Below are 128,794 nucleotides of genomic sequence, written 5' to 3'. Positions count from 1 at the left end.
CTCTCCTTCTCAAACTGTTTTAAAACCAATTCAAGGCACCTCCCCAGACTTCCCACCTCCCAATACATATGTAGCCCAGGTTAACCCTGAAGTCCAGACCCTCCTGCCTCCACCTCCCAGCAGGCTCGCGTCCCACAGCTGGCATGCGTGTTCCGTCTTGTTCCTGTAAGCAGTGCGTCCTGCTCGGACCACGCTCTGCTCTGAGCGGTCTGGGCACATGAATGGCAGCCGCTAACACCTGTCGTCGGCCCAGCAGCAGCTGCGTTAACTTTTCACTCAAGGGGTGGGTCTCCTTACTTTACAATTCGTAATTATTAGCACTAACTGAGGAACACTTCAGTTCTAGGTTTTGTGTTGACAGATAGAATCAAGTTTAAGTGACTGTCAACTAAGTGGCTTGATCCACCAGAGGTTTAGATCTGAAGGTCTGCAGCTTGGAGTTACTCAGAAGCGGACTAAAAACATTGTCTGCCAAAGTTAGCAACAGGAGTTACTTTCAAGACAGTAGACAATAATTCTCCTGCTGATGACTAAGTTCATAATATTATTAACATAAAATATTAACAATAAAATAAGAGGCACTGTGGTCCTAACATAATGTGGGCCACGGTGTTATTTTTCCTGGGACTAGTAGTAATCATTAGGCATCATCTGACTTAAGGTGGGGGAGATCTTTTTAGAAAATGAAAACTGTTGTTTGGAGAAAACCAATTTTTAGGTTTTAAAATTTTAAAATATTTAGGTCCTTATAAGTAAAAGCAGGCTTTTCTTGTTGGCAGGATGAAAATTAACATCTACGGTGTAGCAAATGGGGGCAGAGTGTCAATTACAACAAACTTTGTGGGGGGTGGGCAGGCAGGGGACGATGCTCACGGGTAGAGATTCTTGGTGGTGGAAGCCCTGTACAGTGAAGTAAACTCCAAAGGCAGGTTTGCTGTGTCCGCCCACAGCTTTCACCATGGCGCATGCGTGAAACTCCGTATTGTGTCCCGCAGCTGTCAGTGGAACTTTGCCTGCCTATCCTTCCCAAGTAAAATAGTGTCCTGACATAAGGGTGTTGAACATGAGCTGAGTTTGTGTCTGGCTGGAAACAAAGCGTTTGTTTGTATCTGAGTGGTTTTTCAAAGGCTAAACTTTAAATCTCCGATGAGTTTGTACAGCAATTCTTTCCTGGCATGAGTCATTTGGACCGGCATTGCTGCTGTTTGGGAAACAGTCCTCCATCCATGCCTGCAAAGAACAGCCGTGGCCTTTGAGTAAATTACTGCCGGCTCTCAGTCTCTCCTTACATGTTCCCAGACTCCGTGGCTGCCTGAACCTGGAGAGAGTACGGAACTGTGTGGACTGTTCTTTGCTCTGCATGTACATCTCTGACAAAGGTTACTGACTGGACAAAGTGAGAATTAGAACTACATCATATACTCCAATAAATATTATGCTTATATGGTCTCTCAAAATATCTTTAAAATGTTTTATTACATTTAGCACGTATGCATGCGTGTGCTCACTCGTGTGCGTGTATGCCGGCCTGCCTGCCTGTGTCTGTGGTGTGTGGGCATGCACATCATAGTGGAGGACAATTCGGTTCTCTCCTTCCACCATCTTTGGGACCGAACTCAGGTTGTCAGACCTTGGTAGCCAGTGCCTTTACCCACAGCCTTCTGTGGCCTCAGGATGTTTTGCAATGCTGTGCTGTGTTTCAGAGTGGCTGACCTCTCAAAACTGAAACCACAGATAGGGTTGACTATAACTAGCCATGTTTAGTGTTTATTGCATTTACTTTAACTTTTGCTAAGATCTGTTGTGTGTAGTTTTATCAGTGGTCTCTGTTCCTAGCCTGGTGCTGAGACAGAGAATGTGTTTCTCCTAGCCAACGTCTGTCCCGCACACATCAGCTCTGCCCCTCCAGAGCTCTCATTTCTCTCAGAGAGCCAGCTGCAGGCACTCTTCCCTGGAGCTCGGTCCTCCGTCTGATCTTCCCGTTCCAAAGCCTGGACGAATTCCACCCGGCTATGTGCTTTCCCTCTGGCCTACCTGAGTCACCGAGACAATTTTAGTTTAAAATCACAGACGACACAACTGCTGGCCAGAGTCTGTCATCCTAAACTCATCAACTATTCTATGGGAAAGCCACCACCAGCCACCAGCTCTAACCATTCATGGTCTACATCCTGCCTCCTCTCGCTCCCCGCCTCCTGTAAGAGCCAAGGCCTCCTTTTCGCCCAGTGATTGACTTCTTGTCATCTTTATTAGCCAATCAGCTAATTAGGGGGAAATTCCCCTACAAAGATCTGGGTTAGGAAAAGAAAATACCCACAAAATAAGATGAAATCTAGTAGTTTAGTGAGAACTGAATTTTATTAGCCCCATTTCCACACTGGGTCTGTACTTTCCGCCTAGTGATTGGTTTGTTAAAGGAAGGCTCCCTAAAGAAAGCAAACCCATTGATCCCATCTACCAGTGATTAGCCTGGATTGGGAGGAACACGATTGGGAGTAGACTCATTGTTAGAGTCCAGGCTGGCCTCAAAATCACCATCCTCCGCCCCTCCTCCCCTCCTCCTCCCCTCCTCCCCTCCTCCCCACCTCCTCCCCTCCTCCACCCCTCCTCCCCACCTCCTCTTCCCCTCCTCCACCCCCCTGTCCTCCACCCCTTCTCCCCACCTCCTCTTCCCCTCCTCCACCCCCCTGTCCTCCACCCCTTCTCCCCACCTCCTCTTCCCCTCCTCCACCCCCCCTCCTCCCCTCCTCCACCCCTCCTCCCCAGCCTTCCTAGGGCTAGGATCACAGGCATGTGACACCTTTAACACCTCCTCCACGGGCCTCTAAATAATTCTGTACTTCTGTTCTAAGACGACTGAAAAGGGGAAAAACAAAACCCAAAAAAACGGCTCACAGCCTGTGAATGTTCTTTGAAACAGCACTTCTGGGGTGCAGTAGCTTAGCATTGTGGGCGAGCCCACCTTTCCTTACCAGCACCGAAGCCAAGCAGGAGCACACTGGAGTATGCTCTCTGGTCAGTGTTTTCTTGTGTGTCTGTAAACACGGTGTTTAGGTCCTGAACTAGCACTGTCATTCTGTACAGTAGGACAAGTGAATGGATGTATTTGAAAATGACCTTTGAGGCCATCATTTCTAACTGTAATATTAAATCCTCATCTCTCATAATACAAAAACCAGAAAGCAAAGTGGCTGACCTCCGAAAAGTGTTGGGTTTGCTGCTGCATTGTGAGGTAAGTGATCACTGGAGAACCCGGACTCCAGAGAAACATGAAAGCCTTGTTAGGTTAGTGATCTGGAGCCGCATAGAAAATGCTCCAACACCCACTGCCTAGCTCTGGAGACAGGCCCTCCTGTCACGGGTGCTGCCCTTGGGTCCGAGCTACGCAGCAGCCTGACTTTGGAGAAGGATTTACTGTCAGCAAATACAGGGTGCCAGGACCAGCAGCCATCTTGAAAGGCAGAATTTAGAATTTTGTTTGAATTTAGGCCGCTGTAGGAGTCGGAATCCCTGGCACACCCCGTCACCGGGACCCCACAGGCATCACCCAGCACTAACATGGGGAGTATCCGTTTGCTTTGCGGATCCAACTTGGTCATCGGAGCAGCCGACCCACGTACAGGGAACAGGATTGGTGGGGTGGAAGGGGGTGCCTTCGAGAACCAGATCAGGGAACTTGCTCTGGAATCTCGATACAGCTGGGGCAGATGTGGTCTTGCTGCCCCTCCAGTTGCACTGAGCTTGGGCACTGTTAGTGCAAGAGTGGGGCAAACACCATGCTTTCTACTGGAGACCCCTGAGGAATCCCTTGCCTTAGGGAGTGTTCTGGCCTCCGAATGTCCAAGTCTAGGGGCTTCGGTGATGAAGTTGGCCCTGTGAAGCCCAACTCCCAGGTGATAAACTACTACCAAGGCAGAAGCGGAGTGACTTCTGCTGCTCAGCCACATGGTCCCCACGTCAGCCCTGCCTCTGTGTCTTGTGTAGTGTTGGGACTGGATGTGAGAACATAGGGGGCTGAGACTCCTGTGGCCACCTCTTCTCGTGTACCATTCTGGCCCACACTACTGACTCCTGGGAGGCAAGTGCTTGGTTGCTAGGGCCAAGGGCATTTGCTAGTTGCACAGTTGGCTTTGGACTTGTGATCCTCCTGCCTCAGCCTCTCTAGTGCTGTGACATAGGCTTTTAGAATGACATCACTTCTTTGTTTGGAAGCACATGTGCTGAGGTCCAGGGATGCTGAAATGAATCAGGTTTCTCCTTCCGGCCCGTGGGTTCCAAGGACCAAACTCAAGGCCTAGACAGTGAGCACCTTGTCCATTGAGTCCTCTCTTCGGCCCTGAGAGAACATTTTGACAGCTGGTAATTTGTAGTTGAACCTGTGACATATATTTTAAGACTAAGCAAATAAAAGTACAAACTATTAAATTTCAAAGAAAACGGCAGGTTTCCATGTAATATAACAAAATATATAATTATAAGAAACCAATAAATCAAAACAACCACAAGAACAACAATGACAACAGTCTTCACAGTGTCTCCAACTTTAATTCTTGCAGGAATTACCCAGGGACTCTCTTAAATGTAGTTGAATTCTTGGCTGGGCCAGCACTATTGAAGTTTTTCACAAGTTCCCAAGGGAGGTGCTGATGGATTTTCAATATCCGTCTCTTCCTCCCTCTCTCCCTCCTCCTCCCGTCTCTCCCTTCTCCTTCCTCCCTGCCCCCCCCCCCACTTTTGTCGTCCTCGGTATCCGATCATGAGCCTTGCACAAGTTAACTGAGTGTAGCAGTGAGCCACGTCCCCAAGCCTACTCTACCCTTAGACAATACCAACAGTAAGTAGTGATTCAGTTAGAAAACGTACTGATAGGACAGGAAGATGGCAGGGGAGAGGATGCTGGGCAGGGCCGCTGAGGGCCCACCACCCACCGTCCCGAGCAAGTGGCGCTGATGTCCGGTCAGAGCAGCTAAGAGGGAAAATGTTAGCAAGGTCCAAGGAGCATGAGGAGAACCCATGGCGCTGTCACTCGTTTCCTCAGGGACCATGTTGAGCACAGCCTCGTGGGTGGGAGGCACCCCCTTAACCCCATTCCCAGCCCTTCTCCACGAGCGGACCGACCGGCCTCTTCATCCTGGGCTGTGGCCACAGGGCTGCCGGCACCGCCCCTCCAGCGCCAGGCGCAGTGGGGCCGCGGCTGAGGCCAGGGTTGTGTTTTCACATGGCTTCCTCTCTGCTCACAGCACCGCATTTGGGGGTCGCCCGGTTTTCCCGAGAACTTTCTCACACATCGTGCCGCGTGTGCTTCGGAGTCACCGGGACTTTCATCCTCTCCTGGTTGTTTCTGTGTTTTCTGAATCCGGTGCATTAGCCAGTCTACACCATTCAGATCTGCAAGAATGTCTCCTGCGGCAGAAAGGTCACGTGGTACTGTGGGCTCAGCAAGGCCATCAAAGCCCCACACCAGTCCCCAGGTCCCTAATCAATCAAGCTTTCAAAAATTTTTATTTTTATTTATGTTTTATGTATATGGATGTTTTGCCAGCACTCGTGCCTGTGCACTACACTCGTGCCTGTGCACTACACTCGTGCCTGTGCACCACACTCGTGCCTGTGCACCACACTTGTGCCTGAGAAAGCCATAGGACAATGGATCTCTAGGAGCCAGAGTTAAGATGGTTGTGAGCTGCCGTGTGGGCGCAGGGGGGAGCAGCCAGGGCTCGAAACTGCTGAGCGGTCTCTTGAGCCTTTCCATCTCTTTAACTCTCCTGTAACCTGTCCGGCCCGTGAGCCAGGCACCACACACTTCCTCTCAATGTCCAATTTTAGCAATGTGTCTTTGTCTACTGTCCCCCAGTCCCTGGTGTGGATGGGGACCTTGGCTGGTGATACCCAACTGTCTCTAATGGCTCACATGAGCCATTCCATCAGGGTCTGATTCTCCTCAGATTACCTCGTCGAATGTGCTTTGTCTTAATAATCTTCAGAGGAGGTAGAATCTCCACGGAGACAAGCCTTCGGGCATGTCTGTGAGGAATCGTCTAGATTAGGTTAACTGAAGTGGGAAGATCCATCTTAACTTAGGGCAGCTCCATCACATGGGCTGGGCTTTGGGACTGAATAAAAGGAAGAAGCACAAGAGCCAACACAAGCAGACAACACTTCCTGACTGGGCGCCATGAGACAGGATGCTGCCAGCTTCCACTGCCAGTACTTCCCTACCAAGTATCCTCCAACTGTGGGCTAAAAGAAACCCTCCCCTCCTTCCCTTCCTCCTCTCCCTCTCCACCTTCCTCCACTCCCCATTTCCCCCCCCCTCCTTTCTCCTTCCTCCCTCCTCCTTCTCTCTCCACCTTCTCCTCCATCTCTCTTCCTTCCCTTCTTCTCCTCCCTTCTGCTCTCTCCTCCTCCCCCCTCCCTCCTTCTCTTTCTCTCCTTCTCCCTCTCTCCTCCTCCCTCCCTCTCCTCTACTTTCCTTCTCCCTCCCTCTCATCCCTCCCCCTCCCTTTGTCCCTTCCTTAAGTTGCTTCACCAGGTGCCCTGTTGCAGCAACAAGACAAACTCACAGAGGCTGACGGTCAGTTTCTCTGCTCCCATGGCACTCACAGACCGTTCTCATCCGCATCCCTGTCCCACCGTCTTGAGAGCCATGCTGTGACAGGTTTTCTCTTTTCTCTTTCTAACTCAGGCTAGTGTGATGGCTGAAAGGCACTTGCCATCAAACCTGATGGCCAAGTTTGGTCCCTGGGCACCCACATAGTAGAAGCAGACACCCAACTCCAGTCATCCTCTGACTTCTATGGCACATGTGTTCACACACACACACACACTAGCAATGAAGAACTTTCTTTCTAGTCTTTCTGCTGGGGGTCTAACTGTTGGTAAAACACTGGGCTCAGTCCAGCACCAAATCTTCCAGGCTGGTGGCACTCAGCCCTCCAAGCAGTGGAAGAAAAGGGGTCAGCTCTAGTGGATTCCTGGCCACAGCCTGTTTCTGGCAAAGTGAGCTACATAAGACCCTGTCCTCAAACAGTAAGTCTTTTCCAAATCCACAGTTCAAAGGCAGACTATTTCTGGTTATCATGAGGCCTTCATGGGCCATGGGCTGTCCCTTCCTCTGTATGGAAGGTCAGACCCAGGGCTGTCTTCAGTCTCTTTGCTCCCTCTTCACTGCCTGAGTCTGAGTTTGGGGTCCTGGGAAGATACAGCACAGATCTAATTTTACTTCCCCTTCGGCATCTCAGTGGTAAGGAGCCAAAAGTCAGACTCTGTCCCATGTTTGCCCTCTCCCTTTTCTGCCCGGTTCAGAGGCTTGTATGGTCAATAACATCTACACGTCTGTTTTCTACAACAGAGCAAATACCTCTGCCTCGTCCAGTTCCTCCTGTACACAGGCAATATTTCCCAAAAAGACCCCAGCAGCCATCTTATTGCCCAGAGCAAAGGCCACACCACTGATAGACACTGTCACCTGCTTATCCCAGATACAAACCACTTTCAAGAATTGTAATTATATACTTTTTTTCCCCTTTAAAAATGTGTGTAAATGCCTGCACGTGCGACTAGGCACCACGTGTGTCATGCCCACAGAGGCTAGCAGAGGGTGTTGGGTTACCATAGCACAGGAGTTAGGATGGTTGTGAGCCGCCATGTGGTCGCTGAGATTGGAACCTGGGTCTTCTGCAAGGGTAGCAAGTGCTTTGAGCTTCTGAGCCACCTCTCCAGCCCCTGTGATATGTTCTTTAGCCCACCAGCCAGTTGGAGACGTTGTAGTGCTCAATGGTGAAGCCCATTCATCAGGGCGTGTTTATACAACAAAGAGGAATCTTCCTGGGGACACTTTACCTCGGGCACACCTCCCACCAGTGGCAGGGCAGTGCCATTGCTAACGCTGACAGGGTGACGATATCGGGACAGCCTTGTGAGCACTCCACTTTCAGACAACTTCAGGTGCATGGGTTTTCACAGCCTAACTCCCAAAGTCCTCCTCAGTTCCAGAGTGCTCCACATTCAAGCAGCGAGTGTTCTGCGAACTCTTCCTGGGGAGACAGGAAACCATCTAATCACCGCAGACAGAACCCTACAGTCCGAAGAGATGACCCCCCTCAACTTGTTTGCTAAACTGAGTTTACTTAGTCTCCTAGCCAGTGCTCTATTGTGAGGAGACAGCATGACTACAGCTACTCTTATGAGAGGAAGCATTTAATTGGGCCTGCTTATGGGTGGGAAGCCTGGTGTCACACAGGCAAATATGGTGCTGAAAAAGTAGCCGAGAGTTCGGTATTGGTATCTGGATCTACAGGTGTTAGGAAGACAGACATTATTTTAAATTTTACTTAATCTTTTTCTTTACACTCCAGATGTTATTCCCCACCTGGTCTACCCTAGACTGTTCATCATCCTATACCTCCTCTCTACCCCCCCCATCTCCATAGATATCCCCACCCCACCCCCACCCCACCAGACCTCTAAACCCCCGGGGCCTCCAGTCTCCTAAGGGTTAGGTGTATCTTCTCTGACTGAACCAGACCCAGCCATCCTCTGCTGTATGTGTTGGGGGGCTTATGTCAGCTGGTATACGCTGCCTGGTTGGTGATCCAGTGTCTGAGAGATCTCGGGGGTCCAGGTTAATTGAGACTGCTGGTCCTCCTACAGGGTTTCTCTCCTCAGCTTCTTCCAGCTTTTCCCTAATTCAACCACAGAAGTCAGCAGCTTCTGTCCATTGGTTGGGTGCAAATATCTGCATCTGACTCTTTAGCTCCATGTTGGGTCTAGAGGAGGGAGCCCATGGTAAGTCCCTTTTTATGAGTGCTGCATAGACACAGTAATAGTGTCAGGGCTTGGGGCCTCCCCTTGAGCTGGATCCCACTTTGTGCCTGTTGCTGGACCTCCTTTTCCTCAGGATCATCTCCATTTTTGTCCCTGCAGTTCTTTCAGACAGGAACAATTATGGATCAGAGTTTTGACTATGGATGGCAACCCATCCCTCACTTGATGCCCTGTCTTTCTGCTGGAGGTGGCTCTACAAGTTCCCTCTCTCTAGTGTAGGGCATTTCATCTAAGGTCCCTCCCTTTGAGTCCTGAGAATCTCTTACCTCCCAGGTCTCTGGTATATTCTGGAGGGTCCCCCACCTCCTACTACTTGAGGTTGCCTGTTTCCATTCTTTCTTTTGGCCCTCGGGTCTTTAGTTCTTTTCCCCCACCCAATACCGATCACATTCCCCTCTTCCCCTCCCTGTCCTCTTTCCCACCCAGGTCTCTCCCTCCCTCCCCCCTTGTGATTGCTTTCTTCTCCCTCCCAAGTGGGACTGAGGCGTCCTCACTTGGGCCCTTCAGCTTGATTACCTGAGTTCTGTGGACTGTATCTCTTCCTTCCTTCCTTCCTTCCTTCCTTCCTTTCTGTCTGTCTTTCATTTATTTATTTTTGGCTAATACCCACTTTTTAGTGAGTACATACCACGCATGTCCTTTTGGGTGTGGGTTACCTCACTCAGAATGAGTTTCATCCAATGCCTGCAAAGCTCAGGATGTCCTTGTTCTTTATAAGCTGAATTGCATTGTGTAAATGAACTGTATCCATTCTTCTGTTGTGGGACATCTAGGTTGTTTCCAGCTTCTCAATATCACAAACGAGACTGCTAGGAACATAGTGGAGCACATGCCCCTGTGGCCTGGTAAGGCACCTCTTGGGTATATTCCCAAGAGTGGTATAGCTGGGTCTTCAGGTAGATCTATTTTCAATTTTCAGAGGAACCTTCAGATTGATTTTCAGAGTGGATGTACCAGTTTGCAATCCCACCAGCAATGGATGAATGTTCCTCCTTCTCCTCATCCTCCCCAACATGTGCGAGAAAGACATTTAAAAGCCCACCTCCAGGGACACTTCTTCCAACTAGGCCACACCTCCTAATCCTTATCAAGTAGTGCCACTTCCTGATGAGTAAGCATTCAAATATATAAGCCTATAAGGGCCATTCCTGTTCAAACCACAATTAGGACTATTGGCAACTTATGATTGACTATTATACTACCCTACCCCCCTCCACCCCACCATTGTGCCCATGCACCACCAACAGATCCTCAGGAGGTACGGGCCCCATGCACCCTCTGGCTGTTGGTTCCCTATGTCTTCTGAAAGGGTAGGGCCACATGATTAAGTTAATGGGTTTTTGGTGTTGGCCTGAGTTCTAGACGGCAACACAACAGTCATGCTGTGGCTCAGCAGCTGAAAGCCACCACTCCAGAAAGTGCTCTGGGATGAAGTCACAAGAACATTTCCAAGATAGTTTCTTCAGAGAAAGTGGACTTCTGGGTGCTAAAGCACAGGTCATCTTTGGAACTCTGCTGGGAACATTGCTTTGTTTGAAGACAGATTTTCATGTAGTCCAGGCTGACTGGAACTGGACATGTGTCTGAGGCCAGCTTTGAATTTTGATCCTCCTGCCTCTACTGCCTGGATGCTAGACTGACTGATTGTGTGATACCACATTGGCTTGGAAATGTTTTGTGTGCGACATATTCATGCATGTGTGTGTGTGTGTGTGTGTGTGTGTGTGCATGAGTGTCTGTTGGCCGGAGACTGACATAAGTCTCCAATCACTCTCCACATTATTTTACGAGGAAGTTCTCTCACTGATCCAGGAGCTCACGGAGTTACTGATTGGTCAGCAACCCCTTGGAATCTGCCGTTTCCCATACCACTGCATGGGGCTTTTGCATGGGTACTAGGGATACAAACTCAGGCCTTCCTTTTCGTGAAAGCAGCTTTGATATTGAATGTCTGCCCAGCTCAGAAACAATGGCCATAAGACTAACACATAAGCAAGTTCAAAGCTTAAGCCTGAGCTGCCAATGGTCACGGCAGATTAAAGACAGAGTTCCCACTGCCCCTCCCCACTTCGCTGCTCTACCCACCCTCTCTGTACTTAGCTGCACTGTATGTAAATGAACGATACAAAAATCAGTTTAAATCTTTTATTTCGTTAACTTAAAGGAGAACAAAATGTGTATTCCAAATTTTATTAAACTTATTTACCTGAACTATGTTTACATAGAGGACAAACAGATATAGTATTTCAAGTAACTTATGGGACAGTCGTTATCTGTTAAAAATATTCTTTCTTTCACACACACAATTTTCCTTCTTACAGTATAAAAGCTGGATGCAAACTTGTGATGTAAACTGATTTCATTGTTAACTGTTGATGGAGATGGGAGACAATTGTTCACAGCTCAGCTAAACAACACAGACAAAAAGCTGTTCCCTCACACACAGAGATGCCCCGTCTCTCCCAGCAGGACTGTGTGTTCTACGTTCACACCGAATCATTTCTTCTTCTTTCCTTTCCCCTTTTTACTTCCCTCTCCTTGCTGAAGACTTGGGTCAGCACCTCCTGATTTCTGTGTCCTTGTTTTCAGCTTGGGTATCATTTCTGCTACGTACAGCATCACCGACTTACCTATAAGCAGAAGCTAGGTTTAGTGTAACAATCTTAGGACCTCACCCCTAGGCCCAGACGGCACTGACACACACCCACACCCCACTCCTGCTCCATCAACCTTCACATTTCTATCTGTTTACTGTCTTATCAGAAATCAGAGTGTTCTTTTCACCAATACATTTTAGCTGCTTTTCAAATCATAAGCGTTTCTGTGCATCTGTTCTGGGTCCTTTAAGGCAGTAGGGAAATGTTGAGAGACAACACAAACTAGAACACATGTCCATGTGTACTGTTAGGCAACAGCCAGCACCTAGCCACTTTCTGCCCTATCTGTCATTTCTGAGCCAGAATCTTAAGTTTCCGGCAATAACTGAGCCACATCTCTATAGTTCTTAAGTTTTCTATTTTGAGACAAGGCCTTACAAAGTTGCTCAGGTTAGTCCTGAACTCAATCTACAGCCCACACAGGAACTGAACTGTAGCAATCCTTCTGCTTCAACATTCTGGGTGTTGGGGCCACTGCAGATGAGTGGTATTTATACCCTCTGTACAAGGTAACCTTACCCAGAACCCTGTGTGTTCATTTTAGAAAGCTTACGTGACGGGAACTGTACAAGACAGAGGCTGCCATCTTCCTGTTTGAGCTGGACCCGGACTCTGCCTCTATACTGAACATCACGATTCCATTCTCTGGAGTACATTTTGTTTTTCTAACACAGATAAAACAAAACAAAAGTTGGTCTTCAGAGTCATGACATCGGTGAGACTAAGACACAGTGACGAGGTCCCCATCATACCTCCAGAAATGCATTCAGTCCAACTGCTGAACACACATCTTGAATCTCGGTAGCCGTAGGGTTTTCTACAGCCTGTAAAGTTAACAACAAGAGCATTCAACAGCTCGGTTTCAAGTCGTTATTACTCCATTGTTCTGAAATCATTTCTGATATCATGACTAAAACAGAGTAAACCTTAGTGTTTTTTACTATCTACTTATTTTTACTATAGAATTTAAAAGAATTTTAAATTAAAAAATTTTAATTCCTTAAGAATAACACAGTTGTGTTTCTCCTCCAACATAAACTGTGTGAGAGAAAGGACTGCAGGACTGCATTAATACATTCTCTAGCAAAGCCTGATGTTCTGAACACAGCAGGTGCTTAATGCAGCACACACAACCATTCTAGAATACTGACTGTTTCCTACTTAAGCCTATGGCCCTGCAATCTGAGTATATATTCAACAGTTAAATATACATACACATACATATACAAGCACGTTCATAGTAGCACCATATCTTATTTTTAATATTTATTTTATGTCTGTGCACCACACTGGTGCAGTGCACAGAGGTCAGAGGCCTTGGATTCCCGGGAACCGGAGTTACAGATGGTTGTGAGTCACCACGTGGGTGCTGGGAACAGGTCTTCTGCAGAAGCAGTAAGTGCTTGTACCGGTTGAGCCATTGCTGTAGCCCCACAGCACTACACTGGAGTGTGGGATTTACACAATGCAGTTCTGTAGAGCACTGCTTTGTAGCAGGGGAAGTTTACATACTCTCTATCCTAGGAACATTGCTTCAAAATAACTAGAGAAGAGAGGACTTGATAGTTACAAAGTAAGAAGATGTTATCATGCATCTTAAGATGCACAGAGCTGTCACTTTCAACAGTCCTCTGATTTGGAACTGTGGGTGGGAGTTGGAGAGATGGCTCAGCAGCCGAGAGCTTATACTGCTCTTGTAGAGAACTCAAGTTCAGTCCCAACACCCATACAGGCAGCCCAGCTCCAAGGGATCTGATACCCTCTCCTGGCCTCCACAGTGCTTGCATTCACACCTACTGCACATTTCCCCACACACTTACACACACAAGAATAAAAATAAACTTTTAAAACAAGCAAACACTGTCAGCTGTGCTCATGCTAAGAAACTCTTGCTTGGAACAGTGAAAGTTAAACCACACTCTAGGGGCTGGGGTGTTGTTTAGTGACAGAGAACTTGCTTGGCCTATCTGAAGCTTTGCATCCATTCCCAAGCATCAAAATATACAAAAATGTCTGGTAAGAATAGCAATAAACCTCATACTTTAAAAATCTTTGAAAAAGACAGTAGAGTACACAATGACTAATCCCATACATATTGAAACACCAGCCCAAGGTAACCTACAGTGTTGGAACTCAGAACAATGCTCCTTTATATGAGTGAGCACAGGGAAGAAACACAGGAAGTAGAAGGAATCCTCCTGCATGGCAACTGGTAATGTTTCTTAAGTTTGGGCGCTGTATCTAGCTCTACTCCCTGTGTGAACATTATTCATTTATACACTTTTCTAACTTTGTTAGCTATACATCAATGGATTTTTTTAAAACAATAAATATTCCAGAGAGCACCTGGGAGCTGTTATCAAAAGTCTCATGTTGGGCATTATTCTGAACAGTGCTCTCTGGAGGATGCAAGGTGGACTTAACTCTTCAAAGTAAGAGCCAAACGAAAGACATTAATATAAAAATAGCTAATTCTTTGCTTTAGACCTCATTTGCTTATAAAATCAAATGCCTCTATAAAAGTAAAATACAACATAAAAGCTCTGTGAGTTCTCTCATTTATTTAGCCCTGGGCACTTTCTAAGCTTAAGTCACCAGCCCAGCCCCTAACTAGGGTTTTCCTATTTAATGATCACATCATTCAGAACTGTAATTCTCTTAGGGCCTTCCACATTTTGGGTTAAGAGTTCTACCATGGAGCTATCCCCCATCCCCCACACCTACTTTCCACAAGTTCTAACTTCAAAGTGATTTTATACAACTTTAAAAAGCAATAAAGACAAAACTCAACAAAAATGTACTTTATACAAACCTTTATTCCTATACTTTAAAAAAGTGAATTTTCATCCTGCACCTTGTGCTATCCGATTTTTTTTTTCTTTCATTGAGAAGACTGTCATAGTCTTGGTCTTAAGACATGAAAACTCGACCTCTTCTTTTCTTTACAAACAGGCCATTAAGAATTCTCTCTCATTTTGCAAATAATCTCTTCAATTTCATTAAAAAACAAAACAAAACAAAAACAAAAAACCAGTCGTGGCCATAACAAGCCAATCTTCCCTAAGCCTTCAACCACCTAGGTATCAGATACTCACCTTACTTATGGGGATCCGCCTCCCCTCAGCTATGGTCTTCTTATTATTTAAATAAGCGGGATAGATACAAATAAACCTGCCACAAACACACGGAAAAAAAAAAAAGCACAACTAGGTAACTTAAAAAGGGATAATTTCATCGACATAGCAGAGACATCTTATACCATACTTTATTTCACATATGTATTTTTTAATGATTGAAGCAAAACAATGCAATTGATACTTTGACACAACAGCCTGTCAAGAGTCCCTGAGTCTGGAGGGCGCTCTTACACAACTCAGAAGACACCAGGCGCGCCTGACAAGCAGCACTAATGGAGATCGCGCATCTCGCGGCGCGACGGTTCTCTAACATTGGGTCCGGTCCTCACAGCACCGCCCGCCACAGGTACAGGGGAACTTGGTGCGACCGGGGCTCGAAGCTGCGGAATGCGGGGGTTCCGGTGGGAAGAAAGCCCCGAGCCCAATGACGCCGGGGCCAGCCTTCCCGAGGACCCACCTGTCCTGGTCGGCCGGGGACCGCGCGGCCGCGCATGCCATTTCCACCGGAGTCCTGACAGCCGCGCCAGCCCAGCAGGCCGGAACACCAGCGGGAAGTTGACTCGGACCTCGGAGAGCGCCCGCTCTTCCGGCGGAAGTCCCTTCTGCAAAGCGGCCGGCGGCCGGGTTTCCGTCACAGGTTGGTTCCGCTGCGGAGTGACGTGGCTTGTAAGCTGGTCTTCCCGCGAGAAGAGTGCCCGGCCTTTAGGCGCCGGTACCGGTACCGGTATCCTTTCTGCTGTCTGGAGTTACCTCAGGCTGCTCCGCACTCGGCTGTGCATACTCTCCTGCTGTAGCCAGGGCCGTTCACCCAGGGGAGCAAGATGCCAGTTAGGTCTGGCAGGAAAATGCCTTTCTGTGTTCATCTGTAGATTCCTGGTTCCCTCAGCCTGCTTTCGACTTAGGTAAAATTTCAGAGCGGTGCACTTAGTGTTTTTGGCACTGTGCTGTGTAAATATAAATGTTCGACACTTAAGTATACACATCTTTTGACTTCTAAAGCTCATACCCCAAATTTTCATATTTTCGCATGCATTGGTCAGTTGATACGCAGATGAAAGGGAAACGCCACTTCTGTTTTTTTGTTTTTTTTTGGTCACAGTTCAAGTGACAAAAGCAGAGAAACAGAAGAAAAGGGTAAAATAACGTTTACGCGGTACCGGAGCCTTTGGCTGGAGAAAAAAAAAAAAAAAAGAGAGATAATTTTGCTGGATTACGTAAATAATAGTAAATTGAGTGATAATTTGGGGAGGCATAAAAGATGAATTATACTAACATTTTAAAGTAATTTTCTTGGTTTCAGTTTAAGTCTTAAAGAACACTGGTACCTTCCCTTCTAATATGTTGTCTTCTATGTGAAAAAAAAAAATCTCTTCCTTCCCCCTCTCCCCTCCCTGTAAGGATCCCTATGGGCTCAGGACCCCCAAGACCAAGTTCTCAGCACAAAAGAGATTTATTTGTCCCAAAGTGACTGAGGGTAAGGGATAAGAGACAATGATAGGAGATAGAGAATGAGGGAGAAAGGTGGAAGGAGATGAGGGAGAGGAAGGAGAGATGTTTGTTCCTATGGGGACAAAGGATTGCCTCTGGGTAGAGGGAGACAGTTCTTTGGTACATAAGAAAATGATGATTTATGTACATACTAGAGGAAACGCCCTGTTAGGATGAGGTGTTTCATTTTAATTGGGCATGTTAATTAGATGAGCCAAAGGGGGCTTTTTTGATAGCTGGACCTTGGTAGTGGTCCAGGATGTGGCCAAATAAGGGAATAGACCTTGGAGGCAAGTTTTAGGAATGTAACCTAACAATTTTTAGCAAGGCAGAGGGAAAGAAGGGCAAGGCCTGTCAGTCATACTATGCTCCCAACGGCCATAGTCTCTGCAACCCCCAGAATTCAAGAGCATTTGCTGCTTCTGTAGAGGATCATCTTTAACTCCAAGTTTCAGAGAGGCTCTGTCACTATCAGGCCACACTTATTTTGCACATGCAAATGAAATGCTGAACTGTTACAGAACAGTTTAAAGTAGGAGTGATCCTTTCGGATCGGTTTTTTTAAGGTTAGCTTAAGTGTTCCACAATTGCAGAATGTTTTGTTGTTTTTGCTTTTGATTTTTGAGATGTTACTTTGTTGCCCATTGTTTAGGCTGGTCTTGGAGCTTTTGCTTTGAGTCTTCTGGGGTCAGTCTCCCAAGTAACCTGGATTAATGCTGCAAAAGGAAATTAAATTTAGAAATTGGTTTTGCTGAATGGTGTTGATTCACTTAGTAGACTTATGAGGGGGCTAAAAGCAAGATAAAAAGCCTGGTATCTTAGGTTGTGAGATGGTTTGGCAGCTAAAGGCAGGGAGGAAGGACAGGCGTAATTGGGCCATCCTAGCTATCAGATCTATAATATTGTTCCAGACACCTCCACCAATGGACAAGAAAGCCCCCAGCCAGTGTCCTAAAGGTGTGTCATTCCAGGTATCAGGGAGCCTGGCAAGGAGGCTGACTTTACCTACCCAGCACCCTTTCTTCCTTTGTTTAATATCCAGTTAGTTTAGAACCCCAGCTCTCTCCTGGTGAATTCAGTCTCTGAAACTTATATAGTGGAGGGAAAAGAACCAATTTCCTCCAATTGTCTTAGATCATACATGTGCTGTGGCACACCTGCATCCAGATACATACACACATAATGTGAACAAATTAGTGAACGGGATACATCTATTTGTTTTCTCTAAGATGCATGCCTGCCTCATCACCAAAGAAAGATGTGACCTCCAGGTGAAAGGATAGGAAAAACTACTTCAAGCTCCATAACTAATACCCATCTGGTTTTATTCCTGTTTAATGCCTTTCCTCCAGGGCCACACCGTTCTGCAGAGGCCAGTCATTGCTGCGTTCTCTGCACTTGAGATGTAGGCACTGCACTTTTGTTTGTACTCATTCTTGATCATTTGGTGTCTTTTGTTAATGGAGGATTTTATTTTATTCAGTGGTTAATCATATGCTTGACACACTTATATGTTATTTTATGCACAGTAACTAATTCTCTCATCTGCCATTACTAAAAGATGAAATAATTATTCTAAAATGTTTTGTTAACATATTTGTGTATTAATCATGTAAGGCAATGGGTTCTCTTCCCAGCGAGCTCCCCTTCTACTTCATGTCTTGATGACACAGTGAGTTTCACTAGGGATGTGCACAGGAGCTAGGCAGGAGTTTGTTTATAAGAGCATGCACATCTTTCCAGTGTTTTCCTCCCCAAATCATGTTCACTGTGGAGAAATCCTCAGAGACATATAAGCTTTTATACTTCACTTCAAACCCTTGTCTCCCCAGTAGGGGTTGGAATACTCTAAAGTGTAAGATTAAAACTACTAAGCATTTCATCTTTCCTGTTTTGAGTTATTTGGATTGAAATTCACAATAATTTATCTGCTTGTTGGCTTTTTAAAGAAAATTTTAAACAACACTTTATTCTATGTGACTCTCACATCATACACCCCCAATCCACTCACCCCCCCATCCCCTCATATCCACCCTCTGCTCTTGCAACCTCCCACACACACACAAAGAAGAAAAATCTCATTGTAGAAGCTGTATGTCTGAGTCAGGGTTTCTACTTCTGCACAAAACACATCATGACCAAGAAGCAAGTTGGGGAGGAAAGGGTTTATTCAGCTTACACTTTCCACATTGTTGTTCATTATCAAAGGAAGTCAGGACTGGAACTCAAGCAGGTCAGGAAGCAGGAGCTGATGCAGAGGCCATGGAGGGATGTTACTAACTGGCTTGCTCAGCCTGTTTTCTTATAGAACCCAGCTCTACCAGCCCAGGGATGGTACCACCCATGATAGGCTGGGCCCTCCCCTCTTGATCACTAGTTGAGAAAATGCAAATGTACATTGCAGTGAGTCACTGATCTGGTTTGAGGCCTCAGGCTCCACTACACTATCTGTACTGGATCCTGACTGGGACTCCTTTTGGGTATCCCGTTATTTCTGTATGATGGAAATCCTACAGATTCGGAACTGTAGGACAGGCCCCTCGTGTGCTCCAGATCAGGTAGATTTTGGGGTGGCCCAACTCAAATCCCTGGATCTGGGCCTGAGTGATATCTGAGCTGGTCAGCCTGCCAGCTCTTCCACACCCACACCACCAGGGTGAGCTCTTCAGCACTGCCTCAGCTAGCTCATCCAATGATGCAGCCAGCAAAGGACAGAGGCAGCTCTCCTGCTCTGATGGCCCTTGGGGGTGGCTCTCCCATGCCCATACCAGCAGAAGCCCTCTATGCTGGTTCATCAATAAACCTTCCCCAAACCAGGATCAGCTTTACTGTGCTACTCAGGTGAGGTACAGGGCCAGCTCTGCTGGTCTGCCATAGGTGATTAAGGGGGTGGTCTTTCCCTTGCCAGCAGCACTGTATGACAAATTGTAGGCCAGCTCTCCCACCCTCCCACCTTTGCTTGCTTTTGAGAGTTCGACTACTCCAACTGTTACCTCTGTATTTTACTGATACAGCAGGGTCAGGGTCTTTGGCTTCCCAGTGCTTTTTAATGCCCCTAGGAGAGTCAGGCAATCCGTGTCTTAGGAAGCTACCCTCCTCTATAGAGATTTTGTATGTAACCTATTCCCGCTGAAGTGAGACTTCAAGTAGTGTGGAGTGCCTCACCCATCTTTATGCTGGTGTCCAGAGCCCAGTGTTCAGGAGCAGCAGCTAGGTTTTTACTACAGTATGTCTGTTTTGGAAATGGCTTCTGTTGTACTATTCAAGACTGACTTTTTTAGCTCTCAGATTCTGTGAGCTGATATTCTAAACATACATCTAGTGTGCAGGATAGTTTTATGTCAATTTGACACAAGCTAAAGTCATCTGAATCTCAAGTGAGAAAATGTCTCTATAAAATGCCTCTTATAAGAAAAGCCTATAGGGTAATTTCTTAATAGGTGATTGATGGGAGGGCCCAGCCCATTGTGGGTGGGGCCATTCCTGGGCTGGCGGTCCCTGGTTCTGTAAGAAGAGTCTTAATAATCCAAGGAGAGCAGCCGGTAAGCATCACTCTCTCTACCTGTGCATCAGCTCTTACCTTCAGGTTCTGGCTGTGTGACTTTGTGCCCTTACTGCTTTTAATGACACACTATTATACAGAATTGTGAGCGTGTTACACAGAATTGTGAGCGAAACAAACCCTTTCCTCCCCAAGTTGCTTTTGGTCATGGTGTTTCATCACAGCAATAGGAACACTTAGCTAAAGACAGCTTGTCATTTAAAGAACTTAAAAACTTTACAGAATCCCAAATAATAAAAGTATTTCAGACAAATGCAATGTTTTCCTTTCTTTTTAAAGATAGCTTGTTTATGTGCACTGGTGTTTTGTCTGTATGTCTGTGTGAGGGTATCAGATGTTGGCGTTATAGACAGTTGTGAATTGCCATGTGGTTGCTGGTTCTCTGGAAGAACAGTCAGTGCTTTTAACTGCAGAGCCACCTCTCTAGCCCCACATGGAAAGTTTTTATTTTCTTCCAAAGGCTGTATATATATTTTATCACTGTCTTGTGGTAATTTTAGTGTCAGTATTGTGGAAATATGATGTCAATCCTTTCTTTTGGAGATGACCCATCCCTTTTTTCCATCTTTGGAATTAAGAAGCAATTCAGGCAGGGAGTATGGCTTATTGGTAGAAGTGCTTGCCTTGCACACTTGATTCCCCAGCACTACCAAAGCCCAACTATCATGTGTCTAAACATGGCTTTGTTAGCTTCAAGTTACGTCAGGTGTTGGGATTGGTTCACAAATGTCAGGAAGAGCAGAAGTAGTGGCTGGTGATTATTTCTTGTTTTTCCAAGCCTCCTTCCTGAATCTGGTCCCTTCTTTCTTCTCTGGCTTGTTACACTGTACACAGAGCAGTCAGCCCTTAGTGTGTGGACACTGTTACAGGTCTCACCAGCCAAAATATGTGTGGTGCATGTGCACGTATGGTCAGGCCGTGCAATCATGGCGGGCGGACGAAGGTCAGGGTCCTACTCCATCACTTCAGAGTAGGGTTTCTCACTGAACCTGGAAGTAGGCTGGCAATCAGCAAGCAACCCAGGTTGGCCTCCACCCCTCCGATACCACCCCACAACACTAGGATCACAAGTGTGTGTGATACCAGGCCAGAAAAAGACCTAGTCAATTTAGTTTTAATCTAAGGCAGACCATAGGTCTTCAAGTATAGCCATGATCAGGGGATTGGTTCAGTGGTTCATCAGTGGGATAGTGTTCAGGTCCCAAGAGAAAGTATAAATGGGCAGGTAATTTCTCTCAACAGATACTTCTTACTAGTGTTGCTTACATTCAATGGCAACCTTCACTAGTATACATTAAGTATTTTTAATTAAAAATAACAATCAGATAACTTCAAGGAAACAAGTGAACACAAATATAGAGAAAAAATTATCCTGAATATCAGAGGAAAGAAAGTCTAGTTAGCACCAAGAACAGTATTATACAGAGAACATACAGTTTGAATGGCCTAACAAAAAGCAGAATGTACTTTTATAGACCAGAGTTAGAACAGGAGGAAAATGACCTGGGTTTACAGAAGTCACAGTTCATAGAGTTCCACATTACAAAGTAGTATTCTAAGGTTAGCACACAAGGGAAATGGGCTGACTAAAAAATGAGGAAGAATATACACTCTATTTCAGCCTTGATTCTTTAAAAGTTGTTTGGTAAATCTGAATTATCTGACCATGTAAGCCCTTGAGCTTTGGACAGTTTATTTATTTATTTATTTATTTTTATTTTCTTAGCTGCAAAGAAACCCTGGCAACCATCTCTCATTTCCAGTAACAAAGTCATCTCCCAATTAACTTTGTGGTAGCATGATCCACATTTTACACAATAAAAGAAACCCTGACATTACTTATTGCTGGTTGATACCTACAGAGCTTATCTTTTATTTACCTAGTTAGTACACAGATTTGTAAAGTTCAGTATCAAATATATCTTTTCATCAATTAATCACTTCTGCTGTATACTAATAAATTGATTAGTTTCCTTTCACTTACAACCAATCTTCTCTCATCTTCAATTTCCCTTTTCATAGTCTTACTATCCATCGAAACTAAGTATTTTAAGCACACTCCCCCCCCCCCCCCCGCACTCCTTTTAACAGTAGCTATTTCAAAAGGGACAAGAGCTGATCCTCAGAGGCAGTGGCATCTTGAATTTTGTACTCAGTCTGGTGAGTGTACTCCCTACTGTGAGCTGATATAGGCCATGAGACTGGAACTCAATATTCAAATCTTTCATGCCAAGGAGAGTTTACTTGGTAGATTTAAAACTCATTTGCTTATTAATAGCTGTGCTGTGCCTACTTAGGACAGAAATTCTCCAAGTATAGTCCCTACACCAGAAGCCACATACCACCCAACATCCCTAAATACATTAGAGATGCAAATTCTTGAAGCCCTCTCCAGACCAACTCTATCAAACTGGAGGTATGTTGATCTAATAAATACTTCTGGTGATCTAAACACACCTGTTTGAAATTGTTACCTTAGGTTTTCTTTGCTGCAGTCCAAAGCTAAGCAGGCTCTTGCCCTTTAATAAGCATCCTGACTAGTAACCAATCTCCAACACTTGCCTTAGTGTGCTGGCTGAAACAAGCAAAAGCCAGAAGTACTTGGCCTGCTACCAGTTAAAGAATCATCCAGTGAACTTCTCAAAGCATAACTAAGGCAAACCTCTTTATTCTCACATCCTTTAAAATCTCCATCCAAAGGGCTTTATTCAACAACTTCATCTTCAAGGGACAACACCAGACAGATCCGTCCAGTAGGTCTGTCCAGGGGAATTTAGTCTCCAATGGGTGGAATGGACTCTTCTTTTACTCCCAACATGATTCTCCTAAAACATTAATTAAAGGGCAATTTTATTGTAACTGAAACCTCATCTCTTTCCACAAAAATACTTGAAGTGGCTTATAAAAGTTGACGTGCAGTACTTCTAATGGCAAACCAGGAATGAAAGGAAAACAGGCATGACTTATATTTCCATCTCTTACTGCTTATGGCAGCCTTGGAGAACAATATGGAATACTGTTATAAAACAACTTCAGATAAAGTCTGACAAAAACTCAAACTCTTGGCTACTAGATTTGTCAGTGTATTTTCATTCATGAAGGATGCCCTCGGCCATATGGGCAGTGGGCACTTAATAACATCCTAACCATGGTACCCATTAAAAAAACGAAGTTGTCCTTAGCAGGTAGGAATTAACACCAAACAAACAAAAGTTGACTTCCTATTTACTAATGGAGCAGGTGTGGAGGTCAGAGGGCATTCACACTTGTATTCAGATTCTGGGGACCGACTTCAGTCATCAGGCTATACCTGCTGAGCCATCTTGTTAGCCCTAAATATTCCTATGAGTAACTTAAGAAATTTGTGTATGCATACATGCAAATGTGCCAAGACAGGTGTGTGGAGGTCAGAGGATAGCTTTAGGGAGTCAGTTCTTTCCTTTTAATGTGCATCCTGTGAATTGGACTGGGTCTTCAGGCTTGGAGGCAATCACCTTTATCCACTACACTATCTTGATGCCCCTCTTTTGAATCTTTTAAAAAATATTATCTTTAACAGCATTAAATTTCTCTGACAATTCACTGACTTGTATTTTTTGGGTATGAGAAAATGCTGATTATATCTGGTTGTAAAAAAAAATCTGCCTTAATATATAGAGTAGTAGTAGGCATTTGTTCCAGACCCAGTATCAACACAGAGAAGATGATGGGGTAAGACAGTTGCACTGGAAAGCCTGAAGGACAAGACTGGTTCCTGTCAGGAATCAATGAGTTTCAAGTATGGATTCTGTTAAGGAAAAGGAGATGTTCTATGTGGGCCTATGTGTCCAGTGCCTAGTCTTGTGCTATTATAGGCATTTGTTTTAATCAAACTCCAAAGGAGTAAGAAAAAAAGTGGAAAAACACCAAACATTGAGAGGTGCTAATTACATAAAAATAAATTTTAGGAATGGCTAAGTGTCAACAATCTTCAATTGTCTTTATTACAGCAAGAGGAAATTTTACTCTTAATGCATAGAATCTGAAGAAAAAAATTTACATTTAGCTTTTAAAAGAGGCCCTTTTGACAGTTAATACAAATGTGAAATAAGACCCTCAAACAAATACCAATTTCAGTAATAGTTTACATACAGCAATAATTTATTCTGAAATGTTCATTTAGTTTGAGACACAACTCATGTCTCATTAATAAAAGAGCAGCCATCTCACCTCAGATACCAGAATATACAACAGTTACAGCATAGCAAAAAATTCTACCTACTTTTGATAAAATCTAGTTCAGTTAAAATAGTTTCATTCAAATGCTTTACAGTTACACAGATTTGAGCACAAAACGGTGTGAACTGTTACACCGTAGCTATCTCTATGCACACCATGTGATCACAGAATCGTTAATCGTTACTTCTGAAACTGAACCATCAGTTCCATTCATGCAGTAAAGCAAAGCAGGCTGGGTAAACATATTCATTGGGAACCATATTACTGTGAATTTCACAGCCACATGATTAGTTATGACATTAGATGGGTTCACAAGGACTATTTTTTTTGCATAAATACCAATTTCTCCCTGATGTAAGTTTATTTTATAATCTAAAAATGATTGATAACAGCAATATATCATAGTTTCTATCTGTAGTGTTATTTTAAGACAGGCGATAATTAAAGGACAATGGGATGGATGCTACTTAAATACATGTAAAACACACTGTACAGATATACTTGGCTTTACCACTTTTTCCTACCTAACAAGAGTGCCTCCCAAAGTGACCAGTGAGGACAAAGTGTACTATCAAATATGGTTTCCAGAACAAAACCCCTCTAACAAGAACCAAACCTATTTACAAAAATTTTCAACCTTTAAAGTTTTCTTTGAAATAAAGTCTCTATACAGCAGTTGTGATTAACACCAGCTTTTCCTACATTTCTCCTTTTAGCTCTTTTAAACAGACGTCACGAGGTAAGACCCGGAATGGCGTTTAGGACTTTGGGCTCCACTGGATTCTGCACTGTCAGTCTTTGAATCTCTCTTCTTTGTGTTGTTGCTCACTGGCGTTGGGATCTGAGATGGCCGGGCTGACGTGCTATCTGCGCTGCTTTTCCTAGGGCTTGGGTTGTAATTAAAAGGTGTCACTCTGGCAGCAACAGTCCCACTAGGTGAACTGTGTTTGCTGGAGCTACTTGAACTGAAGGGGGTACGCTCTGCTATACAAGTCTCACCAGTCTCTGCTGTAGGGACAGGGTTACTTTGTCCTGGTTTTGTCTCAGTTCCTTTCTGTTCTGGGGCCTCTACCTGAATAAAGGAGTTCAGGTGGTTTTCTAGACCCACAGTTTGCACAGGACTGCCACTGCCCACGCTTTGTTTTCCTTGGAAATCTTTTGAATCTTTAATGCTTGGATTTCCCTTTTCTGAAACACTGTCAATCACTGGGGGGGTGTTACCTGTGGGAGATCTTCCAGATCTAGGGTTGTTAATGGGGCAGTCCTCAATTCTCACCCAAACATCCTCCGTTTTAGAAACAGCAGGTGCCATCTGATAGATCAGAGTCTTTGATTCAGCACCACTGGCAGCACCTGAGGAAGTGGTGTGAGAAACCATGTTTGTGGGAGAAATTTCACTTTCCTTTATTTTCCTCCATGTTCCCTTTGTGGGTACCTGGTTTTCTTTCATTTGTCTGGGTCCTGGCACAGAGTTCACATGCTTTTCATCCTCACTTTTTGCCTTTTCACTGGACTCTGATGAAGCAGAAAGAATAGAAGATGAGCTTCCAGTTCTTCTCCAAGTGCTCACTCGAGGAAGAGACGAGGAATGTTTGCTGTGTTCACGCTTCCAGGTTCCTGCTCGGTTGATGGGTAGTCTGGAAGGACTTTCAGAATGGGAGCGTGCAATATCATGCCGCTTTGCGGGCCTCCCGTCGTTATACTCTATAGTGGGGCTGAGATTAGGTGGAAGCTTTCGCCATCCACCTGCCTGAACAGATGGATGTGTGGACAGAGACATATCAGGAAGGGAAGGGCTTAAAACTGGGGTCTGTGCCTGGGACCTAGTAGGAGAATCTGGTCTAGAAGATGGAGAAAGGGATTCAAAGGAGGCAGATTCCTCAAGTTTCCTCCTTAGGGTTGGGCTTGGGGCTTCTTTGATGAAAGTAGACTGGCGTACTAATGCAGGTCTTTCTGACCTGTCAGATTCACTTCCACTTGACTTAGTGGAAGACATTCTAGAAAGTTCCACCTTCTTATTAGACCCATTGCCATTATTCATCTGATTCAGTCCTTTAGATGCTGACTCACTTCTGGGGATACTGCTGGTATTCTTGGATAAACCTGCTTGTTTGGTAAGGTTTTGTTGGCTCAGCTGCCTGCCTGGGGATGTATAGGACATTTTCCCAGAACCTGAGGACTTAGTTGAAGCAGTACTGGGAGATGATGTTCTGGGCAGCTGAGACAGTTTGTTAGGAGGGCTTATTCCATTTCTACCAGGGGAAATTGAGTTTCGTCCTGGAGACTGCATTGGCCTACTTAATGGTTGCTGTGTAGGTCTTGAGGGAGTGGAGTCTCTAGATCCTGATCTAGAAGGCCCCTTATTTGATCCACTAATTTGGGAAGTTTGCCTAGTAATAGGGCTCAGCTCTGACTTCACTGATGGCTTAGTTCCACGAGGAGAAGTGGTAGCTACTGGACCTTCACTGGGGCTTTTAGAGGCTGGAGCCTTGAGGGGTGGGCCTTTTTTAGAGACAGGACTTGTACTTGAGGAGCTATTCCGAACTCCCGGGATGTGAATCATTGTCCTGCCTCTTGAGATTGAAGGCATGCTTGTCTGAAGGGGTTGTTTCATTTGGCTGGAAATTTCTGTATTTGACCGAATCTTTCCTGTAATCAAGCTTTTATAAACCTTTTTTCCACCTTTGATTCCTTTGTTTTCAGATTCTATTTTTTTTGCTTCTAATGTGCTTTTCTCTCCAGGTTTGAGAATTCTTGGCCCTTTATTACTTGTGAATGGCTTTTCCTCTTGATCAGGTGTAAGATGAAAAGGCGATCCCAGAGAGACGCCAGATTTCAGTGACAGAATAGAGTCTGAATCCGATGACGCTTGTCTAGATAGACAGGCAGCAGCAGCAGCAGCTTGGTGCAAACTACTGACTATGGAGTTTGCCCCTTCCTGAATAGCTTTCCAGTCAAAACTTTCTGAATCAGGGGATAAACCATGTTCTGAATCTGGCCTCTGTATATCTTTCAAATCAAGTGTCAGGTCTTCAGCTAATATGCTGCCCACTTTTCTAGGACTCTGCTTCTCACCCTCACCCTTGAGTCTTGAAGGCCTTTTCTTTTTTGGCATGGCAGAGCTTATACACTCCTGCAGCAGGTCATCCTCAGAATCAATGCTGAGAGAACTGAGAGAGCTGTTTCTTGAGAAACAGACAGGGGTGTCTTCAACATGAAATGACTTGGGCGCATACCCAGAGGCCTGAGGCTTACTTGGTTCTCCTTGTGAGTTGGTAGGTTCAGCTTCTTTGATTGGTTCATTTCCTTTGTTATTGTTGTTCTCTTGGTCAATGTCACTAAGGGAACTCAGAGAGGAATTTCGAGAAAAGCAAACTGGAGTATTTTCAATAGCAAAATTCTGCAGTTTTTCATCAGTTGCTGCCCCTCTATCTGGTACGTCTTTGGAGGACTGGGGGAAAGTGGGTTGTTTCTGTGGCATTGGTTTAGACTGTCCTCTGTTTATTGGATGTTTTGCACTAGCTTGTGACTTACTAGCTGACTGTTGGCTTGAGCTTGGTTCTGTGTGGCAAGTGACTTTGGCTTCTGAATCCTTACTTTCTTTGCCCTTTCTTAACTCGGCCTTTTCCCTGGAAAGGTCAACATCATCATCATCAAAATCTAGAGAACTCAAAGAATCATTCCGTGAAAAGCAGTAAGGAGTTCCTTCAATGGGGGTGTAATGGTGTGGTGAATCTAAAGTAAAGCTTCCCCGGACTCTGTCTTCATTGTTTGGCAGCTTCTCACTTAAGTCCTTAGGATTGTTTTTTAAGCTCTGTTTCTTTGAGTCTTTGTTGTCTGAGAAAGTTTCTTCAGTACTTACGCTAACTTTTGAATCTGTATTCTTTCTCACACGCGGTCTGTATTCAGTATTTTGTGGCATGGGCTTTACTGGTGAAGTAGGCTTCTTTTTCTTAGTGTCTATTTGATTTTTGTTAGTTCCAGATGAAGCCACAGATGCTTGCTGGACTTGGTCCATTATCTTTTTCACTCGGAAAGGCTTGTGACTTTTTCCTTTGGGCATAGCAGAATTGATACATTCTGCAAGAATCTCTCCTTCCTCTGCTTTGTTATCATCCAGGTCTGGTAGAACTAGAGATGAAATTTTTCCTCTCTGAGCCTCATCTGTACTTCTCCCTTCTGTAGGAATGGTATCTCGTTTTTCAAATTCACCTGACTGTATACTTGCTCTAACCCCATCTCCAGCAGACAACTCATTTGGAGGGGATTCTATGGTCAGATCACTTAGAGATGTTGCTGTGGAAAAGTTTATAGGTGTCCCTTCTACACAGTACACCCGGGGCACATCATCCCCTGGTGTAAAGCTAACATGTTTTTGTGCCTGCAGCCTGTTCTGTGATGGTAGAAGTTTATACACAGGCAGCTGACTTGGTTTCCTTGCCACAGGAGGAGGTAATTTTGAAGCAGTCTGAGCTAGCTTTTTGGCTTTACGTGATGACTTTGTTGGCATGGCTGAAATAATACATTCTTCTAATATTTCAATATCATCATCATCAGAATCATCTAATAAGTCTTTTTCAGAGTCAGGCTTCTCTACCTCTTTATCCTGGTTTTCATTTGATTCTTCAGGCTGTTCTGGTTCAGTTTCATTCCCATTGTCATTTTCCTGAACTGGAGGCATTATTCTTAATTCCACATCTTTCTGTATAAATGGCTCATCCAGACTCAGAGCGCTTAGGCTAGAGGAACAAGAAAACCCATCTGGAGTACTTTCTGTGGCAAAGTGTAACAGAGTATCAGCATCTGGAAGGACCTGCACCCTCTGCACAGCAGCATTTACAGCAGTCTGCTTAGGTCCACTCTCTCTCTTCTCAGCCGCTGGTACTTTACTTTTTGGCACCTCTCTCTTGGTCTGCACTGTCTGCGGAGGAGGTGGAGGGGTTTTGCTTCTGCTTGGTGGCATGGTCTGCCCAGGGCTATCTGGAAGGTCACTGGGGCTTATAATGCCACTCACCATTCCACTACATGGCTCACTCTGAACAGAGCTGGCGATGGAGCGACTCTCAAAACTGTCAAGTGAGCTGACAGAAGTACACCTGCTGAATACAAGTGGAGTCTCCTGGACATAGTGTTCTGGGGGACTTTTGGGTGTTTGAGCACCACTTTTGGAGGGAGACTTGGCTCCTGAAGAAAACTCAACAGCTTTATGCCTGGTTGATTCTGAAGATAAGCCAGAAGCCTGGAGTCTGCTGGGTTTGGTTCTAGCATTCTGGGACACTGCTGGAACTTCATTCACAGGATCTTCCGTTGCCCCGGTTACATCATTCTCTTTTATTTCTGCTATCTGCAGAGTATTAGCAGAATCTGCTTCCTGGGTTGTCTGATTACATCCTATTTCATCTTCAGCTGATGACAGCGATGATAATGAACTGCACCTTGAGAAACATATTGGGGTGTCTTCTACACAGTAAGTCTGGATTGTTTCTTGGTTGATGGAGGGGACTTTGCAAGCAGTCCCTTTCTGAGTCTGGCCACTTCTTTGTGCTGAACTTGGATGCAGCTGATTCTGCCTTTTGGCATTAGATGATGGCGCAGATGTATTCTCGCTGCTTGGAGAGGTATGTTCAGTTTTAGTGCTTTGTGTTGATGAATTCTTTGAGAATGAAAATGATGGTTTTTGTGAGGAAGATATGTCAGTGGCATATTTTAAACTGTAATCAATAGGCTGATCCACATGATGTTTCTCTTCATTATATTTTATGCTATAATTTGTTGGTCTCTCTTCTTCTTCTTCTTCTTCTTCTTCTTCATGTTGTTCTTCCTCAGAATAACGCTCACTATAGTTGGTAGGCTTATCATCTTCATAATCGTCTTCCTGACACAAAGACTGGTTTACGTTTTGATTAATTGCATGATTAGAACCCATTCGATTTGTTTCTGAGCCACTGGTTCCCCTAGACCTATATGGGGAAACACACTCTTGCTGTCCAAAATGTGGTTGGAACTTGAGGTGTTTGTCATCAGTGTTCTCAGAATAAACAGGATAACTGGTGTTCTGGTTTCTTGATTGTCTTTGCTCATTTTGCTTTATTTCATCTTCTATCACATGCTTGGGTCTTGCCCACCTTTCATTCTGTGAGGGACTCTGCCTTCCTGAGTTCAACTGCTCATCTGAATATTTAAGACTGTAATTTATTGGTGTATCCAGTTCTCCATCATTATCATCCATGTGGTTTGCACTGTGTATCTTATGGGCTAGGTCAGCTGGATACTGACCATAACTGCAGAACTTACTTTCATCATCCTCGGAATAGGATTCAACTGAGGGTTTCATTTGGCCTCTTTTACCATATCCATCACTACTCGTGACACTATTTAAGCTGTCGTTTGAAGATCTTTTATATTCCACTTTGGCATAAGGCATAGAGCACGTCCTATTTGAATTTTCCGACTTAGTGAAGTTGTACGTGTTTGAGTGTGTGTGGGAGGCAGAGCTTCTCCGTGCTGCGCTCCTCTCGTCTGCCACGCAGTGGAACTCGGTGGTGGAAGCAGAACTCCTGTCATCCTGGGAGGTATGAACGGCTGATACTTCTTCCATTACTTTGGCTATTTGGGCTGCAGTGGTAGTGATCTGCAAACCCCGTTTTGAAGAGGATCCTGCATTTTCTGTTGTTGAATGGTAAGCGCTGAGGCCAATACCTCGTTCTCTCTCCAAACTTCTGTCTTTCTCGGAACGAGAACTGTCTAAACTTCCCCTTGATGAAGAAGAACTGGGCAACACCGTAGTATTTAAATATGGTGAAAGAACAGTCATGTTTCCAGTATTAAAATTGTCTGACCTATTATCATCATGTCGACTGGTGTCAAAAACGTAGTCACTGTAAAGATTCTGCTTGTGCCTCTGCTTACTACGATGAGAAGCCTTGGGACTTAAATTGTCAATATTGTCAAAGGTTTCTGATAAATGCTGAGCATCTAATTCTGCTTCTAGAGCTTTCTGTTTCCTAACATGCAGGGATGGCAAACTTGAACCAGGAGACATGATATTGGCATCCTTATACTTCGCAGGTCTATTTGCCATGAGATTCCTTAACGCTGCTGCACTTCCCATAGCAATCATCTTGTGCTTGGAATGGATGAGGTTCTTGAGCATGCTCACTGCCCCCATGTCCCACAGAGCTTCCTGGTCTTTAGGATTTCTTGCTGAGAGATTCCACAGAGTTCCACATGCATTACTGACTATCGTCAAGCTGTGAGATTTCAAGTGCTGTAATAAAGTTTGAAGGCAATTGTTCTCTCTTAGAATTTGCCTGAATCAAAACAAAAACGTGAGATTAGGGGAAAATGTGATTAGTGACAACAAATAAAGGGACAGCAAACAATTTTAAACACAAAAATGATTACTAAACACAATGGGTATATTATGAGCATATCAACTATCTTATAAAATCCAGGCATATCTCCTCTCTTCTTGTTCTCTTGGTTCATTTAATGTTTACTTTTTCTAAGTATCGTCTGTCATTCCAAAAGTAGTAATAGTGTTATGTTTCATTTATTCTGTGTCTTATTCTGATCCACTCTAAGAAAAAGGATTTATTTTTTGAGCAGATACATTTTTTACATTCACATAGTAATAGCTTTCTAACTTAATGATTATAAACATACCATGACATTTTAAACAGGGACAGTGTCAATTTAATATACAGTGAGCACCAATGTTGACTACTGAGGTAGCTTGGGAGCAGAAGACAAGTGACTAACAGATCACTATGTAGTCAGGGAGCACACAGCAAACTTGCTTTCCAGAGTAAGTAATCTGTCTCAGTGAGGACACCAAAGTCCAAAGCACTCTTGGGCAGACTGTGTATATAGCATTATTTAAAAAAAAAATAACATGAAGTATAGGTTTTAAAAATGCAAAAAGCATTTGAATATAAGGGCTAACAGTCAAAATAATGAACTCTGGGTCTTGGAGAACTCTGCAGCCTTTTAAATATAAAGTAAATCAACACCTAGCAATAATGTATTCTTTTAGTTTAAAATTGTCAGGGTATATAAGCTTCAATGCTGATTAAGACCATTAGGAAAAGGCTGAGCCTTTATACTTCCTACATCATATTTCAGAGTTTTTCCTTTGTTTAAAAATTAGTTTTTTAAAATTTCTTTACGCCATCTAAATAAGTGAGAATTAATTCAACGTTTATTCCTATTCTATAGTCTGGCTGGGTTTCTCAACTACTGTTTATTTGTAGATTCCTATAAGATACTTTCAATTTTATCAGTGACAACATGCAAATGAGTTATTCTTGGAATTGATAGTTATCTTTACACTATAATAAGGCCTCTTTGCTTGGAGCTTTCACAATAATATAAAACAGTTTAGAGTTAGGTCTTTCTAAAGAAATAAACTCTACAGTAATCCACTTGAAAGTAATCTAAACTTGGTGTATACCTGTGGTCTTCATTCGTAGCTATCAAGCTGGACACGTTCCGTAATATCCCACCTCCACTTTCAATAATGGCCAAAGTATTTGTCTGGCTCCGGTACGTGAGAGTGCCAACCAGAAATGCCAGTGCTCCATCCACAGCACATATGTCAGCCTTGTTCTCAGTGCAGTGTGCGGACAGGTTCCATAAGGCACTCAGTACGCTTTTGAGGGTTGATTCCTATTCATGATTGAAACAGAGTATATGTCATTTAGAGGTTTTTCTTTTTGTCTTCCTTCTGACATTCCTCATTAGTAAATCAGAATGTTTCATTTACAGTTTCACACAAAATAAAATTTAGGTCAGTGGTGTTTCTATAAATCAACACAGTATTAAACTAATGACCACACATCTTTCCATGATGCAAATTGATATTCACTATCACAATATAATATTATCAGGATAACAGACACTCAATTAAAACATCTTCATAAAAAAAAGAAATAAAAAGCAATTATGGGGAGAGGTATTAATAAAAATTATAATAATATACAGGAAAAAACATCTTCATATACTACGTGTGAGTGAAAAAATGTCTAAGTACTGAATATTGCATATTCTATTTGTATTAAAAACAAAAATATGTATTCATGTGCTGCTGATTAAAAAATATGACTTCTGAAAAGTACTAGAAAACATACAAGTTCTTTTTCTTTTCTTTCTTGTTGTTTTGTGTAGCCCTTGCTGTCCTGGAACTCACCCTGTAACTAGGCTGGCCTCAAACTCATATATGTGATCTGCCTGTCTCTGCTTCCCGAGGACTGGATTAAAGGCATGCACCACCACCACTGGCTAACATACAAATTCATGGTTTTTAAGATTTTATTTATTTTATGTATGTGAGTTCACTGTTGCTCTCTTCAGACACACCCAAAGAGGGCATCAGATCCCATTACAGATGGTTGTGATCCACCATGTAGTTGCTGGGAACTGAACCGAGGACCTCTGGAAGAGAAGTCAGTGCTCTTAGTTGTTGAGATATCTCTCCAGCCCACAAATTGCTAAAGAAACTACAAATTATAAAAAGGGCCAAGTTCCCTCACATACAAAATTTTTAATTGCTGCAGAAACACTGTGATATACAATTAATATTTGATTACAATCTGTCACACTCTAAATGTCAGTTTCTTCATTATTATTTTTAACAAATTTAAAAAATCAATTTATTTATTTATTATTTATGTACACTGTAGCTGTCTTCAGACACACCAGAAGAAAGCATCTTCACTCTCTCTCTCTCTCTCTCTCTCTCTCTCTCTCTCTCTCTCTCTCTCTCTCTCTCTCCCCCATACACTTTATGTATAAACCTGTGTGAGAATACAAGTTATTGTTTCTGTGGGTAAATTCTTAAGAGTGGAATAGCAGGGCAGTATGGCAGGTGTATGTTTGACATGTTTTCCCAAGTGCTTATACAATTTCACATGCCCAACAACAGCACAGAATGCCTCTAGATGTTCAGCAACCTTGACGGGTGGTTAATCTGGTAACTTAAGCTAATATGGTATGTATAATAGCACCTCACTGTAGTTTTAGTGACAAATAACATCATGTACCCTTTCCAACACTTAGTGGCTATTGATAACTTTCCGGAAGTATCAGTCCTAATCGTCTATTTAGCAGATGCAAAGGTATCTTTATATAGAACCTATTTACATTTAAACATGGATCTGTTTATGTAAGTGTGCATATATGATGAGCTCGAAAGTGCTTGTGTGAGTTGTGCATTGGTGTGTGTTTGCCACTACGTGCAAGTTAACTAGGACAACCTCTGACGCTGGTCCTTGTCTCAGGGTCTCTTTGTGGAGTATCCCTTTAATACCGTCTCTAGTGAGGCAGAGGCTGGTGGATTTCCTATTCCAGTACCCAACATTTTAAAGTTACCTTTTTGACTTCTAAAGCACATTCCATCAATGCTTTCACACTTCCAACTTCTCTCAACGTCTTTTTGCTATTTACATCTGCTCGCCAAGACAAATTCCTCAAAACACTTGCAATAACCTGTAAATAATCAAGTTTAGAACAATTTACATGGAAAATGAGTCATACTAATTGCCCTTTTGTTTCTAATGCTAGAGGTAAGAGTAGAATCTGTTTTAGTTTAAATACAACTTATCTAAATGCTTGGTATAGGTGTTTTTATTTTAAATTTGGCTTTTTGAATATTTGTATATATGTGAGATACCTTGGGTATGAGAAAATGGAAGGTAACTTCTATAGTGTATTAATAAGTCAGTGCACAAAGCTTCATAACAGATTCTCCACATGTGGTGTGAGGTCAGCAGGATTCAGATTTTGAGTTAGGAATGCTCCTCCCGTAACAAAACATGGTATGTGCACGTATTGAGAGGCCACAAGTGAAACCCACTAGTTTGTACAATAATATGATTGATTGTAATGATAAAAATAGAAATGTTCTGCCTATAGTAAATTCCTCAAAAATTTTACTAGGATGACAAAAAGAACTACTTCAACATAATTATTTACTTTACTTTAGTGTTAGTAAAACCATACTTTAAAAAGCCAATTACTACTAAGCCAAAGGTTAATATAAATGAGTACATTAAGCTGTTAAAATCTAAGAAGCTCCTCAGAAATCTAAGCAGTACCTGCTGTAAGTCTTCACTTTGGGATTTTAACTGGGCCACGAGCGCTCTCATGCAGCCTTTCATAGAACACAGCGTAGCCTGCAACAGTAGACGCGGAGTGGTGTTATCAAGGAACCTGCCCGAAACGGCTTTATTTCTAACTACTAAATTTCAGACCTGCTTTGATTTCAACCATAAATGTTTTTACCTGTACAAGACCCAGAGCAAGATTACCTAAGTGAAAGACAGATGTCTCCTATTTCTGTTATGAATTTCCTTCATCTAAGTAGGAAACCCAAGCAAAATCCCAAGAAATGATAAGCAAAACCCAGAGCATGGTGCTCTGCCTGATTGTATATTGTTTATCACAGGGTTCTCTCACTCCCGAGAACTCTGTTTTATTAATTATCATTTTCTGCAGTGCTGGTCACCTACACTTGCTAGGGAAAGGTACTATATTTTTTAGCTACATTCCTAGTATGAGGAGCAATGTTGTTGGTGCAATGATATAGTTTCACTGTATGATTCCATTTTCAGGCGGCCTTTTGCTTTGTTTGGGCAAAAGGCAACTACTAAGGGGGGATTTCAGTCACAGTGTGAAAGGTGCTCCTAGGATAGGAGTCACTGTACAACTGGGATGCAGTGGAAGACACCAAAAAAAGTTATAAGTAATTCTTTCTTTAGTTCAGAAAGTTGTTTACAAGAAAATAAACTAACTCCTAACTGAGCTACCTTGGGAAGTAAGTCTTATGAAAGACATACCTTGTTGGCAACGTCTCCAAAGGTCAAGTTTGTCAAAGCCATTCCAGCATACCGTCTTAAAGTAACACTGTAGTGGTCATTAGTAAGCCCGTACATCTCACAGTCCACCTGCAGTAACTCTGCAATGGCCTGCAGGCCCCCTAATTTAACAAGGGCAAAAGGAAACATATAATAATCTACAATCAAATAAACTGGTATAATTTGGTAATTTAAAACCAGGGATGGGGGAAGATCTCTAAGAGTGAGAATATATGGTTTAAATTTGCCTTTAGAATGAAAAGCCACAAAACTGTTGTAAATAGTGTTTGTGTAATAAATTACACCTGATGACGATGTCACTGTCTGCCAGTATCTCCACCCTCCCACCACTTCCTTCACTGAATGGAATAAACATCATTTTCTAGTCACTGACATACACTATAACTTGTCAACAATGAAGGCTATTTGTTAACACTGGCCTTTCTAACCCTAAGCAGAAAAATTAACTTACTTCTATTATAAAAGCTTTAAAGTCAATTTTCATATACTGTGATCTAATATTTTTTAGTGTGTTAAATAATGATCCTTAGGAATAATAAAACTTTTAAATGAAATTCTGCTTGAAGTAAAACTTATTTCATGAAAAGAATGCTCTGTTTAACCTACTACAAATTTCTATCAAGTTTCCTTAAAAAATAACCTTTTTTTGATACTATAAAATAATTAATCGCACCAGGATTCAGTATTTTCCTTCTTCCTAACAGTTAACGAGCAGGTGTGCTGAGTAACAAGTGGTCAACAGTAGGAGGTAAGGATTGGAAACAAAAAGGGAAAGGGAAGACAGTAAAGGGGATTAAAAAAAAGTGAAGTGAAATGGTGAGGATGAGAATAAAAGAAAGATAAAAATGCACATGAACTATTAAAAGATTATTCATTATCGACGTCAATCACCATGGAACTTGGCGTATTGTATTGTTAAAGGGAGGTGGCTCAGGCATTAAAAAGAAAAGACAAGACTTGTAAGTCTCAGTAAGTTGCTAATCTGCAAGACCGGTGCACTAATACTTGGTGCATGGCATAAAAGATCAGTGGAAGAATTTGCGCATTTACAAAATGAAGTTCTATGCTGAGCTAAGAACTGTAAGACAAGGTGTCCGACTATATGAAGATTCAGGCAGACCTTTATGACAAGAAGAGATGACAGGCAATTCTCTGAACATAGGCCAGCAAATTCACTGTATAAAGAAAATCCAAACCACATCTATGAAGACTTTCCTCCATCTATTCGAATTAACAGATAAGTACAGTCAGTGAGCCAAATTCAGTCCCTGTCTTCATGAGACTTGTGAATGGTGTGAAGCACCCAGATCTAGAGGGGAGAGAGCCCCAAGGAAAGGGTCTGAGAAATGTTTAAGGTGAAATCTAGTGGATGACTGAATATCTAATAGGGTAAGGCAAGGAGGAAAAAAGAATTATTCTAGGTAGAAAAAACGGTATGTGTAAGAGTTCAGTAAGGTTGGGCACCAAGTGAAGCTAGAGAGGAGGGCAGATACCACATTACAGAGTCATTCCATGTCACACTAAGGATGTTAGATGGAGGAAAGTGTAAGCAGATGTTGTAAATAGAATACAGTGGGTGCAGTGTGCAGAATGGCTTGTGACTGAAGGCAGAACAAAATATGTAGAACCAGAGAGACCACCCCCCTCCCCACACACACAGTTGATTTTAAGACAGGGTTTCACTATGCATCCATGACTGACTTGGAACACCCTATGTAGACCAGACTAGCCTTGAACTCATAGAGATCAATCTTGTTTACCTCCCAAGTACTACGATTACAGGTGTGCCACCACGCCTGGACTGAGCTATATTGAAGAAACAGGATTAAAGTGCTCAGTTTCTAACTGTAGAAGGTTTAAATGGAGTCATGTATAATCTTTCTGAGATTTTGATTTGAACAGCTGGGTTATGAGAATGCCGAAATGAACACTGAAAAAGACAGCTTTAGGGATGGGGCTAACAAAATCTGTTTGTGAGAGTTCAGTTCAGATACAAGCACTGTGTCAAGAGAAATGTCAGATAAGCAGTATGAACATGTCCAAATGGCTTGGTGGTAGTGTTTGCCTAGCACACATAAAACTTAAGAGGGGAAAGTTAGATTGAGATCTGAATCTGAAGAACACTAGCTCAATGGTGGGTGATTAATACATTAAGTGAAACCCTAGGATTGGATGATACAGCACAGAGAACAAGAGCGTCAGGCCCAGCTTCAGTGAAGGCCAGTATTTGTACACTTGAACAAAGGAGCCAGGACACTGACTAGAAAGTCACTGTAGACCTGAAGACTGTGGCCCAGGCTACTGATGTTTGCTCAAGATGTAGAGCATTAAGAAGCAGGGTCTCAATTATCAAATTAAAAACTATGCTTTGTATTTGCGTGAAATCTTGCCTAGTATAGTAAGGGACTACTTCCTAAGGAAGAGAAAATGGTCTAAAGAAGGTGCTAGGATGGCATTAAACTGTTGGAGAACTCTTATATCTAAAAATATCAATTTTAGGATCTGATTTCAAACAAGAGAAAAGCAGAATATACTGGATATCAACAGGATTATGACTGATGAAAAATTAGTACATTGAAGTACCAGAGGAAAAAAAAGACCCTTTCTAATGTTAAGTTAAAAAAAATCAGTGAATCCTAAGGCAAAAAAATATAATTTACAGGTTAAAACTGTAAAAGGATTCACTGAAATGACACAAATTCAACCGTTTCAAATGCTATTAAATAGAACCCATACTTTACAGTTAAGACAAGATTAAGATATTTAATCTTTAAAAGTATGTAAATTTTATAGCACGGCTTGATAGCCATCATTAGCATGAGATGTTCTTTTCTTAAAATGAATATATATTCTGCAGACTGATAGTCCAGTTCCACAATAAGCATCATTCAGACTGATTCATGGGATTCCTAGATTCCTTTGGGAAGTCTGCAACAGGGCTAGACATATCTGACCTGACAAGTACCCCTACTGACTGTCAGGACCTAGAGATACTGTAAAATATTAGTGTAAATAAATTGTTTTGGAAGCCAGGACGTGTCTTCATTACTTGAAAGCTCCAGTGCCTAGCAAACTTTCTTGGATCCTCACATACATACAAGTGGCAGTGCTCACTGACTAGGTTTAAGAATTCTTCCCCACATATCCAGGACTGACCCCTTCCTTACTCCTCACGGCCAGAGCCCTGTGCTGTCTCATATTGGCTCCCACTGACTCACAAACCCTAACTCTCCTTTGCTCCAGTGCGAGTTTGAAGGCGAGGAGTGAGAGGAAGGTAACCCTGTGGCTATGTCCCCACAGCCACACCCCCAGAGGCCCCATCCTGCTCCTCACCTGAAAGCCCCTGACCTAGCTCCTGTGATGAAATGCCCCGGGTAGCCTTCCTACCTGAAGAAGAAGAGGAACAAATACTGAGTCTAAGTTTGAGTCTCAAATTCAGATAATTAATGTGTCAGTCCTAGTCTGCAGTCCATTGGAACACATGAACATTTAAAGAAAAATCTTTGCAATATCTTAAACTTGAGTTTTCCTGGTTGTTAGTTTTATCCCTTTTCTTAATTTTTGGCATTAGGAAATAAAATCCACAAATGCTAAGACTGTACTAAAATGGGAAAAGCCCAAAAGATTAAGCGAGGTTTCACAGGACATTGGCACGAGGACCAGGTAGGGCCTGTGGGAAGAAAAGCACGGATGGAGGGCAGGCCTCAACCACAGACCAGAGCTTCCCAAAGTGATGCCTCTGAAGGGGACGGCACTCACGGTCTGCAGTGCAGTCTGTCTGGACTTAAGGCTCATAACGGAGCACATTTACAGGGAATGATGACTACCAATGAGGTGGTGAGGATGCAGCAGGGGCTGGATGTGATGTGACAGACAGCACAAAGCACGGCACAGCCATGCTAAGACAGACTCAGTGTGCGGCTCTCACATGTGGCACGACTAGATAAATCCAGTTCACATGACACGGCTCCAAATGATGCAATTTATTAATATATATGTAAAATAAACCTATAAATTAATGAAAAATCAACATGAAAAAATGGATGCTCAATGATTAAATAGGGTTTAGAGGATGTAACAGTATATACCTAAAGGAGTAATTTCTACAAAATTAATGAGGTGTTGCTAACTTCAGTTAGAACATGTCTTTCTAAATACACCAGTTTCTACTTTGGTTAAAATCCAGTAAAATACTGACAACCATTAAGATAAATTAAAATCTTAGTAACTGTCGTTCTTGGTGTTCATCTGAGGTGCTCGACAAAGTGCAAGAACAATGATGTCTTGACAAATAATTCAAACTGTCTTCTTCATCAATTACAACACAGCATCTACTCGGGCATCAGGGACAGAGGTGGTCGACTTGGTAATTTTTCCAATCTTTAGTTAAGATTTTTAAAATTAAAGTTGGTTTATAGGAGGATAGACATTTCTGTAATTCATGACCTATTCTCCTAGAGACCAGGGCACAGGACCCTTTCTCCCTTGGGGACCAGGGCACAGGACCCTTTCTCCCTTGGGGACCGGGGTGCACTATTTTTCCTTTTTCCTACATGGATGGAAGCAGGTGGTCAAAGTTAGTAGCCTTACATTAGTTCAACTTCTCTGTCTAAACTTTTAGTAATAATCATTTTTTGTGTGTTTTAAAAATTCACCAGCATTTATTTCTGACATTAAGAAAGCTTTTATCTTACCAAGTTCATTCATTGCATGTCTGTGCTCTTCATCAAATGAAAGTTTCATTAGAACACACACAGCAGGACATATCTGATGCTCAACAGGAGCCGGCACTGAAAAATAAAGTTACCTAAGCCATAATGCTTTGTTATATTAAAAAGATGCTATTGCATTTTTAAAATAAGCAGAGGCTATTAGTACATCCCCATTGTATTGAAGGTTAGCAGATCAACAAATACTTGCTGAATGGATGGGTAAGCACCACAGATGTAGAACAGCGAATGTACCAGGGTTTTCTTGGTTCCATAAGCATGTTCAGCACTTGTCAGTCTTAACCAAGACTGTACGACTAAATCTCTCCTAGGCTTTGCTGTAGCTGAGAATACAGACTTTGGTGGGATTCTGTTTCTAATTTCAGTGTAAACAACTATAATAGTTATGCATTAAAAGTATATGGCTGCATATAAATGTGATACCCAACAGAAAGTTTCCTATATAGACGCACAGGAAAAATATTAAAAAAATGCACCTACATTTTAAACATTGTATGCAAGGTTTCAAAGGTCATTATTTGTCAGAAAGTATTTTCTCAGAAGCAATAATATGAATTATTAGACAATTGTGGGTACCCATCAAGAATGCCCTCCAAACAAAGTATCTGTTGGCTCTTACCCCAAGACCCTCTAAGTGGATTAAAACATCTTTTCCACTCTTTTTCTTACACTTTCTTAAGATTTGAAATAATCTTTATATTAAACTTAGAAAAATATTGCTATATAGGTTCTAGAGCATATGAAAGTGTTTTTAGCTTACGCCTTGGTTCATTTATAAATGGAAGCAATAACACTTTCCCTTTCTTTTGCTTCAAATAGCTATTGTTAGTATCAAAAACCAATAGGTAGAGTGTGTATAAAAGATTTGGTTTGGTTGCTAATAGCTGAAGGAACTTGTGTAAAATTAAAATTACTTTCTTGAACTTCATCCAAAGATAACCTAACTGCTCACACTGATTCTAGCTCTAATAAGTAGAGTCTTCTTTTTGTAACAGGGTCTCATGAAATCTGTGTAGTCCAAGATGGCCTTGAACTCCTGATCCTCACGTCTCTATCTCCCAAATGTAGAGATTACACATGATCATGAAAGCAGTTACCTTTAAGTTTTAACTACAATTTGTTTGTTTGCTTGTTCTTCTTGAAAGCTTGCCTGGAAGTTCTAGCATGGAACGTTTGCTATTCATACACCCCTAATGGGATGGTCCTCGTCTTCTGGGGAAGGTTTTCCTCTTTAACGGAGTACTCAGCTTTGGGGGCAGCAATGGTGCACTGAGGGAGGAAGGGAATGTCTGCCCAGCCAAATTACCCTTATATCTGACCAGCTTACACAGTACTACACATAACATTTTCCTTTGCTAAACATTTTCCAGGGAAATGCAGATTTAAGCATTAGTTAGTAATAGGAATTCCTTCAATTGATAGAGACAGCAAACCAACTAAAAAGAATTTCTAGCCGAAAGCTTTTACATATGCTTTGAAACGTACATTGGGATGTGATGTACACTACAAAGAACATACTTGGATTTTTGTCCTGGTCCATGCCTTGTTCATGGGCTTCCTGCCACTCCCAACAGGTTTCACAGTAAGCGCGTATCTGTTCCAAAAGATGAAGGACTCGGATCTCACGCCTGCCTCTCTTGTCGTCAGGCTGTGAGTGAATGATGTTGTGAAGTGCTGCACTGGCCCTGGCCCGAGCCTCTTTACTGCCCCGGGAATTTCCCAACAACACAGAGTCTTTGTCATTGCCATGTAAAAGCTGGATGAGGAGAGGAAGACATCCAGACTGTCGCATGGATATACAGCTGTCTTGGGAGCTAGACATAGCTAGCAAAGTTCGTGACATATCGTCCTTATCATGAGTACCAAGCATTGACAACAATGAGTACACCATTTCCACCTGTGGGCCAAATGAGTTTAGAAACAAAATTATAACTTCAATACCCAAAAACCAGATCTAATGAAGTGATGAATGGGATTATTTACTATATTCAATAAAAATGAAAACAAAACAAAAAAACTTTTCTGGATGAAGTGATGACAAGTATTTAAAAATAAAAATCCACAGTTGGTTTATGTGAATAAGTAGTAATAATATAGACTGTTAAAAAAAGCAGGCTCTTACAGTATTGAAATTACTATTTGCCTGTATCAGCTAAAGGTAACTGATTATTATAAATGAAAATAATTTTCTCTTCTCTTAGATTCTCCAGTCAATTTCTTTCTCTCTCTAGAATTTGATTAATTTAAATTGTTTATATATAATTTAAAACTGTATTTTACTTCTAAGCAATAAAAAACATTTTCAATATTATAATCTACCAAATTCTAATTCTCTGCAATCATTACATTTCATCAGATTATAATAATGACATTTAAACTTATATGACCTGTCATCATATAAAATTATTTTGCCATAAAGAAAAATGCCACAATCACATAGAGTGGCAAAGCAAAGACATGTCATCATTTTCTTTTTGAGAAGCAACTGGTAAGTGTTAGTTGCTTTGACAGACTGGGGAGATTAGCTTAGAAGCAAATCAGAAATAGAAGAACAGCATCCAGTTAGCATGGGTTGTCACCAGCTTCTCTTCCCAGTTCGAGACTTCTCCATAAAGGAGAGGCCACTATATGAAGAATGCATCATCTGTGGAAGTGAATCCAAAAGGACACATCTGGCTGTCTGCTGAGACATAACTTTGGTTCTAACAACAGTGGTGCATGAGTGTTCGGGTTTTGTGGGTAGAGGCAGGGGTGCTGTTTAATATCCTACAGCAACAGAACAAGTTAGTCCATGTTGCTGAGGTTGCAAAATGTTGCTTGAAATGTGTAAGCGCATGAGCTTTCCACCAGTGCTGGTTCTACTACGGCAGCGACAGGACTGCGGACAAATGTGTTGTCATCAGAACTAGGTCCAAAGTTGGGCTCCATCACTTTTAAGCATGTTGCGTGGTACTGTTACTTTATCTGACTTCTCTTGAGCATCAATTTTCTGAGCTACAAAATGAAGGAATTTACATCACACAGGAAAGCAGGCCTGAGGATGCACAAACCACTGCTAAAGGAAATGCACCCTGACTGCCAATGGAGTCAACACTGTTCACGCTGAACCAGTGTCATCAGCTCTAGACCCTAATGGCCTGAAGCAGCTTCTTCCTTTTCAGTAACAGAAGTGTTTTACAACGGGCGACACCGTAGAGGCAACTTACTTACTGGCATGTCTTAGAGAGGTCCCAAACAGAAACTACAGTGAATTATCACTGATCACTCAAATTCATCTCTTTATACCCTCCACCCCCAAGACAAGGTTTCTCTGGTTAGTCCCATCACTGTGTATGTAGACCAGGCTGGCCTCAAACCCAGAGATCCGTCTGACTCTGCTTCTCTAATGCTGAGATTAAAGGCGTGAGCTAGCTCTGACTGGACATTTCTTTAATTAGCTGTTTTTCTTCTTAATAAACTGAGCCCAAAGCCTTGAGCATACTTGGCAAGCACTCTACCAATGATTTACATCTTCAGCCCTAAAATTCACTTCTTAAATTAGTGTTATTTTAATGTTTCCTAAGCACTGCCATGTTATTTAAAGAGCACAAAATATGCTATGAAGACAATGTAATTCTTTGGTTTGGGCTGAAAACATATTGCTCATAATTCCACCACAGTAAAATACTAACACAATTTTCTTCTCACACGTTCCCATAATCTTAAGATATTTGCTGTATTGGCTAATGTTCAAGTTCAATGAATTTTTCCATCCATTTCAATAAATATTCATTAACATTCATTTGTAGCCATGTGAGATGCTAAAGACAGAGAAAAACAATCTGTATTTTAAGAGGGAGTTTCATCCCAACTGTTAATAACAAAGACAAAGGATATGAGTAGTTAAGAAGCTTTTAGGAGTTAAGAAACTGTCTTCTGGAGACACGGAGCTCAGAATCCTGAGCTGTGGAAAGATTAACAGCCCTTCAAGGTGGGGCAAAAGTGTTGCATGCTGCTGTAGGCACTGCTGCAGATACTGAAGTGGAAAGGCACAGGGGTGATGAAGGAGTCAGGTTGGCTGGAGCTTACAATACTTGCAGGTAAATGAATAATGAGCTGGAAATGAAATTAACAGGCACCCATTCTGTAGCTTTTACAATTCTCATTTCCTCTTGTTTATGCTTCTTTGTAACAACGTCATAAAGACTGAGTGAGAATTCTTTAAATGTTCATGAAGACCATCTTAGCAAAGCACCCCTAGCACTGGCAAGGTTTGTAATCCGCTGTTACCTTCGTCCCCAGATGACTCGTCAGCCTTCGAGGAGCAGAGTGTGTGCCGCTAGAACTCAAAACACTGGCTGTTTCATGATCTACACGCGCAGCTGAACTCTAGAAGTTAAGCAAATTAGAGACAGTGTAATTTAGATTATAAACACAGGCCACAGTTTAGAAAGATGCAGAGACAAACGAGTGCAGTAGAATACAGCTATAGCAGACTGCAGAGTAACAGGAAACAGAAAGGCAATGACCTGCTGTGCACTGAAACGCTGCAGCAAATAAAACTTAAGATAGCTCCAACCACTAGTCCTTCCCTCAATTACTTAACCACCACTTATTTATCAGAGACGGTGGTACAGAAAGCAAACGACTAGATAGGACTCCTTTTGTTGCTGTTTTTGAGACTGAGTGACAATCCCAGAGCTTGCAAGGGTCTGAGTTCATCCTCTACATGTATAGTCATGGCTGTGTAGCTCGATGTTCTCTAGGGACTCTCCCTCCTACTGGGTCACCTCATCCAGCTCTGACAGGAGGGCTTGTTCAGTGGATATCCCAGGGAGACCTGCTCTTTACTGAAGGGAAATGGGAGGTGGTGGGATGAGTGGAGGGAGGGGAACTTCATACAAATGACAGAATTTAGAAAAAAACAATGTCATGTATACAGATCCTATCAAGATAAGCTGAGGGCCAGTTGTGGGGGATATACCTTTTAATCCCCAGTACTCTGGAGGCACAAAATTGACTGAAATGATAATTCTGTGTCAGCCTTTCAGATAGCTGGGACTAGTGTCTGCAGACTCTTGGACTCACTGATGCTGACTGTTTGTCTACATTGGGATTTGAGAGTAGTGACTGGTAATAACCACACAGACAGTGCTGGTGGAATTAATGTAAAACAAAACAAAAGAATTCATTATTTGAAGAGGGAATAAATACTCGGCTCTGAATTACTTACTACTTTCTTTCTTTTTCTTGAGATAGTGTCTCTCCATGTGGCTCAGGCTGGCCTAGAACTTACTATGTAACTCAGGTTGAACTTGAACCTGCCATCCTACCGAAGTTATCATAGTGTTGGGATTACTGGCAAACGCTACCATGACTGATTTTACTCCTTTCAACAGATGCCCTATTCTGCCATTCTCACACTAAACAACATGCTGTTTCTTTAAGACCCAGGTAGCTTCTGATATTACTGTAGCCATTTTGTTTTATATCTACTGCCAGCCATCTTACACTGTTACGGAGAACCTTTGTCATGCCTGAGTTAACCACTAACTGCAAATCCCGTTAAGTTCTATGCTTTGGTGTCCTTGGAAATTCCACAGACCCTTGTCCTCCTTCAGAGGCAGTTGCAATGAAGGTCAGACAGCTGTGTATGGTTAGCAACAATAACTATACTGCTTATGTTGAACTCCTCCTTGTCTTCCTTAGATTCCAACCATCCGCCCATTGGCCCAACCACCCGGCAGCATCTGTGTCTGAGATTTTACGGTTGCTATGAGCTTCTGTGGTTTTGTCTTTAAAAGCTGCCCTGGGGAAACAGTCAGGATTGCAGTCTCAACTCCTGAGTCTGACTACGTCCCTGATTGATCCGTCTTGGGTGTCGTGTCTGTATATGTTCAATAAACTATCCCTGTTTGACTGAGACCAGTGTCTGAGTAGTTTGTGGGTTGATTCCTGGATCCCACCATTTGCAATCAGGCTTCTGGGGACACCCTAAGTGACAGAGGAATTGAAATCAGTACAGTATTTTCTTCCATTTTAACAAAACAAAAATGACTTTATAGTTGTTACACACTGTAAAAACTTGACACTTTACAAATGTATAAACAACTAAAGCTATAAAAACCTCAACATGTAATAACAGCCATATATTATTATTGTGTGCAGATGCACACATGCATAATGAATTATCTCACTGGCCCCTCTTGTGCCCATTTTGAAACGTCTTTATTAAACAGCTGACTTGTAAATACCTATATATTTTAAATTTCTTGCTTCCTATAAATGTTTGCAAGTAGCACAATCTTGACTTTTTTGCTGTTGTTCTGGAACAGGGTCTCGTGACCCAGGCTGGCTTCTAACTGACTGTATAGCCAAGGGTAGCCTTGAACTCCCAATCTTACTGCTTCTACATCAAGTCACAGGATTACAGGTACATGCTACCATGCCCAGCTTTGATCTTGATTTTTTAACAGTCAAGCCTCCTCTCTGAGGACAAGTTTTCATAGCACTGGATGTTGTGTAAGCTGACAAGAGAGGAAAGCCCTGACACCAGAGCTGGGCAGTAGTGGCATATGTCTTTAATCCCAGTACTTCTGAGTTCAAGGCAGGCCAGCCAGCGAGTTCCAGGAAAAACAGGCTTAACAAAGACCCTACCTCAAAAATAAAAACAAAAAACCCAAACAAACCAAAAGCCAATGAATAAAAATAGATTTTAAGAAAGAAAGCTAAGGAAGGAAGATAAATTAAATATTTTATATCCCTACTGGTACACAGTGGCACTCAAACACAGCTTGGTGGTTAACCAACAGTTGTCTAACTAGAATTATGGCCTGCTAAACAGGAGGGAAATGAGATTATGCTTGGAACTGGAATCCTAGCCAGCTACCCAGGGCAAGTGAGGTCACGGCTCTTAGAGGAGCCTATTACCAATAACTTATTAAAGCAGCATACTCCTAACTCCATTCTAAGTCCTTATCCTTACACACACCTCAGTGCCACTCCTGCCCCTCATTACAGAAGCTTCTCTCTGAAGACAGCTAGTGACCATCAGAGAAAAGTAAAAATGCAGAGAATAACTCACTGTGTGTACACATCTACATACATCTCTTGTACTTAAACCACAGGGAACATCTCAGAAGAGGGGTCAGAAACTGTAAACACCAGAGGACTAGGAAATCTGCTTGAAACTGTGTCTTAGAAATGACAGAGAAGCTTCGCCACGATATGGCACCTAGACAGGACCTGAACAAGAGCAATAAACATGGAAGGGGGATAGCTAGTGGGTAGGTGGGGAGGAGGCATGCCTAGACAAAGAACTACAGGCAACTAAAAATGCGTCTTCACCAGAAATGAGTCCCTTTACCGATTATCCAATATCAAATGATCAGCCCTGAAATCATGTACACTTAAAACACTAGACAGACTCAGCAGGTTTTGTTTATATACTTATATGCTGCATTTATGTATATATATGTAGCAATAATAGGTGAAGAAAAAGCAATCATGAATTTCAGGAGAGGGCACATATAGACAGGAGGGACTGAAGGGCAGAAGGAAAATGATGTAATTACATTTTAATTAAAAAAGGCAAAGGTAAAAAAATAATTACTTGTAAAATTTTTAATTGAATAATTAATTGTACATGTATGGGTGTTTTGTCTGCATGTATATCTGTGTTCTACTTGAGTAGCTGGCTCTTAGAAGGGAGGAAAGGAAATTGAATCCACTGGGGCTAGAGTGGGCTGCCATGTGGGGGCTGGGGCTGGAGCCTGGGTCCTCAAGAGATTGGCCAGTCTGTTAACTGCTGAGCTTCTCCAGCCCCTGATGGTGCCTTCTGCTGTCTGCCAATCTTGTTTCTATTTTCTAAGATACAAAGTATTCGAATTCCTCTGGAAACCTACTGATTTTTCTTTTGTGGTTTTCCCACCCACTTCATTATAAAAATATCCTTATCTTTTTATATCTGCAACAGTCTCCATTTCTGATATAGAATATAATCAACTTAGAGATGATTTTTTTCATGTAGTATCACGAGATCTGTATACACAAGTATCTACCAGATGGGTAAGACTTTAAAGTACATAGTAATTAGAATATGATCTGAAGCTTCAACAACTAACATCAAATGAAACTCAACTCCTCTTTCTTCTACACCATAGAACAGTAACACAGAGAAAGACTCAAAGAACTATTTAAATCTCACTGTTTTATCCTAATTCACCATTAAATAGCTTTCCTATATAATACTAACCAGTGATGTGGTATAAAGTATCTGCTTTAGTTCAGTACAGGAAAATATTTTTGGCTAGTATTTTAAGCTTTATACATTAGTGAATTAACAGAATATTATTCCCTTCTTCTGATATAAACAGTACTATCAAAAGAAACTTAGAAAGACCAATCTGTTGATAGAGGGAAAATTGTTAAAATCAATTTAGTAGAATTTTAGTTTTTAAGTATTATTGATTTGCAACATAAAACCATCTGTTGGAGGAAATTTGAAAAATATAGAACACATGAATAAAAAGTTGTCATATTATTTCAATAAACAATTAGTATGTAGCTTTTTATTTATAAGCATCAGAATAATCTTTTCTAGTTAATATTTATTTCTCTCTCTTTTTTTTAAAATACAGAATAGAGTTTATTCAGGTCATGGGGGAGTTAAGAGGGTAGGAGAGAGAGAGAAAGAGAGAGAGAGAGAGAGAGAGAGAGAGAGAGAGAGAGAGAGAAAAGAGAGGTGGAGGAGCAGAGGCCAGCCATGAGCACATGGAGAGAGGGGGAAGGGAAAGAGGAGAAGAGGGCCAAGGGGGAAAGAGCAAGAGCACAAGTGGGCAAGCAAGATTTATTCCTCAATTTGTGTAAACTTAAAGCACAGCAGGAAGTAGGAGCTGTAAGAGCCTCTGTGACCCAGAGGCATGTCTTTGCCCTGAGGCCTTAGAGGAAAGCAGAACAGTGCTAACACAGGACAGGGTCAGCCCCTCGGAAATAAACTCTCCAGACCATGCACACGCGGGCAGCTCCCCAAGACCAACAAAAACGTGATCCAGAGCATAAATCACTCCAACAAGTTTAGAAAGTGTATTTTAATGTAATAAGAGAAATGAGAGTACTTTGACACTGAATGTTTCTAGAGGCACACATTGTAAGGAAATAGACATGACTTGTCAATTTGAAAATATTCATACCTGACCACAAGAAGTTGCCATGTTGCTTTCTGCCACTCCTTGACCTTCATGCTGCCGTTCAGCTTCATGGGAGGCAGCTTCATGCTTGCTCTGAGATGACCTCTGTTAACATGGAGTTAGTATCATTATGTACAAAAACAGCATGCTTTTAGAGCTCACAGCTTATTTTTTGCTTCAAACCTCTTGATGAATCAATTATCTAGGCTGACAAAGGCACAGAAGTGTGTGCTGCACTTCCGACCTCCAGTATGACTAAGCGTCCCCTGAGCACTCAAGCTGTAGACAAAGGATTTTTAGAGGCTCATAGAAATACCATCCTCCACCAGATGTGCTCCTCTATTATAGGGAACACAATCCATCTAGAGCCATTATTTGTCCGTTGTTGCAAGGTCACATGACTTTGGCATTTAATGGAGCTGCAAACACAGTAGCTAAACTAACACCTAAGGTTACAAATAGCTCCCCTGTAGGCACATTTTTACAGAGAATATGTGCACATCTGCTAATGTCAAATGAAACCAAGTGACTACTAGCTCATTGAAACTTATAAATAAAACAGAAAACTTTGCAATCTGTTATATGAAATAGAAGTGACCTATTATACCTAACCTAGTAAAAGTAGTCATTTTGAACAGGATATACAAAGCAGGCACTTTGCAAACTACCACCACAGATACAAGAACTAAAATAATCTGCCATCTTTTATAGAAACTCTTTTCTGATCACTTTAGGAAAATGCTATCATCATAATCTAACGTAAAGATTATGCTTTAACAATCTGACATAAAGCACCAGTATATTTAAAAATGCTTTCCCTGAATTTTTAACCCTTAAACCTTTCTAGACCATTTAAAAACATGACTTAAAAAATAACTTACATGTACCATTTTTACCCAAAACTAGTGTGATAGTTTGTATATGCTTGGCACAGGGAGTGTCACTGTTGGGAGGCGTGACTTGGTTGGTGTAGGTGTGGCCTTGTAGGTGTGGGCTTTAATACCCTTGTCCTAGCTGCCTGGGAGCCAGTATTCTGCTAACAGCCTTCAGATGAACATGTAGAACCCTCAGCTCCTCCTGAACCAAGCCTGCCCGGATGCTGCCATACTTCCTGCCTTGATGATTCTGGACTGAACCTCTGAACCTGTAAACCAGCCCCAATCAAATGTCTTTTATAAGACTTGCCTTGGCCATGGTGTCTGCACAGCACTAAAACCCTAACTAAGACAACTAGTAACAACTGTGGCTAAGCAAAAGGGAAGGAAGTCTTAGTAATTCAGAAGCAGAAGATTAAGATCAACCAGAGTAGAACTACAGTCACCATGATAAAACTAGTCAAGAGTTCTGGCAAGAACACATGACAGAAGCACAGGAGAAGATGTCAGCGTGCTCATAGCAAACACTACTTGTGTTTGCTTGTCCTGGCTCAGGGGACACACACACACACACACACACACACACACACACACAAAGCTGACATCCCCAAGTACTACGAAGGAACGTCAAGAGCTCATGAAAAGCTGGGAGCTGTATGAAGCAGCAGAGAGCTCACTTAGGAAGCACCACTGGAAAGAGGAACTGAGGACTAGGACGGTGGACATTTTAGGTAAACAGAGGATCACATGGAAAGAGCTGCAGCAGGGAAGTGTGACTTCTTGTAACATATCAAAGGTCACAAATATTGCTCATGTACCACATGTAAAATGGTAAGCAGAACTAAAGTAGCTAAGGGGGCCAGAGATGGCTCACTGGTTAAGCACACTGGCTGCTTTTCTAGACGACTCAAGTTCGAGTTCCAGTATCCTCATGGTGGCTTATACTTAATCAGTAATTCCAATCCTAGGGGATGTGATGACCTCTTTTGGCTTCTGTTGGCACCAGGCACACATGTGGTATATAGACACAGAAGTAGGCAAAAAGACATTCATAAACATAGAATAAAAAGTTTTAAACGGTAGTTTTAAAAATGTACTGTTTTTGTTGGATTTGCCTTTTCTAAGTTATTCTGAGGCTATAACATTATCACACCTACTTTATCAACTTAGAGAGTCTCATGTAACCCAGATTTGCCTCACACTTGCTGAGGGTGTTTTGAACATCTGGTCCTATCTATAAATGCTGGGATAACAAGACGTGTAACACTATCCCTGGTTTTATGTGGTACTAGGGATAAAACTCAGGGTGTTGTGCATGCTGGGTCAGCACTCTACCAACTATCCCAGCTGCTGCCTCACATGGTTAATACTAAACTATCAATGGGTCAAATCTAAGTGACTTAAGAGGCTAATGCAGTAGTACTAGTAAAGAGATGTGCCACAGAAGGGTAGTAGTGGAGATGTAAGCACAGCCATACAGAGAAACCTGACAGGATTTGGTGCTAGACTCGTGCGATGGTTAATCTTGGTTAACTTGATGGGACACAGTCCTGAACACGTGAGAGGGAGTTCTACAGACATTAACAAGGAAGAAAGAGCGTCACCACCCGATGTACCAATCAGCTTAAAGGTCAGCTGATAATACTTTGCCTAGTGAGCCAACTGCTCCCCTCCTTGCTATTTAAGTGTTTGAACCTGGCTTTTCCTATAAAGTCTACTCTGATAGCAGACTAGTACTGCAATTAGGCTCCTGAGTCTTTTGTGGGCCTGGACCTCCAGTATTAAGGTCTGCATTCAATAAACTATTCTCACTTAATAGCAATGAGTGTTCATATAATTTAAGTGGCAATTTCCAGACTGCAACAGAAATGTGTTGAGATGGACTAAATGCACTGTGTTATGGAGAGACCATGAATATTTGAGGGTCTGGGTGTGATTTTATGACTTAAAGGGGGATGTGTTTGTGTGTCAGGCTGACAAGGGATGGGTGGACCTTGTGAGCATTAATCTTCATCACCAGCCTGACTGCATCTGGACTCACCTAGGATAGAGCACTGGGTGTGCTGGCTTAACTAGGGAGGGAAGACCTATTCTGAATGTGGACAATGCCACTCAGCAGCTGGGCCCTGGACTGAGTGACTCAGGGAGACAGGAGAAGGCACAGAGCACCAGCGCTCACCTCTCCTTTCCTGCTGTAATCTCACAATCTTGCTGCCATGCCTGCTCTCTTAATATGCTTTGTGTCTCGTATTTCTACAGCAAATGTAAGATGTAGCTAACAGTGGCTAAAGGGTGTAAAACAGTCTATAGAGAGAAAGGGTGGGGACTGAAAGGAAGAGAGGAGGGCTGACGACGACGGTAGGTGGGCTTCGGCTGTTCTGTCTCTTGAGACAGGTCTCACTATGCAGTCATGGTTGGACTAGAACTCACTGTCAACCCCAGCTGGCTTCACACTCAGATTTGCCTGACTGTGCCTCCCCAATGCTGGGATTAAAGGTGTTAATTAGGTTTTGATATGCTGAATTTAAAATCTTTGACAAATCTTAAGTGGTGATACATGGTAGAAACACAGGATTAAGAAAAGAAACTAGACCTCAGGATTAAAAAAAAAAAAAATCAAGAATGAAAAACATATAGATGGTACCTGAAGCTTTAAAACATTAATGAGATTGTCTAAGGAAGAGACGATACAGAGAAAAAGAAACAACAACAACAACAAAAAACAACAACAACAAAAAAACCCCAAACCCACAAGCCTTAAGACTGCCTGTAACTGTCACTCAGGTAAAGAAAGTGGGCTTGGCAGTTGCTCTGTGACCTCAAGTCAACTGCCAAGCCCACTCATGACAACTGACAGCGCCTGCATTCCCTCCTCCTGCGCTGCACTCCTGGGCCACTGCCCTCCATCACTACTCTGTGGACAGGAGAGGCTGGCTGCTGCTGACCTCTAGTAGACAACGATCCTATACCTACTGGAGAATGGGAACAGGTCCACCCTAGGTGGCAGACTAGGAAGAAAGATATTATTTGAGGCAGACAATCATATAGTTCATGCTGGCCTTGAATTTGCTATGTAGCTGAGTTGGGCCTTAAACTACTGGTCCTCCCTGCCCCTGCCTTCTGAGCGCTGGGTAACAAGAGTGCATTACTGGCTTAGTGAAATAAATAAAGGCAGTTCTGTTTAAGCAGTTGAGTGCCACAAAATATACCCATTAAGTGTTCAATTATATAATTTTCAATAAATTTATTAAGCATCACCATAATCTAGTTTTAGAATATTTTTATTATTACAGTAAGTTCTCTCCCATCTGTTTACAGTTAATCCACATTTCAACTCATTACAACAGCATCTACTTTGCTTTGTTTTGACTTCTTGTTGGGGAAAAGAAAGAAGGTCTCATTATGTTACCTAGGTTGGCCTTGAAACTCTCAATCCCCTCCACCTACCAAGTACCGCCCCACTTAAGTTTGTATCTTTAAAACTGGGAGTCTTCTGCAAGATCACCTTGTACTTTACATACTAAGACCGGGTCTCTGCCTGATTCCAGAGCCCCGGGTTCAGCTGCTGGTGCTCGCTTACTCCGAGTGTCCTAACTCTGGTCCTCACACTTACACAGCAAGCTGTACCCACCAAGTCATTTCCCCAGTCCTCTGGCAATTTAAATTTTATAAGCAGACTTACGTGGTTTATCCTATTTAATGAGTTTTCAAAAGTTAGCCACATTTTACCTACAGTGGTGTCCCATCTGTCCCATCTTTCCTTTTGGGCTACAATGACTAATGCTGAATGAACCCGAGTTAAGAATCATGTGACCTCTTTCTTCTAGATACCGGAGACTGGAACTGCTAAGGTTATGGGACAATGACAGTAAGTGTAAAATTGCTGCCGTATATCCACTTCAGTGGGATTCAGAGCCAGGCAGAAACAAGTATAGGTGGGCACATCAAAATCCTGTTGTTAAATGGGCAAAACAGGAACAGTCTTCCTTTTCTAGGGTTTAGAGTTTTCCTTGAAATACAAACCCCTTTTCATTTATTACTTGTTTAGTCTGTTCCCGTATTCATGCCAATAGGGCCCAGAGGAGAAACCACAGAAACCAGTTGGCTCCTTTCACTGGGCGCTCCTTGGCTGGGGCAGAGCTCAGGTCAGCAAGCTTTATGGCGAGGACCTGCATTTGCTGAGCCATCTCATCTGCCTACCATCCTATTTTGCTGTCTTGTTCTACTTTATAAAAAAAAACCTTTTAATTTTTTCAACTGTAGTTTTAGGTTGTTTTTAGCTCTCATGAAGCCCAGGGCTGCTCAGCCTCCCAAACACTGAGGCTCAGGCATGTGAGCAGATCATACCCTGCTTCTGCTGGGATACGAAGGTCAGCTGTAGTGCCGAGCTTTCCTTCTCCCTGCTACAAGAGTCTCTCCTCTGTGATCTTTCTTACCAGAACCTTATTAAAATGCCCAGCAGTTATTAGTGTCCACCCAGACGGAAGAGTGGGCTAGCTACAGAAAACCTAAATAAAGTTTGCCAGCTACAGGGACCACAAAATGGACTAGCTGGTCTTGTTTATTGGTGACTCCTTAGTCCTCTTCTTCGATGTTTCGTAGAGAAGCTTCCTAGAGGCTAAAGGACAGCAGGACTCTCATCACTGAGTAAATTTCCAACTAATTCAGCATTCTATACACTACTTCCAGCTTCAATTAATTATACTAGGTTTACTATAATCTATTTAAAGAGCCTTTCCCGGTGTGTGTGTGTGTGTGTGTGTGTGTGTGTGTGTGTGTGTGTGTGTGTGAGACGGCTTATTTTTTGTTAGGACTGAAAAGAGAAACAGCGGCAGTTGTGCTGAAATGTGGAGCAATTGTGGTGGCTCATTTGCTTCTTCTATTACATTTATTTTTACCTGTGCAGGTGTTGCCCTCATGTGCACCACGTGCAAGCATGCTATCCATGGAGGCCAGGAGAGGGCACCAGGTCCCACAGAAATGGAGTTAGGGATGGTTGTGAGTTACCATGCAAGTGCTTGAAATCTGACCTGTTTCTTTTGGAAGTGCAGCCCATGCTCTAACTGCTAAGCCATCTCCCCAATCCCTCAGCTGATTCTAAACAGGTTTTCAACTACCTCATTTCAGTCCCTTCTGATAATTATATTCACAACCAGTCTGGAACCCTTCAGGATTCCACGATACACACTGGGCTCTGTCACGGCCTTCCTTATTCCCTACAATATGCTATAACAATTAAGTCTATTGAACTTTTTTCCAGAGCCTCCATCTTTATTCCTATCACTTTCCCTGGTATTTGTGATTCTTTTCATTTAAAACTTTTACTATCATTTTAATGAGGACTATGGGATAACCACAAATAAATGTCTGATCAATTTTCTAACTGTGCATTGTATGTAAGAAAAAGCCTACTTAAAGGGTACTGAAAGTAGTTTTTTGATTATACAAATTGACAGTTTATGCTAAAAACCAGATTTGAATCGCTGAAAAGTATAAAATGTTTTGGGGCTGGAGAGGAGACCTGGGTCCAATTCCCAGCACCAATATGGCAGCTCACAACTGTTTGCAACTCTAGTTCAAGGGGATCTGGCACCCTCACATAGACATATGTGCAGGCAAAACACATATTAAAAAATAAATAAAACTTAAAAAACCTTTCTCTCTAAAAGGTCCATATCTCAATGATGCCACATTAACTACACATATTCTTTTCCAGAAAGAGCTACTTATCCAACATGTAACAAAAGGGGATGTGACTCACCTCCACTTCAGCTGCTTGGGACTGTAAAAGCTGTCGCACACGGAGAATGTCCTTTTCTATTTGCTGAATCCTGGCTATTCTTCGCTGAAACAGGAGAAGAGAACAGGTCAGATATTCATTTATTTTTTATGTGTTGTATGCATATTCATGGAGCTGCCTGGCATGGGTGGTTATTTAGCTGATTTACTTTACATCCTACTGCTGCCCCTTCCTGACCCCAAGTCTCTTTGTCTAGCCCACTTTGCATAGAACTTGCTGTTGTGATTGAGGGTAGCCTTGATTTTCTGGCTTCTGTTTTCCAGATGAACATTATTTTTATTTGCAATATAAGGACCACAAAGCTGGTATAGTTCTGCATTCACACTGTGAAACACATTATCTGTGATTGCTTTCTGCTTTTGTTTTTGGAATGATCTTATGCCATCCTGGCTGGCCTGGAACTCAAGAGATCGACCTGCCTCTGCCTCCCCAGGACTGGAATTAAAAGTATGTGCACCACACTGGACCAGAAGTAGACTCTGATACAACCTGATGGGCGTTTTCCCAGCCTTTACTAACATGCTGTGGAACCAGATGTCATTGAAAAAGGAATTTAAATAAATAACCAAACTAGTAACAGAGATGAACTTCACAAAGGCAGAAACAGGAATGGATTTTGCTTTAAATTTCCTTAACTATTTACCAGTTATCTCTACATGTTGCACTGGACATCTCCATCCTTTAAACAGATTATTGGCCAATCTGTCTTTAAGAATTAGTCCTCAGAAATTCTTACATTTTAAGGATATTAACTGTTTTTCTTTGTACTGTTAAAAATATTTTTCATTTTTATTTTTTGTAGGACAGGTACTTTAAATTTTTATGAAAATGACATTGCTTTTGAATTTCCATTAAAAAATGTTTATTTATTTATTTAATGTATATGAGTACACTGTAGCTGTCTTCAGACACACCAGAAGAGGGCATCAGATCTCACTACAGATGGTTGTGAGCCACCATGTGGTTGCTGGGAATTGAACTCAGGACCTTGGGAAAAAAGTCACTGCTCTTAACTGCTGATCCATCTCTCCAGCCCCTTGAGTTTCCATTCTTAAGGACTCAAATGTTTTACATTTTCTTCTACTTTCTTTTATGTTAAGACTAAGAGCCAGAATTTTTCACAACTATTAACTGACTGAATCTGTTTTAAAGTGGAGCTATCCAGATCCGAGCCCCTCTTTTTGAGAGGAATCAACAAGTAGCTCAGGCCGGCCTCCAATCTGACCTCCTGCTCTGGCCTCCTGAGTGCTGGGTTACAGGGTGAGCTCACAGAGGCTGGACTACATCTGACTATTTTGGTGTCTGCTGTCTCGTTCTCACTTGTTTGTAGGCATACACTCACTATATAGTACAGAAAATTATTCTCAGATGTTACAAACAATCCCATACTCACCTTTTAATTCTCATTATAGTACGAGTTACTTATTATAAACAGACAAAATAATATCATGTGTAGTATTTGAGGTCTATGAAATGAATCTAGAAAATTTACAACTATACAAAACAAAGCCCACTGAGGCTGAGCAGGGGAGAGGACTTTAACATACTTTCAGCAGTTCCATATCCTTTGTAGATGTCCTTAAGTGTGGACGCTCTTGCAGAATAAATGATGCTGTATGACTCTTGCACTATGTTGGCTCTGATGTACTATTGGGGCCACCACTCCAGCCACTGTCATTTCTGTGCTGTTCTTACAAAGGAGACACTGTCTGCACTGCTGTCACTGAAGGCCAACCCTTCCAGCAGCCGTCTTTTCGTCTTGTTTGTGGTTGTTAACCTTAATTTTCACATGGCTACTCCCAAATGAAAAATGCATTGATACTTTAGATACAAAATTAAATGTCAGGGGGCTGGAGAGATGGCTCAGTGGTTAAGAGCACTCACTGCTCTTCCAGAGGTCCTGAGTTCAATTCCAACAACCATGTGGTGGCTCACAACCATCTGTAATGGGATCTGATGCCCTCTTCTGGTGTGTCTGAAGACAGCTACTTAATATATAATAAATCAATCTTCTTAAGAAATTAAATTTCCTAAAATGTTCATTTTAGCAACCAAAAGGAGACATGCCACATTCAGGTAACAAAATGGACAAGAAACAAGTCAAGTCCATATCGCTTCTGGGATTCACATCAGAAACCCTGGATCTATAGCCACCTACATGTGTATAACAAGAATTTTCATGTCTACTATTTCATCATGTTCTTAAGATCTCTAAAAACAAATGCAACAAAACAAAACAAAACAGAAACACAAAGCATAACTCACAGTTACATTCTAAGAATGCAAATTTATATGAAACCAATGAATATTTCTCATAGGTTTTTTTGTTTGTCTGTTTTGGTTTTTTGAGAGGAAATAAGTCTGCTTGACATTTAAAAAAATAATTGTACAAAAATTTCAAATTTAAATCTAAGTGTAAGTAGAACATATTTTTGGAAACCCGATACAGGTTCTTGATTAATTCTTAGTTTTAATAATCATCTTCCTCCAGTTTATGACTACCGTGATGGTTCCTAATGAAGATAAATTCTTAATTTTAATATAGTAAAAGTCATCAGCCTTATAATTTATAATCTCATGTTGCCTAAAAAATTTTCTATTCAAATGTTTGTTTCAATCAAATTACTAATTGTAATTTGATAACAGATACACAAATAGATACATATGTATGTACACATAAATTTATCCCAATTAATTATGAAACTATGAAATGTGTCATGTTATGGTGTTAAATATTACTTCAGACATAATTTTTTATTATTACTTTTTCTAGACAGGATTTCTTTGTGTAGAGTTTGCTGTTTTGGAGCTCTGTAGACCAGGCAAGGTTCAAACTCAAGAGATCCACTTGCCTCTGCTTCACAAGTGCTGGGATTAAAGATGTGTGCCACTACCACCAGTTAAAATCATATTTGAACATAAGTCCCATCCCTAACCAAGAAGCTATTTGCAACTGTAGCTGCTGGGAAAGGGTAACACAGTTCTCTTCAATAGAGACACTGGTACAACAGCCACACCCCAGGGCAGGCCTCAGGCTCAGGAGTAACCAGTTGGACAACACATTACAGGATCCAGTTTTCTTTTTCCTTTCCCTTTTTGTTTTGGCTTTAAGAGAGAATATGAAATAAATCTTGGAGATGAAGGAAGGGAATATATTGTATGAAAAAAAATCTTAAAATTGGAAATAAGAAAAAAAATCCTTTACAGAACAGAATATACCGTCATACAAATAATAGTTTGTCCTATTTAAGTGAAATCTTTAAATATATTTCTGGTAAGTTTTTTGGAGAAGTGAAAATAAATTTCCTCATGCTTACTTTAAAGCCAGGTGAGGTAGTAGTTACACTAGCCAGTCACACACCTGGGCACAAGGAAGTGCTCTACAATAAAAGCAGTTGATGTTCTCTCGTCTTCCTCATCTCTCATGCTCTCTTCCCTTAGGTCTCCCTCCCGCCTCTTCTCTCCCTCACACTGTCTTCCCTTAGATATTATTCCTTATGCCTCCTTTGTGTCTCAAACATGTGCTGTTGTTGTTGCTTTTTTTTTTTTATCTTTTGAAAAAACTCCTCAATGTTGCCACATAAACTCAGATCGTAAGGAACAGGAATCTCAAAGGAACTGAAGCTAGTTATCAGCTTCGGGAGAATCAATATTTCTTCCCTGTAATTCCATGCCGAAAGATTAATACCCAGGTGCCATAGCAGGGGCAGAATTATGTCAGTACTGGTTATAATGCCCAACAGCCACGAGAAACTGTTATCCTGAAATAGTGCCAACAGAAGACAGTCTGAGTTCCTCCTCGATGGTGGTGGAGGTTAGACTGATGTCCTGTATAGTGGGGTAAGTGCTCCATCACTGAACTAACGCTTCTCCTCAAAGACAATGTAATAACACAACTGCAGAAACACCAGCAGAGCTCTAAGTGTGCAGTGTGAGAACCCGCCAGGCACCTGTGCACGCTTCTCCATGTCCTGGCAGGTGCCAAGCTGTTCCTCCATCGCGGCCCTGATCTGCCGAGCTTCATACTCCAGCTGCCGACGAGTCACGTCTGTCTGTAAGGAGAACTAGGGCCACAAAGAGCACATCCGTTTCTCAGTGTATTAGTAAAAACCAAAAAGCACACAAATGTCAATTAAGAAGGTGAGTAAATAACCATGAAAGTCACCATACTTGAGAAAGCTGTCTTTTTCTTCTAAGGAATTCTAAAACACGAGTGTGGGCAGCAGGCTTAGCTGGGGTCCCTGAATACAAATGGAACTGCCTGAGGCAAAAGCTGGCTCTAACTTAAGACTGTGTTGTTGAAAATATGTCATTGGTCCAGTTAGGGTGAGCCAAACTTCTGTCCCCTTATGATTTTTATCTGTTAAAGGGGCACCTAATTAATTTTTGTGGTACTAGGAACCAACAAGAACCTTGAACACACTAGGCAAGTACAATACTATTGAACTACACCTCAGAGCCCTGACAGAACCATTTTTAAATATTAAAACTAGTATTTTGGACAGCAGATGTAGCTCAGTTGGTAGAGTACTTACTCAACTAATTTCATAGAAACTAGGTGTGGTGGAATATGCCTGCAATCCCAGCACTCAGGAAACAGAGGCAGGAGGATCAGGAGTCCAAGGTCATTCTTGGCTACACTGGGAGTTCAGGAGAACTGGCCACATGAGATTCTATCTCAAACAAAAAAACCTAGTATATTAACATAGCTGACATAGGGGGAATGAAACAGCAACAGGTGTTCATTTCCCTTGACCTTCTGATTTAACCAAGGACTAACTGCCTCATGTGTATGGACTAAACAGAGAAAAAAAAAAATTCCATTTGCCATATTAAAAAAATGGAGTAAGAAAAATGTTTATATATTAAACACTAGATCTGAAGAGTTGGCTCATTGGCTTAGAGCACTGGCTACTCTTTCAGAGGACTGGGGTTCAATTCCCAGCACCCACATGGCAGTTCACAACTGTAAATTCAGTTTCAGTGGATCTGGCACTGTCACAGATGTACATAAATGTAAATAAATCTTAGAAAAAAGAAAACCATAAAAATACTGTATAAAATTATTAAGCCAGACAAAATCAACACTAACTTCTATAAAAATCTAATAGTAAGGAGAAGGTGAAACTCAAATGTACTTCCCAAAGTGGGTGCTAACTGACACCACACTGAGGTGGCCAAGCAGACATTAGGAGCCACGGAGAGGATGAAGGTGAATTCCTCCCACTCCTCAGGATTACAGAAAACTGCCCCTGGCAGGCTGGGTACTAGGACTCCGAACTGTTGTCATTTTAAGTTGCCCTCACACAAAACATATGCAGAATGCACTCTTGTAGGCACAGCAAAGGTAGGAATTCATGACAGATCAAACAACCTGCATGCTATTGATGGATTTAGGGACAGGGCTTCACTATGCAGCCGTAAGCTCAGTACTTGTCTGGACTCACAGAACCTGCCCACCTGCCTAAGTGCTGGGCATTTGGGACTAAAGACAAGCACCACCATGCTCCACTGAAGGTCGTTTGCTCTCTTTGAGTCTGTATTGTTATTTCTCTCATTTGTCCTCCATTTCCTAACCACTACACAAAAATACAAATGCCAAATGTGACATGGCCGGCATGTTATAATAATATGGTTTAGAGCTGGTAATTGGAATGATATGTCCATATGCAGCTCAGTATTTATTTCTATATGGAGATGCTTGATAACTTGTTTTCCCAATAAGAGATCAAAGTATACTAAGTGACTATTAAAATACAAGCAGGTTTAAATTTATTAATGTTACTAATGGTTCACGATGATTGGATTGTGTATTTTTGCGTATCCTACCAAACACGGTTACTTAATAAATAGCAAATAATAAATTTGACAACTGATCTTTACTTTCAATTTTCTGGTATTAGCCCACTACTTTTGAGCTGTAATATATACCAGGGGAAGTGAGCACTCTAAGTCTTGAGTTTTAGCTCAGGAAACCCAGGTAACTATATTCTGGAAGGCTTTTCTTCCTTCTATTTTCACTTTTTGCCTACTGTGAAAACCTAAGCTATGAATAGAGGTCATACTGAGGAAGTACCTTCCTGTAGCCCAGGCTGGCCCTGGACTCACCACCGACCTCAGCGTCAGCCTTGAGAGTCTGTGGGTAAGAGAACGAGCCACACACACCTGTCTTAGTTTCTCTTTTCAATATTATATAAAATATTGATGAAACATATAGCCTTGGGATTATTAACAATTTCTAAGTTTTCTTTTACTTTTAGACAGGAACTCCTAGATCCAACACTGGTGTCACATTACGATACAGGTGAGAGTGACCTTTCAGTTCTTTAAGAGAGACTTATTTTTATTTAACTTGTATGAGTGTTTTGCCTGCATGTACATATCCATCCATATGAGTGCCACAGAGGTCAGAAGAGGGCACTGGATCCCATGAAACTGGAGTTACAGATGACTGTGAATTTCCATGTGAGTGCTCTGAAGAACAGTGAGTGTTCCTAACTGCTGAGCCATCTTCTCAGCTATAAGACTTGAATTTCTGATACTCCTGCCTCAAATTCCTGAGTGCTAAGATACCATGTGGGAAGCAGAGGAAGGCCTGAATAAGTGAAATCCAAAGTAACTGTGTGTTGTTAACATGGGCAAGCCTATGTCAAGGACCCCACAGCCTCAGACCCATGGGAAATAGCACTTTTCTCCTGGTCTGAGTGTGAATTCCCATGATAATGCCCACCATAGATTTCTCCTTCTGGCCTCATGTTTATGGCTTGAAGACAGCTCCCCTACTGAGATTAGCTAAACCTGCCTTCCTCTTTGTCTGTATGCAGTGATTTTACCTCCTTGTTTAATACTATACGATAAACACGCTGAGCATCCAGGGTGCTGTTTCTCCATCAGAACACAATCCACTGTTTCTATGTGTCAGTGTGTTTGTCTTTTCTTCACTGCCCCACTGTTGCAGCCATGCCCATCTCTGGAGCTGTGCTGGACACAGCCATTACAGGCATGTATCATGTATCCAGTTTATGAGGTGTTCTGGGTTAACTCAGAGCCATATGCATGGCACAGCATGACTGTGGAAGTCAGGAGACAACTTGTGAAAGCTTTCTCCTACAATGAGGTGTATTCCTGCGTCTTAAACAATTTAAACCTAAGTGTATTTGCTAACGAAGCATAGCGTTCACAAACACAGAAGGAGCCATGACTACAGCGATTGCATTTACATTACATAGAATAAGATTCAAATTATCTACAAGGATATTTTAGTTGTAAAAACCATCTGGCATGATCCCTGCAATGTACAGAAACTGCAAGAAGATAGTATAATATTTCTACCAATTAAAAATATAGCTGTCTAAGTGGGATTCAGATTCAAACTCATGTGGAATTAAAATAATTATCTGTTGGTACACAATGATTTTTTCCTTCTATTAAAAATTAATTAACAAGCTGGTATGGTAAAGCAGGCCTATAATCCCAGTATTTCGGAGGATCCGGTCCTCTTAAGCTATATAGCAAGTCTGAAGTCAACCAGGGTACATGAGATTCAGTGTCAAAAAACAGAAACAAAATGCCACAAAAACAAACAAACAAACCAAATCAAGAACAACAATAACAAAAATACTTATTAACTATTATAAATTTAGGTTAAAAGCTGATTAAGACACATTGCATTCCATAAATCATTACAAATTCAGTTATCTGGAATTCTTCATAGATAATCTGAGTACTTTAAAGGTTAAGTTACCAAATCTAAAAGCTGCACTGCCAAGTTACTTACATTTTCAGTTAAAGGCAAGCTATCTATTCTTTTTGTGAGGTTCTGAAGTTGAGCATAATACCAGTCCTTTTCCTTTTCTTCTTTGTCAAGATCAGCAAGGAGTAATGATCTGTTTAAAAGAGACGTAAATTTACACACACAAGCTAACAAAAATTGCCTGGGAGCTCTCAGCAGCTACTGCTGTAAGAGCAATGATCTAGTGAAAATGCACTGCCGTGGGTTTGTAGTACTCGGTATCACATCACTGACTTCTGAGGTCAAGTGTGCTCCTTCCCTGCTAAGATGCTGACCAGTTCTGCTTCAGCCAAGGGCCCTCTCTCATACAGGCTAAGAAGGAAGTAAAAAGTTCGGACAGAACAGAATTCAAAGCCAGTAAAAGAATGAACACTACACTAACGAAGCTAATAGCAGGCCACTGTGCAACACTGGGAATAAACACGTTACACTTAGATCCAGAGGGCGCCACTCTGAGGCAGAGAGACTTGAAGTTTGGAATCTCAAGATAAATTTATGTAATTCTCTAAGAACCAGTCCCACAATGCACCGGACCATTATAAACATTTAACAAAAGACAGTTACTGAGAAGAAACTCCTTATGGTTATGTGTGGCTCTTTTACCCAAAGCAATGTATGGTATCATTGTCTTGTGTTGCTTCCAAAGGTTTTCTACAAAATGCTAATGTAAATAATTACATGTACACTTAAAAACATAAATACTAGATTATTAGTATATATGTTGTCCTATACATGTTTTTTCATTTAAAATATCTATCTTGGGGGTCATTCCATATGAGAACAAATGATTTATTATGTACTTTCTTGATAGCTGCCTAATATTCTACAACTTATAATATTCATAAACTCATAAAGGAGAAATATTATGGCCAATTCTTTGTTGGGAAGCACTTAGGACCTTTAAGTGTAATTAATACGTGTGTGTTTGTGTGTGTGTTTGTGTCTATAATGTAAATGTCTTTTTGTACTTCATTCTATACATGTTCATACATGCACACATGATAAATTTTAAGGGTACATGAATTTTAACTTAAGTGTCCTATTAAGGGGTTGTACCAACTGTATAACCTATAATTTTTACAAATTTAAGTGTATACAACTTTTAGAGTCTTACATAAATAGATATCACGGTGACTTTAATTGCTTTCTTTTGATGTGCATGAGACTAAGCATTTTTTAAGAGTTTGCAACCTACTCTTTTCTGTAGCTTCTCACCTAGAGGATGTCAATAGTAAGAATGCAACTTAGTCACTAAGTTGGATATGCTTTTTTTCCCCCCAATTTATCACTTAAGATAATTTTGTTATTCGGAAAATCTGGATTTTCATGTAATCAGACCTGTAAATATTTTCTATTATGATCTGGAATTTGGCTGTACACAATGATGCTCCCCTCTCGGATGATACATTATTTTTAAAATTCTGTTTGGTACTTGGAAAATATTTGTAATGAGTACAAATGTATGTAGGTTTTGCTCTTGCTAAGATCACCTTTTCTGAGAAACGATGTCGAAGCTAAGCACCCTCAATTGTGAGAAAATAAACGATGCCACAGCAGGAGCCCAGGGCACCCCCCTCCAGTGTCAGAGGCTGAGATGAAGGAACATGTTACCCACTGTAAGCTTTCATTACTAATACCTGTTATGAAATCTAGCACTTGCAGTAAAATCCACTTTAAAAAGTTCTTTTCTCTAAAGCTCTCTACTAATAACATCAACACCAAAGCAAGTTCCTGGCAAATCTGGCCTGCTCACATGGCCTTTGTTTCTTTACGGAATGAAAGGGAACAAAAAGACGGAAGACCCAGGCCTGAGTGCTCTCCTTTTGGATCAGGACAGTGTTTGGGTAGCCCAGGGTAGAAATAAAGACTAGCACAGGCAAGGGATGGCGCTCAACACCCTCCTAGTCCACATGGCCAGCCTGACTTTAATGATGAAGATGATGATGTTTACCAGTGAAACATGCTGCATTCCTTTCTAAATATAATTTCGTTTATTTTATTTTTTATGTATATATGGGTGTACCTGTTTGTATGTGTGTGTACCATATGTATGCTGTCTATGGAAGCCAGAAGGGTTCGAGTCCTGGAACTAGTTCATGGCCCGCTGTAAGCTACCATGTGAGTGCTGGGAACTGAACCTGGGTCCTTCGAAAAAATACCAAATGTTCTTAACAACTAAGCTCTCTCTCTAGGCTCTGTTTCTCCCCCACTCCAAGATTTATTTATTTATTTTATGTATTTTATGAGTACACTGTCGCTGTCGTCAGACACACTAGAATTGGGCATCAGATCCCTTTACAGATGACTGTGAGCCACCATGTGGTTACTAGAAATTGAACTCAGGACCTCTGGAAGAGCAGTCGGTGCTCTTAACCACTGAGCCATCTCTCCAGCCCTCCAGGCTTTGCTTTTTTATATATAATCTTAAAACTCTGCTTTTACAAGTACCATAACAGTGTTTTACAGAAGAATTTTGCCACCTGGCACTGAGTCCTAAAATACTTGAAAATATATTTGATGATTTTACCATGTGGTGAGAGAATTCTAACCAGAGGGAACTGCCAGAACGCAGCAACACTGAGTAGGAAACGACCAGGTTCCCAGCCAAGCTGTGAGTGCCGTGTGAGTGCTGGGTAAAGGATCGTTTCTCCCACCGTGGTTGCTTCTAGTCTGCTTCTATAATGGAGGTCCTTACAGAGTAGTAGTAAGTCCTTCAAAAGATAAACTGAAATTCTACTGCAAGTCATTCACACATTTAACTAGATATAAATATTGTAATTTAGGGTTTCCTCAATGTACAGATTATCTGAAAGAAAGCTATGTTCACCACTATACCAAGGTTTCACCATGTGTAGAATATTTAAAATACCTAAGTAATCAAATACAAGACTTTGAAATCTCAAGAAAATTCCTTCTTTCCACTTTTAGAATTAATGTAAACACAATCATTAACATATTTAAAACAAGCAGATTGTGGTAGCAAACATCTTTAATCCTAGCATTTGGGAGATGGCAGAGGCAGGTATATCTCTGAGTTCAAGGCCAGCCTGGGTCTACAAAGCAAGAAAGATGTTTAAAACAAAAACTGCTATATTGGAGCAGGCTGCCTGTCATCAAACCCTGCTTCTGACATTACAAAACAATGGAAGGAGCTCCCATGCACACACAGTACCTACTACATAAGGAACAAATGTTACCTTTCTTTTTCAAGCTCTTCTAAATATCCAGAACTTTCTCTGCTTCCATTTACAAACGCTCTTCTTGGGAATGACCCCATGGGAACAGGACTGCATTCTCCTGAACGGCTTGATACAGATCCTTCCCGACTTCCACAGGAGCGAAGGGACATTTTTGAGCGTAGTTTCACTCCGGGGAAATTACCATCTAAGTTAAATTCTAAACAGAAACAAGTTCTTATGTAGTAACTGCTTTATGCCATGTAAAAACACTCCTCAAAGACTATTACATTATTGTAAAAGTGACTCCTCGGGTTTATGTTTTAACTACAAATATGTGCAGTTGAGTAATTATTAGAATAGTTAAAACTTGCCCTGCAAAATCAGCATAAGTCATAGAGAAAACAAGTGTGTTAAAGGAAAATCATACAAAAATCCTTAGATTCCCTGTAGATAATATTGGAAACTCAAAAAGTAATCTGTCTGGTTTCACTTATTACTAAGAAGGGTCCCTGTTTGGCACTAGAATTTTTAGGTAACAAAGTGAGAAAGACATTTTAAGACAGATATTACCAGAAATGGCATAGGAAAAGATAGGCAAAAAGATAATACCTCTTCAAACCTCTCTGCCACAGAAGCCTTGTGGTAAATGGCCTACTGAAGTGTATTTAGTCATTGGTAGAATAAAATGAGTGTTAAGAACAGATCAGATTTGAGGGGAAAGTTAAAAGCAATGATGTGAAACAAACAAGCAAACAGAGCTTTTATCTATTTGCATTCATCAGCTGTAACCCAAGGAGGAGGTGGGGAAGAGGAACAAGCTGAGCCCAGCATCCAAATGAGACCAGCTGACCTGGAAACTTCAAACCTTATTTTTAAAGTACTTAAAGAAAAACATACCTTTAAGACGCTCCAGTAAGTCAATCTGTCCGGAAGTCATAGTCTCATCTTCAATACTTCCCTGCAGCTGCTTAAGTACTTCCTATTGAGAGAGCACAGTACATTAGCATAAAATGCTAAACAGCCTTTTCAACACAGGAGTCTGTATTTCCTGTCATTTAGACATGACTGGGGAGAAAGCTATTCCAGTTCACACTGACAACATGCTATAGGCTATAGTGTACATTAAACATATTACTTATTATTCATTGTTATACCAATAACAATAATAGTGGTATTTTGTGTTATGGTAATTTGAGGATTCTTCAGACAAGACACTTCATGGAACACTTTAAAGGAATGTAAAGGGGGCGGGGGTAATAATCCAAGTACATTATATGCATACATAAAAAGGCATAATGAAACAAACCCACTCTTTTTTATAATATGGGCTAATTACTTTTATTAGAAAGTTGGAACTATTAGCATTTTCAATCAGTTGACACCTACAGCCTTACTTAACCATACAAAAGTGGCCATTTAGAACCCACATCTTTTAGGCCTGTATCTGCACAAGCAGGTTTCAAGCCTGCTGTTTAGTGACTTGCCACTCAGGGCCAGGCACATCTAGGATACCCACCAGAGCTTGGTTCACACTTGGCATTCACATAACTGCATGCTAGCTGCTTCCTGCCCTTTATGTCACTGTCTTTTTTTCACACAGAAAGGACTTGATCCCCCCCCAAAAGTTTGAAATCATTTTCTATCCAATTTTTCTGCCTAGTTATCTATAAACCTTGCTTTATATTAGTGCTTCTTAATAACTTTTCATACTTCTCATATAGTGATGCATGCCACAGAACTTCCAGCATGTTCCCTGTTTTGCCAATTTGATTTGGAAGTCCAGGAAAATGCACTGAACAGCTGCAATCCCGAAACTTAAGGCCATATCACTGTATGGTAATGTGATCTTGGAAGCATGGAAAGGGAACCTGCCAGAATGTGAGCTAAGGCTAGAGGGACAGCTCCCTGCCCTGCCTTGGTCTTCACTGTACGCATTGAAAACAAATGATCTGTGGTCTTAGCATGTGCCCTTCAGACTGTGCTGTTATTTGAACTACTTCAGAGGAGGTGTGGGAATGTGAAGGTGAATGATATTCACATTGAAGATCATTTGCAGAGAGAATCACCACTGTGAGAAGGAGACTGTATGCACATGGGGACGCCTCTCTTCAGTGGGAGCAGAGCATGCCCAAATGCTTAATTAACTGAGCTGCAGGTCACTTCTCTTCCTTAGCTTGAGACTATGACTTCTTTTTCCAGGTTCTAGCTCTTCCATCCATGGCTAATAGTTACAGCAGTCTCTGAACAACTCTATCTTATCATCACAGTGAGTCATACAGAAAAACAAAGTATGCAAAGAAAAAAAAAGGATGCCATTAAACATGTTCATATAGAATAAACAAAGAGAAAGCTTCACTCTCCCTTTAGTGACAATTACAATTTATATCAGTGGGCAAGCTACAGGAAAAGCTCAGTGGTAAGTGCATATGTAGGACACACAGGTCCTAGTCTGACAGCATTAATCCCTCTCCAAATCCCTGTAAAAACTGAGCGACTCTGATATGTGCTCACACTTTCTAACCTTAAAACGAGCTAACACTCACCAACTTGTAATAAAGTTACTGCTTTAAGGGAAGACTTACAATCTGAATTTGAATCATGGGATTCACATGCTGACTTCCACATGTGCAACACATGCATACAAACACAGGGACACATATGTACATGCATGGACATAGCAAGTAAATAACTGAACAGGAAGTCTCTGTGGCTAGGCACAGCTCAGTAGTAAACACTGTTGAGAATGTGTGTCACCTTAGGCTTAATTCCCAAGGCCAATACCAAAGCCTCTGTACATCTGTTAGAAATCTACTGATAAAAGCAGCAATGTGAATAAAACAAATTAAAGGCTACAATTTTTAAGGGCTTTAAGAGTAGCAATTTTCCAAAGTATGAGCTTATTCCAATGTGTCTGTTAAGTTCTTTGTTAGGTGCTTTTCATCATGAACTTCACTGAGCAAAGCCGGACAAGCCAACTCACTCACATCCAGTTAGTTTGCCTTAAGAGGACAACATCTAGCATGACCTACATTACTCACAGCTTGCAATGAATAGTCTATGCCTACTAACTGTGTTTTGAGGCTCAATGTGCACAGGTACAGATCTTCAGTCCTTGGTGGCTTAGCCTTTGCAACCTTGGTCCCCTCAAGTTCTGGTCAATGCATCTTCAGTTCTCAGAAATAACCATTATGCTGGAACTAGACAGTATACATTCCTTTGACTCTCTGTGTTTCTACTTTAACATAATTATCTGTAAGACATCTCCATGTTACTACGTGTATTCATGAAGGCTGCTGTGAAGGATGCTAATATGACCATTCTGTACAAACATCTAGTGGACATAAGTACCTTGAAAAGGAACTGCTGTACAGTGTGTGAGTGCCCGAGTGCTGTGTTTAAAATAGGCCCTCGAGCAGTGCGAGCATTTCAGTATTCCAATCTATGTGAATCTGTCCTTTAAATCTTAATCATCTGAGTAGGAGTCAAACGATCGCTGTATCCCATGACAGGTGGGACTGAGATAGTTTCCATTAGTGTGCCCGGATATTTACCTTCCTTTTCTAATTATCTTTTTAGTTTCTGAGGCCATGTTGCAAAATAACTGGATAGTTAAACCTATCTGTCTGTCTACTCTGTGTGTGTGTGTGTGTGTGTGTGTGTGTGTGTGTGTGTGTGTGTGTGTGTGTGTGTGATACTTGTGGGGGTTAGAAAAATTCTGGGAGTCAGTTCTCATCTATTTTGTTGAGGCTGCCGCTAAGCCAGATACTCCAGGCTAACCAAAGCTTGAGTTTGTGGGAAATGACTCTCCCGTGTGCCCAGCCTTAGGAGGGCTGGGACTGAAAATGACAGCAGCACATCGCTTTCTTCTGGGCTCACCCTGCATGTGCTCACCAGTCTTGTACCTGCGGACTAAATTCACTATTGCAGTGTTTATAGTACAAGTTCTTTGTATTTTGAAATAAGTTCTTTAGTTGAATGTATTTGTAGTACATAAGTGATTTTCAATAGTGAAAGATGGCCTATTTTTCTTTCTTTCTTTTTTTAACTGGCTTTTTTTTTTTTTTTTTGGTCAACTTGACACAAGCTAGAGTTATCTGAGAGGAGGAAAGCTCAGTTGAGAAAATGCTTCCATAAGATCAGATTGTACGGCATTTTCTTAATTAGTGACTGATGGGGGAGGGCCTAGTGGGCTGGTGGTCTTGGGTTCTGTAAGAACGCAGGCTGAAAAAGCCATGGGGAGCAAGCCGGTAAGCAGTACCCTTCCATGGCCTCTGCATCAGCTCCCGCCTCCAGGGTCCTGCCCTGTCTGCATTCCTGTTCTGACTTCCTTTGATAATGAACTATAAAATGAAATTGTAAGCCTGACAAAACCCCTTCCTTCCCAAGGTGCTTTGTGCATCATTGGTGTTTCAGTATAGCAATAGTAACTTTAACTAAGTTGGTACGAGGACAGTGAGGTATTGCTGTGACAGACCTGACTATGTTTTGGGGAAAACTGTGGAAGGACTTTGGAACTTTAGGTTAGAACAGTCACTGGATATTCAAAGCTTGGTAGAATGTTCTATGGAACCTTGGAAGGTAAGAATGCTGAGAGCCTGGCTTGTGAGGTTTCAGAGGGGGTTAAAGACTATGGGGCCATGTGTTACTTTTAACTAAGGTTCTGTGGTTTGGCTGGGGCTGAGGAATCAGCTGTGATGAACAAGACTAGAACTACTAAAGCAAAACCTTTGCTTTGCTGCAATATTTGATGTTGGTCGGCTAAAGCTGAGAAATTACCAGTAATTAAGAAGAGCCCAGCACTGCTGAGGTGAAACCTTTTGTTTCTTGAGAGTCACATTTGATTGATTTTTACTGTAATACAATTCCCTGTTAAAAATCTATAGTATTCTTGGCATTTTATCAAATTTCCTTTTTTTCCAAGACATTATTATATTTATATAAAGAATTGCTGAGTAATTCCAACATCTGGATTGCTTCTGAATTACCACCTATTTTCGGTTTTCTTGATTGCCATTTTCTTATTTCTCAAATTTGACAGTATGCCAATGGTGTGTGTAAGAACAAGAAAGACTAAGGTGGTGGGTACCTTCTTCTTCCAGAACTTATCCTGCCCACTGCTGGGGCTGCTATTTCCAGTCTATTAGTAACAGTGAACGGTTTAAACCTAACCTAGTCTTCAGGTAAATCAAATCAGGTGACTTGAGTGTGTCCTTTGTTTACTTAAGATTGAAAATATGGCAAATTGGCTTCCTTAGCCTTTAACTTCCTGCTCTTTGTGACCTCACATCCAACATCTGGCACAGCAGATGCATCTCTTGAACATCTCACTGTGCTTTTCCACTTCTGCTTGTCTTCTTGGCAGTAAAAGTCTGGTCCTTGGAGCTGAGGTTTTTAGTCTGGTCCAAAGAGTTCAAAACCTGGCAAATACCTTATAAAGCCAAAGTTTCTCTCTCTGTAGCAAGTCCTGCAAGCTAACATTATGCCTTCCCCAAACTGCCTATCAAAGGCAGCCATAACTAGAGCTCTTCTTGCCTGCCTTCAGGGATGATACCGTCCAGAAAAGCTGTCTGCTGGTGCTCAGAATAAAGCTCAGCTTGTACTTATTCAATGTCCCCAGAGAGAAAAATCACCAATAATTTCAGCCTTGCTTTGCTTTTCATGATGCTGGAGAGTTGGCATATCATTTCTTTTACAATATTTTAACAGGTATATTTAAATAGGGACTCTTTCTGAACACAGCCACAGTACTGTACCAAGTAAGTATTTCCTCAATTCCCTCAAAAGTGTGGTCTCCTCATATTTCCCTAACTATATGTATTCTCCTGGCTGTTACCACACAGTATTTTTATAGTGATGTCATGTAACCCTTTTTTGCCAGTAGGTGGCACTACTGCTTATGTTTTAGGCTTCCCTAATTTAAACTGAAGCTTTGTCTTGCCTTTCTCTGTTATGACCAGGTTACTAAAGGTCAGGAAACATGCTTTAGTGAGACTGTATGTGCCCCAAAGTCTACTAAAAGTTTTTAGAGAAGAGACGACTGTACTTAACCCAATGGAAAGCACCAATGGTTTCAAATGCACCCTTTTACACACCAGTGGGAGACAAAACAGGCCACAGTTCCTCAGCAGAGCCTGCTGAGGAAATAATACATAACTAACTTCACTGAGGGCTATAATTACTATTTTGCCATAGGCCCAATCCTGATGACATACATGAACAGATCCGCTAGGATGTGTGTGCATAAACAGTTGGGTAATTGCCAAATCCAGGCCCTCCTTCCATTCTATTTCTCCTGATACAGACTGGGCCTAGTTCATAAACATGGTGTCTGATATCCACCATGCAGGCTTATGTGACTTGCACAATCACTCTGAAAAAAACTCTACTTCAGCACAGAGATTAAAGTGTCAACTACAATGTCTGGTCCAAAATGTTTCTTTAAAAATTATTTTTGAATTTACTTAAGTAATTAAATAAAAACTTAAATCGGATTTAAGTTACTACAAATTAGATTTTTACTGTCTAAACAGGCCCTCTAGGAGGAGGCCTGCAAAGGAGAACGGTCAAGCAGAGTGAATGTGTCTTGTATCCTCAAGCTCTCACACACATGCCCTGTACAGCCATTTAAAGTACACTATGCTGGTAAGTGTTAAGACAACAGATGGCTTTTTTAACCTGTTAGATAACTGACTCAGGTCATTTAAGTCACTGATATGTAGCTGGTGATAAGGAGAAATAAGTGTTTGTTTAGTTTACTTATTTCCAAAGGGCTATGAAGTGAATATTATTGCCAGAGCATTTGAGGGGAATTAGAATAGAAAAGATCAAGAGCAAGACAGGCGAGAGAGTTGTGAGATCAAAAGGCTGTCCTGTTAGGACAGGACGTCAGATCTAAAGGATAAGTAGGAAAGAGAAGACCAGTTTCCTCAGTAATACACAACAGTCTAGAAAAGAAAGGAGACTTTGAAATGGCAGAGAAGGAACTAGACAGACTAGGAAATATGTGAAGAGATGGAAGGTAGAGTGTACAGAGGAAAAAGCCAGAATTAAGATGTTAAAATAGCCAAGCAACAGAAACAACACAAAACAGATTTTTTAAGGGAAGGAAATAAGCATTTCTATTGACAATCTCCAATTTTATGAAGTTATTAAATTCAGTGGGAAGCTGCCTAACTGGAAATTAAAGTAACTGAAATTTTAATCAATTACTTTGAAGATCAAAGGATTTTGCCTCTATACACTAAATACTCTATAACTCTTTTTGCTACCTGGAAAACCAACTTCAGGGCTTAGAAAGTACCCTGGGAATCATTACCTAGGCTTGACGATCACTGTGCTCTCTAAGCAAGACAATGTAATATTTGAGATACACTGTAAAACAAAGAGAGTCTCTATGAGTATACAGAAAAACTAAGTTAAGTATAATGATAAAGTTGGGGATCTTATTTTTAAAATTAAAGACTAAGAATGAACCAACACCAAAGTTAATTTATTTTCTTTGCATGATTCAGTTCAGTAGATTAATTTAATGCATTTACTAAGAATATGTTAACTTTTTAAAAGAGTTTATTATATATAGTTTTCAGTAAATAAAGTGTCTTAGCTATCCCAAGTTTACAAGAGGAAACACTAAAAGTGGATAAGCTACAAGTAAAAGTCGCAGTCTTGATACCTTCATATTAGATGCCTCAGTTTCCAGTTTTGTAAGGTGATTGGAATTATCTTCTAGCTCTTGTCGAAGATTTGAGTTCTCCATCTTCAGTGCCTCAACTTGCTTTAACAACTGATCATATGACGCTGCAGCCATCCTTGGCTACCCTTGGACCTATAAGGTTAAAAAGGGTTTTGAAATTCACTACTAACAATGGAGTAGCTGCTGTTCTGAAGAAAGAGACAAAGGAAGCAAAGCTCTCCAGACAGTAGGAATGGTGCTTATGCACAGGCTTGGTCTCCCAATGACATCATTCAAACAGCAATAGTTTCCTAAGAGCATCCTCTTATGTGGGGTCTGAGCGGAAGAGAAACAGGATTAAAGCAAAAGGCAGAGCCTCAATCCCATCTGAAGATATTTTCATTTCTACAGGTAAGATTTCTACCTGGTAAGACTCTTTCAAGATGACCTAACTAGTCCAGCATGTCAAATATACAGAATACAAGCACTGATAAAGAATTTGTATAAGTAATGTTATACTTCAGTTTCTGATTTGGACAAGGCTTATAGGCTTTCAGAACCAGAACACATTAAAGAGACCAGAGTTCATCCTATAATTACTATTTAATAAAAGGCTTTGTCTTAAAACATCATCTATGACAAAGTAATTAAGATGTACAATGCCACAGAACTGCAGCCATTCACAAAGTCATCACAAAGGAAAACATACAGTTCTGACGGGATGAGCAGACCATCCTATGGTGAAAGTGGTCTGCATCCAAACAGGCTAAAAGATAAAAAAGATTAAAGTGGATGACCTCAGAAATAAGACCTCAAAGAAAGGAGAGACAATAGAGGAGACAAGAGAGAGAACAGCTCAGTAATAAGAGGTCATTGGCATGACTGGTTTCAGAATGATACAAGGTATGCTAGGATTAATCAAGAAAGTCAGGAAGCCTACATTCTCTTTTTAGTTTAATGTCAACTGACTTTGGAATAAAAATTAAGAATAAACAATTCTGAATTATTTAACACAAGAATATCATACTGGCTACTCATGATAATATGGGAATGGCACAACTCAGGGACCTTATCAATACATCAAGGAACTTGGATCTAGTCAGTTCTACGAGTCACTGGTGAACCCGGGACAGCTTTCACTGGTGAACCCGGGACAGCCCAGCGATGCCCAAGAAGGGAGGCCTGGGCTGGAGACCAGGAAGTCTCCAAAGTACAAACAATGAGCATTTGCATTTGGATGCATGGGCCTTAGCTCAGAGCGATCATTTATCAGCTAACATCTGTCCCTTCATTTACCAACTGCTTTAATATAGTTTACAGGAAAACTGTTAGGAGTCAGCCCACAGTATAGACTGAAAAACAAAAATATATAAGTAAATAAACTAACAAAACCTTCCAGTGAAGCCATCCTTCCCTTACACCAACAGATTGGAGTACAGAAGTAAACCACTTCTGCAGGACCAGTGAGAGCTCTTAAAGATGGAGAAGAAACTCACAGGATTAAGCATTTTTCTGTTTTAGACATGCCAATAATAAGATCCAGAAATACGCAGCACATTGAAATCACCTGACAAGTGGGGAGCTGACAATGTTCCAATAATTAAGCTTCAAAGTAATTTATTTCATATACAATAACAGATGCTACTCTGAAACAGCAAACAAACAAGGAAAATGTGATGTGGAAATGTGCTAAGACAGGTCCCAGCTACACAGTCACAGAGTAAATGTGCACAGCAGTCAGAAACTATTACACGTGTTCACATGGGGGATGACCTTGGTACAGATTGTACACACTGCCCAGGGAGGCCAGAAGGTCACATCAGAACCTCTGGAGCTGGAGTTAAGGTGGTTGTGATCTGCCCAAAGTCAGGATGAGAGCGAACCCAGGTCCTCTGGAAGCCACAGCATGCACTCTTAATGGCCAAAGCCCCAGATTTGTTTTGAATGGTGGTCTGTCATGATCTGCATGACCTCTGCCCCTGAACAACCTCAACCATTGCTCTAACAATGGAAAAAGGAAACAATAAGTGGCTTCATGCAGGAATACACTACCTTTCAACCCTCCCAGGACGCTGAGTTGTCACTCTCTCACCTGCAACTGGTCGTTACAAACCAGTTGTGAACTTGTGCATTTACTTTGGGAATACATTTCATGCAATCATAAGAATTTCATATCAAATAATGTAACTGGAAAGTCATTCAACAACTTTTTATTTTTAATTTGGGAGCTGGGGGTGATGCTCAGTGTATACTTCTTGCCTTGAGTGTGCAGGGTCTGGGTTTATTCTCCAGCACCCACACAAGCACAGGAAAGATTCTTACGTGGTCACATAATGGCACCGTGCCTTGTGAAATGGGAGAAATAATCTCAAAAACCTGACTTTACTGAGAGTATGTACACACTTCAGTCCATTTTTTATAGTTAAGAAGCCAATTAGATCTCTGTTCATGCCTTAAATATTTGAGATAGGGCAAAAGCAAGCCAAAAGGAGAGTGTTATCTAGATTCTTCTCCAAATGCTCACTGAAAAGCAAGTGTGGCAAGTTCTACAGTGGCCATCACAGTTAAATTATGGGGTGGGAGGTAGCAAACCGTTTTGGGGGAAGCAGGGTCTCACTGTAGCTCTGGCTGGTCTAGATCTCCCTATGTCAACCAGGCTGATTCCACAATCACTGAGCTCCTCCTGCCTCTGCCTCCCAGGGGCTGGGATTAAAGCTGTGCACCACCACGCCAAGCTGCACATACTTTTCTATAAGGGAAAACAACATATAGTATTATAACACTTTGTAGGCCGACATGATTTCTGTTCCACCTTCTGGTCTTTCCAGCAGAAAAGGACCCTCAAAAACCACAAAAATGAGAAGGCATGACTATTTTTAAATAATGCCAATTTATAAAAACTAATAGTAGTCTGCAAAACCCTGGCATCTATTCTGATTTTCAAATAGCCAAGGATGGTCCATGTAACTTCAAAGGCTACAAAAAATTTCTAAGAATAGTATTTATTCTTAAATAATAAGAGGTAATCGATTATACCAGAAAGAATAGTGAACTAGGAAGTTCATTAAGCTTCCTGGTTTTTTTTTTTTTTAAGTCATTTGATTTCCTTGTGTCCATTTGGTTGTTCTCTCTTTTGAGATTTTAAGTTCTCATTTTCAGAAACTGTATTATCACTCTAATAGTATCCTAGGAGACAGAAACTTCTCAATACTAGTAAAGAAAAAAAGCACAAATAAGTGATGCTTATTTCAGGAATGAAAGACTGATCAACATTACAAGAACCTGTAGTGAATACTTTACTATCAGAGAAGGCATGAATCAAAAATTCCATTTTATATTCATTCACATAGAACTGTATATCAAAAGAGTATAATGGCCTTCAGTGTTGGAAATCAATTTTTTTTTGTTTTAAGTACTTTAATTCAACTGTGTAATTATAATAATAGTACTGACATCGACAGGTCTGAGGACACAGTGTCTCTCCAGAAATAAATAGCTTAGTCAGCAGGAAAAATGTAAGGGCTCACAGAAGAAGCCTGAGCATCCTCACTGTCTTAGTTAGGGTTTTGCAGGAAATCAATTATATTCGTAATAGTCAACCATTTATTTTTCACTTAACAGAAATGTAGTTATAACCCAACTATATTTTATTTATATTAACTTGGGAGACTTAAATTTCTATGACACTAAATCATACTGTCTCCCAGGACTCTCCATGCAGCACTCTAAGTGAAATTTCCTAAATTACCTACCAAAAAAGAACATACGCTTTACTTTTTCTTTTTTTTTTTTTTGAAGATTTATTTCTTTATTTCTTTATTTATTATATGTAAGTACTCTATAGCTGTCCCCAGACACATCAGAAGAGGGCATCAGATCTCATTACAGATGGTTGTGAGCTGCCATGTGGTTGCTGGGATTTGAACTCAGGACTCTGGAAGATCAGTCAGTGCTCTTAACCGCTGAGCCATCTCTCTAAGCCCAACATATGCTTTTCATAGTGATTTAGTCTCTTTTCCCAATTTAAATTCTATGAATATAATGTCACACTAAATCACATATATCCTTTATGTAGCTAACCTTTACAGATTATCAATACTATGAATTTTAAGTTTTTCTTGCAGATCGAATGCACATATAATTATATAACCTAAGTAAAAACACATTTCTCCTCTTTTTTATGAATATTTACATCTAATTTTTATCATATTATTACCTTGAAACTACAAAATGTTACATAAATTATCTCATTTCTGATTTGAAGAGGAATAACTTACAAGTTCTGCATTTAAAATTCTTAAATTTTGTAATAAATATTTAAGCACATTTAGGGACTTTCCCTCCATTTAAAAGTTTTGTAAGAAGTGGCTGTAGTGGTTTGAATATCCTTGGCCCAAGGTAAGTGGCACTCTTAGGAGGTATGGCCTTGTTGGAGTAGGTGTGTTTTTGTTGGAGCAAGTGTGTCATTGTGGGGTGGACTTTTAAGGTCCTATACTCAAGTCTCACCCAGTGTAGAAGAGAGCCCCCTCCTGACTGCCTTAAGAAGATGGTCTTTCCTGGTTGCCCCATGTCTGCCCGCATGCTGCCATGCTTCCCGCCATGCTGACAACGGACTGAATCTGAGACTGTAAGCCAGCCCCAATTAAATGTTGTCCTTTAAGGACACCTTGTCCTGGTGTCTCTTCACAGCAATGAAATCCTAACAAAGATAGTTGCTGGGTATTTTTTTCCTTGTTCATTCTTTATTCTCTTCAATTTTCAGTATTTTGAAAATCCAGTATGTACGTGTGTATATTATGTATGTATGTATGTATGTATGTATGTATGTATGTATGTATGTATGTATGTTTATATGTGTGTGCTTTAAGATTTTGAATGATGATTATGTTACATCCATAGAACAAAGTGGTGTGTGTGTCTCAATTTTTAATGTGGTCTGGAATAGTTTGAATACTAACCCCTGAAAAACAGCTAGGATTCAAATCAGAAGGTTCCCTCTGGAAAGAAAGATTCTCTAAACTATTTAGAAATGTCTTCAGTAGGTAAGTCTTCTCAATTGTCTCCTCTAGCTGTCTAAGCATACTGTCAGCATTATATATATTCTACCATTTTACAATTCTTCCTCTTTTCTCCTTCATGTTTGTCTGGTCTTTTGTTCCTTCAAAGACTTCTTCTCTAAGACTCGTGAAGAGCCCATCCTTTCATTGTCACTGACTGGACGCAGACTGTGGAAACTATTAGTATTAGCTTTTAAAGGTTTGCTTTGTACTCAAGAACACAAATACTTTTCATGAATATCTACCTAGAAAATTTTTCTGAGTACCTTTAGAGTGTGTGTGTGCATGTGTGCATGTATGTGCTTTAACTTCCTCTTTGGATGCCATGCTGTTTCATCTTCTGCTTTGCTATGATGCATCTTATTCTTCTAGGTCCAGATCAGCTGCCTTACACAAAGCCTTCCTGACACTTCTAGTCCACACTGCATACTCCTGACAAAGGAGTAGTTAAGTATGACAAACCTTGGCCTAACTGTGCTCTATTTTACTTTGACATGTTTTGTCTCCCCACCTAAGGCACACATCTTTAGAAGAGGTCTGCATGTAACACGCAGCTTCTGTAATTCCACAAAATGTTCCCAATTCTAGTCAGATAGAAGGTAAAGCAAGAGAAAAAGAACAGACATCATATGCCCTATCAGTTACAGAAGCAAACAAACAGAAAGCAAGACAAAGTCAAAGAAAAAAAATAATCTTCCATTGAAGAATAAAATAATGGATTCCTCTTTGTGGCTTCATAATTTAATCAAAAAATATTTGATAACCTCTTATACATACATTATCAGCTAGTATATAGTAAGGGGGTGTCGGTGGTATAGGAAACCTTCTGGTGTAGCTGTTTCCCTATCAAAAGTAGTTACACCAGAAGGGCGCGCCCCTTCCGCTCTGGGCTGACAATACAAATCATGTCAGACTAGAAAGCCAGGCTCCCCAGTGGGAAGAAATGCAGTCTCCATCAAAGTTATGAAAAAGCCCAGATGCTAGCATTCATGTTCAGAGCATGCTGGCTAGCAGGGTTTGGGCTCTAGAAGCTATCCTTTTTACAAAAAGAAAAAAAATCACTATTTTTTTCTTAGTTTAGAAAACTTTCTGCTTTGTTTGTGTGTTCTTTTATGTGTTGCTGATTTTCATTTCCAACAACAGTTTGGGTTGTGTTTGAGTCACAGGAACATATAAATACAAGCCTTTTGGAGACAAGGTCTCTGAATAGTAATAAAGCTAAGATACTGTATTAAAGTGGGACCTAAACTGATGACTAGTACAATTCAAGGCCACATGACTAAACAGGCACAAGTAGACATGACGCAGAAATATTGTCTGACAATGGAAACAGACTGAAGAGACAGCTGCAAGGTAGTGGATGTCAGCAAGCATCAAAAACTAAGAGATAGTTCTTCCTGAAATCTTCAGAAAAGATTCTTTCCAACACTCTGGCCTCCAGAAAAGTAAAATCAGGGATTTCTAATGTTTTAAACCTCTAGTGGCACTTTGCTCTTGGCTCACAACTGCTTCATCCATCAGACCACAGCAGACATCAATACAAATGTATTTCAGGAAAGGAAGGCAACAGACCTGGCAGAAAGGAGGATATTAAAAAGGGATGCCCATGTCTTTCAACTTGACTATCATACTATATATATGCATACATACAAACACATTAAATACAACTCAAAGAAATAGAAATTTCCCAAGAATCTCATGATGGAAGAACAGAGGGAAACTTGTCTCCTGGAAAGAGATTCCACATAGTTGTAAAGATCTTTCAGATTACAGAATGAGACTAAAGTCCAGACAAGGACAGGTGACCCATGATGGTAGTGGTCACATATCCTGACCTGAACTGCTTAGATGGTCAAATCCTAGGTCCTCTATTTTAACTTTAGTCTCACTTTAGGACAGAGAAGACGGATGGAGGGGTCACTACATCTCTCTTCCCAATGTGGCCACACTGAAGAAGTCTTTTGCTTCCACTTTTAATTTGCTTCTTTCAATTGGCTTTTAATTGCTGAAGATGGGTGACCAGACTCAACTTGAGGTACAGGTTGTGACTCCCAAGTTCAATAATCTGTATATGTCACAGACACACACACACACAGTATAGAGGAATCAAGGAAACCAAGGAGGGAGAGATATAAGCACCACAGCGTATGTGATTAGATAGTATAGAGGCTGGGGCTGATTGTCCACAAAAGGTGCTGCAAAAAGTCTAAAACGTACAAAGAATAACCTCATCTCTCAGTTTCTATCACAGACTAAGTCCTAAGTAGTTAATGTATAGACACTCATTCACAACAGAATTATTTTTGAAATAATTTTTAAAATGTTCCAGGGAGGGGCTGAGGAGATGGCTCAGTGGTTAGGAGCACTGACTGCTCTTCCAGAGTCCTGAGTTCAATTCCCAGCAACCACAAGGTGGCTCACAACCATCTGTAATGGGATCTGATGTCCTCTTCTGATGTGTCTGAAGATAGCTACAGTGTACTCATATATGTGAAATAAACAAATAATCTTTATAAAAAATGCTGCAGGGAAAAAAGCTGTGCTAGGACACTGGTGGCCAACAAAATTGCAACCCAGGAAGCTGTCCTCGCTATTATCTCCCAAGCCCATACACACATGGCTTCTCTTGGCCACAAGGACTTTGCAGAGGTGATTTTCCTGAACTCTGGCAGAGCCAATGTTACCACATAAGTCCTCAGAAGTAAGACAAAGGGTCAGTAAAGGACATATAACAACTGAAGCAAGGCGTCAGGTTCAGAGGAGACAAATTATGACAGTGAGGGTGGAGAAAGGGAGAGAAGCTAGGGGGAAAGAAAGGCAAAGAAATGGATGCTTCTCTCCAGCTCTTAGGACTTGCAGTGCCTCTGAAGTGTCTCTTCACTTTGGTACAGTGAAAACCATGTCAACTTCTGACCTCCAAGAATGGACAATAGTACATTTTTGTTTTAAACCATGAAGTGGGCTGCAGATATGGCTCAGTCAGTAGAGTGTTTGCCTAGCACACACAAAGCCCTGAATATGATCCCACCCCGACATAAAACTGGGTATACATCCATAATCCCAGCAGTAGAGTAGAAAATCAGTAATTGCTCAAGGCTATCCTTAGCTACATATGGAATTCAAAAGTAATCTGAGCTATACAAGACCCTGTCTCAAAAAAAAAAAAAATAAAAAAATAAAAATCAACCAACCAACCCTTACAAACATATAGCAAACCCACTAAAAAAATTGTGGTAATTTTTTACAATAGTATCAGAAACAACCCCAATTATGATGCTCACTTCTCTTATGACTAAATTCCAGTGGCATTTTCTTGGTTCATGAAACAACCTTCAAATGTTTATGCAAATTCTGACTCTACTCCTTTAAGAGGCCTAACTTACCTTTTTTGTAGGCTCCACTCAGTGGCTCTTCATAAAGAGAAACAACAGAAATAATGGTGCACAGACATTCTGAGACTAGGTCACAAGCGCTTTCCTTTCCCTCCTGCTGTGTTCTCAGGGAAAGCCAGCTGCTGTGTCAGGAAGACATTCAAGCAGCCCCACGGAGATCCACAAAACAAGCTACTGAGACTGCTTGCCAAGAGCCACTAGGAAGCTGAGGCTGTATGAGTGAGCCATCTTGGAATTAGCCTCAGTTCTAGTCAAGACCTGATGAATGTCAAGATGAGCAAAATCTTGACTGAAGCTTCCTGAGAAATCTGAGGTTTTTCACACAAACAAGATGCTCCTGCTTCACAGAAACAATAACATGCTTATAATTTAAGCACAATGTCATTTCAAGCCATTAGGTGTTAGTGTGATTTGTAATCTAGTAACATAACTAAGACAACCAGTGAGTAGTTGTGATCAAGTGTACTCCACCATTGCAGTTTGAGGTAAGAAGGGTTTAGAAAAAGGGACCCTACAGCCTCCACTAGAGTAATAATGAATACAGGATGCTAAACAGGAATTAGCAGCACAAAATCAGTGGACAGAAAGTAAAGTGGACAGGTCTTTCAAAATGGCAGTGAGTTAAAACATACCAGCTAGAATGGTAGCACACATAGGGCAAAGACAACAGCTCTCAGAACACACATGATCACACTGATACTCTGAAGGTAGATGGATAAAAAACACTTTGTATGCACATGACAATATCCCTGAGCCTTCAAAAGGAATGAAGCTAAAACGTAAGCGACTAAAGAATGGTCTAACCTGAATGATATAAGAAGACATGCTAAATGAATAGAGCCAGTCACCAGAGGTCAAACATATGAATCTTTTTATAAGAAGTTCCTTCAACAGGTAAATTCACAAAGGTATACAGTAGTGAGCTGGCTGCTAGATGTCAAAGGGCGAAGGAAGCTGGGCTTAATGTTCTCAAAAGTTTCCACAAGAAGAAGAAACTCTGAAGATGATGACAGCTATGGATGCACAATGCATTCAACACCACAGAACTGTACACTTGGATGCTCCTGGACCCCCCACAGAGGCTCGTGCAGCATGAAGGATGTGGGATTTGATCTCCAGCACTGCAAAGCCAAGACACACTCTTTGAAGGAAGACTTGAAAAAGTAAAAATACAGAGGAGAAAGCGTTCTCTATATAACATACCTCAAAGAACAATCTACCATTTTCCTGCAATTCAGGAAATACTTCAGATAATATAAACCTTTTTAAAAAGGTGCCCAGGGCTAGCCAAAGCTACCAGTGTCCAACTGCATTCAATTTTAGCTTACTCTGAGTCACGTAAGAGTTCATTCCCATGTTTCATTTGGTCCGTTCTGGGGTTTGGCATGTGGCTGGCAGGCTGATAAATATGTACTGAGTATGCTTCCTCAAATGTTACTGTCATTCTAAATCAAGTGCTATCACATTTCAGGTGCTTGTGTAGACAGATTTCACTTGGACTCGTCCTAACAATGTGAAGTGAGATTAGAGCTACAAAGCATTTAAAACTGTAATACTAGCTATATTACATAAAATCAGTAAAGCAGAAAAACAGTAAAAAAAATCTACATTGTAATCAATGCAAACAAAATCATGAATAGCTTTGATATAGTTCAGAAAACATACTTTTGGATAATTTATGACTTTCTAAATAGGTCACATAATTCTAGATATAGTAATTAACAATAAATAATTTTAAAGACCATGAAAGCTCAGTGAAATACTGAATGTTATACTAAATGAGTGGGTTTTTTCTTAATTTAGTCTATTTCACTTCAAGATGCTGTAATCTAATACTGCAGCAATGTTTAGAAGATTGATTTTAAATGTGCTAATTAATGGGACTGTCAAGATGGTTCATGGGTAATGGTGCCTGCCATCAAGCCTGATAAACTGAGTTTGATCCTTGGAACCACATGGTAGGAGAGAACCAAGTCCTGTAGGTTGTCATGTGACCCCCACACACAATAAATAAATCAGTAAATAAGTAAATGTAATTTAAGCTATAAAATCTTTTATAAAGCACTCAGTTAAAAATTCACAAGGCAGTGGTGGTGCAAGTCTTTAATCCCAGCACTTGAGAGGCAGAGGCAGGAGGACCTCTGTGAGTTCTAGGCCAGCCTAGTCAACAGAGTGAGTTCCAGGACAGCCAGGGCTACACAGAGAAACCCTGTCTTAAAAAACAAAACAAACATTCAAAGTCATATATTCGGGAGTCATGGTCCACATAAATGATACTGCTTTACAAATCAGTTGTCATATACTATTTTGTATGCTCTACCCTGAGATGCTAATAGTAATTTTATAGAAGTAAAATGAAAGACTTAAGTGCTTATCCTTACAGAATAGATGACCTTGGATAATGTCACATACCTGAGTAAAAGAAATGGGAAACATAAAATGAAAATAATGCTAATTCACTAGTTAATTACATGAGACAATATCTGTGAAAATGAGAATTTTATAAACTGAAAACTACACGGAGATTCTGGGGACTGAATAGTGTTAGCTATTAATTCACTTGTCAGCTCTGTGTGCTATCTTTACACCTAACTATGGTTTCTATCAGATTCAAAAGCTACCCTAAGTACTTTTAATCCCGACATCCACAATCACATAACATTAAAACATAAAACAAAAAAAAAAAAAAATAGGAATAAAGTTAGGCCTGACATACTGGTATAGTCTTTTAATCACTATAAGGCTCACTTAGAAGGTTGAGGCAGGAGGACCTGAAGTTTGAATTTGCTCTGGGGTACATAAGTAAGTTGGAAGTAAGTCTGACCTACATAATGAGACTGTCTTAAAACAGCAATAAAGAGCAAAGATGAATAAACTGCTCTAACTTGTCAATGAAAATTTTGTCATATTATTTACTCATGTAATAATTCTTTATTATTTTGAAAACTACTGAGACAAAATTGGCAATTCTCTTAAGATAACCACATAAGCAGTATTAAAGTCTTGAACACTGCTCCATAAAGCCACTGCTAGTGTAGTTCGGGCGTCAGGAGTGCAGGAGGTTGCCACAGACATGCACAAAATGAGGCAAAGACTCGATCTGCAGATGGACACTTTTAAACATCTAAGTAAAGATACAATTCAATGTCATTAAAACACTTTATACTGAGTATATTTTATGGATACTCACTAAATTGATGTACATCTAAAGATTTTATTAAATTAAATCTTAAAATGACAAAAGAGAAATACAAATTTACTTAATAAATATAGGTTTCAAGTATCAGGCCTATAAAAATTTATTGCCCACAATTTTTCACAAGTAATTTACATTCTAAAGTGATTTGATCTCCAATGATCTAATTAACAGCATAAAAGCTAGACTAACAAAGGGAAAGATCCTGTTCCATACATAATGCATTAAGATTTCCAGCAGGATTTATGTTAAATCAAACCATCTGGCATCTATCTTGTGATATAAAATCAAAGCGTTTGATACATTTTACTGCCAAAACATCCATAATCTGATATATTTCCTACTTTAAAGTGCAAAATAATGTGTTTCCTCCTATCTGGGGTGAAGCTATGGGCTGGCGTCTTGTACAGTCTGCAACTGAGCGTTTTATTTGCTCAGGGGCACTTACTCCTCTGCAGTTGTCTACAGCAAAGCCCTGCTGCAGTCACCACAGAAAGCTTCCACCACTGCATTCTGGAGCTAACAAAGACACTGGCATCCCTTTGCCGCCCTATTCTCAGTGAGTCCACTTATATGTTGTACAAAAGCAGGCTCATTGCTACTGAAGAAAATTTCGCCAGTCAACCAAATGATCACTTGGGATCCGCAGTGCACGTCCTTTCTTCCTCCCATCCTTGGTAGCCCTTCCCGATAGATTCCACATGAGCCATCAGCTGTGGCTTTGAATGCCCACTCTTGGCTACCACTGCCTGTGTGTCCTTGTGACCAAGGAGGAAAAGCAGTCTTTCAAAGGGCTAAGGCTTTCGCTCCTCGCCATGAATATGCTCCATTCTTTGTTGTCCTCTACTCGTTTCCTTAGATACTGTTATTCCACTCCACTGTCAACAGGCATTATAAAAAACAAAACGGCTTTCTCCCCAGCCTTCCCTTACCACCCCTCCCCCTTTCTTCCTCTTCTGTCAAAATCTCAGGATCAGAAGCACAGGAAATCTATCTCCTGTGCTGCAGTGGGGGGTGGGGGAGAGGAGTGGGACGACGCCCCTGCCTCCTAGGCTTGGCATGTGGAAGCAGAGCCTGTGCCAAAGGAAGGTCACCGGTTTAAGGCAGTCCATGGGAAAACCACCTCCTCCCTCTCCCCTGTAGCAAACCTGGCCATCACAGCCCAGCACCTACCCCATTTTCGAGCCCGGCAGCACCTCCATTCTGTCTCCAGTGACACCCCGGCAGGCTGCGCCAATACAGCCACATGTCGGTCACGTGTGCCTACGCCCAGCCAATCCGCAGGTTTCTGACTGGAATGGGGAGCGCCCTGGTCAGCATCCAGCGGATTACACAGCTGCTTCACGCTTCTGACCGTGCTTCACGGCAGGGTAGAGACCCACCCCACTCCTCCACCGCACTGTCCAGTGGTACACTGAGCCTCCTGTGCACCTTCAAACCCCCACCTCAGCAAACCCAGAGAGCCTGATGTTAACTGACGCTCATAACCAGGAGGAGCTCGGCAGGGTGGAAAGCCCCGCACAGGATGCAGGATACTGACGGTGGGAGGGGCAGTAAATAGATTTCATTCCCATAATTCACATGCAGCAGAGAAACAGAATTCTAGTCCGTGAATTACAACTATTAACTTCACATTGAAAATTATAAACTTATTCGGCAAAATAACTCCAATTACAACTGTATTTAGGACAGTTCCCAGAAAAGCCATGATGACAGAACAGAGTGACTTGTGCCTGACTCAGAGTCCCCGCCTGGACAGAATGTTTTGGCTCCTCCCACCCTCTACCTAGTCACTTGACCTCTTAGTGATTAGACTTCTTCTATAAAATGAGAATAAGCAGAAAACCGGAGTTGGTATATGCAGAGCATATGTAAAGCCCGCCCAGGCATACAGTACACGCTGGTAATTACTACCGACCGATCCTATTGCATACTTACATTTCATTTACTGATCTAGCTTAAGTTTGATTTATGCTCGGCGTAAAAGCGGACATTTTTAAAAAACTGATTTCTGAGACAGTGTCTCATGCATCCAGGGCCAAGAAAGACCTTGGATTTCTGCCTCTGTGAGTAGTAGGGTTAAAGGTGTATGCTGCCTCCTTGAGTTGGTATTAGTTAATTAAAGGTATTAATTGGTATTTGTAAAAGGTATATGCTACCACTCATAGTTTATGAGGAGCTAGAAATTGAACCCAGGTCTTCTTATATGTTAAGCAAGCAATCTACCAAATAAGCTATATTTCTGCCCTAGCCCCTATCCACTTAAGTTGGAAAAATAAACTAAACTTTAGAGTTTTAAATGAAGTATATTCACTATAACTTCTTGTATTTCCTCAAATATGACAAGAAGCTGCTAAGTAGCATTTATGAGGCAATTCCACTTTATAAAACATTACAGTGGTAGAAAAACGAGGGGCTGGAGGAGCATGGCGGTGAAGAACCACACTGCTCTTTCAACACTGAAGTTTAATATGCCTCTAACTCCAGATCCCGGGGAATCTGACTCCCTCTTCTGGCTTCAACTGACAATTCACTTGTGCAAAAACCACACATAAATACACAAATAGAATTAAAAATTATATCTTAAAAAATAAAACACAACAAAAATCGAGCTATTCTTTTGAAGTTGAGGTTGTAGGGAATATGTTTTTTTTTTTTTTTCTGTGTGTTTTGGGTCTTTTTCTTCTATACATCTTCTTTTATATCAGTTACACTGAACATTTCTTCCATCAAAGTGAGGACTTCCACACTGACCACACCCTAACTATAATTAGAATTATACACTAAAATCTTAACATATTTAGAAAAACAGTCATACTGAACAAAGGAAACATGTGAATCGACTTGACTGTATCCTAAATGCCTTTCATGAAAAGGCTCGGCTCTACAGACTTTTAAGATCTTGTAACTGGAAGTGCCCCACTCACTCTGTAGGACTCATTGTACGGTCATCATCTATGACACATTCACAAGTTCTCATACACGACTGACTTGCAAAATCAAGAATTTACTTTAAAAACTCCTCAAAATAATTTCCTAATAGTCTATAAAACAGTTAAGCCTAATACTTTGAGTAAGTTATAAGTAACTTAGACTTTAAGAAATCAGTTGATAGTCAAAACTTGTCTACATTTTTACTACATGCACTAGTAATGGTCAGTGATCCAGTGACCAAGGAGTGCTGGAGAACGAACCTACGGCCTCCCACACGGCTCATCTCAAAGGAGCTATGATCGTTGTATGCTCCTGAACCACTATGGACCAAGTACAAGAAGCACAAAGACTTTTCATAGTGTAATCATGTGGCCAACTGGAATATTTTAAATAACCTCAATTATCCAATAAAAGCCCTTTTAAGCCATCTTCCTTAAGACTGAATTTTATCTTTAAAAATTACTATTTTTTAAAACTCCAATTAACAATTTAAGCAGTGATAATATGTTTTGCTAAGTGTGACATATGTATCAGGTGGTCCATATATAGGAATAGAGCTCCTATATCTATAGTCTATGCTATGATTTGCATTACATATACATGAATTAAAGATAGTATTTGGGGGCTAGAGAGATGTCTCAGCTGTCAAGGTCACTTGATGGTCTATCATGAGGGCTGGGGTCTGGACTGTAGTATTCTCATGTAGCTCACAATGACTTTACTCCAACTTCAAGGAAACCAGATACCATCTTCTGGGCCCACAAGTACCCCCACCTACACATGTGGACATACTCTCACACAAATGGATGGAGTAATAAAAAATAAAGATAACTTATCTAAAATATAATGCTGAAATAAATTTTATATTGAGATTTTTAAGATTTAATTTTTCAGAAATACTTCTAATTTTAAATTATCTGTTCATTTTTATGTTTGTTTTTAATAAGTAGCTTTATTTGTAAATGCAAATAGTAAAGTAAAATTATCTTTGAAAATTTTGAACCTTAAAAAACTTATGACCAAAGTGAGTGGGTGGTACCACACACCTTTAATCCCAGCATTCAGGAGGCAGAGACAGGCAGATCTCTAAATTTGAGCCCAGCCTGGTCTACAAAGCAAGTTCCAAGACAGACAGGAATACACAGAGAAACCCTGTCTCAAAAACAAACAAACACACACACACACCTAACAGACAGATAGGTCTTTTACATATATATTTAATACATACACATAGAGACACACACATACAACCAAATAAGATTTTAGTCTTCAACTGTATATTCTATATTTTATATATCCATCAAATCCAATTTAAGGCTCACAGTTTAGGGGCTAGAGAGATGGCTCAGTGGTTAAAGAATGCTTTTCCAGAGGACCCAAGTTCATTTCCCATATAAGAAAGTTCACACTGTCACTAACTCCATCTCTGGGTGATCCTATGCCCTACTCTGGCCTCCAAAGGCACCCATTAAAACATGGCATGTACACACACACACACACACACACACACACACACACACACACACACAAATAAAAACACATTGTCAGCAGCTGTTTGCCGCTTCTCTAAAGCAGAGAAAAAAAATAGAAAGAAAGTGTGCCTACTAGGCAGTCAAGGTAGGTCAGGGTTTGTTGCAGATTTCCTGGCTTGTAGAGGGACAGAATGAGGAGGAGGTACACTTGAGGCTCAAGGCTAGGGGATGAAGATTCTATTGACCTCCATGGAAGGAACAGCGAGGTTTGGGAGTGAGAACAGATGTCTTATATGTACATTTTGCTTCCCACAGTACTGTGGTAAGTAAGAAGGCTGTGAGAGATACACATGGGGCTGGCATAGCACTGACCTGCAGTCTTCCCATGTCTTACATCTTCTTTCATCTTTCCTATAATCAGCCTCACTCCTCCCTCAGGACTATTCAACTTCATACCAGACCAGTACATAACGTTTTCTTAAAATAAAAAAAAAAAAAAAAAAAAAAAAAAAAAAAAAAAAACTTGACAGTTTTAAGAATTGACAAGAATATTAATTATAGCAATTTATATTTTGGAGTTAGAATCAATGCTCCTTTTTGAGAGGCCAAGCTAACTCTTGCTTTTAATGATAAATTCAACTATCTCTTAACAGAATTCAAACAGAACATATTTCTGCCTACAAAGAGATATATTTTCAGGGTGTATGATGCCCTTTCTGGCTTTTGGCAGCATTAAGCATACACATGATACACAGACACATGTAAGCAAAATACACACATTATTACTAAGATGTTAAACTTTATGACTGTTAATAGGTTGGTTAACTGTACTTTGATACCTTTCCAAGATGATTAGAACATTTATTATAGAAAGTGACAATTACATAATTCATGTGATATTATAAAAGTACAGAGCATTATATATTTTATATACAATGTCAACTAACTTTGGGGCCCAGGGGCTGGGGAGTGAGCCAAGGCCTTGTGTATGATATAGTGTGTCACTGAGTTACCACCTAGGCTATGCACTTTGTATTAACATTCTTAAGAACAACTTTATTTTTAATCACATGTATGTATGCTACGTCTACGTATGAATATGTGTATATGTGCTTACCAAAAAAAAAAAAAAAAAAAACCCCAAAAAACAAAAAGCAAAACTGAGGTACAGCCCAGTAGAAAAGTACTTACCATGAACAAAAGCTTAGATTTAGTCCCCAGTAATCAAACTGACAAAGAACTCTGCTCCCCAAATCAAACGCCTGTCTCTTCACAGGCTCCCTCTTTAGAGGCACTCCTCACCACCACCATTCTACTCAAGCTTCTAGCACACACCGTGGCGTTCTATGTGTACTTAAAGTGTCTGAAATAGAAAAGGTCCTGACTATACATTTATTACGTTTTCTTCTAGTTGTTTTCCAAATTGGAATGTAAACTCCACGAAGAAAGGAGCCTTGATGTTCCTGCCCTTGCTGCTTCTCAGGTCTGAACGCTAATGTTTCGTATATTTTGTTCAGTGTGTGAGTACACAAAACATGATGAGCAGAGCACAGCCAGTGAACCTGGGAAGGACTGGGACATGTGTAATGTAACCTTTAATCATAGCTGATTCAAGCTTTATATGGTTACAAGATGGCAGGTTAGATCACGCCCAGCTCACCAAGACTGTAGAGAGCACAGTGACAAGACAGAGCCATCCCTGAAGGATGCTGAGGGCACCGAGTTTGGTCTTACCTATTAGGTTCAACTTTTAAGCTTCCTTCTACAGGCAATGGAATACATATTTTTAAATGAAGAAGAACATATGTTAGAGCAAAATCTACAAAAAGCAACAGGACTCTTCCTACTAAAAAAGAAAAATGATCAGAAATTATACGCATAAAATTTACAGTTAAGTGTAATGGTCAATAGTGTTTTCAACTGGAAAAACATGTTTATAAGAAAAAGAATATAATTTGACTATAGTAGGGATTTTATTTATCAACTTTTAAATTACTTTTTCTAAATTCTTACTATATTAGGCTGTTAAAGTTCTAAAATCAAGGCACATAATAAACTGTTCTTTCTTAGGGAACAAAGTTTGTTACTAAAGTCTAAAATAGACTCTGTAATTTGGTATTGTGATTCCTCCACCACTGCACATTCTGGTTATCTTAGCTAGCTGGGGTCTTTTGTACTTTAGCATGACTTTTAGAGCTGTTTTATATTTCTGTGAATAATTTAGAAGATCTAATGAAATTATTAGCAGAAACAGAAAAACAACTAAAAAGAAAAAAAAATCACAAATACACTTCAGACCACAAATCCAGGACAGTATAGGCACAAAGACAAGCAGTGTGTCCATGAGACAGAAAAACAGGCAGAAAATAAACCTCTTGGTTTTGAGAAAAGTGTCAAAAAACAAAACAACAACAACAAAAGAACAGTGCCCTGGATAAAAGATGTTCTCAAGTGGTTCTGGGAAAACTGTGCAGTCTGTGGTACAAGGATGAATCTAGATCCCGATCTCCTACCCTGCAGAAAAATAAATACAAATGAATCGAAGACTTTAATGTAACACCTGAAACTTAAGAACAGCTAGAGAGAAAAAGAAATAAAGTCCTTCAAGACAGAAGGAGGGGCAAGGACTTTCTGACATTACAGCAGCTCAGGAAATAACAGCAAGGCCTGACTGATGGGCTTCATGAAATTAAAAAGCTTCTATACAACAAAGAGAACAGCTTACAGAAGAAGAAAAAGTCTTTGCCTACTATACACTAAGCAAGGCCTGAACATCTAAAATACATATTAAAAAAAAAAAGATTCTTAAATAAAAAATACCCAATAATCTAATGAACAGATAGTTCTCAAAAAAAAGAAATAAAAATAGCCAAAACCAAACCAAACCAAAACAAAAAGCATTCAAAACTCAGCATCCTTAGCTATATGAAAAATGCAAATAAAAACTCCTTTGAGCTGGGGAGATCGCTCCACAGAGGGCCTGCTGCACAGCCCCAGGACCTGGGTTGGATATGTAGCACCCACACTGAGAGGCTGAAAGGCTGAGTGCAGTCTGGTCCTTAGGGCCTAAAACCCCATTACTGGGAAGTAGACAGGACTACCCCAGGGGCTTGCTTTGCTGCGTGAGGTATTTTGGCAAGTTCCAGGTTCAGTAAGACCCTGAGTCCAACAAAAGGCATGGAGTAGGCTTGGGGGAGAAAAAAAAAGCTCAATACTGACCTCTGGCCTCCACATGTACAACCAACCAACAAACCCCTAGCACCCCGCCACCCACCATCACTAAGATTACACATCCCCCTATTCAGAATGTCAAAACAACAACAAACGATAGTAAAGAGGTGGGGATACAATGGACACCACACATTCCAACATACTACTGGTAAGACTATAAATTAAATTAGCAAAGTCACCACAGAAATCAACATGGAGGTTCTCAAAACACTAACACTAGTACCACCAAAGGACTTAGCTATGCCCAAAGGAACCTGAGTCAATATACCAAGATAACTCAACATTCTTGTTTACTGTGGCAATATTCACAGTACATATGGGAAGAGCCTGGCTGTCCATCAGATAAATGTGGTAAAAATACAAGGGAAGAAAGTTATTTAGCCACAGGGACATGGGGAAAAATATCATTTGCAGGGAAATGAATAGCACTTAATATGCAGATTTTACTTCATTCCAGTTAAAAAACAAGTCACTAATCAATGAATTCATAATGAATGTCTCTATTACACTTAGAGAGATGAGATGAATGAATTCAACGCACAGAATACACATGAACCCTCCCTCAAATCAGATGTGATGGGGCCTTTGCCTAGTTCTGGGGACTGAGTACTTCAGAATGCTACGCACATCCTCTATCAACTAAATACATTCCCAGTCCAGCTAATGTTTTTAGAACTGAAACATCATATAATTTTTTAAGTCTTTAAAACTGTCTTTTGTAAAAGTAACCAAGGTCAGGTAGAATTTATTAAAACAGCACATAGGTTCTTTTATAGAAACCAAAAGTAAGATTCAAAAATTGAACTAAATTTCATCTCACATTCAAATACCTTTTTCAACTGGTATTGGCTATCAAAAAGTCTCTTGATCTTAAACCATCCTATACCTCACAGAACATGAAAAAGGCCTTTTCTTAGTCTTTCCCCAAAATTTGCTATTTAATTAAAAAAACATTCAATAGAATAGGTGGGGCAGAAGAGAAGCACATTTCCAAGTGTTTTTTCCATGACTGAAAATACAAAGTTCTTTTTGACAGACACACACGCATGCATAGACACACACATACACACACAGAGAGAGAGATAAAGAGAGAGAGAGAGAGAGAGAGAGAGAGAGAGAGAGAGAGAGAGAGAGAGAGGGAGAGAGAGGTAACTGTCTCACAGAAACTGACTATATAAGAAAACTCATCAGCCTGCAAGTAGAGAGTTGGCATCCCCCCCTCCCCACCTTCTAACATAGGGGAAAACAAACAACACTATTCTGGCCCTAAGAACAGTGTGTTCCCTACAAAATTCTGAAAGCACAAAGGAAGTAGGTTCCTCTGTGGCTCTGGGAAACAGAACTAAGTGGCACTCCTACTGTTCAGGAACAGAGCTGGCTATTGCACTTTACAACTAACGACATGAAAGGGTACTCAAATTACTCTACTTCCTAGACAGTTTGCTTTCCTGCCGGAGCTTTTCATGTCTCCTCAAACCTGTAACAAATCTATTTTTACTACCTATGATATGCTAAGTTAAAGACCAACTTCACTAGTATAATAAAAGCAATTGAATTTCCATATACAACAGGAACAGACTGAACAAGAACTGTATAAGCTCTAGCCAGACAAAAATCCTAGCAGAGGGAGGGTGTATATGCGTGCATGTGTGCTGTGTATGTGTGTGTTGCACATAAAATCACCCCTAGCTGAGGGGCTGTTAACACCTAATAGCTGCTGGGGAAAAGTTAGTTATTTGTTCTTTTAGTGTGACCCGCTAGAGCAGGTCCCAATCCTAATCCTACTGTACTAGCTGGACAACACAAGCTGGACTTGATGGAGAAAGAAGAAGAAGTAATCACAACGTTGTGCTGGAAGGGATAGGTGAGCTGAGGGGGACGAATGTTCAAAGTATATTGTATAAAATTCTCAAAGAATTAATACAATTATTTAACAATATAAAGGCTACTGAAAAACTATTTACATGATAATTATATCTCTAGTATGTCTTTGCCTGAGAAGACATAAATGAATGTCTACTTTACCCATACTCAGAGGGCATTGAAGACCAAAAAAAAAAAAGATTCCACCCAAGACCAGCTGGGTGTACCAATTCGTTTACCACGTTGCTTATAGACGAAAGAGTAACAAGAAACTTGGGCAGCTGGACCAAGGAAGAGTCATAGCTATGGGGGAACACGTACAGAAATGCTGTGCCTGAACACAGACAATCAAAACTAACTATACCACAAACTTCTAACACAGAACTGCCACCCTACAAATCCTGACCCCACCCGAGTCAAACACTGACCAACCATTTATGTTAGGAACAGCAAACAAACACAGGCCACTAGCATATACAGGCACAGCAAGCCTCCTTCCTATGGTGGCAATCAGCTCCCTTGCAGTATCCTCAATAATTCTGACTTGGTGAATTCATTCACTGCCAACAGCTCAAAGTCAACCATCCACCCCCTGCATGCTCCAGCACATCTCGAGATTATATGGAGCTGGGCGTTGGTGGCGGGTGACTGGAACCTTAGGCAAGCAACTTTATTATGACCATCATAGATCTAGCTGCCTCCCTATTGTTGCTTGTCTCTTCTGTTCCAATTCTTGTCCCCAGGCTGATCTGATATCACAGAAATACCCCTACTTCAGCCTATCAAATGATGCAATTCCAAGCACAAGCCACCGTCTTTCCATTCCATTGTAGTAAGCATGGGTTAACCTTACTCCCTGTAAAGTTCCCTTGTTCCTATCAAAGGTGGATTCTATCTAACCACTCTTTATCTTTTTAGTTAGCCTTTTCTCTCTACATAAGCAATCTCTCCTATTCTAGTGAACCATTCTCTCTCTTTCTCACACACACCCTAGTATTACTAATCTGTACAAATCTCTCCTTGATATTAAAAGACATGGTCAAATTCCCTCTGTTTAGTAATATTTGACAAAGCTGACTATGACTACTCTCTTCCTTCTTAAACATACTTCAAGACTTAGGTTCTATGCCGTGTTCTAATGGTTTTCCTCCTTCTAATTTCACTGAGTAGCCCTGCCTCTTCTGTAGGTATAATGTTACCGTGCACTGTGTGAAGATTATCCTTGTATTAATCAAGTGTTGATTTCTGTGCTCCCCATACATTCCAATTTTTATTCTAAGACTCTCCTCTCTCAATGTTATGTAAACACTGCTCCCCATTTATTCTCTGATCTGTCAATAAAAGCTCATCAGCTGATGACTGAGCAGGGGAGGGAACAGGGATAGACTTCCTCCCAGCCATGGTAGGAGGGGAGGAGAGAGAGAAGAGTCCAGGAGAAACCATGTGAAACACCTGGAGCTCAGGGAGCCACATCAGTACTAAATGCAAGTGTCACTGAGATTCTGACTGGGAGGTCACCAGATTAGTTTAGAGGATTAAAACAGAGTAATGCTGTTCAGTTGTTGTGCCTGTAAAGCTTGATAAATAAATATAATAGTCCAGTCTCAATCATTTAGGAGCTATCTGGGTTAAGAGGAAAACTGCAACAAACACTTAAAAGCCCCTAATAATCTTCACTAGTCATCTAAGGATGGAGTACCTTGGAGTTCATTCTAGGATCGCCCACTTACATTATCATCGCCCACTTACATTATCATTTTCTCACCTAATATATACTCAACTATGTTACACTAAACTCAAACTGGTATTTCTATCTTAACCTTATCCCCTGAATATTTAACTACTTACCTGATATTAAACTTGGATACATGAAACACGTGAGTTAAGTAAGCATGTGATTTACAGACTTTTCTTTCATGGCTCCCTCTTGCAACTAAATGTTTCAAATTCTTTTCTAAAAATTATTTCCGGTATTTTTATTACTTTGGATGTGCATATATGTGCGTGTGTGTCTGAAGGCTGAGCTTAATGTTTAATACCTTCTTCAATTGCTCCTGGACTCATATTTTGAGACACAGTCTCTCAGTGAACCTAGAGCTTACCAATCTGGCCTGGTTGGTCAGCAAGCCCCAAGGATCCTCTGTATGTCCAACTCACTAGTGTGGGGATTACAGATGCATGCTGCCATGTCTGGCTTTCTATATGGGTGCTGGGAATCTCAACTCAGATCCTGACGCTTATGTGCCAAGCATACCAACTGACAGTCATCTCCCTAGCCCATCAAATGCTCTCTTTGAATAATAACGGATAATTTCCCAATTTCATCGTATGGTGTGGCACCTGTTCTTTCACACTATTCAAGCAGCATGATTTCAGCATCTTAAATTTATGTAAAATATGGTAAGAATTCATACCTTTATGAATGAAAGATACCCTATGCCCATTAAAATCTGGATACCAATCCATTGGCTAGATTAGGGAGTGACAGCTATAGCAGAGTAACACAAGACTTAGCCAATAGTGATGCAACTTGACTGTTAAGAGACACCCAAATATCTGGTATTAGTTCTTAGTGTACCTATGAGAGAGACTATTTCTTACAGAGACTAGCATCTCAATCAGTAGACTATCCTCATTCATGTGGACAGACATCTAGCCTGTTGAGATCCAAACAGAGCTAAAAGACAGAAGGATGAGCTCTCTTCTTGGGTGAAGACAGTAGCTCCTTGTCCTTGGCTCTGTCTCCAGGGTATCAGTCAGCCCCTCACCCCCCCACCCCCATTCCCAGGCCTGCTGACTCAGAATGAATTACACCTGCTTCTTTCCTTTGTCTCTGCCTTTTAGATTACCATTCTTTCCCTCCCAGCACACCCCCGGTCTAGGTTCTCTTCCTCTGGAGAACCATATCTAAAATATGTGTCCTACAATATCAAAGAGAAAGTCATCAATAGTCATAGCTATTCCCATTGTTTTCTTATTAGATTTTTTTTTTAAAGTAAACTAAGCCATGTATGGTGGAGCATGATGTATTAGTAATCCCAACACAAAGGAAGTGAAGATTTGGTCAACCTGGATAACACAATGAATTCAAAGGAGGCCTATGATACCAAGAGACGCTTGTTTCAGTAAAACAAGAGCTGGGGGTGGGTGGTAGTTCAGTGGTAAATGGCAACGCCCCAGGTTTGACCAGCAAGCACTATTCCAAACAGTAAGCAACCAATGTAGGAATAATAAAAAGTACTCTGAAAGTCTTGAGGTAACTACAGACACCAAACCAGAAATGTTATTGTAATCCTTATGTGTATAGGTTATGCGGGGGACAATAACCACTTTCCAAGATGATCCCCAGAGACTTTAAAATTCTGGGGCCAAGGCTTTTGTGTGCAGTCACCTATACTGAGTAAGGCAGAGATGTGTGATGAAGGAGATGCTATTAAGAGTAAGGGACCTCCACAGCTAGATGATAGAGATCGTGATAGCTCCTGCTTTGGTTTCTTGACTGCTTACTCTAGAACTAGTCACACTGTCCTGAGGATACTTAAGTAACCCTGCAGAGAGGCTAACACAGGGGCCCTGATCAATACCAATCTACCAGTAAATGAGCAAATCAACTTGGAAGTAAATTTTCTATCTCAATTGGATAAAAATTGCTTATATAGGTAAGCAATTAGCAAAAATGCTCTCCCCTTACCCTGGTAATTCCCAATGGCAATTCCTTGAAATACCCTGCTCACTGGCTAACAACTGGGCTGCCCCAGCCACATTTTCCTATTACATCTGATCATGGAGCCACTTTTAAACTCCAAATAGTAGTTTTCCAAACTGAAGTGCTTTGTGACCAGAGACTGTTTACTGTTAGCTAATATTTGTTTTATAGTGTTTGAAATGAAAAGTTTGTTGTAGTGTGAAAAAGTTATCAGTGAAAATTCTTAAGTACATCAAGTTCCTAAATGTACTACTCTAATAATATACATTTATGCCCTCCAAAAGAATATCCATAGCAATTTTTCAAATTTGTCTTTCTGTGGGATATTTGAAAAGACAAACAAGAAACTGGTAACTGATTGTCTCTGCTTCTGTGGATGGCTGGGAGGCAAGAATAGGAGATTTACTTTCATTTTATATACACATAGTTGCAGTTTTGAAATGTGTACTGCATGCATTCAATACCTATTCAAAGAGAAAATGTTTTGAAGTCTGCTTCTTGACAAAGCTGATTTCTTTATGTTTAAATCGGTAATGATTGCCAGTCAGTGGTACTGCATCCTTTTGATCCCAGTACTTAGAAGGCAGAGGCAGGTGGATCTCTGTGAGTTCAAGGACAGCCTGGTCTACAGAATGAGTTCCAGAACAGGGCTACAGAGAAACCCTATCTCAAAAAACAAACAAACAAACAACAAAAAAAACAGAAACAAACAAACAATGGGAGTAATGGTAATTGGGGAGGTGGCTCAGTTGGTAGAGTGCTTATCTTGTAAGCAGCAAGCATCTTAGCTCAACCCAAGAACCCACATCTAAAATGCTGGGTATGAGGATGCCCTTATAATCCCAGCTATTGAGACAGCCAGCTTAACCTAATTGGCAAGCTACAAACCATAGATGACACCCAAGAAATGATACCTGAGGTTGTCATCTGGTCTCTACATGCACATATGTGCACCAACATACATGAACATGTATTTCAAACTACTTTAGTTAACTACTTTTAGCCTAAAATTATGCTCATTACCTCTTCCCCCCATCTTAGTGCTAGGGGTTGAAGCAATGGCCTTGCACTCTTAGACAAGCTTTCCACCACTGTCTATCTAGCCATTTACTCCTTGTTGGGTGTGCGAGTAGCAACTATGATTTAAGGTGAATAAGCAAGAGTTACAATCTGAAAATACCCAAGATAATATGACAAGAAATGATCTGTTTGTTAATCCAAGTGGAATATGAGTTTTAAATGTCTGTGCATAGAAGTTATCTTTTCTTTTATATAAAAGAGGTGGTTCCATACTATAAATTCAGGACATGTATTTAAAATGCATAAAATATGTTATGCCTTCATCTTGTAGACTTACAAGTGAACCACGTAGAAGTTCAACGGTTTTTCCTTATCAAATTAAAGCTGCAGTGGTGATTTGAAGAACGGTCTCTAAAGGCTCATAAAAAAAAAAAAAAAATGAAAGCTTAGTCATTAGGAAGGGGTACTACTTGAGAATGATTAGGAGGTATGGCCTTGTTGGGGTAGGTAAGGCACTGGTGGAGGAGGTTTTGTCACTCACTGAAGGAGGCTTTTGCAGTTTTCCAAAAGCCTAAGTCAAGCCCAATGTCTCTATCTTCTTGCTGCCTGGGGCTCCAGATGTAACACTTTCCAATCCTTAAGTTTGTTTCAACAGATAGCTAATATATTATTAAATGCTATCAATATGTAAATTAATGTTAGACAAGGCACAGGAGAAATGTGTTTGACGAAACTAATGAAAGGCTGCTGGAATATTATTATATCGAAGATCTTCTTTAATGAAACTATGGCAAAGCCAGAAGAAATTAAAAGACAGGTGGGTAGAATGTCCCAGGTTAATTAAATAAAGGAACTGAAACTACACTCCAGTGCACACAAGAGAACATAACAGGAAAAACTGAGCCTTATATGTTAGTCAATCATAAGGAGACTTTGAAAATAAGATAATAGGATGACTAATTAAATCTATTAAATGCTATGATTGTGGAATAGTATCAAACTGTATCATTTGTTCCCTGTTTGAAGTACATGATCTAACACAACTGCTGCTTTACTGAGGTTATAAGTAAAAAAAAAAAAAAAAAAACTCAGAACATACACAGCACTTCTCATCTGAAAACCACAAATCTAACTTTCCATAATCCAGTACTTTGTAAGTGCCAATATGACTGGAAAATGAACACTCAGTCTCATGTAACAGGCCAGAGTCAAAATACAAACTGATGTAAAACCTGAAGAGCAGCAGTCTGTGCTCACAACCAAAAGACTATATGAGTATGTACATTTACACAGCTTGAGGTATATGAGAAATATAAGCTAATTCGTATTTGGACTTGGGTTCCACCCCCAAATTATGCATATATAAATACCACAAAATCCAGGAAGTATAAAAATTCAAAACACTTCTAGTCTCAAGCATTTTGGGTAAGGAATACTCTCAGGACAGGCCAGGCTCAGGATTGGCACAAAAATTAACAGCTTCCAAGACCAAGGGCTGAGACTGACTCAAACCTGAATTCAGTCAGGCACCAGACTTCACTCATTAAATCGTGAAGCCTAAGATGAACTGCACTAGCAACAAATATGTAAGTAATCAGGTACATTAGCCATTCAACAGATCTGAAAAGATTCAAGTCAGTCGCCATCTTGGCCTTGCCTAGGACAAGGTGCAGGGCAGAAATCACTGGAGGAAACAATGACAAGGGCATTCCCTTTTTTCTTTTTTAAAGATTTATTACATATGAGTGCACTGTCACTGTCTTCAGACACACCAGAAGAGGACATCTGATCCTATTACAGATGGCTGTGAGCCACCATGTGGTTGCTGGGAATTGAACTCAGGACCTCGAGGAGCAGTCAGTGCTCTTAACCACTGAGCCATCTCTCCAGCCAGACAAGGGCATTTCTTATCTCTCAGTTTATTTGGGTAGCAAGACGGGAGAGCCCAACAGGCTCCATGCTTGCAGGGCCTCTTCTGGTTCTAAAAGTCTCTTCTTAGTTCATCATCCAGTCCTTTGAAGGCAAGTGGGCAAAGGTAAGACCACACAAAAAGCAAAGGTACCACAAGCAACATGGGTCTTCGATTTAGTATACTCACTTGACAGTGGGGGGAAAGAATCAAGCAAAACTGGGCAATCCTTTCTAGTTTTCCTCTCTAGAGGGCTGGGTTGCTTTTGCATGTTTCTGATGCATCAACTTGACAGCAGATATGGACGGCATCTCATGATAAGTTATGATGACTATCAAGTCAAACAGTTATAAAATAACAGTACTATTCTAAATTTCCAACATAACCTTCCAAACAAGGAAAACAGTCCACCAAAGTAAAGCCCAGAATTTCTAAATTAAAAGCTTGACTTCCACTTTTAATCAATTTCAGAATTCAAATACAAATTATGCATTTTATATGTAAGATTTTAAAAACTCCTATTTTGTCCCTAAAAGAGTAAAATTCACAACACCCTGGGCTGGCAAGATACCTCAGCATGTAAAGATGCTTACCTCAATCTAGATGGCCTGCATTTGATCCTGGGGACACAAGCCAGGGAAGGAGAGTGCTGAGGCCCCCCACAGTCCTTGAGTCTCCGTATGCATGCTGTGACACTAGTGGACACCCACATCCCAACATAAATATGATTGTAAAAATCAAAATATCACACAACACAAGAGTTCCCACATTAATTACTGAGAACACATTCAAGGGCTAGCGAAACTACTAAAGGACAATTTGTTTGCCAGCCCTGCCAACTCAGTGCTTGTCCTCTCCATCCCTACAAACACCGCTTTACAAAGTTCACATTATGTCCTCACGTGTTAGATGGACAACTTATCCAATGACCACACTCCAATACAATATCCTGCCTCCCTTCCCAAAGAATACATATCAGAGCAGAGTGGTGTGGTTCAGGCCTCTAATCCCAAAGGCACGGGAATATGAGTTATCTAGATAGATGGGTAGGTAGGTAAGTAGATAGGCAGGCAGGCAGACATAGATATATACAGATATAGCCAGGTATATATATAAAGAGACCTTGTCTCAAAAAACAAAAACATGCGAGGGTATTAAGAAAACAACCACATATTAGTTTTTATGTCTCCTGAGTCTCTCACTTATGCCATAAAGAGGCATTAACACAAAGAGATGACTAATGAAAGAATGTTTGGTTTTCTTGGAACAAGCTGTCAAATGTCTGGACTTCTACTTGGAAACGTAGCACATCAGGCAATTAAGACCAACTCTCTAAAAATAATTTTAAGTTAGATATTAAAACAATCTCCTTAAAAGCATTAAATAATAATTGACATAATGGGAGATAAACAGTTCAAATCCGTTACAAGTTGACGCTCAGAAAAGTGATCTCAATTTTTGCTTTTGGTGACTTTATTAAAGGCAAACGAACAAACAAACATTTAATGTTGCTTGCACTGCAAGACTAGGGGCCAAACTAAGAGTCCCAGACATAGATGCCAACTACAGTGAAAACCATCTTTGGCTCTGGGCTGAGGTTCTCCGGGGCCCCTCCATTTTAAAATAACAAAGAACTAGGAGACCGCTGCTCTGCTTTGTCCTTCCAACAAACACCTGAGAAGTTAACAGAGAGACTCTAGAGCTTCCATAACCTCCCGGCCCCACTAGCTGGGACTCTGGTGAGCAGCACAGGATGGTGGGTGCACACACTGTCAAAGCAAGCAACAGCTCCTGGGCCCCAAAAGCAAAGTGACCTTTGAGGGGACAATACCAATGCCAAGCATCTCACATTACAGCTCCTAACAGTGATACCTTGGGGACCAAGCCTTTAATGTGGACCTTTGTAGGTCACTTCTCATATTCAAATCATGGCAGAGATCATGACCTTTGACCACACATAAGTCATGCAGGTAGTCTTGCACAGCTAACATTGTGGAATGTGATTAAGGTGGTTTCGCAGCCAAACTCTTGACAATACCAAATAAAAACCTTCGCGAAAAGGTTATCATCTTATATATCAGATCATTTCTCCAACAGAGCCAGAGATTTGTAAACACGGAATTGACAGATTATCATAACTGACAGATAATTATAATTAATTCCTAATTATTATACTCAAGAGGATTGTATGTATATATATATATATATATATATATATATATATATATATATATATATGGAACTGCCCTATAAAGTTACATGTACTAAAAAAAAACTAAATTAAGCACTTACTAGATGAGTGACTAAATGGATGAAAAAAATAGGTACCTTGAGGATAAAACTGTCCATAATAAAGACTTTAAGAGAATATAAGAGGGGGCAGGGTAGGTAAGAGGCAGGAATCTTCATGTATTAATGAAGAACTTTATTAAAAGAAAAAGAGAACACTGAAGCAAAGGTAGTATTTAAAGGCCCTTTGGCTGACAAATGTGTGATAAGAACTGACCCATATATTCATGAAGTCCAAAGAATTCCCTCATCACAGAATAAGAAAGCAGAAGACAAAGTTAAAAAGTTTTTCTTCCTTAAAAGGACATATCAAAATTATCTTTAAAAGAAAATGTTAAAAGCCATGGCATCAACCAGGCATTGTAGCCCAGGCCTTTGATCCCAGCACTTCGGAGGCAGAGGCAGGCAGAGCTCTGTGAGTTAGAGGTCAGCCTGGACTACAGAGCAAGTTTAAGGAACCATGAAGACAATGGGCTGACAGAAAGCAATAATCAATGTAAAATGTATTCTAATAGGTAACTGCTAACCTAGAGTTCTGTAACAAAAACATCCTTTAAGAATAGAAAAATAGGCTGGAGAGATGGCTCAGTGGTTAAGAGCACTGACTGCTCTTCCAGAGGTCCTAAGCTCAAATCCCAGCAACCACATGGTGGCTCACAACCATCTGTAATGGGATCTGATGCCCTTTTCTGGTGTGTCTGAAGACAGTGACAGTGTACTTATATATAATAAATAAATCTTTTAAAAGAATAGAAAAATAAAGACCTTTCGGGCAGATAGGGCATTTAAGGCACATGCTTCAGATCCTTTAAGATCAGTAAAAATGATCCTACATAAGACCTTCATAGGGAATATAAAATACAGTAAATATATGTAGTACTCTAAATAATATTGATGATATAATATATAGCATATATTATTAATATATTAATAAATATATGTGAACTAACAGGGACTGAGATGGCTCAGCTGGTAAAGTACTTGTCCAGCAAGCAAGAAGGTGGTGACGGAGGGTCCCTGAGGCTCACTAGGAGCCATCCTAACCTAACTAGGAAGCCTCAGGGACTCCTGTTCCAGTGAGATCCTGTCTCAAGCAAGGCAGCTGGCTCCAGACAGACATCAGAGGCCAACTTCTGAGCTCCACTCACCTGTGCTTACAGATGAGAAATCAGGTACTGAGGCATAGCTCAGTGGTAGAGAGCATACCTAGTCTGTGTGAAGCATTGGGTTCAATCCCCAGTAAAGCAGAAAAAAAAGAAAAAGAGAAATTTAATTAGCAAAACCTTTTTTTAAAAAATTATTTATGTATGTATTTATTTATTCATTTATTTAAGTACATTGTAGCTGTCTTCTGACACACCAGAAGAGGGGATCAGATCTTATTACAGATGGTTGTGAGTCACCATGTGGTTGCTGGGATTTGAACTCAGGACCTCTGGAAGAGCAGTCAATGCTCTTAACCACTGAGCCATCTCTCCAGCCCTAGCAAAACCTTTAATAAAAACTGTTTCACAAAGAAAAACCTCCCAGCCCTATGACTACGTCTGACAGAACAACATAGCTATTACTAGAACCCGATGTCTTCTCTGCTGGGTTATAACAAGCATTTGAGAAAGAAACAATTCCAAATGATTGTGTACAAACTACTTCTGAGCAGAAATGAAAGATTCCAAATCCTGACCAGGACAGTACAGACCATCACCCAGGTAGACAGGCTGTCACTACTTCATCCAACCAGGTCCTTCACCTACTTATTCAGAGTAATGAGCTTTATCACTGGAACCCAACTGATTTACTTCAAAGCCTAAACAGGTGTACACTGTTTGCTGGCCAAGTCCTCTAAGCTCAGAGAATACATGTTATTTGATTCTTGCAAATTTTATGTACAAATCTACTTTAAACAGTTACTTATCAAAATGTTGTCAAAAAGCCTATGTATGGTTTATAACAATGCAAAGATAAACAGTGCTTTAAGCTGACTAATGTCGTTTACAAATTCTTGTTTTAATAATTAATTCTCCATAAAACAATGCCACAGGTACCGTATGTCACTCTCTCTTCAGCCTCTTACATTTAACCATCACAAATGGGTTATCCAAATACTACAAATAAGAGAGACACCGTGCTACAGGCCTTTTGTGCAAGGTTTACTTGCCTACTTAAGAGATAAGAGGTCTTTGCCTTTGGCTACCAAAGACAACTAAGTGATACTTGGGAAAAGGGAACCATGAAGAACCATGAAGGTATATGCCAAAGTTCAAAGGTTAGCACACTAGTCAATCAGACAGGTCCTTGAGAACCTAAGTTGACTAGCCATGAGGTCTTCTAACTCTGATCATCTTCTTATGTGAGATACTGATTAAATCACCCGGTTAAGTGCTCTGTAACGTGGAGCCTAACTAATAGGTGGTTAAGAGCTGACAACTAACAGGCAATGGAGAAGAGCCAACTTGACTATAAGGTTCAAGATTGGGGACCGACAGAAAAGCGGTTACAAAAAGAAGTCGGGAGAAAGAGAACTATACAAGCACATATGAGCACATCATAAGATAGAGACGTATGCAGACTAAACTGACTCGGTTTATTGTCATGTGACTTTTAGCAACACATCTAAAATAGGAATACACAGCAACTGTACAAGTGAGAAATAGAGATCCAGGAATCAGAAAAATCCACAAAGAAATGATTTATTAGCATAAAGGGGAAAAAAGGCATGATTACCAAGAACACCAAAGAACATACAAAGCCTTGAAGACACGAATCCCCTTCCTAGGAGCCATTGCACCCATCCTGATGGCCCCACAGTACAGTGAAATGGTAAGGGATTTCCATTTCATAATGACATCATAGTGAGAACGAAAGATGGAGATAAGGATGTGGTGAGCACTTACATGGGCATTTAACACACATTAACTCCCTCCAGACCCACCATGCGTGGTGAGTATCACAGATACAGAATAGTCTAAATGGTAACAGGACCGCAGCCACTAATAATTTTAACACAAGTCAAAAACCAAGACTAAGAGAAGGAGTCTGACTACATTACAGTCCTTGGATGAAAGAATCCTGAAGGAAGATTTGGAATCTGGAATGGCCTCCTGGAGTTGTATCTGGCAGCTCAGCTGGAAACAATAACATGCATGCAGCACAGAGAGAGAGAGACTGAGGGGCCTCCAAATAGTGATAATGGACAGTTCTGAAGAGGGGAGGCTGCTCTTGAAAGGCACACATTTCCTCCTCTGAAATAGGGACAAATAAGGAGGTAATAATGAAAAATTAAAGTCCGGAAACGAAGGAAGGATGCCTCAGACAACGGAGATTTTTCTCACCCACTGGAATTGAGAAGGCCCCACTTCCCTCTTGTCTCTTCAAACAGAAATGAAAGCTCAGCACTGGTGGACAGAGAGACAGACAGACCTGAGAGCTTCCGTGCTGGAAGTGAGAAACTGCCAACAAACAAATGAGATATAAAATTCAAAAGGATTTCTTCTTTTAAGGTGGGCAATTCTATTTCTAAAACTTCAATTCAGAACTTTGTTACAATCCTGGAGAACGAACGGAGTGGTTCTTACAGGCACTCTACCACTGAGCTAATGCTCCTGGTCTCTAAACCAGCTTTCAAAACCCCACACTCATTTGCATTCTCATAGGGCAATGTCTAAGTATTTTTAATCCCACGGTGGGGTTCTTGACACACCCCAGTAATGGGATAGAGGCGACAAACTACCAGCCAACTTCCTCCACTGCCACTCTAATGGGGCAGTTTGCACTTGCAACCTTTGGCAAGGTTCCTAAAGTTACTCCGGACAGTTTTTCATATTGGTAATCACTACTACCCTAGAGGGACAGCTGAGATTGGCACAAAACCACGTTATAAAGACTATCAAGAGCTATAAGTGTTACTAAGTACTAGTAACAACTGAGAATACAAGAAATTTGAGTCGTTTTGAAATTAAAAAGCTTTTCCTCCATTAGCCCTTTTCTTCAAAGACAAAACTAAACAACAACAAAGGGCTTGCATATTAGGAATTCTAAAGCTTCAGTGCGCTCCTTGGGATAATACCTAAAGAAAGCAATCCTTTCTTGTGGCATTATGTATTATCTTACATTTATAAGGTCCTCTTTGTTTTTTAAGGAACATAACACTCCCCAATTCTTTCAATGGAGCTGCAAAACCTACTGCTTCCGTCTCAAAAGCTGAGACCAAAGCCTATGACAGAGATGAATGATTTAAAAGCGAACAATCGTTTTGCCAGCTAGGCTCCACTAGGCAGGAGTCTGGCTCTTAAGCCATCCCGGTCTACCGGGACTCTTCTCAAGAACAGATCCCACCGGCCTCTGAACAGCCAGCCTTTCCTCCGCAACTCCACAAGCCAGGTTCAGATAATCCTCCCAGACCTCAAAGGCTTTTTTTTTTTCTTTAAAGGGAGCAAAAAAAAAAAAAAAAAAAAAAAAAGGTTGAGCACGAATGAAACGGGCTGGACGACCCACGCACCTAGAGCGGATAGAAAGGGCGAGGCTGCCCGCGAAGTAAGGAAAGATACGAGGGCGGCGGGAGTCGCGACCCCGGCTCGCGGTGTGCAGAGGTGAAACCTGCGGCCAGCAGAAGGCCAGAGAGGGGCAGGTCCGGGGTGTGCAGACCGGAGGGCGGCGGAATCCGGCCGCCGGGGTCCGGTCCCGGCGCAGCCGCCAGGGGTGGGAGTCGCCGCGACGCGCAGCCGCACTCACCTGCCAGACGCTCGCTCCGCGGCCGCAAGCTCGGGCGCCGCCCGGGCGCCTCCCCTCCCCCGGGACTCGACCCCGGCCGCCGCCGGAGCTCCGGGCCCCGAGAGTCACGGGCGGTACGGAGGCGGGCAACGCGGCGACCGGCCCCGAGCGCAAGGAGGCGTACATAGGGGGCGCTGGAAAGGCAACTCCTCGCTTCCCCTTCCTCAGCGGCAGCCGACTGCACTTCCCGGGAACAGCATCGCGCCAGCCTCGGTCCGCTGCTCCCGGGCCTTCGCCCGAAGCTCCCCCAAGGTAGCGGCCGGGTTTCCGGCAGCCACACTCCGCCCCCTCAGCACAGGGCCTTCGCCATCTTGTTGTAGGCGGGAAGCGAACAGTGCGCACGCGCGATGGGAGCGGCTGGCGGGCGTCCCGCTGGTCGGGGATGAGGGACTGAACTGCGCAGCCGCAGCAGCCCCATGCCCTGCCTCTGCGGTATTTGGTTAGTCTCTTCTGTTCTTTGCCCTAGGGATCGATCCTGAGTCTCCAACCTGCTCAGCTTTCTCAACTGAACTGAAACCAAATTAGTAGACTTATCCCGCGTACAATACGGTTATCTGTGAGCATCTGTTTATATCAGGCATCCACCAAGTGCCACGTCCTGGGCTAGGCACTGATTATAGAAAAATGAGTGTATATGGGACCTAGAGCAAAGGGATAACCCAGTTGAAAAAACAGAAGCCAATTTTTGTTCTTTTTTTGTTTTGTTTTGTTTTTCTCCTCCAGCGGTCCATCTTCTCCCGTTTTAATTCCAAACCTACCTGTTCTGGACGTCCCCAGTTTGTCTCAAATAGCTATCCGTTCTTTGCCTTGCGTTACCCATATACCATAATTTTCTTTGGGTGTTAATACATACTGATCCCGGCTCTAGGGTTACAACATTGGGGAATATAAACTCGTGGAATCCACACTCTAGTATGAAGGAATGGACCAAAATCAAACAAACAAACAAACAAAACAAAACAAAAAACCCGTAAAACTAAAAATAATGGTAGTGATAAGGAATAGAAAAAGAGCAAACAAGGAAAAGAAAATGGACACCAAGAGACAGTGTTGAGCAACCTCTTCCCACAGATGACATATGACCCTAAGACTGTCTGACCAGATGCCCTGGGAAGACAGAGCCTTCCAAGCGGACAGAAAAACAGGATCCTCTGGTGGAATGAGACTGTGAGGGAAGACAGTGCTAGAATGTGAGAGGCCACTCTGAGAGGACCTCCAGGCTGGGGTGTGAGGCTGGACTTGACTCCGAGTGGTCTCTCCAGCCTGTTGAACCTCCCATCTACAATTCCTAACACATTAGCTCCTGGCCGCCTTTGTACATGGAGATTTGACTAGCCACAAGACCTCCATTTGTCCTTTACATGTCTAACTTCTTGTTATCATCATGTGTTGGTTTAATTGCCACCTCAGACAGGCCACTTGATCGTCTTTCCCAACTGAATCTGCCTCTCTGCCCTGGGCATGATTCCCGTCATCACACCTTGTCATTTCTTTTATGGCATCAGATATTTGTGAACGTCCTCTCCTTTGTTTGTTTTGGGACAGGGTATCACTGTGACCCAGGCTGACCTTGAACTGGTGATCGTCCCGCCTTTAGTTCCCCAATATTATAGGTATGCGCCACTGTAATTGACCCTCAATTTTATTTTATTTTTGAAAGAGGGCCTCAAATACTCCATCCTGTCCTCACATGCACCTCAGCTTGTCCTGCTTCTATCTCCCAAGTGCTAGAATTACAGGCATGTGCCACAGTGTCTGGCTATGATCTTAAATTATATATTTAATGTTTACTTACTGTCTCCTCACTAAACAGTAAACTTCCTAAGAGAGGGAAGTTTTGTTTTTAAACACTGTGATTGGCAAGAGGAGTTAATTATCTGTTGAATTAATGAATGTGGACATTTGAACCTAAGGAGTTAGTAGTGTATTATATTGTTTTTCACCTACTGGCTCTTTAAATGTGAATCATTTTTTATATATGTCAAGAGCAGTAGATCACTAGGTAAAAAGTATATTGACTGTAGGTGTAGGGGTGGGCAAAGGAAAGGGTTACATGAATGAGATGGCTGTTGTATGTCTATTGAACTAAGGCAGATCCTAATCTCTACATAGCCTGTCTAGGTAGCCATCCTCACAAAGCCAAATGTCACCAGAAAATCATCAGAAACTTAGGTAAGGCAAGAAAGGTTACACTTCAAGTGCCTCTAGGTTTCAGAGGGAACATTCTCTGTTGACACCTCATTTTAGATGTACTTCTTTCCAGACCACGAGTACATGCACTGGTTTATGCTGCCCAACCTATAATATTTATTTGGTGGCTGTGATGGTTTGTGTATGCTCAGCTCAGGAAGTGGTGCTATTAGAAGGTGTGGCCCTGTTGGAGTAGGCATGTCACTGTGGGTGTTGGCTTTAAGACCCTAGTGCTAGCTGCCTGGGAGCCAGTCTTCTGCCAGCAGTCTTCATATGAAGAACTCTGAGCAACTCCTACACCATGCCTGCCTGGATGCTGCCATGTTCCCACCCTGATGATAATGGACTGAACCTCTGAACCTGTAAGCCAGCCCCAATTCAATGTTGTCCTTGGAAGAGTTGCCTTGGTCATGGCTAGTAAAACTGTAGACAGTGGGCACAGTGGAGAGCCTAGAATGAAGGACAGAGTAGGCTGTGGTACTTCTGCTTCCACTCGACAGCAAACCAGCCGCAGAAGTCATGCTAGTCGCTAAGCAGTAGTTTCTTTATCTACAAACAAGGATCCCAATTCCCTGCCTACGTCAGAGATCTGTAGTGATAGCAAGTATTTTGTTGAGTGATATCACCCAGAAGGTCTGACAGATAATAAGAACAACAGTGTGAAACACAGCTTTGCTTTAGGGTTATTATTGCTGTGAAAAGGTACCGTGACCACAGAAAACCATCTAACTGGGGAGGCTTCCGGTTCAGAGCTCCAGTTTATCATTGTCATGCTGAGAAGCAGAGCAGCATACAACAGACACGGTGACGGGGACAGAGATGGGGACTTCATGAAGAACCCACAGAAAAAGACTTCCTCAGAAGGGCCTTAGGTACCTAGAGGGTCTTCCTGCACAACAATCATCACAATGCTTTAGTGTGTCCATGAAGCCTCTTCTGTGGCACTGCTGGGTGTGTGATACTTGGTGAGTTAGACGGTCAATGTTGTTTCTGATGCCCCCCAAAACTAGACATAGCTGTGGTCACTACCGTTCTCCCAGTGGATGGAATAGGTCACCTTGCCTCACAGCCCTCGATTTCCCCTTGAGACAAGTGACTAACATGACTCAGTCATATACTCACCCTGTGGTTTCCTGCTGTCCAGCAGAACTATGATGCAAGGTACCTGTGCAGTTTAAGACTGTGAGGAGCCACATCAAGAAAGATGTTTTAAAATTACAAGTCAGCCCTCAAGTCAAGGCTTAGGGAACGCTAGTGGAAAGGAGGCACGGAGTTTGCGGGAGTCAAAGTTTGGGGAGGACTAGAGTAAATCGGTGTGTTTTGGACATAACAGGACTGCTGTGTTCCTGAACTCACAGTGGCTGTGGGTGTCAGCACTAGATCAATCCGGTCAATATGCAGCTAGGCTCCAGTGGATATAAAGGCAGCACAAATTGAACTTAGTGTGTTGTTTAAAAAGATGAAGGGCCTGAGAGCAGGGAGTGGATCTGAGAAGATTTAGGGGGAGGAGTTGGGGGTCAATCTAATTAAAATGCATTGCATACATGCATGAGATTCTCAAAAAGTTAATAAAACTATATTTTAAAACAACAGATGGATTTCTAATTATTTTATTTTTTGTCTTTTCAGGATAGGGGTTCTCCATGTAGCCCTGACTATCCTGAAACTTATTTTGTAAACCAAGCTGTTCTGGAACTCAGAGAGCTGCCTGCCTCTGCCTCCCCAGTGGGATTAAAGCCACTTGCCACCACCACTCAGCCCTAATATGTTTTAAAGATTTTAATTATGTATCTATGTGGGGAAGAACTTTGCACATGGCATAGTACTCCAGGAGGCTTGAAGAGGCCATTGGAACCCCTGGAGCTAGAGGAATTACTAGAGGCTGCCTGCTGCCCAGTGTAGGTGCTGTGAACTCTACAAGAACATTATGAGCTCTCAACCACTGGACCATCTCTTCAGCCACCTAGCAATGTATTTGATTTAACTCAGTTTGTCCAAATATCATTTCAACATGGACACTAGCCCCATTCCAAGTGCTTAGTACTCATGTATGCTGAGTGGCTACCAGATATAGTAACACAGCTAGCACCAAACTGATCTACCAGGGGATAAGCACAGGATATGGAGTTGCATTTTTAATAGCAAGAGCAGCTTCTGCCTCATGAGAAGGACAATTTCCTAAGCAGAGGCAGAAAGTAAAGACAGAGTTTTTCACATGGAAGATAAATTAAGAGTCAATTCGGGACTTTTACTGTTAATTTTATCTATTTTGCAAATTGAAAGAGTACTTTGAAAATTCATAAAGCCATGCAAATGTAGATGACAAGAACATTTCGATATGAGTTAGGAGTTCTGCTTTTTTTATGCAGACTTCAGAAATGGGGAAGATAACGGCTCCCTCAGACTTGTTTCAAAGATTACAGAAAACAGTTCATGTGAAAGTACCTAGTACCTGGTATATTATTCCAGAGTCTCTAGAGAACGGAAGGAATTGTGTGTGTGTGTGCATGTGTGTTTGTGTGTGTTTGTGTATGTATGGTTGTGTGTGTGCATGTGCGTGTGTGTGTTCATTATGGGAATTAGTCTGTGTCTGTAGTAGCCCAGGAAGACTCATAATCTGTTGTCAACAAGCAAGAAGGAAATCTAGTAGTAAAATCTAATGGTAGTAAAAAAAAAAAATTCAGTGAGTCCCAAGGCCTGTGAATTGAGCACCTTGTGAGTATAAGTCCTGGTTTGAATCTGAGCAGGAACAGGTTCACACTGGTGAGAGGAGCTTCATTCTCTTCACTCTACCAATTCAAATGCGAATCTCTTCAGGCAACACCAGTATAGATAAAACCAGTGGGGGCAGGAATACCAGCTCTGTGCAAATTCCATAACCTAGTTAACGTGATATGTAAAATTAGCTATTATATTTATAAACATTCAAGAAATGTGACCTAAATATAAATAAATCTGAGTATATAGTTAGATGAACCAATAAATAACAAAGAGGCTGGAAGATTTCACCAAATCCAAGAGGAACTCTGAAATAAAAAATCAAGTAAATGTGTATTTTAGATATTTCTATTCTGTTTCAGCTTGGACAGGGTAGAAAGCTTGTTGAATTTTTAAATAGCCCATTTCTCCTGTGAACCTGTTGGTGATCATCTTGGTCTAGAAGCAACTGCTTTTTTCATAGCCTATAATTCTCCTTTGGTTAAAATAATAGTGCCTGCAGAGTTCATACCTTTTTTAAATTAGATGCCTACAAGAGGGCATAAATGAGATTTTTGTCTCTCTCTCTCCCCCTCCCCCTCTCCCCCTCTTTTTCCCTCTCTCTTTTGAACTGAAAGCATCCAATCAAAAGCAAGAAAATTAATAATTTTAGAAGCTGGACGATGGGCAAAACAACTATTCATGATATTATTATTATTACTACTTCCGTATATGCTAGGAAGTTTCAATAATAAAGTTTTAAAGATGTCTCAGAAGCTGATACTTCAATGTTTACTTCCCTCTTCTCTGTACAGCTAAAGTGTCAGCAGCAGGTTTACTTTCTCTTGAAATGGATGAATATTAATTTCTGTAGACTATTTCTTGGCTAGGTCTTCAGTTGATGGGAGTATCTGTGATATGATCACAATTAAAGTTAGCTAATGTATTTATTTGGTGAAAGCTATAAAATGTAACACACCCAGAACACAATTGGTCAGGACATTGTATAGTATGATGACTTATGCTTGTCACAGCTCTTTCTGTGTCAGGTGTTCTTAGAAGGGGCGCAGTGACTTCAAGGTTCACTGTAGGAAGCTGAGGTGGGGCTGCAAATGTTTATTCACTGCTACGGATGCTCTTGGATGCTCTTAACGCTGACCGTTATGGTGGAGGAACTGCTCCCACTCGAACTGTCTAGCTCTCTTAGCATTATAACACAAAGGCACTAAGCCAGAGGTCACCATTACATAAGAGGCAGAAGTTGGTCTACAGTCACCCTTTTAAAAGAAAACCGCTAGGCATGGTGGCACTTACCCTGTGTGATTCCAGTGTCGCAGAGAGTTTGAGAAATGAAGTGCATTTTATTTTCTCAAGCACCACGATTTTAGGGGCTAAAGGCCAACCATGCAGGATCTGGCCTCTGACCTTAATCAGTGAGAAAAATGCAACAGAAAAAAAACCCTCTGCCTGTGGAAGTTAAACAACACACTTCTAAACAAAATGTTGCCAAGGAGGAGGTCTCAAGGGAAATCAAACAAACAAATAAACAAATAACACAAAACTTAAGCTGAGTAAAAAAAAAAATCAACATCAAAAACAAAATAAAAATCAAAAAAACCAAAGCATCAAAATTTGTGAAACAGAGCTGAGCTGTTGCCCTTCGAGGGAAATGCATAGCACTCATGATTATATCAGAAAAGAGGAAAATAGGGCCAGCAAGGTGGCTCAGCGGGCAAAGTATCCACTGCCAAACCTGGATGTCTGAACTCTAGGACCCACATGGTAGAAGGTGGAAAAGGATTCCTGTAAGTTGTCCTCTGCTCTCTGTTGCTGTGGCAAGCATGCACCTATACATAAGTAAACAATAAGTGTTTTAAAAAGAAAGCAAGAAAAGATCACATTAGAGAGTCTCAAGATGACCATCTATAACCCTGTCTTCAGGATCCAGAGAATGAAAAACAAAAGAATTAAATAACCCCAAAAAGGAACATAAAGAAGTAGCAAAGACATAAGCAGGAATCAATGTGAGTGAAAGGGAAAACTACAGTGACAATTAATGACAGAAACCTGGCTAAGTGAACCTTTAGCAACCCTGACAAAATAAAATGGAGAAGATAAAACCGCCAGTGTCTGTCATGAAACAGTTCCAGTGGCCATCAGAGGAATATGAGAGTGTTGCAGACACAGTAGGACTTGTAACAACTTTAGAAGAAAATGCACCAAATGTATAAAAACCACAAGACACACACGAGATGAAACAGGATAGCCTCATATCCATTAAAGGAATTGAACTTACCATTGTAATGCTATAGAAGCAGATGTTCTCAACTGGAGAGCTCCAGCAAACTAACCTTCTGCAATCTCTTCAAGAAAACTGAAAAGGCAGGCATAATCTCTCCTCACTTTAGGAGGCCAGTGATGCTCTGATACCCTGAACCATACTGCATACAGTACACTAATGCTAGAAACCAACATCTCTCATTAGATGCAGAAATTCTCATCTCACAAAGTGCCAGCATTTCAACTAAAAATACGTTTAAAACATACACAATATGACCACATAAACAGCTACTATCTATCCTGACTATACATGATACAAATATATACAAATAAACAGCTACTATCTATCCTGACTATACATGACACAATTATATACAAATGAACAACTACTATCTATCCTGACTATACATGATACAAATATATACAAATAAATAGCTACTATCTATTCTGCCTATACACAAACCACATTACCTATCAACAGGCTAAAGAAGAAAATTTTCACTCTGCATTGTTATCAACTGATATGGAAAATGAATCAGATAAGACCCAACACCCATTTATGATAAAATATGGATCTCCTTTCTGGACAGTGAGTGCTCATAATGTAAATAAATCTATTACTACTGAGAATGAGAGCATGTTCTATCAGTTAATAAGAGAATTTGACAAATGAAGATGCAGAATTATTGACAAACCAAGACCAGAGCGTGACCTGGATCTGTCTCTAAAATTGATTGTCTTGGAAATCGGCCTCAGTCACTCTGACTCTCTGCCCATATCTCCACTTTTGCAATCGCCTCCCTCCACTTCACCAAAGGGGAGCAATTGCTGTACCTTCTCACCATACGATTCTCACTAACATGCCTACGTGAGTAATTATTTAACATGAATCAACATAAACTGGACATAAACTGGAGTCACCTGAAAAGAAGGACCCTCAGCTGAGGGATTGCCTCTATCTGATTGGCAGTGGGCATGTCTTAGGGGGCTTTTCTTAAACTGGTAATTGCTGTGGGAGGTCCCAGCCAGCTCTGGGCAGGGAGGTCTTGAGCTGTGTAAGAAAGCAAGCTGAGAAAGCCATAGGGAGCAAGCCAGTAAGCCTTTTTCCTCTGTGGTCTCTGCCTCAGTTCCCACCCCCAAGTTCCTGACTTGACACTCTCAACAATGTGCTAGAACTTGCAAGTCAAATAAATTTCTTATTTTCCCAAGCTGCTTTGGGTCAGTATTTTATCTCAGCAACAGAGAAGCAAACTAGAGCACCATTTTATCAAGACACTATCTTCTAAGTTTTACTCTGTGGTCTAAAAAAATCATGATGAAGCAAACAGGGCTTGGATGCATAATTCTCCCCAGTCAAATGTTTAGGTACTTACATAGCTCCTGCTGGCAACTTCATGACAGACATCGAGGCAGACACATCCAGCAAAAACAAGTTCACATTCCATAGAAACTATGAAATAATACATATTTCTTATAAGTAACTGAGTCTTGGCAAAATGTTACATAGCAATAGATTATTAGTACAGGAACATCTGAGCTCCAGTTCCAGCTGAGGAGGTCACAGAACAGACTTGCAGTCTTTCATCATGAAACCATTATTTTCCTTTTTTTATGTGTGTGTGTGTATGTGTGTGCGCGCGCGAGTGTGCGCATGCAAATGTGTGTGCATGTGTGTGAGTGTATGTATGCACTCATACATGAACCTTCCAGAGACTTAATGAAGCTATGCCCAGCACACCCATATCAACATCTCATTTATTGTACAATCTACCACCCTTCTGAACTCCACCGATTCCTGAATGTGTTCCAACTGAATCAGCCAAATGTAATAATGCAGCCAGAGATGCTGTGCTTTTCCATCTAATGATAGAGAAAAGGAAAACTCTCCATCTGGATAGAAACTGATAATTAGCCATATCCAATTCCTGGATATCTGGCTTTTAAACAAAATCAGGCACAATAATGTTTATTTCTCGTGGCTTTTACCGAAAAGGCTATTTCATCCTTCTAGCCTTTAAAGAGACAACAGCAGCACAATCTGGTTATTAGATTATAAAAATTACTTCACTTTATATTACCACTGTAATGTATTCATTGAAAACAAAGATTGGAAGTTCAGAAAAATCACCAGGAAAAAAACCATCTTGGATAATTGTTAACATGTTGATGAATATTTTTCAGATTCATTTTAACATAAACAACTGCTCAAAATGACAATTTCTCCATCAGCAATAAATCGTCTTTTAAAAAACAAAACAAACAAGAAAAGTGGAGACTGTTATGAAGGCTCTGTGGGTAAGGGCACTAGCCACCAAACCTGAAGACCTGGGTCCGTAGGGCCCACATGGTAGAGGGGAGAACCAGCTGCTACCAGCTGTCCTGTGACTTCCACACGGATGCCACAGTGCATGCATTCAAATGGATGTCACGGCGCACACAGTCATGCATCTGCCCCCCCACACACAATAAATAAATAAGTATTTAAGAATGCAAAATTCATTTTCAGAAATTTATGTTCATCCTTGGCTACATAGCAAGTTCTAAGGCAAATTAGCTCTGTGAAATTCTATCCCAAAAGCCAAAAACAAAACAACACGAGATCAACAAACCTCCAAAATAGAATCCCCTTTTTCTTTTCCTTCCTGAGGAGTGTCTAAGTTCATTTTAATGTTTCCTCTTTTATGTACATCTGCCTTGCTATGAAAATCTAGAACATTTTAATGAATGAAATTTAACAACGAAAATGAATCTGTTGATTTCACTGAAACCCATAACCATGTCCCCACACAGTTCAAGGTTTGACTAATGACATTGATAATTCAACTCTAGCAGCCAGTTTGAATAATTCAGGGGGATATCTATGAAACCAAAGCAGCCCCAGCAGCAGTCTGGGATTAGTGAGGTCCAAGGGAAACAGCCACACACCCCGTCTCCCTTCACAGTGCCACTGCTGTGTTAGAATTTGGGATGAGGAAAGGGTCCTTAGAGTTGCATCAGGATCTTCAGAGGCAGCTTGATGCAGAGAGTTGATTGTGAAATTCTAGAGGTTTAATGAGCTGGCTATTAAAGACAGCCATTATTAAAGTTTAAATGATATCAAATTATAATTCAATTATTATTATGTTGAAAACAAAACTGGTGATTACTTGAGGCCGTCATTTTCCAGTCACTTTACTGCATTTCTATTCCCACACTCCGGATTGTTTCCCATCTATTGTATTTGTGCGGCAGAGTTCTGCGTAATGTTTCATAACCATGCCCAGTGCTGCCACATTGAGATTTTGAAACCTAAGTATTTCTTTGCATTATGGATATCGACAAGTGGTCCAAACCCGGGCTTAGTTATTGGTTTGTAAATCATTTAGTGATGGAGAATATGTTAATATTGTAAACTAAGCTTAAAATGTGTCCCACCTAGGACTGCCATATTATGAAGGGCGCAAAGGACCAACACCCTTCTTCAGCTTTCGGATCCCTTTGTCGGATCCAGCCACACTATTAACCTCACGGACAGATGAGCGGAATATCAACATCTGCCTTCTGTTTGCTCGGCTTGCTGTAGATGCCTGCTCCCACCCCTGACCCTTTGTAGCACAGCAGCAGCGGATGAGAGAAAATCTAGAGGAATATAGGACTCAAGAGGGAAGCAGAGACAGGGAGGGAAAGGAAGAACAGATCCTGTTCAGCTTTGTGTCCTGCCTCTTCCTGTCTGCTGGCAGCTGTCCGTGAGAAGAAAAGCAAGTCTTTGCCCAACATGTTAAGCATGCCTGGACTACACCTGTGACAGGGACTAGTTGGAGACTGTGCTAATAGGGGAGTGAAGAAGCCAACAGTCTCCGCCCACAATCACCAGGCTGACTAGCATGACTGCTTTGTTTTGTGACAAAATGCTGAGAAAAATTGGAGAAGGATGAAGACTTATTTTACCTCATGAATTTAGAAGTTTCAGTGAGGTACAACATCATGGAGAGACACATGTGGTAAAGAAAAAAAAGTTCACCTCATGGCAGACAGGAAAGAGAGAGAGACAGACACACAGTGGGGAACTGTGAATGGGGCTGAGAATAAAAACAAAAAAGCTCCCTTGCTAAAAGAAAAACTTAAATGCTATATAGGCTCAGGGTTGAGGTTAGATGCTCACACGGATTCCATTCCTCACCAGGGAAAAAGCCCTGGCAAGGGGCAGGTAAAGTGGTGGTACCTTTCATCCCAACAGGCAGATCTCTGAGTCTGAGGCTAACCTGGTCTACATCTAGCTTTCTAGGCCAGGCCATCGAGTGATAGTAGTGAGACCCTATCTCAAAAACAAAACCAACAAACTAGCAAAACTTGGCAAGATGGCAAGAAGAGGGAAAAAAGCAAGAGAGTTTAGCTGAGAGTAGTTGTATTGCTCCCAGACCCATCTATTGGTGCTGTTCCAGGCACCTCCCTTCCTTCCCTGTAGCAGACAAACTTCAAGATAAGGTTAGACAAGTTTAGACCAAAGGGGACTTCTAGTTCTTCCTGAGAATAAGCCACCCATCAGGGTGATGTTCACCTACACCAGGCAGAAAGGAAAGGGAAAAGCAGAGACTGAAGAGGATCACAACCTGAACAGGGGAGAGGAACTCAGAGTCGCAGCAAGTCAAGGTGTAGGCACAATTGAGATTGTCCTATCTTTGGACACAGTGACTACAGGTCAGGTTGTAGGGTGGGCAGCCAAAGGACAGACATGAGGTTGAGTCTCCACACTTCACTTAACCTAGGGGTGGAGCAGTCAGATGAAAAGCTATACATTTCTCAGTAGTGAAATGCAGCAAGAACAGAAGCATTTGGTGGTACAACGGGGTGTGGCCATATGATCTTATCCCATCCAGATATATCCTATCCTGGTGGGGAGAAAAGACGTTCTTTAAGGCTGTGTGTTGAACAGCAATTATGTGGAACTTAGCGCCAAGTAGATTGAGTTAAAGTCTTTAACAGAACTGAATATTTACTCGAAGAGACTGATTTTGAAAGTGCAAATACCTGGTTATCTCGAGAGTGGTAAGACAGAGTCTCCTCCCATCGGTAAAAACGAGGACTTTAGAGATAAGTTGAATTCCATTGTAGATAAATAAACTATTTCTACTTGAACGGTAGGTTGTAAATCTTAAACCTATTACGATACTATATACATACTCTCTTTGAAGTCTTAGGTTTTGTGTTAGCTGTGGACAGGAGCATTGAGTGTGAGATCATTGCTTCAGCGTCTGAAGTGTTTGTGGGTCTGGGGGTATACTTGGTACACTCAGTACCTTGGGGGGGCATTTCTTTTTCTGGGCATCTGGCTTGGGGACCACAGCAGTTTTCAGCTTCTCCCAGTTCAATGATGGTGCATCTTCTTCAGAGGCTAGGATGCATTATCCATCCATTCATCATCTGAATATGACCTCAAAGGGGCAGAAGCATTCATCAGGCATGTGTGGTATGCTAATGCCGGTCTGTAAATAACATGCTAGAAAGGCAGTGCTTACTTCACGGAGCTACTTCACGGAGCTCGATGACAGCACCAAAGCGAGAAGCTGCTGACAACCGCCTCCGCCTGAGAGTGTTTGACATGTTACCCCGGCCAAATCTCTCAAACAATAGGCCACCTTTCCTTCTTCCTTGATAACAAAGGGCAGCACAGAGGCAGTGCACAAAGTCAGGGGCAGGGATGAGTCAGTGAGGGGATGTGGTGGCATCAGAGTAGGACAGACATTAATGATGGGGAAGAAGCTATGCAAACATCAGCTGGCTGACTATGACGCACTGGCCTGAGTTCTTCCTCCTCAACCCCAGAAGTCTCCTCTGATCCAAGGGAGCATGCTGTGGGATGAAGACACTGTATTCACCCTGGGGGAGGATGCTCTGTTGGTGTGATAGAGTGGTGTTTGCACAGTCATCTATGGCAGAAAAATATGGAAGCTGGGAGCCACGGGACAGGAAAGTCAGGGAGATGAGGTTTTCCTTTCTAGTCATGAGAATGAAAGGTTTAAAGGGAATTATTAATTGAAGCAGAAACTCCACCTCTCTTCAGGGAGCTCTTCCATATCAATTCAATTATCTACCCTTAATACACAAGCATGTTCATGCAATGCACACACACACACACACACACACACACACACACACACACCACAACTTTTATCAATATAATAGTCCAAGGAAGAAGAAAGTCAGCTAACTTTATGCTGGCATAGGAAATGAAGGATTACTTTAAAATGCAAGGGTCTTGGGGCTGGAGAGATGGATCAGTTGTTAAGATCACTGGTTACTTCTCCAGATGACCTGAGTTTGGTTCCCAGACTCCACCTGGTGGCTCACAACCATCTGTAACTCCAGATTTAGGCTATACAATAAGCTTTTCTAGCCTCCTTTAACACCAGGCACACACATGCAAGCAGAACACTCATATGCATAAAACAAAAGTAAGTCTTTTAGAAAAAATATACTAGCTGAATCTCTTCAGTGATCTATCCTTTCATTTTTAAGCAGTGTTTTCAAATATATTTTGCTTTGGCTTAATCCTTTAAAAGATACCTGCAACTAAGAAATATGCATTAATCCTAAAATTGATTCTGTTCCATAGATGGTTAACTTTTAAAATATGCTTATTATAGCTTAATATTCATAGTGCAAACCCCTTTAGTGCCCATAGCATCTAAGCAAGCCGTTGCCAGCACAGCAGAGTATTAATTAACACAGTAACTAACCTCAGAACAGCATATTATGGCTTTGTTACAAAACCTGGCAGATGGGAGAAAGAGAGGAGAAAAACAAAAGCTCACTTCAAAACAAGCTACTGTAAAACAGTTATTAAAACTGATAGCAATCGAGTGCAAAGCAGCAGTTTCAATTTCTTATTTACTTCTGTCACACATTAGCTTCTAGAGATTATGAAAGAATAAAGCAGAGCTTTTATCAAGATCTCCTCCTAAGGAGCTACTCTGATACATTGTTTCTAGTTATGTTGCTGAAGAATCCTGATTCAGACCTACTTTTTCTGACCCAAGGCAAAGAAGATGCTGCCTTTGCCTTTAGTAAGGGAATGAAATGACCCCTTTGGAAACCAGAATGGAATCCATCTGTGGTTGTGGTTGCAAACAGATGATGCCCAGCACTGCTCCTGTTGATGATACACAAGAAAGGACCATAGAAAAAGAAACATCAAATCCTGTTGCTGGGAATTCAAGAAACTCAGCTGTAGTGTGTGGCTTTCTCTGCCTTCAGGTATCGTCATCGGATAAGGTTAAGGTCCGCCAGGGCAATGATGACAAACGGGTTGGGGGATGGGGAAATGTCAGAAGCCCTGTCATTACCTATAGTGAATGATCACACCTGGACCAGCTTCGAGGAGTCAGATCAACTTGGGGCAATTCAAGGCTTATATAATTTGTGGGATTGGGAATAGGAACATCCAGGATAGGCAGAGGTCATTGGCTGAAAGCTTAGGGTATTGAAATGCCTCATTTGCATGAGGAAGCATTTCAGGAATCTCAGGTGCTAGATGAATAGGTTCTTATCAGGGGAAAAGAAGTGACTCCTGTAATCTAAGGCTATGTGGCACTCTGCTTGTAGAGTTTTGAATTCCCCAGACAAGATTAGAGAAGGAGAGGCCCTGCCAATGAAGAGAGTTATATTCCAAGAGCTCAGAGGTTATTTGGTCAATGGTGAACCTCAACCTTGATTAGAGTTTTCCCCGCAGAAGAGTATAAAGTTTCTATTCTTGGTGCTTTTGTAACAAAAACAACAAACTGGATTTGGGGGGAGACTCTTGTACTGGTCTCCAAAGCTTGTAGAGGCCGGGTGGGGGTGGGGATGGGAGGAGCAACAAAGACAGAAGTGTTTTTTTTTTTGTTGTTGTTGTTGTTGTTTGTTTTTGTTTTGTTTTTTTTTTCAGTTCTGCCTCCAGCTCATCCAGCTCCTCCACTGAACGTTTGCATTTAGAGTTAGATAATCAACGACTGTTAGGTCCTCATGGTCCCCAGGGAACCACTTATGTGGAGACCATGGCACTATTCATCCAACACTGGGCTAGCTACAGCTAACAGAACATTTAGCTGGGCGAAAAGTGGTTCTGAAAGTTGAAGCAAATAATCTAAGCAGTTCTACCAAGATGTACTTTTGTACAAAAACACTTATGGCTGATGCAAATTGGTCTCTTCCGCTGATTTCAGGTAACAGAAAAGGTTATTTGTATCGTAGGTATATGAAAACAAAGCAGAGCTTCGTGGGACAATACAGTAACAAAGAAGAAGTTAGTAGCATACATCTACCCATAGAATTTTCCAAAAACAGATGACAATATTTAAAAGTTTTTGATGCCAAAATTGAAGAATCACATATAAAATATTCATGCAAGCTAACCTCATAGATAACCTCATAAGAGTGTCCTTTTGTGTTGGGTTTTTAAGAAATGCGCACTATTCTGAACAACAAAGGGCTCTTTATACCTAGCCTGCTCCAAATCCCATGGTTCCCTTAGTTTTTTTTTTTCTTGGTTTATTTAGCTGAAATTAATATTGAAACAATATAATAGTTCTCTGTACCCATGGACTCAAACAACTGCAAATTGAAAACATTTGGGAAAAATATTATCTGTACTTAATATGTATCTTCTTTTCCTGTTATTATTTCCTGAACAGTGAAATATAACAGCTATTTGTAGACCATTTGGAGTGATCTAAAGTACACAGGAAGATGTCTGTAGGTTTTATGCAAATACTAAGCCATTTTATATATCACACTTGGGTACATGTAATTTTTAATATCTGTGGACCTCTTGTCCCTTACAGCTATGGAGGAACAATTTCAACATTAGATTTAAATTATATTCTAATCTATATCAAAAGAGTCTACACCTGTGAGTTTTAATTTCACACTAAAGCAAATTACTTATATTCCTCTTCAATCATGAAGAGCACATCCAACACTTCAAACAGTAGGCAAGAAAATGAAAGTCCTGTCCCTAAGAACGCTCTGCTTCAGACTTCCTCAGTGACAAGCCCTTTAGTGGAACATAGCAGTTGTCATGGGGAAGCAGAAGCTAGATCATATCAGTGATCTAGAACCTATATGCCCTTACATATGAATACAAATGAATACATGTATTCATATATCAATATTTGTATTCATAGAACTGTGTTTAGTATTTTCTTATGATAACAGGACATTTTTTTCACCAAAAATAAATATTCATAATAAATGCAGTAATTTTATTTGTTTTTGCTTAGTTTAGTTTTTAGAGACAGGGTTTCTCTGTGTAGCCCTGGCTGTCCTAGAACTCGCTCTGTAGATCAGAGTGACCTCCTACTCAGAGATCCACTTGCCTCTGCCTTCTGGTGCTGGGATTAAAGGCAAGTGCAACCATGCTTGGCAAATACAATACTTTTAAAAATTAGACTTTCCTATGAAAAGCCAAGTTATGAAAGTTGTAGTATTACATGACACTAATGTATGCACCTTGAAGACGAACACCCTGGTTTGCACATTCAGTGACTTGAACTGGTTTTTCCCAGAATACAGCAGAGTCCAATATGCTCACCAGGCTAAAAATAGAATCAAGCTGTTAGTAGGAAGAATTCTGGGTGAGACGTAGACCTGCCAAGAACACTCAAGGATTCAAAATGGGCCCAGATAGAACAAAAGCAGAGGTGTCTCCTACCCCATAAGGTATGGCATCTTATGATAGCAGTGCAAATACTCCTGTGATCTACACTGACAGTGGCAGAATTCCTCGACCTGGAGACATAAAGCATAGGTTCTCCACTCCTGTCTCATACAGGGCTGCAGTAGGGGTGGATGCAGCTCTCCTGCACATGGGTTTTGATTTTAAAAAAGAAGCCGATTTATTTCTATTGCCATGCTTTTCTTGTTTCTAATAACGCCAGAAGAAAAAAAATTACATAGCTCGTCTCATCTCTGGTGAAGACGGAGAGCTAGGAGTGGGACTGTAGACAGAGCTTGGTGTGGACACAGGAAAAATTCTTTGGGTACACAAATCATGAGGTTGAGAGCTCAGACTGAGGAGTCTGCTTTTCCTGTCCCTTAGGAATGTGGTGATATGTGGCATGGATTTGAGGGTGGAGTGACATGAGTCAGGAGGCATCATCGGAAATGCAAAATAGTAGCTATGGAGTGACAGGCTCCTCAGCTATTAAGGAGCTCTAAAATTACAAATGACCAGAGGGGAAGAGGAATGGATAGTTCTAGGGGGTCCACTGAATGGTGCCAAGGTGACAAAGGCAGTTCAGAGTTGCTTTCTGCAGGTTCAGGCTGGACAACAACAAACCTGACTCCCAGGCATCTTACAGAGCAGCGAAGCTTTCTTCCCAAGTACACCAACCCCAACATACAACAGCTTTCAGCCTCACGGTCAAGACTCAAAGTTCCGGTTAGGTGAGATGCGGGGTCCCTGGATCTTCAGCTTGGGGGCTCACCTGTCAATCTCTATTCCCACCTCCATCTGCCTTTCTGAATAAGCTGGATACTTAGCATCCAATATTTGAGTACCTACTGCGACCCACTGTGCCAAGATGCCAAGTCAGCTACTCTCAGCCTGTGGTGGAAGGGCTCTGTCTAGTAAGGAAAGAGCAGGTGGATGAGATTTTATTTAGCGCAAAGTCATTTACTTTCTCCCTGGAATACTTGACCTCTTTAGAACTTTTGTATATGATGACAGGATTTTCTTAATCCCTAAAAGTATTCAAAGGTTCGCTGTTTATCAGATAGACTCCTCCTGGATTATTGTGTTAGGAACTTGCCCGCATGCGCAGTTTGATAGCGTATCAATGCTGTGTCACCTGCTTCCTCTGAAACAAGGGGATGGGGATGGTGGCTTCCATCTGTTATTTCCTGCTTGGTGGGGTTTTTTAAAAGCTTTTAATGTTGATATAGCAAAGGCGTTGCTCACTCGTTTACTTTTCTGTTGGTGATATTATTTCTGATAATATTTAGTGCTGCATGGACACCCGGCAGGTGGCAGGAAAATGGACCGAGGTGAGGTGTAGGTGGGGCACGGTTTGAAGAGCGGAACCCCTAGATCCCTTTCCCTGAAAAGCTGTATTGCTGCCGGACACAGTAGGCTGCGGACACAACAGGCTGCGCTCCTGTTCTCTCCGGCACTTTGATGTCTTTGTTCATCTTCTTTTAAAAGCTGCTTCTAGGCAAAAAAATGGAGCTGTGTTTCTAAAGATTTTTATCTTAGCTTTGTTAGTATTATTACTAATTTGTCGGCTTGGAGTCTTAGTCAGTGTCCTCTGTTTTGTAGGATTACACAAAGGACATATAAACTCAAGGGAGAAACATCTTTTCCTAGGGGATCATGGAGATGGCTTCTTGGGTAAAATGTTTGTACAAACATGTGGGCTTGAATTAGGATCCCTGGTACCCATATAAAAGCTGCGTACAATAGCACTGAAGCCACTGTGCTAAGGGACAATCCCTTGGACTCTGTGGCTAGCCAGTCTAGTCCAATGGTGAGCTTCAGGGTCAGCATGAGACCCGTCTCAGAAGGTCATCTCTAGAAGATCTGACTCTCTTTTCTGCCTTTGCGACCACCCACCTACCCATGACATACTCACCCAGACACAGTGAAAATATACACAGACCAAAGCACACACACATCACCTAAGTAAGAATAAATCTTAAAAACAGTAAGGCAGAGAGCAATACAGAAAGACACTCAATGTTGACCTCTCACCGCCACATACATGTGCTTCTCTTCCTCCTACACACAAACCTTTTCCCAAACTTCTATTGTATTTCACTGCTTTATTAAGTGATTTTCCTTTTCTAGAGGGTTCTGTCAAAT

At 41.1% G+C, this 128,794-nt stretch overlaps 2 protein-coding genes across 9 annotated transcripts; both read right to left on the bottom strand.

Annotated features, from left to right (window-relative positions):
* Positions 1-10,957: 10,957 nt before the first annotated feature.
* Positions 10,958-15,206, bottom strand: SRP19 (signal recognition particle 19). Its single transcript, XM_080920061.1, has 5 exons — positions 15,078-15,206; positions 14,579-14,654; positions 12,236-12,307; positions 12,037-12,148; positions 10,958-11,456 (listed from the first exon to the last, which is right to left on the bottom strand). Exons 1-5 carry the CDS (start codon positions 15,116-15,118, stop codon positions 11,323-11,325), a joined length of 435 nt encoding a protein of 144 aa, XP_080776187.1. The 5' UTR covers positions 15,119-15,206; the 3' UTR covers positions 10,958-11,322.
* A 6,575-nt stretch (positions 15,207-21,781) lies between these two features.
* Positions 21,782-110,091, bottom strand: APC (APC regulator of WNT signaling pathway; the record flags this gene model as incomplete). 8 transcript variants are annotated; one of them, XM_080920053.1, is made up of 16 exons in its annotated part: positions 21,782-31,198; positions 32,341-32,555; positions 34,257-34,373; positions 34,982-35,059; positions 35,723-35,862; positions 39,095-39,148; positions 40,456-40,551; positions 42,010-42,388; positions 44,761-44,859; positions 49,662-49,763; positions 56,295-56,378; positions 60,284-60,397; positions 64,111-64,219; positions 67,323-67,521; positions 68,202-68,283; positions 109,774-110,091. In XM_080920053.1, the coding sequence occupies 16 exons, from the start codon at positions 109,936-109,938 to the stop codon at positions 24,610-24,612; spliced, it is 8,622 nt and encodes a 2,873-aa protein (XP_080776179.1). In that variant the 3' UTR covers positions 21,782-24,609. The 8 variants fall into 8 exon arrangements, with proteins under 8 accessions (XP_080776179.1, XP_080776183.1, XP_080776180.1 ...); XM_080920057.1 differs by having other exon boundaries at positions 42,010-42,085; XM_080920054.1 differs by lacking the exon at positions 109,774-110,091 and adding an exon at positions 74,977-75,111.
* Positions 110,092-128,794: the final 18,703 nt, after the last annotated feature.

This window comes from Micromys minutus (assembly GCF_963924665.1).
Source record: "Micromys minutus genome assembly, chromosome: 8".
Taxonomy (NCBI): domain Eukaryota; kingdom Metazoa; phylum Chordata; class Mammalia; order Rodentia; family Muridae; genus Micromys; species Micromys minutus.
This window is presented reverse-complemented; position numbering and strand designations above follow the sequence as displayed.

Bases quoted from the DNA above. Each gene is read 5' to 3' on its own strand.
- SRP19 (XM_080920061.1), bottom strand. From the start codon at position 15,118: ATGGCATGCGCGGCCGCGCGGTCCCCGGCCGACCAGGACAG. The intron at 14,655-15,077 runs GTGGGTCCTCGG...TGTTTGTGGCAG, and splicing joins TCCCCGGCCGACCAGGACAG to GTTTATTTGTATCTATCCCG. The intron at 12,149-12,235 runs GTATGATGGGGA...TATCTGTGTTAG, and splicing joins GACTGAATGCATTTCTGGAG to AAAAACAAAATGTACTCCAG.